The sequence below is a fragment of the Sander vitreus genome, chromosome 5 (genome assembly GCF_031162955.1).
Source record: "Sander vitreus isolate 19-12246 chromosome 5, sanVit1, whole genome shotgun sequence".
Classification (NCBI taxonomy): domain Eukaryota; kingdom Metazoa; phylum Chordata; class Actinopteri; order Perciformes; family Percidae; genus Sander; species Sander vitreus.
The window spans coordinates 14,482,444-14,621,748 of NC_135859.1; the positions used below are offsets into that span (position 1 = coordinate 14,482,444).

Here is a 139,305-nt window from a genome sequence, read left to right on the forward strand (position 1 = left end):
CATTGCATTGTGAAAAAGAACAAACTGTTAAGCAATCGAGAGTAATTTCCCATCCTTTATTTTTAAATTGTGTAATTGTTCTACATTTAGTGTCTCACCTAAGCAGCTGTAGAAGCTGGAGGAGTCTTGATGATTTGGCAAACTTTTTAGCAGAAACAAAAGGCAAACATGGGGCTACAGAAGAGGCAGACGGCTCATGGGAGACCAAACCAAACCACAGAGAGAGAAATCAAACCTAAGCAAAGCCTTCTGAAACCAGACAGCCCTATCTCCCTGCACGCCTTGGCTCAGATTGTTTCTACTTATTGTTTACTTGGCTGTTTGACTGATTGGTTTATTGGTTACAATCCAAACTGGGAGTGTCGGAAGTTTCGGAATGTTTCACAGTTTCACAGAGTCTTTGTCAGTACTTAAAAGTTTGTTTTAATGCCGCTCTGACATGTATTTAATAACCGTTGTTGCATAGTTAATTCATTTACAGTAGGTACACCTGTAAATCCTTAGACGTGCAAACACCTTCATTTACCTTTTTACATTTCATATCAGGAGTGAAGTATCAGACTTCACTTGTCAGTGATGTACTGTAAGTGTAATAGGGATTCAATCAATCAATCAAAACCATGAAATGAAATACATCCGTCGCCAGACCAAATTGGAAATGCGAGTTAGTCTGGAACCTCTCAGTTCAATTTCGATTTCCAAGGAGCATTATCAATGGCAGGAGACCAAAATGCCTGTGGACGCAAATGGACAACGAATCAGAGCAACGAAACATGTGACATAGCGCTGAGCGACTGACAAATGTAATCACAGCGTGCAGAGATGAGCTGTGACGGTGTAGCGTCTGAGAACGAGTGTCGCCGCTTTGCCGTTTTTTTCAGAATTTAAACATATATAGGACTTCAGAAAGTTCCATATTAGCTGCAGCAATCTTGTTTTTAAAACTTTAAAAAACAAGATGGCTTTTTACTAAGCTAGGTTTATGCCCAGTGTCCCCGGCGTGAGGGTGCACCAACTAATAATTAAGTAATCGAGGGGTCCGCCAGTATCGTATCAAACAGTATCTGCCAGAGCAAATAAGCTGAGCTCGCAGAATCATCTGGTTCCCAGACTAACATCCTTCAGTAGTAATGCTGGAATTTGAGTTGTAATACATACTGATTTTGTTGTGTTTTGTTCATCTTGGCTTTACTTCCTCATTGATTAGTTAATTGATTGGCAACTAGTTTGATTATTATTGAATTGTTTAAGTCAATGCCTTTTCTTTTGTTTGCCATTTCGAGTGAAATTATTGGAGAAAAGATGCATGACCACTTTGAAAATCACAGAAATTGTAATGGGCATTTTTCACTTGAGTTTCACTCTTTTATTTTTCACAGTGATTAATCAAGAAAATAATAGGAAAAGTAATCAATAATGTAAATAATCCTTAGTTGCTGCCCACAGACCCTGCTGCTAGTATAGATATAATAATTATAACTGCAAATTCAACAATAAAAAAAAAGATATACAGTACTTATGTTTTATTGTCTTCTGACCTTTTTGTCTGTACATACAAATGTATTGAAAGTATTGAATTGAAATTTCAATTTTGGCACAAAAGCATTTTTATTACACGAAACAGGGAGATATTGTTATTGATTTGTTTTATTGAACAACAGTGACCCAAAAATATTCCTTTTGTTCTGCCTAAATGTCATTAACCGACAAAACATCTTGTAATAGTATGTTATCTTCAATAGTGATACTATGTTTGGGATCAGTTAGACCCCAAGATGGAACTTCCTGTTAAAAATGCCACTTTTCGACCGCAGGAACTTCCCCCCAGAACTAGGATTGTTCTGAGGAACTCATTGCGTTTCGACCGCAGGGACCAGGGTCTAAATAACTTCTTGGGACATTTTGGACAGCTTTAGACCTCTTATGTTGAAATTGTTATAAAACTCCAGTAATGACTGTCATCAAACTCCAGTAACATCTATCCAAATGAAGCTAAGCGTAAATTCTAATCTTATGTTAGGGGTGTTAACTCTTTTAGTTAAACCACAATCTTTATCGGCCAATCACATCTTTGCTGTCAATATTTAATCGTTTTCTCCGTTGCAGACAGCTCTCATTTCACGTCCTTTGTCCACCCTGTTCACCTTCAGTTCATCATTTCCAGCACCCAGATCTGAGCTCATCAGCGCTCACTCCTCTTCTCATGTATCCAGATAAACATTAGGCTCGTTCGAGATGAGCTGCGCCTCGCCTGTAAAGTGGATGGGAGCAGGTGGCAGCAGCAGGGGGCGGTGACAAAAAGATGCGGTCAAGTCGGACGGTTTACATCCATTTCCAGCAGCCTTCATTCTGAACAGGAAGTCCAACAGGAATTGGACTCACATCCTGTTAGGTCCAATTCCAATTCCAATTCCGAATTGTTATCAGACCCATATATCAGCTTCTACGCAGTCTCCAGTTGTTTTTATTATGACAGAGTAGCTGTTAAAATGCTCTATATGAGATCTGTTACTGATGTTAACATACAACAGACTGTGGTTGATCTGTTTAGTCTCTCTGACTACTAAACGTCACGACATGTATTCTGTTAACAGAATAAGCCTTCAACTCAGACAAATAGCAATCAAAATCTCTCCAATTCCATAAAAATGAAATGTTTATATAAAACGTCATCATGTTGAATCAATTCTGAATCAGTTATATCAGCTGAGAGCTCTAAAAACTGCGGCCGCCTTGATGTCGTGAGGTTATCGTTGCCCACGTGTGCATGACGTCGGAGCAAGTCAGAGTCGGACTCAAGTCAAATACAAATCTAACCGGCAAGCATTGGGCGACGACCGCCGGTGATTGATTCTGCGCAGGCCTGGCTCATCTCGAAAGAGCCTATTCTCTATATTCATCACCATCACATCCAGTGTCTAGACTCCATCGGGGGTATCCTACACTACTCACTGCTCCTCTACCCCCTTTAAAATATGATGATGTCACAATGGGAATTTGATGATGTCATGATGGGGTCTAAACGCCAAAGACTTTTCTCATTTGTCATTTTTATTGTGCGCATGTCAATAAATAATTGTTTACTCAAAAAATGTAGGTCTCTCTTAGATTTATCTGCGATTCTGGAAGTGTGTAAAAAGTACCCCCAACACCAATCAGAGACATATAGTGTATGCAAATCAATTGTAATTTACCATGTTTACAGCTGGGGTATTTGAGACATAAAATAGAAGGAATGCGTCATTTTTTGTAGCAGCCTTCTGAAACGTGTCATCAGTTCAAATCCTGTTTAAATAAGCAATTCTCATAAAATAAGGAGGAAGCATTAAGAATGAAGCTGATAAAAAGATGGCCCAGGGTCTCCGGGACCCCAAACAGAACTTTAGGATGTGTGTTGGTGATTGTATTTTCAGACCAAACAAATCCTCTATCAATGATGAATAAATACAGTTATATAGCCTACCTTATTTTATATAAACTTAAAGAACTGCAGTAGGTTCTGAGAATGCACCTGATATTAGCCTATATCAAATATTTCTCATTAACCTTTCTGCATGATTTACTGGCTATGACATAAGTAGCGACTGGTGTATTTTTGTAGGAGCTTCAGCATCGTCTGGCTACGGCAAGCAGTGGTCTACAGGCTTTCCACATTTATCGAGCATAATTGCTGCTTAAAGTCTTAAATTATTTATTATTGTGAGATCTGACAGTGCTGCTCAGAAGCAAATTGGGATCATCTTCCATGACCACCAAGGATTTGCAGATTGGAGGCAGAACTAAGTTTATTTCCTCCGCTCTGCTTTTATCCCTGCAAACGAAGCGTTTAAAAGGATCACCCGCGACAGATAACCACGTTACTGTACAGACGAATAACGCTGCTGCTCTTAAGATCCTGATTTTGTCTGTGGATTTTTTTCTCTCTTCCCTTCACCCCAGTCTAATTGTGCTGATGCTCTCCCTGTGGGTTTTAATGTTTGACACGGCGAAACGCTCTTAAATCCTCCACAGTGCTCCCTCCCTTATGAGGCCCAGTATCTTAAAAGCAAAAAGGATGTATGTCTAATTCACAAATTTATCACTTCGCAAAATGATGCATTAAATGAGAGGGGACACGCTCTGATTTGAAATGCTGACTTTAGAAAAGAAGTTCTGATTTTCAAAATGAGTTTAGATGGGCTCCTCTTCACCCCTCACCCACCCGCTCGCCTCCCACGTCCTCTTGCTTTCTCAGTTGTATCACTCTCCCTCCTTGAGATGGGAGGACATGCTCTCTCTTTGTCTACTTCTGTTTTTCACTTTCTGTCACACACACACACACACACACACACACACACACACACACACACACACACACACACACTAAAAAAGCAAAATACTGTATATATTGAAAACTTCTACAATCTCTACAATGACATAACATATACAATGGTCTTAAAAGATGTGTTTTGCATGTGTGCTTATGTGGCTGCATGCACATGTGTGTATATGATAGACAGCACACACACACATACAGTACATTTACAATCACACACATATGTATATATACATTCATTTATTTCTTTTTATTACGCTCACATGATTGGCTGCATGCAATTATCTTTATTAACAAGGCGATAGAGATACTCTCTCTTTCACAAACCATGACTGATTTTTCGTTTTTTTCTAGCCTGTAGAAACCCGGCACTTACATCAGTATCTGCTTAAGGCTAGTTTAACGTATCAGACCTGTTGCAACAGACTGTCTTTGCCTTATATTGTTCATCAAGGACTTCCTCAGATGTGCATCGCGTTGGACCTCATTTATTGTTCATAGAAAGCATGCAGTTCAGTTTTATGCAGCCAAAACACACAATCTCATTAAAACCATGATGGACGGGACCATGATATGATCAACAAATTTATCGTAACATATCGTTTACTTGTGCTCTGTTTAATACACACAATTCTTAAATGCATTTGATGCTTTAAATTTGATTTATTAATATTTTTTATATTCTCAGTTTGGCGTTGACAGAAAAGCTGCTCTCCAGAGTATTCTGAGCTCCCCAGACGCTGAATCCAGAGGAGGCATTTTTGAACACAGTTCTAACAGCTTTTGAATGCAGCTCAACTGGCTGTGAGGCACCGTGGGCTTCCTCTCGACAGGTCAACCTGCCAAGAAACACGTTTAAATAGGAAAAAAAAAAAGTAAATGAAAATGTCTGCTCAAGAAGCAGTGATCCCTGGAGATGTGTTAAAACAAGGGCGAGGACTAAACTGATGACAACTCCATCCGCACGGCCTACACCGTGGATGGAAAAAGCAAGACTTAGTTTTAAGAGCTGCTCTCTTGACAGTGTTAATGATGGTGTTAGGCTACTGGTGAAATCATGAGGGAGAAGAGTCCAAGCAGCATGTTGTGTTTGTTTGGGCAAAAAATAATTTGACACATCATGCTTTTATTAGTTGTATATTGTTGTTTTTTCACACCAACACGATCAAAATTATAAATAAAAAGTAACCCCTGCTGTCATCAAATAGGATCTACCTTAAATGCTTAACAAAACATTTGGCTACAAGATTATTGTTAACACTAAAACAACATATCTATATTTTCCATTTTATTCAAATTCCATTTTAATGACTAATACGATTCTACATATGATTTTGTTATGATGTTGAAAGCAGTTTTGAGGGGCGTCCTGGTGGCTGAGGGGTGGAGGATGCTGACCATGTAATTGCGACGTTGACCATATAAGTCCATATAAGAATCATAACGCCGTCCCTCGTTTCATTTACTGTCGCCTCTACACAGTTCTGTATCAAAATAAGGAGCATAACACAGAGCATTGACTTTTACTAGTTGAATTCATCCATCAAGGATGTTCAAATAACCGAATAACAACGAAACACATGCATCAGAGATTAGGGTAATTAGCAATTAATTTTTTTATTTCACAATACCATACTACATTTTAAGCAAACATTACTCTGTGGTATTTTTACCATGAAATTTGCTTGCAGAGATGATTGTAAAATGGTATTTCTTTCGCTGGACTTCATTGGACATTTTGCAGTGCTAGCAAGTTGTAATTACTCTTTTAGATGTAAATCTCCTTTCAGTGTAAAATGCTGCAAATGGTTTATATAAATATTTTAGTCACCACTAACCTCACCTTGACTCACATCCTTGGTAACGTGAGAAGATGGGGGGAGGGAAAGGCTGCTTGATTTATCAGCAGGCTAACTACAGTAAAGCAATGCTAGCTTGCTAGCCTCAATCTACATGCTTACACTAAATGGTCCCTCTCTTTTGGTGGCCGGTATTCAGGTTATTTGGTTGCCTGGAAGTTGACTTTAAATATCTGCATACAAGCATCCGCACAATAATCAAAAATGTTTTATTTGTGTACACCATACTGCTGGGATGGACTAAACCATGTGCAGCTCTTAGAGAGGGGGGAGGGACCCCAAGAGAATCCAATATTGTTTCAGACACAAAGAATTGTCTGCCAAACTGTTTTATTCAGCAAGAGAAATTATTTACTTAGAAGCTCATAACGTAACAATTGCAGATAAAATCATGTTTGGGCCTTGCATATTTTGTTCCACTGTTTCCCTCACTACCACACCCCTGATCAAAATACAAAAAAAATGCCTCAGACAAATACTGGAAAACATAGAAACAAAATTATGAAGAAAATGTTTGTATATTCAGCCATTAGAAGCACTGACACTCAAGTTTGCCTATGGACATAGGCAACTATACCCGTATGAAATTGTGGAATTTTCAGTGTTCCTGTCATCTAAAACACACACATACACACACACACACACACACACACACACACACACACACACACACACACACACACACACACACACACACACACACACAGATAGTCTTTCAGTCAGAAAACCCAGCCATGACACACAAGTTGTTTGTTGCCCTTGTTTTGGTAGGGTATATGGTGTAGGCGACTGGGTCTAATAAATGGTCCATAGTGTTAGTCCATAGTTACCAGGCAGCCAGAGTTCTTTGGCTACTCACCAGACATAAAGCTGTAAATCAGAGGGAGTCAGCAGATTACTGAAGCATGGCGCGTGGTTAGTGGTTGGCTGCAGGTGTGTGTTCTCAAACACGAGAGACAGAGGGAGAGAGAAATGGAAGAAAAGCTAGAGCAGAACTGAGAGTGTACTTGGTAGATATGATCACTTCCCTCGCCTCTCCAGGTGCAGGATTGTGTTATTGGGATAAAACAAGGTCCCCCAGCCTTTCTTGTTCTTATTTTTTCACAAAAGTCTATAGTAAGTATATATATATATATATATATATATGTAAGTATATAAGTATATGTAAGTATATATATATATATCTTATATATATATATATATATATAAGTGAGAGAAAAATGTATTTATATGCATACATATATTTATATTCTCCAAATGATCAGAACAACGGCCTCTTCAAAACATGGTCGCTCTTTGGTTTGTGTTGTTTTCCCCAATTGATTAGCATGCAAGGATGCACAGTCTATATGTGTTGTGTATGTGTGTGTGTGTGTGTGTGTGTGTGTGTGTGTGTGTGTGTGTGTGTGTGTGTGTGTGTGTGTGTGATCAAGTCCCAGAGGGTACATCATGCTCTATGTTGCACACTGTTTCATCCCTTATTGTATGTGACTCAAACACTGCTGTTCCCATCCGTGTTTATGATCCCTCCCTCTTGATCGAAGCAAACACAGCATCATTAGACGCAAACACACTCACACACAAACACATGCATGCATACATGGAAACATACAAGCAGTATACATAATGAACGCAGAGCCTTAGAGTAGGATGCCATACTCCTCTCTCTGTGTTTAGAAGGTGAGGTTTTTATACAAACCAGCCATAATCTAAATGAAATATTCCAATTGTTAAAAAGCAAATGCACAATACAAGAGTGTATGTTCATTGCAATGGAGAGTACTTATGGGCAGGCGCTCACACACACTGATGCTCACACACATTCATGTAAATTTCACCTGTACAAGATATCTGCTTGTGTCTTAAAGATTTGCAAGTACACAGGCAGCTGGTGTTTTCTCAACTTTATCTGATACAAGGAGAAGTTAAAAAAAAAAATCTACACCACCAGTTTCCATGAACCCACTGGGTATAAGGAACGGGTGGGGGAGAGTTTGAAGAGATTGTAAAGGTGAACAGGTGAAAGAGAAAAGCAGACGAGTGTAGCTTTGCCTGCCACCTCTCCGCCCTTTGTTGCTCCCCCCATCCCTGAATCACCATCGCCTCGGGGGGTTGAACAACTGCTCTTGAAGGGGGGGTGGGGGCAAGTGTTCTCTCTGTTCTTTCTCAGTGCCTCTGGGTGTACTACCGACTCTCACTACCCTGGCGATCTCCTGCCGCCTCACACTCTCAGACTTTCACACACGGAAACACAAACACACGTACGAGCACACTAGCGCTGTGCAGCATCTGAACCCTCTTCACTCTCTGCTCCCTCTCATCTTCCTATGTGGGGCTCTTTGTAGCTGCTGTGCTGGAGCTTGGTGAGGAGAACAGGGAGAACAAAGCGAGGGGAAAAAAAGAAGGATGAAGAAAAGAGGACTGGGGTGGTGGTGGTGGTTGAAGAGGAAAAGGGAGGGAATAAAAAGAGAGAGAGAGAGAGAGAGAGAGAGAGAGAGAGAGAGAGAGAGAGAGAAAGAAAAGGAGCTAATGTTTCCATCGCATTAGGAGTGTCGCCTGTTGTTGCTTGCAGAACATGGGTCGGCAAGCGTTTGTGTGCCACAGCTTGATTTGGGGGTTGTCCCCAGCTGCGCATGGAGACAGCAGTACAGAGATGTGGCAGGGACTCTAATTAGACGGGCCTAAGTGTGCTGAACTGAGGGAGAACCCTGGAGTGCGAGCAAATGCTGCTCAGCCCCCCTGCAAACAGAGCGGGAGGAGACCCCCAGCAGTAATTACAACGTTTCACAAACCAAGCAAGACACCTCCAGGAAGTTTTCAATCAGAAAAATCCTCTTCAACCCACTGGGGAGCTGAAGAGGAGATGCATTTCATTAGCCCTCACCATAGGGTCCTTTTAAAGAAGGGGGTATTAAGCTTTGAATCGGGGAGGTCATCCTGTTGCATCTGCCATTATGGCATACCGTCATCTGTGAATCAGCATTGTTGGCGAAAATAGGCTAGACACACCATCTCCAGAGAAAACTGCATCTCAATAAGGATTATATAAAATTGTTCCAATACCCATAATGGAAATAGATATGCAACACGCTTTTTACTTCACAAATAAACACTTCATTCTCACCAATCCAACCTGAGTGCTGAGAACAAAAAGTGTAACCTGCGTTAAAGCGTCAGCTTTTCTGTCTGCCCAGTGACTGCCGAGTTAGCAAAATGAAACTTTGTGAATGGAGTTTGGTGGCATGAAAGTAACGCCGAAATGATTTTCTATGACTGATGAATTTATTCTAGGAGTACAGATCTCTATTTGGTAAAAGATTATGTTTCAAATGTGAATATTACCATTTTATGGCGTGCTAATGATGCTCTTTTGAATGAATGTTCAGTAAGTGGCTTGAGATGTAGAGTCAATATGTAGATCTGGAGGGGATCCATCTTTTACAGAGCTGCTGCTTGTTGCAGCCTTGAAAAGGTTTGAAGTTTGTTGACAAGATGATGTGGAATTCTACACTTTGTTGAAATCATACAAGATCTGTTGCACACAATTTAAACATGAGGGCAGAGTTGTCATCAGTTGGATGCTGACATTTTATAAAATGGCAGGATATTTTTCTTCAATCCCTTGTGTGCTTGTTGTTGCAGGGTGTGCTGCTGGAAACTCTTGCTGCAGAGATTGAGTGAGAACTGTAAAACATAGAAATATTTCAGTGGCGAATTAACCCTCAAATGCAAACCTTGGTTATTTAGCGATCCGGTGCCTATTTTACACCCTGTCTTATTCCTTCAAGTAATTCAATTAAGCACTCATCTCCCTGGTATTCCTAAAACTATTTGCCTTTAACAATGTCCTGTTGTCAAAATGTCAAAAATTATAATTTTTTTAGTTTTGCATGTTTTTTTCTGAAACGTTTGGGTCCATGGAGACATAAGGTATATAAGAGTGTATTTTGTATTCACAGTGCTTGATGCAAGCCACACATCCAAAGTTTGTTTATATTAGCCCACTTTTACAGTAGCATGATGGTACAGCCTCTGGGTGTCAGGTTTAGTGCAGACCAGCAGTTTCTTTGATGTTGCATGGTGAAAATGATGAACCTAGCTCAGAAGAGATGAGCTCTGACTGTGACAACAGTCATGATCCCTTCCAAGTACCGGTCCCAAGAGAAGTTAGGACTGATGAGGGAACCTCATAGAGTTACCTCTGCTACCTCAACCTTGCTGCTATAAACACACAAGTAGTTTTCCCGGCCAAATTTCCAATTTGGGGAGCCAGAATCCCACTTTCCAGGGAAACCTTGGCCTTCAGCTTCTGTAGCAAGCATTGAAAAAATGATAATGAAAAAAAAGTTCTGACAATTATAAATTTCATAAATGACAAAAATATATTTTTGTGTGTGTTAGTTATTGTTAATAATGCATGCAAAAGTACAAGCAATACGATTTTAATATATGGCTTAATCTGCATTATATAAGTGACCGGTCCCTTAGGACCGGAGGTATGTAATGTAGGAATGTTTGAAAAACATATTTAAGGGTTAAATATGATTACAAATTTGCATTCAGATTGCTGAGTTTAAACTTTAATCTATACTGAACAGTATAGTGTATGTTCCACAAGATATACATTGTGCACTGTATTCATAAACACATGTTGTTTATGAACATGTTGGGATGATGTTTTTAACAAAAGCGTGTGTATCACTGCTCTGTGCTCATAGTGTGTGTGTGTGTGTTTGTGTGTGTGTGTGTGTGTGTGTGTGTGTGTGTGTGTGTGTGTGTGTGTCAAAAACATTCACAGCAAAGGTGTGAAGGAACTCTCACCTGTCTCCAGCCAGAAGCATCCCAAACCTGCACGTATACACAGATACACACTGTGGCATGTGTCACGGAAAACAGATGTGCAAGGAACAACGCTGCATCAATTATCCCACCAAGTTCACTCAGTAAATTAGAAAGGGATAATTACGTCGTACTTATTTTTCTACTGTGTCTATCTTTTTTTTTTGGCATGGGTAGTGGCAGTTGTCATGGAGTGCATGTAAAATCATCTGTGCAGGTGCAAAATGTCTAATCTATGCGTTTCCTGTTGGGATTAGCCAAGGATGTTGTGGTACGGCTGTCACAAAGTATTAGGAAGGAAAAAAGAGGAACAGGAGCAATATGGGACACCTACAACTTTCCTGCCAGACCACATTCACTATACATATCAAATATAAATATAATAAATATATAAATACGTAACACAACCTCAAATACTGGTTTGCCGTTTCAGTGCACAGCATTTGAATTATTAAACAAAACCTATCTTGGGATGTTGCATTGATAATTCTTATATAAATTAAAATGATGTACTTCTGTGATAAATGCACAAGTAACCCTCTCTACACACATGTTCCTGTATATTATTTGCTAACATCTGAAACACAAATTTGTATTAGCTTCATCTGCTCTCTCTCACTAAACCCACATGCTTTTACTTTACCGCAGAGATGATAATTACAATCACACTTAATAAGCTTGAACCATGTCAAAAATTAATTAATATCAAATTTATTTTGGTTATCCATTGCTAAAACACATGGTTTTTGCATGCTAATGCCACATATTTTGAAGCATTCCTGCAATTCAATTATTTGGGAATATCATTAAAGGCAACAAATTTACAGTTTAATTTGTGTGGACTATTTAAGTCGTTTCAGAGCTACAGAATCCCCTTCCTCTATAAGTGGATTAATTAATTTGAATCAGTAAAGTCTTTAAATTGTGTTGTGCTAGTCCCCCAAAAAATAAATAACTCCACACAAAGTCTTATCAGCTGCAGCGTCCAAGGTCCAAACCCTTGCTTTTCAGCTCAAGAAGGAAGTTTTGCTGAGACAATTACCAGCAGATGATTTCCGCCCCGCTTTTGGTCTTTCTGGCATTTGAATCTGTGCCGAATGTTAATTTTAGAAATAATCTTTTTTTTGCAGCAGCATATTTAGTTTTGTGATATTTCTTTTGTACAAGCAATATGAAGTAGGTACATGTAGATGCAGAGCTCTTTGTATTTACTTTATGGTGAACATTTAGTACGCACTTTTAGTATTGATATTCTTTCAAACTGGAGATTTATCATTCTATTTATAACTGTACAAAAAATGCATCCCCACATGTATTTTTTAGATGTGAATCATCAGCCAAAAATTACCAAAACTTCCAAGACATCAAATTGAAAAAGAAGTCACACTGTGCTCTAATAATGTGTGTCTGTGCTCCAACAGCCATATAGAGAAATGCTGTACACTGTAGCATAGTAGCTGCTTTTGTCATCTCTTCTCTCTTTTAATGTGTGAGTAAAGGACCAGTAGATCAACAGCAACTTTATAAGCTAAAATCCATGGAATAGTAGATACAGTGCATTTCTAATGATGATCAAAGAATATATTTAGCATTAAACAGCAGTATATCCCATGAGCCTTGGCCATGGATGCACTGTCAAAACATCATAGAATTATTATTTGCTAAATGCTATTTTTAATACCCAGTAAAGCAGAACTGTAGACTCAAACTATTGACAGTAATGTTCCTCAGAAAGAATGAAGAAGTTACACTGAGCAGAGAGTTAGTGGAACAGAAGTTAAGCCTAGAACAGACTGCAGGACAGTTGGGGTGTCCCGCCGCCTTTACCCCATTCTGCAGGGGTACATGCATGGAAGAAGTAGCAAGGCATGGAGCCGTATCAAGCGTTCCTTAAAAGAAAACAAGATTTATCGCGAAACCAAAACTCTATAAAAGCAAAGTGAAAATCCATAACCAAAATACAGTTACATGGCATCAATGACCAAATGTGAGACAGCACTTCCCTACGGTTGCAAACCTCTTTACCCACACTAAACTAAATATCACTTTTTAAAAAAGTGACATAATTTTCCTTTCTGGTGCACTCATTATGGATGGCCTCAATGAACAAACTCAAAGATGTTTTTTAGGAAGGGGAGGAGGGGAACAGGCAGAGCAACTGTCTGCTACAAGCCAAAAGCTATGTTTAAAAAATCTGGACACATAATTGAACACATTAAACATTTTGATTTAATGGGAAATAGAAAATTATTTAGCTACTGAGTTGAATTGCAAGTAAAGCTTAAGAATATTTAAAGACAAAAAAACACTCTTGACAGGTTTTGTGCGGGAGCAGCAGGAGACTGAGTTGCTCGATGAGTCACTATGACTACCCTGCAATGTAAAATGCATGTAAAGAACAATATTCTGCCTCCACATGTCAGTGTTACACATTGGTTTTGCTGTTTTAGTGTCATTTTACATTATTGGAAAAGCATAAAAGTGCCTCGCTATGCCTTAACACATAAAACGGCTCCATTGGATTACTTCACATTTCTGTGTGCTCGTGTTCATGGTTCATTTGGTTCCTACTTTCAATTAAGGATTTGGAACACCTGTCTTTAAACATAAAGATTATTTTGTGTGATTTGTGTCGACTTTCTCTCCAGGTTTCTTAGAGGAAAGCCCGGTTTAGTTTTGATACTCGCAGAGGGAGTCTGAAAATAGTGTTGACAGATGACTTTAATTCATAGCCAGTCAGAGGATGGTGAGAGAACAACATGTTCATCACTGCACTGATTTGGTGTGTAGACAGGTAACAAAAGCATCTTATATTATATAAATATATATACTCAGTATATATGAATTGGTGTCCACACTACATCTGCTCTCTCTCTCTCTCTCTCTCTCTCTCTCTCTCTCTCTCTCTCTCTCTCTCTCACTCCTTTCTTCAGCAGTGGTGAGGAATCTGATGCAGAGGTGTTGCATTTCTGTTTGTCTAAGTGTCTGTCAGAAGTCCAGTTGGGAAAATCTGAACAGCTACACTTGTCTTCAAACAGAAAGCTGTTCAACACGGAAGGCTTATGACAGGAAGTATAATTTAACAGATAACATAAGCCCTGGTGTGTATGGGATCTGAGGACAGGAGTACTCTGCGAAACAATTGAAGTGGTGATGAGGATGAGCTCAATGAAGTCATAGCCTTTGTGCAAAATAGCCCTAGGAAGTGTTTGTCTTTCTTTTGACAACCATAGATGCATATTTATAGCTGTTGAAAATGCCATTTCCATTTATTCATTCCTATTCTGCCATTTATTGTAAGCCAAAGGTAAAGATATCCCCAGTTGTTTAGTTTACTTTTCAACCAAAACACAGACCTTGCCCAAATTCTATTTGTCACTCGTCAATATGAAACCGCCTGTGAGAAATGAGGAATGGCACTAAATCTAACATGGAGCGTTGTTTTACACTATTCTAAACAGATGGTTACAAAAGAAGGACTGTTTTCTGATGGGGGGGGGGGGGGCACGTGTTTGCTTTATTAAATTGTCACATCTGTGTTGTAAAGCTGAAGCCAAACCTGCTCCTTGGAATCTAATCAAACTCTGAAGGAAATGGAGTTCAGAGGGAGAAAATGAAAGATGAAAGAAGATCAGTGGATGTCCTCCACTTTCAGAGAGATGCACAGACCCCTGAATAAATGAGAAGAAAAACAAAAACACATTACAAGAGGCAGGTATTCATTTTAAGTTGCCAGTTGCTGTAGTTACAGTGGCTATTTGATGTGAGGGCAAATCAGCCAAATCCTAAACAATGACACACAGTCTTAACTGTCTTACGCTGATTATTGCAAAATAGCAATTAAAAGCCAAATTGCTAAATTGCAATTAATTAACAATACAATACAACAATTAATTAATTTTGACATGTTTAACAGTCACAGCTTTTGGTCAAGGTGTTGTGTGAATAATTTGTCAAGTTTTAAATGGATACAGCACTATATGTTTGCATGCTTTCCTTCTTCTCTCGCATGTGTGTGATATGTAAGTAGTGAGTAGTACTGAAGTAATTATTTTAGTCATAAGGACCGGACCAGCCATGGCCATCATACCATTTGTTAATTCCTGATACAATAGCCTGTGATCATAACTTTAGGACCACACTAGACATTCAAACTGAAGCTGTGATTGCTTGAAGAAAACCTTAACTGTGTTGTACTGAGCTTTGTTTCTCAGTCAGTGGGAAGCAGGACATTAATTAAATGTATTATTAAATCTCGCATGTAGCCTATTACAATACATATGTGGATATATGTTATATATTATAGATATGTGTTTTATAGAAAGTGTTCCAATTTTTCTTTGGATTGAAACCATTTATGTATTTCTCCATTCACACTTTTAGAGCAGATGAATGTGTCTTGATGTGCCGGCCTTGGCTCCGGCTCACTCTGAGAGCTGATGGATTGGATAAGGTATTTGAGTCAAAAGCAAGGACACATGTTCCATTTAAACAGATCTCTTAAATCTATTCTAATGAGTCAGAACCCACAAGCCAAAGCTGTTTAATTTGCCAGCAGAACTGAAGCATCACATTTGTTCATAATGAAGCTGCATTAACTAATCAGTCTGTGTTTGACCAGTCTTTGGAAATGACTGTGGCAGTGATTGCCACTGATCTCTTATTTCTGTCCTGAGCAGCATTTGAAAAAAAATAAAATATTTACATTGTCATTGCCAGGCAATCATGCTGATTACATTTTCATTCATCCAAATGATGGTTCTGAAAGTTTAACCTATAAAGTAGTCATGAGAGACTTTTGTTTCCACCTATTTGCTGTGAATATCTCATAATTACTCAAACAGGATTTTGTTATAAAAGAAGAAAAATCAAGAAAGCACGGGGTGCCCTTCACCGCTCACTGTCCTTTTTAGGTGCTTTTTTCAGTTCGAAGTGGTGGGCATTTGGGCACTTTAACCTAAAAGACTGTAATGGGTTATACTGGCACTCCACATCAATCTACTCAGGACAGCACTACCAGAAACTAAGTTCAACCAAGAGCTGCCCTTTCAAAATGCTTTTACCCCTCAGTAGCTCTACACAAAGGAAGTAAGTTTGGACTTGTGAAATGGCAGAAAATCAATAGTGAGTGGAATCAGAGCTACTGCAAGCACAAGTAATCACTCTGCCGTACTTATAGGTCGGAATAACTAGTCAACTAAACCACCGTTATAGTACTTTGTAATTAATTAACATTTTCTATTCGGTCACTTTTTGTGCAAATTGATAACATGCTATTTCTCATCCTGAGCCCTGTTCCTCCAGCAAGCTTGTATTTCTTCTTTGCTTTTATTGTATAAAGAAAAACATGGTTGTCAACAGACAGAATGCGACCACTATAGTACTTCCAGTAATGCTAGCAGAAATCCAGCCGGATGTGACCATAATCCAGCAGTGCCAGGGCATATGGAAGATCCAGAGACAGGCCTCTCCAGCTTGGTGGATCCATCTGTCAGTCTTTGGCCGTGCTTTGCTGCTTTCTCTGGCACATTTGACAGCCCCACGCCTCGGCTAGATTAGAAAATTATACAAACGTAAGGGTGGAAAGGTGTAATTGAAGATGGCAAAAGGGCTGATTGGGAGACATTTAAATGATTATTCTCCAGTGTTCAACATGGAGGGCGTGTAGCACAGGCCACAGAGAAAAACACTTTGAAATGATTACTGCTCCTGACAGGTGGATGACAAGTCTCTTTCTTTCTGTGAACCTATGCATACAGTGTCAACGTATGTGTGTGTGTGTCGTGTATGTGTGTGTGTGTGTGTGTGTGTGTGTGTGTGTGTGTGTGTGTGTGTGTGTGTGTGTGTGTGTGTGTGTGTGTGTGTGTGCACTTGTACTCACTGTGTATGGGTTTATGTGCCCTATGAACATGTCTGTGTGTTTTTGCAGGATGTGTGAATGTGCGTGTGATATGGCTGGCGGGCATGTGTATAAACCCTGCGGAGTACCTTACTCAGAGCCACCACAAAGCAGAGAGGATTTACATCAGACAGATTACAGCACTGCCACCATGACAGCATCTAATGGAAGAAACAAGACACCTTTAATGAAGATGCTAATTTAAGAAATATCACATTGTCTTCTGAAATATAGATCATAAATATGAATCAGACAAAGATTCAACAGCGGAGGGAAGACATGGCCTGACACAGAGATGTCCCGCCCTATTTAGTTGTATTCAGTTCTAGATTGTATCTGCTTATGCCCTTCAAATTCAGTTTTTTTTCTTTTAAATTATTGCTTTTCCTTAAAACAAAGATAGCAAGTCTTTCAGATATGATTTATATAGTGAAGAACCATTCGTAAATATACGAAAAGTAATGCACTGTAATTCTTAAGTATTTCACGTATTTATTACTGTATGCACCCCCCATTGACTGCTGGTGTATAAGACTGTGAAGAAACACAGGGCTTTCAAGTGGGGAAGCGGAATTCGTGTCCCGGAAGAATCTAAGGGGAAAACACAAATCTTTCACCCAGGAAACATGTGTTCCTGTCCTGGGAGTACTACTTAAGGGGACCGGTGTTTTAACACAAACCACAATCTTTTTTCCAATCTTAACTAACGTTTTGGTGATGAAACTTAACTGTCGTCGCTGCATGACGGTCACATCTTGTCGGCTAAACTTAACTGCAATGGCCGCTGAAAGGACCGACACCTCACAGTGACCGCTACCGGGCTCACAGTCACATTTTCTCGGCTATACTTAAAGGCAGGGTTGGCAATGCTGAAAAGCTAGATTTGAAAGTAGCATCTCCGCAGGGCTCCGTCTAGTCTCACTTTGTCAGACCTTCCTTCACAGCGCTGCAGAGGAGGGTCTGTCTAGTCCACACAGCATTCCGGGATGGGAGAAAAACGTGCTCTGGTTTATTGGCATGCCTTTAAACCAATCACAATCGTCATGGGCGACGCTAAGCACAGGGCAGAGCCACAGTGCCGCTGCAAAATCGCCTCGGGAAGGAATTTGTTTTGGTGGAACGTGTACGTTCAAAGGTTGTTTTCGTCGTGCAACAGAAAAGTCAGATTGGACAGATAGTCTAGCTGTGACGATTTATCCTGTAGAGATCTGAGGAGCAGTTAACCATAGTCCTCATAAATCCACCAGTTTAAAATTCCAACACAAAGAAAGTGGAAGATACCAGACATCCGGCCGAAAAAGATCTGGGGGAATTTCCAGCGGCAACGGAGCAATCCCGGAAGTGGAACGTGGTGGATATAGACTAGGCTCTGTCTAACCCCTTCCCCTACCATCGGGGCTCCGACCCACACACAGACGTGCACAAGCACCGCTGCTTCAGAGCAGAGCGGAGAGTGGACTGCAATTTGACTTCATGTCTCATTCATCGGTATGCAAATGCCTGATATTATCATACCGAATGTTTAAAACAAACATGACAACTGTTAGCAATGGGGTAATTTACTGTGTATGTCTGCGGCATCCCGGCATCCCGCATTTACAAAGTGCAGTGGGGCAACGAGGCATTTCATTGGTTCTTTCCAAGTGGACCGCGAGGCAGTGATTGCTGGGCATTTTTACAGGATTACAGCAGCTACAGATGACCGATCTTTTTTGCTTCTTTTTCAGAGCCTATAAGTTATTTATTGCTGTTGGGGTGTAACGACCATTTCAAAAAATATATAAAAAGGGTATATTGGAAATAGTTACCAACCCTGCCTTTAACTCTAAAGACCGCTAAACTTAACTGTCATGTGACCGGTTGGCTAAACTTCGTTACGTGACTGGTCGGCAATCGCTGTCATTTTGTATGACATCATACGAGTTGTTGTAAAAGTTTTCATACAATATACAACCCGTTCATGACAATGAGTTGGTACTGTACTAACAATACCAGTAAAGTACCAACAATGGCTTTTTTAAAAATCCTTTCTGTAATTTTTTAACCAAGTAATGACTTCCACTCTATTGCATGCGTGGCAGTCGTACAGAATGTGCCACAATAAAACGACTGACATATCACTTTTTTCCCCTGACCTAGTCAGACGTTTTCTATCTATGTGGTCTGAGTCAGAGTTGTGTTCTGTCATGTTAAATGTAGTTGACAGAAGAGTCAGGCAACACCCTAAACCTCTGGCCTGAGACTTTGTTTTCCCTGGGCACCAAAGCTGTACCACTGTACTCCCTCAGGCTCTGGTCTGCTGTGAGCTGCAGGCTGCGGCTGTTTCACTGTACTCTCTCATGTCATACATTTAACATGAGTGAGTGTTACATTCCTTTCTCATCATAATCTCAAAGGGTGTAGCCAAGGATGGATTTACCTCAGCCGTCATACAATTTTACTCAGATATCACTGCACGCACAACTGACAATAGCTTCTTGAAATTTATATTGCTAGGAATATTGCAAGGTGTGTGCAAGATATGAATAGACATTGTATCATATCTCATATTGACTTATTAACATTCAAATGTTCAAATGTGACGATTGTAAATTACATCTGAAAATTACTACTAAAATTTTTTTTATTTTTCACATCTTCAACACAAAAAATGTCAAACTTTTGTATGGGAGTAAATGTCTTACTTAAGACCTTACCGTGCCTTTATTTGTATGAGCGGGTAACCCACTGGACCCTAGAGCCATGCTCTAATACATTAGAGTATTAGAGTAATACATTGTTCTGTCAACTCACATCATCACGTATAGGCTATATTTACAAAGTCCAAATTTCAGAAATTCTATTTAGACTGAGGTGCAGGTTGTTTTTAACATTTTTCTCCCCAAGTTTAAATTATCTCCAAGGGACCTAGAGTCAACTGAAACTTTCTTATCCACACCAAACTACATAAAACCTAATTTGAAGCAAAACCACAAAGACTTCTGAAATTTGAGCTGTGATATGCAGCAACATATCCAAATAAATGGACAGAGAAAACAAACGGTACCTTAGCTGCTGAAAGTGATAAATTAATCTGAATCCATATTTAAGAATCATTGAAAATGAGACATCAAAGTGATATATCATTTAGAAAAATAAATACGGAAATGAAAGGTTGGAAAACATGAAAGTGTGAATTTCCTGCAAGGTGTGTAATCAGGAGAAATGAAAAGAGCAAATGATTTCCCTCCCTTAGAGGATGTTACAGTAATAACCCATGAAGTAGGATGACACGATACGTATACATCACCAATGGTTTAGTTTCTCCTCACTCTAGCACATAAAAAAGTGAATGTATTCATTTCTTTCGCAACCTCTCGAACATATTTCCAAAATAATTATACTCCATTTTCCCCAACAAATTCTGACTAAAAAGGGTTTTGCAAAAAAGCTTAAACAAATTTGAAATATGAGTGATAAGTGTTGAAAGATATCAAAAAGATTTGATTTGTTTGTCAACAAATGTAGAGACATGATATGCTGTCCTCATAGAAGCAGTGTCTGTCAGTCAGTGTGAAAATAACAGTAATTGTAAAAACAACGGGACGCCCCCTCCTGCTTAAAATGCAGCAACTTTAGATTAATTTAGGAGAATGAGATTTTCCATATAATTAAGGGTTCTTCGTGTTGTGGACTATGGACTAAAAATAAACCATGAGACACAAATGTACTAGGCAGACCATGATAATATCAATATGATGTTGATGGCACACGTGTACTAATGCACAGTCCATTAAGTAAATATACTGCTAAAGAATTCAGTCAGTGCTGTGTTATCTTACTTTCATTTCAATAACCTACCTAGCAGGTGTTTACATAAAAATGAAATTATATATTATATAAAGATGCTTTGACATTACAAACATATCTGATTATAGTAGAGTATGCAATGCTCTGATTCAATAAGCTAAGGATCAAATGCGCTGATGCTAAATATAGCCTTACTTTAAAAAATACACCAAGAGGCAATTTCTTGCTTGGCATACGTTCAAAGGAAGTCGGTATCACATACTGAGTTAATATGGCATTATTTAATATGTTACATTATGTAGTTTAGTTGGGTTCAAATGGTATCACAAGTTCATCACTGTTTCCACCCATTGGCTGTCAAGTCAAAACATCTGCCATGGAGGTTTACTCAGGGGTGAAAACACTCAAAGAGCAATATGAGGAGAAAATGAAAGTTAAAGCATTGAGATTTAATTGAATGATGTAGTTGCACTGTATCCAACGTCATTGATTTAAACTTAAAGCGTGAATATTAATCGAGTGCTCATTTTGTACATTGTGAGTTTGGTCCAATCTACTTGTGAAAGCTTATGAGCTGTGGCTAATCACGAAGTCATCCTATTCTTGCCCTTTCTTAGTCTTTTGCTTATATCTTTGACGTTTCAATCAAATAGCAGATATGGGGCTGTTTCAATTGGACCGCCTGTCATTTGAAAGATGGTGCCTTAGGCCATAGTTTGAATCACAGTATGGGGAGAAAGGAGGAGAGCTTCTGCTGCACCTCACATTCCTCTTATGAGTTGAGAAAGCACTATAATAAAAATGTTTCTATGTTTTATATTATATTAATATACAGCAAATATGTAGTATGGTGCCTGCATTTATTTCACATTCAATTCCAATGATGCACAGTGTGTGTGATAGTAGTCACAGGACTCACATTGATTTCCTGTACAACTGTCCTTTAGGAAAAATGTCAGAGTGGACTTACAGAAGGAACAGTGTGGGATAAAGAGTTAGCCATGGCACCAGTCATAATCCACCCTTCAAAAGAGCCAGATGGAGAGGGTAAGGTTTCAGTCAAAATATTGTTTTTGGATTGAGGTGTGCACTCTCGCTCTTACTCTCGCACTCTCTCAATCTCTCCATGTCCTTGTCTCTCTCAAGCTTTCTCTCTTGTAGTCTCCAGCTCTCTTTCAAACCCTCCTCCTGCTGTGTTTTATCAGATCCTGTCACAGGGGGCCTCTTATAAAACCAACAGAGCTCATCATGATAGAGCTCCAGAGGACCAGTTCGGTCAACCCTCGTTAATCTACTGTGGTCCGTGTTAGGTTAAGGCCTTGGGTATTTACCAAGCATATCAGATTTTGAGTGCCGATTTAAAGTCAGCGCTTCAAATCCATTTCTTTGAGAGTGCTTCGCGATGAAAACTATGGTTAAAGGGAACGGAGTAGTGGTCCTAAATCAGCCGTCTTACCCTGAGACACTTGATAAACATACAGCCCCTGGGTTTGTGTCTGGGCTGGTGGGGCTGTGGGGCAGAAAGGTATGTGCTTAGTGGGGATTGTGTGCCGTGGCCTCCCCTCATTCTCCGAGGACGAACACACACAGAGCGACCTTGTGTGGAGCAGAGGGCTGGGCAGACACGCTGAAGTCAGCTCACGCCATGCAGTGCACTGTAGGCAAAAGAAGAAATCATCCTTCTGGATTACACACACACACACACACACACACACACACACACACACACACACACACACACATTACTTCTTCCAATGGAATTCTGCATTATTATCATTTAAAAAGAAAACAATACACATGCACATATTCTACAAGTGATTCTCATAATCATCAGCTCCAAGCCAGACTGTAGGGCTGTAGAGTTGTTATAGAAGCACTCATAAATCCACCCAGAGTTACATAAACCTGTCAGTGGGTTCATTACAATAATTACTCTAATTTTCTGTTGATGATTTAATGATAAAGCAACAGAAAAAAGAGGGAAAATAAAACGGAGTGAAAGGACTTTTCAGAGGAGACGCCATGCCACGTTTCCTGTTGTGTGGCTGTCCCCTCTCAGCTGACAGAACACTTTGTGTTTCATCATTGGCGTAGCCCACGGTGTTGTGAGCCACAGCACGGACACACAGCCTCACCCCTTGGGGACATGCACTAATATGCACAAGAACACACATACTGTATACATACACTAATGAGGGAATTCCATACTTACATTTCACATGCATAAACACACATAAATACATTTAGGCTACACAAATCCTACACCCAAATCAAACAGAGTGTCTGTGGACTGTCCTTTGATGAGGACAGGATGTACTCTTAAAGTTTACTGACTGTCCTGCAGCCTTGCTGGTTCTTGTGGTTGACATGGTACCACAGACTGCCATTCTGCTTGCTGTTTTTTTCCATTCTTGACCCTGCCACACTCATAAAAAGACAGCCAGGCTGTTCCTTTATGAAGTCCCTCCACAAGCCCCATTAAAAGGGAGACAGAGCTAAAAAGGCCTTCTCACCAGGCCCCTACTGGCAAGGCAGTGTACTCAGAGGAAGTCTTTAGTCAAAATACACAAGCCAATAAACATAAAAAGGGATGCAGCACAATGTGGATGTGTGTGTGTGATGTGTGTGTGTGTGTGTGTATGCAAATTACTGTGTATTATTCAGGCTATGTTGTATCAAAAGCAATACGTTGGCGTTGAAATTCAGCTAATATCTCCTCACGGTCACCTAGCTCTCTATTTTCTTTGTGCGCTGAAAAAAAGAAAGCCACAAAACACTGTTCCAGCCAATCAGCAACAGGCAGCGACAGTTGATGGTAGGGGGCGAGGCAGCATGTGAATGTGCCGGCTGGCCAGTAGTTATCTGTCTGTGGATCTGGGGGGGCGGAGCCTCTGAAGGCGGGGTTGTATTGGTTTGGCCGTTGAGTTCAAATATCAACAATCTTCGCTTCGCTTACTGCACCTTTAAAGCTTTCATCAAGACAGTGAATCATCCCTCACCTAGGGATGTCATAATTACATGAACTCCCACCAACATCCATTAACCACTCCCCACCCCCACCCAAAAAGAACACTGAATTCCTGTCCATGAGGTCATCCCAAATACCAGACAGACACGGATCCATCAATATAAAGGGGTGCAGGTAGTCATGGCGACAGAAATTCCCAAAAATAAACCGATTAGTTGATTACCTGTGCCCAGAAACATGTAAACAATACAACTGAATCAATACAAAATATATTTCACTGTCAGAAGAGTGTGAATACCTATTATCAAGGGAACACCACTGTTTTATCTCCTCTCATGGTGGATTTCCTCTTTTGGATGTATTCTGGGAAAATATCAATCTATATTCTACTCATCTTTCCTTTAAATCATCATTCTTTACATTTGCAAATTGGTTCAATTAAGAGGGAATCATAAAACAGTAATCTGGGTGTAGGATTCAGTGTCATTATCTACATTAGATTTTGGCATCAGGTATAAGACCCTGACTGGAAAATACTTGATAAAAATACAATTACCCCTGTGCCACCCCCACAAAACTCTAATGTGAAAACAGTCACAGAGGATATTACGACTTAAGCTTGTTGATACTTGCATTCTACTGAATGTATCATTTAGAATGAGAAATGGCTCACAGTCAGGATGCCAACAGCTTAGGGAAACTCAAAACTTTTCTTTTGGATGGAGATGTATGATTTTTATCAGGAAAATTATAAACTGACATTTCCTGGGCATTGTGCTTCTTTGAAAAAACAAGACTGTAGGCGGATTTTAGTCATAGATATACTTAGTTAAGGGAGCTTATAATTACCAAATTATAGGTGTATACCATTGCACCTGGTATTTTGCCATTTGACAAGATGCTATCAATGCCGGCTAATCTCTTCCGTTGGTTAATTTATTTATGATTCACATAGATTACACTGATGCTGGTTATGAAAGGGGTAGCGGTATTTGTACAGCAATGTTTATTTAATACGCTTTGCAGCTGTGCTACCATGGGTCATCAAATTAAAGAAATAATAACACATAACAAGTCTTAGAGATCCTGTCTGTCAAATGTTTACAGAAAGGTCAAGTTTGTGCAAAGTATGGATGTTTAACGTTACGTGTAACAGCTCTGTTTCAAAAGAAGAAAGTCGTCAGTACAGTTTTGAACTGTGGATGTGAGAAGGGGGAAAAGAGGGAAAAAGGGGAGGGGGGTCTTTTTTTGCCACTGTGAATATGGCGGCATTCTTCGGGGGGCACTAATCCTGGGCATATATGCCAGTGCTGACAAAGGTCTGGTGTGTGTGTGTGTGTGTGTGTGTGTGTGTGTGTGTGTGTGTGTGTGCGTGTGTGTGTGTGTGTGTGTGTGTGTGTGTGTGTGTGTGTGTGTGTGTGTGTGTGTGTGTGCACGCTTGAAAGGGGAGTGGGGGGTGTCACTGATCCCTCAGAAGGCTAAATTTACCCAGGAGTGATGGGAGCAGGTGGATTCAGCTGGGACAGTGGGGTAGGGGTGGTGGGGGGTGGTTGGAAAGAACCAGACCCGGTTTCAGTTTAGACAGAGATCGGGGGCAAACGCAACCCAAATCGGGGGTTTCTATTCAAAGCCAGCTGGTCTGGCTTTATCACATGCGGGACATTTGTTTTAGGCAATTTGTTTGTATTTTTATAACTATCTCAATTGTTTTCCTTTCTTTTTTTTCTTTTTTTTTACTTTTGAAGTGTTTGATTGAGCTGGTCCCTAGCTGGTTCTGAGGGGTGTAACTTCCTGGGGAAGCAGAGAAACGGCACGGGTGAGTTTTCACAGTACACCTATTCCCTTCCTTTTTCCCCTCTCCTCTGGATCTCATTCTGTCGGTGGAAAACCTGTCGCTGTCAGGATTTTAAACCATACTCTGTACAGTGGGTCATGACATGTTTAACAGATTAAGCCATGATTTTGATATTTAAGCTGCTCAATTTGAACTGTTCCGACATTTATTTTGAAGTGCTGTTGCCTAATTGTTTCATTATAGTCTTGCTGGATTTAGTGAATGATGTCTTTGTCATGTAGCTCAATACAGAAAAGACTATATAAATATGAACAAGGACAGAAGATACACTTAATTGGTGTTTTTCCTGCTCTTGACAAAGTAGAAAGACACCAGAGAAGCCCTAACACTGCTATAGGAGGAGTCAGGTCCCAGCTGTTGCCAATCACCTCTGTGGAGCACTTGGGGAAAAGCTTATCGAGGCTCCTGGAACCGTGTGTTTAACTTTTAAAAGTCTACATTTTTATTTCTCATTTTTATAAGGCCAGCCAAATGGTTTAAGTCACTAAAGTGGAGCAGTATATTGTGTTGTTTCTCTGCTTATAATTCTTCACAGTCAGTTTAGGTTACTGGTACTTTAAAGGGTAATTGCTTAGAACATCTCATTCCACAATCTGGAATTATCAGCGAGAGAAAAGCGCATGGCCTTAACATGCTGTTTGCTTTAGAAATGACTCGTTCCCTCAAGGTAGCTACCTAAGTGGCAAACGCACACTTCAGAAGCAATATGTGTCACACAGTTCTTTGTTTAAGTTAGACATGTTGGGCAAACTTTTGAAACAAAGGAGAAAACTATTGTCCTATTAAATGAACAGAGAGGGATTTATTCCTAACCAAATGGAGACATTAGAAAATGTCTGCTGTAGGGCACTTGTCCCAAAACAACCAAATGGAATTTCAAACTAAAGCAAAGGCTTTGTTTAATTTTAATGAGTGGTAAATGACTGCATTGGACATTTCCCTTCAACATTTGATTCAACTCTAGCTTTTGGATAAAATAAGAGGGGAAGTAATATTATTCCTGAATTCGATATCCTCGTATTTCGAGTACATTTTAGTTCTGATTTTAGTTTTGCATCCCATATCTTTATTGTACAATCTGCTATCACATTTACAATTAACACTTATGAAAATGAAAACAGTTTATTTCCACCCCTTCCGAGCAAACAAAACTGTAACAAGCTAAAAGGAAATGAACAGATTTGAAAGAAATATAGAGATATAAGTAGACATGTAGACATGTTCTTATGTCCCTTATTTCATACCTGGGGAGAGAGTCGTCTTGCTATTAAACCAAAGAGGCAGGACCTGAGAAACTTTGACCCAGTTTACAGGAACCGCTCAGTCCTACCTTATTAGCTTTTCTGCCCCTGAATTCCACAGCTTTGATGGTCAGCGGTGTAGAGGAAACGCGTTGTTTTCTTTCTCTGTAGGGTGGCGAGCTCTCTTATGCAGTTGCCTCTCTGCCTTGGAAACTCTCCTCATCCTGTCACTACACCTTCACACTCTGCTATTAGTTCCATTGTTGCTGTTCTTTGTGCAGTACGAAACGTAGGGTGATGTTTGTTCATCTTCACTTGTAATGAAATGTGAATATGAATAGAATCTAATTTTCTAATTCAATTTTAGTCAGAGTTTCAATGTTACCTAATACAAAAGGTGTAACTTGCAGAAATGTGTCAAAGATAAAGAGATGTGTGGTCACTGCATGTTTCTGCTTGTTTAGTTTTTAGTTGTTCAATGCAAATATGCTTTTTGAGGATTCAACTGGTGTTTTTGTGTAAATGAATAGGACAGTTACGATACAACATAGAAGTAATTGCAGCTGCTGACAGAAAGCATAGCAGTAGTTAGGGTAGTAGTTTGTTTCCATGGTTATTTGGTGGGCACTACTGATCCATATGCTCTTAAATTACCTAAGTATGTTACTCTAGAAAGTGCATTTCAATTTAAAAACAAATTATCACTGAACCAAGACCTATTACACATATGGTTTCAATTGCAATGGCATGAAAGTACAAGTTTGTTCCACTGTAATGACTTACAGTAATAGCATAGTAATTTTGCTCTGATTTTTCCTTTTCATTCTCTTCTATTGTCTGTGTTATTTAAGTTTGGAAGATTTCCAGCAGCAGTCCAGCCTGCTGTATGAAAACTCTCTTTCCATCTACCCCCCTGAGAACTGTCGAGGCCAGAAAACAGTATGACGCTCTGCCGCCACTATACAACGCCTGTGCGCCGGGGCTGCCTAAATCTACAAAACACGAGTGCTGGCGCGAGGCAGCTCCTTTGATCTGCAGCTAATCTCAGTTGCCTGCCTCCCCTCTGATCATGTCTGAATAAGAATGATTCGGGGTGATCCTGGAGGCACAAAAAGCTTTAGACGCTGCCGCTAGGCCTCGCTATCACACATCAGAGCTGGGAAGCCCTCATTTAGACACACATTATATTCCGCACCACTTGCTTTTCTTCACAGTGAGATGCTATCAGCTGCTTGTTGAGAGTGTGGGAGAAGTTGCATAGCCATGCTGAGTGATCTTTAATTGCCAGAGGAATTGGTTGAGGGCACCAGCTGTAGGAGGGACTTCTGCTGTATAGTGGTTACTATAGGAAACGGAAACAGTGTTATACACAGTATACGGGTTTGGACCCTGTCAGTGTAACACATTATCAGTAAAATAGTGATCAAAAGATCACCTACACAGTTCTTTACTCTAAACCCATACACAGCTTAAATCTATTAGTCTGAAATCCCATTTTTCCCCCATACCTTCGCAGAGAATGGAGCTTCCTGGCAGTGCATGAAACGAGTGACAGTTACAGTACTATTGATATGATTAATTTGTTTGATGACTTTTTTTCCATCAGCTGAAAAAAATGATGAATGAAAAACATCTATTTAAAAACAAGCAATGTTTACTACAGCTATAGCAAATGACTTACAAGTAAAATGACGGATAATACACTCTATAAACTCCCAACTAAACTACCAAATATATTGTAATTCCCTTCCAAAACAACCCATAATAGCATTTTCTGATCAGGTAACAATTTGTGAGTGCCTTTCTAAAAGCACATTATAAAATATATTCATATGACTGTTTTCTGATCAGCCAAAACAGTTACGATTTGGTTAGGTTTAGTCACGAAACATACTTGGTTGGAAAACATGGTGGTTTGAAATATAAAAAGAACAATTGCTTTAGTTTAAGGAACTATCGCAGTCATGGTTAAAGGAAACCAGTGTTGACAGTTATAGGAAATGGGAAACAAACAGCTGTCTCTCGTGTCAAAGTCGCTTGCAACATAACGCCATGCTAAATCTGCCTTTGCTTCCAAACCAACATGTCAGGTAAAGGGACGCAATAAACAAAAAAAAACAATCCTGAAAATGTTTCTGCTGAGGAATAAGTGAGCCAAACTTGAATTTAAAAAAATGAAAAATTTAAAGTTTACAAGAACTGTATAACAGTTCTTAAATCACATAATTTAAAGGTGCAGTAGGTAAGACTTAAAAAACTAAATTTCTGTCATATTTCCTGAAACTGACCCTATGTTCCAGTAGAACTACATGAAGCAGGTAATTTAACAAAAAAGAATCCAGCTCCTCTGGCACCACCTACAGCCTGTAGTGCGATTTGCAAAAATCCACAGCTCCCTGTTCAGATGCACCAATCATGGCCAGGGGGGGTGTCTAACTGCGTGTCAATCACTGCTCATGCACACACATTCATTCTCCCTTGTGGGGGGAGGGGCTTAGGAGACCGTTTTGGGCTTTAGCAGAAAGGGGGGAGGGACTGAGAAGTTGTCGATATTCAAATTATTTGACTAAGTCCTGGATCTTCACAATCCTACCTACAGCACCTTTAAACTATCACATGTTGATCATGGAAATTGGGATCTATTCCATTTATGCATATTTAACACTAATCATTTTTCAGACAAAGTTTTTGCCCCACTTCAGGAAACACTGGTGGGCACCCCTTGGATAGAGACGGAAAAAAAAATCTAACATTGGCATCACCCCTTTATAGGCACAATTAGAGAAAGGGCAGCGAGAACAATGAAATAACTGTTGGAGCAGTTCATACGGAATTACTTTCCAACCATTGAAAAGGAGGAAAAATCATTAGCAGAAAGTGAGTTTTTTTTTTTTTTCCTCGCATGAAGCAATCTAGTGCAGACAAAGAGAACTTTGAGCCCCTGATATACAGACAGAAGGTCCAGCAATTACACTTGCTGGAGCAGAGAAGACACAGGAAGATGAGGAGGGAAGAGAAGAGTGCCAGTGTCAGGAATTAGAATAAAAAAGGAAGCAAATTGAAAAAGGGAATAATGGTTACTGATATTTCATTTATTTAAAATAAAATTACTGCTTAAATGTTAAGATGATTCCTCTAAATGAAAATGTTATTACGATATCCACCAAATTAAAAATAATGCAGGGTTAAAAAAAAAAAAACTGGTTACTGGTTAAACTTTGCATGGGGATACTTCCAGTTAACCCATGTAGTAAACAGTAGTAGTCTATTCTGTGCTGAGAAGGATGCAGAGCTCCCCTGCAGGTGGCACATTTAATTACACAGCAGTGCCTGAATGCACCTCTACAGGCATAATGTGCTTTTCATATGTAGCAGGTGGCACAATGATGGCACCTGTCACTTATACATTATTATGACATACATGATATTAAAGCATTATGATTGTAAAATCATTAAGCCGTTTTGCCAGTTTAATCAAGTTAATTAATCTGCAGATATCACACCTGCATAATCAAATAATACATGTAGCCAACAGCTGCTTTTTCTATTAAATATCAACATGTTATTTGGATGTTTGTCTTATTGGAAATAAATCATTATCCTTCATTAAATTCAAGAGACAGCATAGTCTGGTTGTTCAATTTGAAAGTTTTATAAATCCAGCACAAAGATCGTGTGAATTTTCTCAGCAGGAACTACTGTAAGCAAGAGTGTGTGTGTCCGTTTCTACATGCACATATACATGATAGTATAACAAAGTGAAGAAGCAACAGGTCTGATCAACAGCTCGGCCGGCGGCACTGTGTCTCAGCCAGTCAGCGCAGTCACAGGACCATGGGGCTTTTCTTATGATGTAACTGGAGCATCAGGCAGAACAAAAGGAGAGCTTGTTGTTCAGCTTGTGCCTCATCCATAATGCATAAAAGGTGTACAGACAGAATATTGTTGGTTAAACACGACACATGCAAATCACCAGCGCTGTCTCTCATTTGGCACTGCTTGGTAAGGGGTCGTTATGTGGCCATTACAGTTTCAGAGGCCTTCTGACTTTGTTATTATTGCATTCAAATCTGTTCTGTATGGTTTGATCCAACAGGGTGCTGTTGGGATACTGAACTGCAAGGACAAGGAAATATATGAAATGGTACAGTGAATTTACTGCTGGACAGACACAGTTAATAGCTAAACCACATAGAAAAAAAACATGTTATTGAAAATAAGGCTCTGCATGGTTTCACTGAAATATGAAACATACCATTATAGAACACAGCAGCTAATGAGAAGTACACATAACTTTTTTTTCTTTCCTTTTTTTCTTACTTAGGAAATTACGAGAATTAGAGCTGACCAAAGCTGTAACAGTTAAAATTACTGAGGTGGCTTTAGGTTTATGAGATATGTGGGATCATTTAATGTCCAAGTCAAGAATCTGTTTATTGTAGAGTGATTCTTCAGTTTTTTTTAAAGTCAAATAGATGAAAAGAAATGACCATAGTTAATATGCTGTTATTCATGTACAAGACTTGAAAATTCCCAAGGTAACTTACATGTAACATATCAAAAAATATTTTATTTACTGTATATATATATATAAAGCATTTTGCAAGGTTAGTACCACAAGTCGCTAATATACATGGTCTTGAGTCAAAAAACAGTTGAACATACTGCTTAGCTGCTTTCTTTTACCAAGATAATATTGGCTGCAATTCAAATTTAGGAAAGGGAATGTCACCTTTATATTGCAAAAGCTCATTTGAGTGTACAAATAAATACTTCCCACAATTCAGAATGTCTTTGTTTTATATATTTTGTAATATGAGAACATATGATTTCAGTTAATTAAAAGTTCTTTTCTCATCTTTGCTCCCCTAATTATACTGTACAGTGGTGCACTTCCTGCAACTGTAATTACTGATGATATTGCCCTCTGAGTTTCATTATAAACCTTATTAATAAGGAGCTCCGAATCATGTGTAATATAGCGCTTTGGATGACTTACACAAAGACAAAGCGCAGATCGGCAGAGAAATGTCTCACATCTCTCCTTCAAAGTGTGAGCTTACTTTTAAAGTAGGTATGTTTTCCCTGAGAATAGAATCCAGATGTTCAGGCTGATCCAGTCATAGATATCATCTGTGAACAAAGAATGAATATAAGATAGTGCGGTTTAAATGTGTTCTATAAATTATATGTACTATAAACAATTAAACATTAATGGAGAGTATTACATACACTACATTATGCACTCAAACACACATAACACTATCCCTTGCAGATGACACAATAACATGATTTATCAGGCTGATACTGGCCTTTAAACATATGGATATAGACCAGTAGGTCTCATATAGTGCTGATATGACATTTTATAAATTAATTTATTATTTGTAACTTTTTCTAAATGATTTTCCAGTATTCAAAATATGTGTAGCAGAATTTAATGGTAGATGAAAATGCCTTTTCAGAGGCTCTTCCATCCTGTTAAAAATAATAATAATAGCCTAATGAATGTATTTTTTTCTTAAGATGACAATTGAATATCAATTCAATTCAATTTTTATTTATTTATAGTATCAAATCACAACAAGAGTTATCTCGAGACACTTTACAGATAGAGTAGGTCTAGACCACATTCTGTAATTTACAAAGCCCCAACTATTACAGTGATTGCCTCAAGAGCAAACATTAGCAGTAGCTATTGCGACAGTGGTGAGGAAAAACTCTCTTTTAGGAAGAAACCTCGGACAGACCCAGACTATATCAGCATGATGTATTAAGAGTTCAGTCTAAAAATATTGCTATTGGGACTGCTCCTCAAACAACCATATCAGTACACGCACACATACACACACACACACAAACACACACATACACACACACACACACACACACACACACATGTGCAAGATCTATGGATCCACAGCTGAGCCTGTGAGTTAAATTGGCCTGCAGGTCTCTCTGTAATCTTTGTGAAGCTTGGTCGTCATATCATATTCTATCAATCTAGTGTCAAAACAGGAAATGTCTCTCAAATTCATTAGGGAGCGAACACAGGAAGAATGACTGAAAGCAGTAAATACCAAATAAAGCTTGAAGCACCCTCAGACATATCTGACATACAACAAGTACTCCATGTGTCTCGTAGTGCTTCTGTAATCGCTGGCTAATTCTCAGGAGCAGTGAGGCAGAGTGCTTGACAACATCATCTACTGTGACAGGCAGATTGTGTTTTCACGTGAGCGTGATCGACAACAGATTGCACTGAGCCCGGGCTGTTCCTGTTTGCCCTGGAAATGTGTTAGTGTTTATCTTTTGCTTGAGAGAGGCATTCCTTTCTTTCTCCCTCCATTACAAAAAACATACATTTTCAGGCGAGCTGTTTTGCGTGTGTGTGTGTGTGTGTGTGTGTGTGTGTGTGTGTGTGTGTGTGTGTGACACACGCTGTGAAGTGACTGCCAGCAGAGGCTTAAGAAACAATCCAAGCAAGATCAATATCTGCAAACCACACTAATGTGTTTGACTTAACATGAAGTCGCAGTTTCCCCTCTTCTCTTTTTATGCACAGCTGATGCCAAACCTCACCAAATTGCATTTACCCAAAAGCCTAAAGTGTGTGTATACACTGTGACATATTTGAAATTACATAATTGTTTTGGCAAACTGTTGATTTTCTCCATCAGGCTTTGATGAGACTATCACCCCCCACTTGAACACACACACACACACACACTCACACACAGACACACACACACACACACACACACACACACACACACACACACACACACACACACACACACACACACACACTCGTTTTAATTAAGGAGAACATAATTTGGCTCAAGTTAGGTACACAATAAGTATTGCTGATACTTACTGTGTACCTTTCTCTAAATGTATCAGCTGTGAAAGGCATAATGTGACACTCTGAACGGCAATGTAACAGTAATCTGGCTGTAATGCATTGGGTTGTTTCTATCATATTCAGATTTAGCCATAGACCCCCACTTGGTAGTCTCAAGAGAAAAAATATACAGTAGGTCTTCCCTACTTTGCATTAAATGTGTGAGCATAGAATAAGGCTGTAAGTATGCCTTCACTATAACTTTATCCCTGTAGACAAGTCAGACAAGTCATTTATGAATATGCATGAGCCAGTGTTTGCCTCGTTTAATGATTTTTAACCATTCAAATATATTCAATCCACCTATCCTCATTTATTTCTCTGCACTTCATATGGACATTAACCACACACACACACACACACATATACACACACACACACACACACATACACACACACACGCGCACACACACACACACACACACCGCACACACGCACACACACGCACACACACACAAACACACACAAAGATCTTAACATGAATCCTGCTTACTATGTGCAAGGTGCATGCAAACCATTACCATTTCTCTTGCAGGTTCACTCTCTGTTCTTCTCCTCACGCTTCCCTATGTTACTTCTCCTCCCAGGTGCCAACCAAAAACAACCTCAAGCATTGTGAACACTGAAAGGACTTCTCCGATGAATCGCTGACAAGCTGCACAGAGAAAGCTATAAGACTGAGGGCGCGCAAGACGGCTGACGAAGGAACATTGAACGTGGTATGTACGATCATCCAGGCACCAATAGGTGTCCACATGTCAGTGACATATTTAATGCAATTGTAGCACGTAAGATGTCTGAATGGAGGAAATTGTCTATTAAGGGTGTCAAATCTGTATGTTTCATATATGCTGATATGCGATGCCATTGATATGTGTCATGTTGCATTTATCAACCCACTGTGTAACAGACTGCCCCATATTGATTATTGTGGAGGTCTCTGGACCAGAGGAAACGCTATTAAAGATTAAAGGGTCAGGTGATGTGAAGGTGGTATTCCGAGTCATCAGACACCAGCGGCTTCAGTTACACGCTGTAATGTCCGCCCGTCAAGCAGATTAGCCAGCTTGATTTATTTATTAACTGATTTAATGTCCTGCCATTTCCTACACTGACTGACTGACTAACTGACTAACTGACTGGCTGCATACATGGCTTATGCTTCACAGGTGAACTTCAAAGGAAAGGAAAGATTAGGATGCTGCTTGGTGTCCACTTACACTTCACGCAGTCTGTAGTGACAGGCATGTACTGCAAAACTATAAGCTCATAAGGGAAATGCTTCGCTGTCTGTCTGCATTTAAAACAAAAAAGTTCATGAAGACTAGCCTAGACTAACATTTTCAGTAAAAAATGGATAATGCTTCAACGCCAATACAATAAAGGTCAGGATAAGTTTAAAACTCAACAAAAGTGGCAAGCTGTTTTCAACTTGACATGAAGAATTTAAGGGGCAACATCGTTTTTAGTGTGGAAATTGTAAAGATGATCAGCTGTATGTAAGACAGTCTTTGACCATTCAAAACAATTGCTAACAGACTTCAAACGCCCATGTTAATCAAAACCCATGATCTATATTTTCTGAGGCTGGATTAATGAAAACAGAAGAGAGAGACCTGATGGTGTACTAGAGTATAACAGGCTCCATTCAAGACAACCATTCTTTAAATTGATACAGCACCCATATAATGTGAGTATAATAGAACCACCGTATTACAAGGCCTATCTGGGATACATCTCTGTACAGACTGGCTGTCTGTGTCTTATCTGAAGTGACAAACTTGCGGTTCTAATTGTTATCTTCACACTAATAGAGTGGATGTTTTGAAATCATTTGGTTGGATGGATAAAGGCTTGGTAATTCCCCCATGCTTACTGTCTGTGTCAGGGCTTATCTGAAGGAGATAGCTGTTTTCTGGAGAATGATCGGCAGCGTGCAGGAGGTGGAAAGTTTGTAGTGATTCAAATAGGAGGCAGCGTTCATGTTGCACAGACATAGAAGAACTCTGTTGAGCACTGAATAATAGATATTATTATTATTTGGGGGTTACTGAACAAGATATATGAGTTGAATCTACGTTTTATTGCAAAAAGCATATCATTCAAAAATCTAATTTTGCTTAAAATAAGAGTCATACTGTTTCATGTTCTTTCTTCCATTTCCTGAGTGGACCGATTTGCCTTTTCTGTCTTTTTCTGATGTGGCATGCATAAAACAACAGGGCACAACAAAAACATAAACTTTGGCCGCTGGATTTAGCTGTCTAATGTCGGCTAAAGATGCTTAACGTGCTCTCCGTTGGTTCATTAGTTAAACACACATTCCCCATCGTCTTCCTCTAGTGGTCCTCTCTGAGCAGTTAATTGTGCGTCCACTCTATCGGGGCTGGCGCGATAATAAAGCATTAAGAGCCGTGCCTCTTTCATTAAAGTAGAGTTGGGAAATGTGAGCCCGCCCCCTTTCAGGAGTCACAAAAAAAAAATCCAAAAAAAAAAATCGATTATTTCTCCTCGCACTGGGAGAGGAGAGGGTTTGGGGAAAGACTCGGTCAGGATTGTGGGGAGGAACAGAAAGAGGCTCTCAACATCACCATCACGCTCACAGTCCAGCAGTATAGACGAACAGCACCACCTCCAACATCGCCGCTCCACCGGGTCCCTCTCCGCTCACCGGCACCTCGCACACAGACCAGGCGAAGCGTCCTTGGCGCCTCCTGAGCCGACACTGTCCGATCAGAGAGAGAGAGAGCGAGAGAGAGAGAGAGAGAGAGAGCGAGAGAGAGAGAGAGAGAGAGCGAGAGAGAGAGAGAGAGAGAGAGAGAGAGAGAGAGAGAGAGAGAGAGAGAGAGAGAGAGAGAGAGAGAGAGAGAGAGAGAGAGAGCGAGAGAGAGTAGTTGTCTCTGACATTATAGAGACTCCTACCGCGTACTGTAGGTTACTTTTTTCCCCCCTCCCGGCGACGTCCTCAGCTTAGTTGCGCTCCTGGATTTTAAGTGCGTCTTGGCCAAGTCCGTCCCCATCAAGCAGCAGCTCCAACCTTCAGACTGTCAATCGGCCGGACCAAACAACCGGCGGACCGCTTGTTGTATCTTTCACTTCACCCGGACAAGATTTCATGCGATTTAAAGTAAGTGCCGCGCTCATACTCACTCGCAAAACATCCACCAGACACATTGCATTTGTATTTTTACTCTTCCAGAGGGAAACTTGAGGGTCTATTTAGATGCGCGCTTCCTCCTCAACAAAGTACAGTAACTGCGTCTATTGATTTGTTGTGACCCTGATCGACTTATGCCGGTGACAACTATGTCGTATAATTACAGGCTGGCATTATGGTCTATTAGGAGAGCCGATGTCTGTTTCGTGTTTTAGGTAGTGTCACCGTTGTGTCAACCTTTCTCATGTCCACATGCAGGCGCACAGCCCCAAAGCCACTGCCACTGAATACGCTGCCCTCCTTAATAGAACATAATACAGTATGTTCTTCTGTTCTGCGTTATGGGATGACACATGACAAGTTACATTGCTAGTTTAAAATGTATGCTAGTGTTGTATACAATTTTACAAAATGATAGGATAAGAAACTTAAAAAAAATGAAAGACAATGGAAAATAAATAAAAATAGATGCAATCTTCAGAAGTTTTTAAATTTCGGTAATTAGCGCAGAAAGCAGGGAAGCTCACTACACATAAGATGGCCTTACTTTGTGAATATGTAATTATTTTCCAGTGGCTTAAACGCACTACACTGAGGTGCACTAATGATCACAATTATCCTGTTATTACACATTAAATCAGAATAACCTGTACATATACAACTTTCATAAAATTATTAGAAAATACTAAATAATGTAAACATGAATCATCTCCAAACTACAATAAAGAACACAGTTTAGTACACTTATTTGAACGTTAATTCATGCAGACCAGAGACACAGTGATAGCAGTTCTGTAAATCAGTGTTTTAGAGAAGGTTTGGTGTGTTCAGGCTGAACTGTAATTTGGAACTTTGTGACTGACATTGTTTAGACTTATTTCAGCCAGAATGATATATTTATACAGTGAGTTTAGTTCAGTCGCCTGTGGCTCAATTGAACCTGTTGCAGTGAGAGGATTAATAATGCCACCATCATTAACCTGTGGCAACTTTCACAGGTTGCAGCTTTAGAAATCCATTTAGATGTATTTGTTTTGTAATTAAAGTGTGGATACGAGGCCCACTGATGAAATGTGAAGATGAACTACTGATGGTTATGAAATTTAAAATGACTACAGCACACTTCATTTTAATTTAGTCAAATTTTGAAACTGACTGGGCTGTGTGCATTTAACTCTCATTAATTAATTTAAGCATACACGTTAATATCTCTACTCATATGCTTGTGGATTTGTTATAAGGTTAAACAGCAATTTTATTACTGAAATAAATACAGTCAATTTTATAAGTAAAAAAATGCTATTAATGTAGAGATCGCTGCAGTTTCTCTAAAATGAATAAAAGTGATATAATATTCACAGCACATTTTGAGATATATAGGAACTATTACATTTGAAATTGTCAATTAGTGAGATATTTTGAAGGCAAGGTACATATGTAGAGTGATAAAGTGTTGCTGTCTACAGCATATCAACCTAATTTGTGACTCTGTAAAAAGCGTACTGCATACACTCAGTTACTTACTGCTTGATTGCATTTCAGTTAGTTCAATTTGGAAAAAAAATGCAGCCTATATAAAGCATTTGCAACATTTGAGGTACATTTTTACATTTTCAGAAGATGTGGTGACCTGTGCATTGTCCCATTACTATTTTTTTTTAAATAATCCTGCATGCTGATGTATAAGTTGTTTACTTATAAAAAAATATATATAAAAGTGTATTAGTCTTTAAAAAGATTTTACACATGGCCTTCCCTCTTCTGCCCATCGTCAATGAAGTTGTTCTGTGTGGCCTGTCTGGCCTGTTGCTCTCTTGGGATTTAACGTTAGGTTAATCCGCTCAGAGGAAGGTGAGCGCTCGCATGTGGACCCACGATTACACACAGAGGACTATGTCAGCCAAGCTCTGTAATCTCAGAGACCCTGTACAAACACACACACACACACACACACACACACACACACACACACACACACACACTCACACACACACACACATGCATGTATGCAGTTGCACGCAAACTCTCACAAATGCCTAGGCAAAAGCATGGTCTGCCTCCTTTCTCTCTTTTTCTGTTACACACACACACACACACACATACACAGCAACACCCACACTATCTGGCCTGCGCTGCTTTTGTTTCTCTTATTCTCTTAAGACCTCTCCCTCTTGACAAATCATTTGGGATTTTGGGCGCTGATTCACAAAACCAACATTGACAACAAACTCTTACCCCTTCACACAGAGAGGGATTAGAAGATCACGTGTCCCTGTGATTGGCCAGAGCATTGAGCCGATTGTCAGGGCACTTTGCTGTACACCAGGGGCTCAGTAGAGCTTTAGTTAAGTGAAGGGAAGGGACACTGTGTGTTCCTTGGTCAGGGTTTTGCCATGTGTTTAAAAAGTGCTCAGACAAAGTCAGCACAGGATGGGCTGTTGCTTATATCTTTAATCATAAATGTCTAATATAATACCTTTTAATAAGTTATGTAAAATCAGTGCCATCAAGCCTGCACCATTTTTTTTTAAGGAGTAAAGTACACATTTAATACTATACAGAAGGCACACATAAGATTCCCTCCTTCTATGAAAACATTATTCTTAATGAAAACATCAGAAGCATTTATGTTTAAGCAAATCATTTAATGTCCCCTTTTGCTATGCTTTAATGTTTTTTTTCTTCACTAATGGTTTCAAATATTTTGGAAGGGGTTTAGAGAGTTTGCTCAGTTAAACGTCAGTAAAACCCTCATTTGCAGATTGCAGGTTGGCAAGATCTGCAGGTAGATATTGAAGGACTGTAATTGGACTTCATGCCCTTTGGCTCAAATAAGAAGGTAATATAAGAGTCAATTGTAGAGAATCATATTTACTTCATATATAAGGAGCATATCATATCTTAAACTGTCAAGAGACATCCCTGTATATCCTGTAAATAATGCAGCATACTTTGGTTCTCCTCTAACCTCTCTTTTTAGTCAATTTATCTTACACAAATAGTGTAGAAATGTTAAGCAGTTTGCTTAGAATAACCTTTTTTCTTGCCTGTTTATAAGCAGATGAAAATACTTAAGTTTTATAATAACTCAAGGGCTTGTTGTATTCTTGTTTGTTGTACAAGGCAGGTGTTCCCTCTTTTGCTACACGGGAGGAAAAGTCTCTTCTTGGTTTTCTTACATTTTTATAGCAGTAATGAAAGGCGTAGGGCTCGATCTTACCATGTGTTTATTTACTCATTTTGAACAGATCTCCCTTTCTTTGTCCTAACTGTTGTGCATGTTAGAAATGTTTACCCAAATGTTTCTTTGCCTTATGAGCACTGTCGGTATATCTTCATAAGAGCTGCAATTACTTATAAAACTCTAAAAAAAAATAATAATCTAAAGTAAATAACACAGTCCTTGAATGGTTTATGGTGGATTGAATGCATATATTTGAATATGTCCTGGTTTTTGCATAATGATGCTAAGTCTTCCGTCTCTATCTAGTAATTAGCGGTGACGTTCAGCAACTTTCTCTGTACGCTGTAAGTGGATAGGGGTGTATGGGGTTTGTTCACTGGGGTGTTAAAGATCACAGAGGAATATATCAGCCTTTGATGTTTAATTGTATTGTAAAACACACTTTAGAATATTTCTGCAAAAAGGAGACTTCTGGCTGTGCTGTGCTTTGTGTTTGCTGTTTCTTTGTGTGTTTGTCTGTCAGTATGTGCTGTGTGTCTGGGGTGTGTGTGTGTGTGTGTGTGTGTGTATGTGTGTGTGTGTGTGTGTGTATGTGTGTGTGTGTGTGTGTGCATGCACACACAAGTTTGTGCCTTGTCTCGGTCTGTTTGCGCGTTGAAATGTTTGTGCTTTTTTTTTGTCTGAGTTTTGTGAGGTTGTCGCTGGTGTATATTCAAATGAAAATGCGTGTATTTCTTTTCCTCCTTTATTCTCACACTGAAGAGGGTAGGGTTTGATGTCTGGGATGATGGAGTAGTCTGGAAAACAGTGTCAGTGTGAGGGCTGAAAAGGCAAACTGAGAAGACAGATGCACAGAAAGACAGCCAAAGACACACACGGAGAGAGAAAACAGAGAGAAATGCAGGCTATTTGAGCTTAAGAGCTCACTAAAGAGCAGAGCGACAGAATATTCGGCCTCTGATCAGGTATCCTTCATTAAAGAATGATGCTTTCGTGATGTCATGCCAAACACGCTGCTCTAGAGGAACAGGATGTCCTGCCTTCTTCTTCCTGTTTCCTGTTTCCTGCACGGCCTGTTGGTCATTATGGCAGCAGCTGCCTGCTGGGTGGTCTTTGCTTAGTAGTGCTGACCACACAATCATATCGTCAGCTGCAGCCCACCTAAAGAGACACCCTAAACACCTCACCATACTTGAGGCCTGCTCCCTGAAATATTTGGACAGGGAGAGAGTCCTGGGAGGCGAGAAGGCAGAAGGAGTGCAGGGAGCAGAGGACTTTGAATGATAAGACAAAGAGAAACATTTAGAGTAGAGCAGAGGTTGGATTTCTTTGTCTAAACATTAGACGGTTCAGATCAGGCTGAATGCCTCAGCCTCAAGACTTAAATCTGAAAATGCGAGTTAAATGAACTCGTTTATAAATTAGTTCATTACCTTCCCCACCAGACACTTACTTTAGTTGCCTTCCTGTGTGATTTTTAGTATTTATTCAGTATCAGTGTAACAGACAGAATCCAGGCATCCTAGTCTGTAATACCACATACCGTATATGTCTGTAATACCTGCTCGAAACACATGTGGTAGCCTAAATCTTTTTTAGTGAGTTTTAGGTGTTAGTTTGAGGGAAAAGTATTTGCTGTCCATGTGCATACATCTGGCGACAGAAACCATGTTCCATCATAAAACACAGTACCTGACCTGTGAACGGTGAGGGGCAACTTCTTACCCCCTAATATATTTTCAGAGAGAGACCCCTTCACCATCTCCCTTTGGTGTGGCATTAGGACTACACCCAATGCCAAAAAACAAACAAAAAAAGAGGTGTGGTGAAGGGGAGAGAGAGTTTTCCAGTGGCTGTAATTTATCTTTGTCAGAAATGCAACATAGCCGAGTCATTCTGCAACATAGTCCAGTGAGACGCACAGAGGTAGCTCTGTGCTTTGGTCTCACACAAGCTCACATCCATCTGAAACCCCTGCTCAATCGGCTGCCACAATCTGTGCCGCTGCCGCCACTGCCGCTGCTGCCACTGCCGCTGCTCCCCATCCACGCTACTGCAGAGCTTCACATTGCTGTTGCGTATTTTTAGCAGATTTTGTGTTCACACTAGATTCAGGGGAAGAAGTCGTTGTTTGATGTCGCTCTTGTAATGAAACAGAGTCACACTAAATTGACACTAATAGGCAGCGCGATTGATAAATCTATCTCTTTTTTCTGCGCTAAGAAAGAATATTACAGTCCTAAATGCGATACTTATTTTTCACTTTAGAGTCTCAGATATCTGGGCAAAGTCTGTAACATCAGCAGGTTCAACTCCAAGGGGACCATGCTGTTGAAAATGCTGTTAACACCGTCTAAGTCGAGAAACAGCTATATAAGAATCCACGCTCAGTGCTCTCTCTCCTCTGCACAGCACGCAGCTTAACCAGGCGGTGTCCTGCCAAAGTCCACACCAGTGTTCCTTTCCACTGTCATCTGTGCCATTCCCACACCAAAGCCCAGTCTGTACAAGAATGCGCAGCACAGGACTGTTTCGAACACTTACATTACTCTGCTGACCAAAAAAAATCAGGAGAAAGCAGGACAAAGAAATGTAGTAAAAGAAAAGCGGCGGTGCTGCTACATGTAGAAATGTGAAAAAGAAAGAAAAAAAGTTTATCTGAAATTAAAGTTAATAACACACAATGACATACAGCAATACAAAGTGCCCTGATGGTGAAGAAGGGTGAAGCAAGCCCCCCCCCCCCCACCACACACACACCCCTATTCTCTCTCTGTCAATTCTTTTTTCTACTTTTTTTTCTCCGTCCCGGCTCCTTCTATCTCGTGATGTATGGCTTTTTCCTACAGTGGCTCTTCCAAAGTGCAGCTCGTGATGTCATTAATTTTATTCATACTTTATGGATGCGCTGTCTGAAAAAAAACGAGAGAAAAAGGAGAGGGACGATGTGAGGAGAGAGGGAGGAAGATAGAGGGAAAGAGAGAGGCGGTGAGAGAGAGAGAGAAAGAGAGAGAGAGAGAGAGAGCGAGAGAGAGAGAGAGAGAGAGAGAGAGAGAGAGAGAGAGAGGATAAGAGATGAGATGGTGTTGCGGAAGGAGATTTTCAGTGCAGTTGCATGTATAATGAATGAGGGGGCACTTTGTTTGAAACTCCAGCCCGGCGCTTCACTTCAAGGTTTGCTGGGCAGAGTGGGGCCTTGTGATCTCACACCAGCCACTCTCTTTATCCTGCCAATAGATGCTTTCACCTGGCACTGTGGTTCGACCCAGTGGAAAAACAAATAACCTTGTGTGCGTATAAGTGAAACACACACAGAACGGGAGAGAGAGAGACAGAGAGAGAGAGAGAGAGAGAGAGCACTGACAATGGAGCAAGGGGTTGGGTGGAAAGGTTGAGGAGCGGGTGAGAGAGGAAAGAGGTGAGTTTGTATAACAGCAGCAGTGCAATGACGCCCAGACGATACTGAGGAGAATACTGGCACCCGGCCCACACTTCCTAAATAGTGCTCTCTACAGAAATAGCTCAGCCTTGATATTGACTTTTGTCTTGTGTGTGTGTGTGTGTGTGTGTGTGTGTGTGTGTGTGTGTGTGTGTGTGTGTGTGTGTGTGTGTGTGTGTGTGTGTGTGTGGATGTTCACATTTGAGCACAGGAGGACAGAGATGGTTTCATTGTCTAGTGAGGAGGTTTTCCACTTTGTTAGTATCTGTTGTTAATTCTTGTACAGTGTTGTTGGATATTTTTACTCGTCTTGTGCGTGTGTATGTGTGTGAGCATTTAAGTGTGTGAGTAAAGGAGCGAGCCGCCTTTATTATTTGGGATAAAAATGGCCCTCCTCTTATTTTTGGCCCTGTGCTGGACTCATGGTTTTATAAATAGCTGAGGAAGTGCGGGGGATACCTGTCGTGGCTCCAGCCTCCCTCCAGCAGAGTCCCAGTGCCTCCACGTCACATCCATCCACCGCCGGCCCACTCCGGACTACAGTAGAACAGCCCCCTAGGGGCCCAGCAAACAGGAAGGGACTCAAATTGAGGGTGTGAGAAAAATCAGTCTCTGGAGAAAAACACAAAAGGGCATGCAGTTCAGCAAGAGCAGCCTAGCTGACACTGTTGGATTTTGGAAAGTGCAGATTAAAAAAAACTAATTTCTCTACTTAAATACTTAATACAGTATCAGAGGAGTGTCAATATGGCAACACAATAGAATGTCTTCAAAATGAGAAGTGTGGGTTTTTTTTACACTCTGTACGAGAGTAAGGTCATAGGGTGGTTTTCTCTGCCATCAGTGTGCCAAGGTATCTTGCCTTTTTGCGTCTCAGGCATGTGAACAGCACTGTGAGTGTTAGCTTTCACTCTTTGTGTCAATGTACACTGTTTCCCTCCCAATCTGCTCTCACTTTCTTACAGAATGATCCGGCTTCACATTTTTGAGGGTATAATCAGTGTTTAGGAATGATGGAGCGCTCAATAACAAAAAAAAATGTGAATAAACTATTGCTTTACTGACAGTGATGTTTAAGGGTAGAATTGACTTATAATAGCCATCTTATTTATTTATGAAAAGGTTCAGATCATCCAGGGTCATACTCAAACTCATATTTAATGTCTCAATTATGTGGGCGGATAACAGTCCTGTTATTCTTCTTATCCTTTACTGGGCATCATATTCCTTCATTGAACTATCTCATTATTTGGTCTTGAATCTACATTATCACCCCAAGATGCTCTTTTATCTGTTTAACTGTCATCCAGCACAAGTGGAGTCTGTCTAGTAGAAAGTGGAAAAACAGGACATGTTAAGCCTGTAATTCCATTAAACATGACCATCAGCCCTGCTGCATCCTAGCCTACAATATTGTTCACCCTCTAATAGAGTGGCACTCTACATCTTGGCCCCTCGTAACAGGGGGCCCAATAATCATATTAGGAATGGGACAGAAAAAAAGAGATAAGAGAGAGGGAGAAATCTTTGAAAAGCTTTACTGCCCTTGGTGGACTGTCTCTTTGCAAAAGATAAATTATTCCTTTTTTTTAACGTGCTTGTTTCCCTCTTTCCCTGTGAAGGGAATTGTGCTGCCTGTTATTAATGTGCTTTTGACAGCTTAATTTGATAAGCGGGCTACTTGTTAAAGAAACCTTGGATTGTTCTCATAGAAAGAACACGCTTTTTTTCCCTCCCATGTTCTTCAAAATGCTGCCGCACAGTCTGTCGATGACCCAGTTCTGAGAGATGGTCGAAAACAAGGAAGAGCAGTGCAAAATCCACAGGGAAAAGAAAGGAGAGAAGGCAAGAGGGTAGTGGGAGAGGGAGAAAGAAAGATAGAATGAGAAGGGATACTATAAGTAAGAAAGGCTCTTGTGGGAAGTTGACTCAAATGCTTTTCTTTCTTCTCTCTCCCTCTCGCCTCCTCCTTACTCTTCCGCCTCCTGCACTGAGCAGCCTACCTTCTTGCGCTCCTCGTCCCTGTACCCTAATCGGAAGAGAAACGCTAGGAAACGATAACGGGGATTAGCTTCCACTGCTCGCCAGCTCCCCCTTGGTTAAGTACACGTGTAATGAGTTGTTTATTTGGGATAATGCACAGTAGGTGCAGCAGAAGCCCAGAGCTGCCCTCACGTCCCTCCTCCTCTGGTTACATAGACACACACACACACACACACACACACACACACACACACACACCAGAAATATGCACATCAACTATAACACATGCAGTAACACTGCAATGTACATGGCGCATAAGCGGTGTGAACATTGACATGCGCAGGTATGTGCAAATACATACATTCACACACTCAACCCTCTCACAAACACACCCACCCATGCAAATTCCCACACACAGCTGTGATGCAGGTCACTTGCTGTGCAGGGTTGTATAGAGGGAGAAAAACAGGGAGTTTGGAGTTGAAGGGGTGAAAGGGGTGAAAGGGGCGGGGGGGATGACGTTCTCAGGCCTTCCTTGGGTCATAGGGCCAGGGGATTTTTCTCAGGGTGAAGAGAAGGGGAAGAAATTGAATGATATGAGAAAAAATGAAGGGAAGGAACCAAGAGAAGGAAAAGGGATATGTTGTGCCCGCTAGTCTGCGCGTGTCCGATGATCTTGTGCGCGTGCGCTCCAAGTTTGTGTGTATGTACATGAAGTGGAAAAAGCTGTTGCCTTGTGGAGGGGACGTGCTCTGCTATCATTAGCTGGGGGGGGGTGGGGGGGGGGGGGGGGGAGGGGGCAGGCGAGGTTATGTGAACGGTGCAGCTGTGCTCGCTGCAGAGGGATTTGAGTGGAGGGGGGGAACTCCAGGCAGCCAGGTCCTTCACTGAACCACCAGCTCGCAACACGGAGGAGAAGAGAAAAATTCAACCAAGCAGCGAGCCTTGTGAACCAAACACAACTCGCCCCCTCTGTCCGCCATCCCTCCATCCCCCACTCCTTCACTCCTCCGCTCCTCCACTCTGGCCCTTTACTTCCCAAATAGGAAAAATAAATAAATAACGATTGATGCTTGATGGCAAGGATAAGAGTGCAATGGAGAGGAAGAGGAGGAAAAATGAAACAGTCATGATTTATATATAGTGTAGGGTATGCTTTTCTGCCAGCCATTCGTGGTTTTACTATCTATTTTCATCTCTGATTTCAGTCAAAATAACATTTAATAATAATAATAATAATAATAATAATAATGTTTATTTTTCATCATAACTGTATTAGAAATACAGAATTGTTCAAGTTTACTGCCTTTTTGTTTGGGGGGATTTCCCCACGTCTTGATGTACAAATCCAAAATCACTGAAATTTGTTTAAAGCTTCCTCCCCGCCTCTCTTATTTTTTCTCACTGAAAGAGACAGAGCCCACGTAGCGAAGGTTGGCGCGGCAGACGAAGACCCAAACTTGTCAGCCCGTGTGATCAGTCGCAGTAGAGAGACAAGGCAGAGGTGGCTGAGAGACGATAGAACACAGAATGGCATCGGCGTGCACTGCTAATGCATTCAGCCTGCCACCATATCCAACAACAAGGCAAAATATCACACAACTCACTTCACAAGATGTTCCTACAACAACAACATCAACGGCAATAACAGACATATAAATGCACACACACGCGCAGACACACAGTCGCACACAGGCGTGCACACATGCATAAATAACCACACAGCATGTTAAAAACCAACCGTGAGGAACAAGAATTTGAAAGCAAACAAACAAGTCAGAATGTAAGCAACTTGTCTGAGACTTTGTGACAAAAAAACGAAAAAAACAAAATGAAAAACGAAAAAAAACACCTTTTTGTTTCATGAGAAAGGAGCTAAATTGCTGTGGCGCACCAGGCATTCAAATTTTCGAGTAAAAAAAGTAGATTTTAGCATAGCTGTGATCTATGTTAAGCCCAATGGTGAGCAATGGGCTAAAAATAGAGCGTGGTCAAACAGCAGTAGTGCTTTGGCAAGCGGGTCATCTCCGTGTGATACAGTGGCCTTCACTGTATAGCCACATATTGAGAGCAGAGGCACCCTGCCAAAGCATGTAGCTTCACAGCAGTAATTTAATATTTGTTTGTCTCTATTATTTCATTCTCCCCCTCTCTCCTTCTCCCTCTCTCCCTTGCTTATGGGGGTTAAGTAACAGTAAGCTTTATCAGATTACTAGGTCTGAGGTCTGTTTCAAACCTCTCTTTGCCATCTTGATTTTGTGCAGCTGTGCAGACTCTTTAATCATACGCTATCTTTTTTCACTCGCCCTCCCCTCCTCTCCTCTCCTCCCTTTTTCACGTCGTCCCTCCTCCCTTAACATATGTTAATTGGCTGCTTTCTGTGACAAATTACGAGCGCTCGCTTTGATGAGGTCGGGTTGTGATGGTGCTGGGAGTGGAGTATAGTGGAACTGCCAGACCCTCGCCGGTTCCCCCTTAACCACTCCAAAAAGGAGCGTGGCACCCAGCCGATGACTAATGAGAGGCTTGGACTGGGTCTGGCCCAGCTCTGGCCTTGGTGGGGCCACTCCCCTAAACAGAGGCTGATCTGTAGGTACCGTATGCCACCACACACCCTCCACACTCCATACAACCTTTATCCTCATGCACCCCCCCCCCCACCACCACCACCACCAGCTCTCCTCTGGGAGCTGTTAAGCACTGTGAGAGCAGTTAAGCTTACAGTACATGCTGACAAATATTAATCTTTTGAAGACCCTTGTATGGTATGTCATTGTAGAGATTGGAGATGTTTTTAATATATATATATATTGCTTTTTTATTTAATTTGCTTTCTTTGTATGTTTGACTTGAAACAAAGCACAGGAGTAACATAAATTATATATGCAACCCATACAACTTGAGTCTCAAGTTTACATTGTGTGTGTGTGTGTGTGTGTGTTTGTGGTGAAAAGACAGTGCCTGGAAACATTATACCAGCCTTGTTTAAACAAACACTAACAGTGGAACAATCTCTGTTTAATGATGCGCAGCGTCAACAGGAAAACAATGCTCACCAATAATCAGCACAATCAGCTTGTGGTAACCAGAAAAAAAGGAGTGAACCTGACATCATCCTAGTAGAGTTTTTTTAGGAGTCTTTTTAAGTGTTGGGTGGGGTGGTAGGGTGTCATATTCTGACTCTGTCTCCCTATAATCTGTTCTACTGCTTCTTTTGCTCTGTCTCTCTCTCTCTACCTCTGTCTCTCCTTTCTGTCTCTCTCTTTCTCTGTCACAATCCCTATCTCTCCATACGCTACGATCTAGGTTACTCGGTTTCCTAGCAGAGCACAGGGACCGGAGGAGGAAAAAAAAAAAAAAAACAGAAGGTCGAATCTATGAAGGACATCCTTGTTGAAGTGTGCAACCTTCTACTTCTCTGCAAATTATCCACACGCTGTGCATAGACTCCAAGCAGTGCTGTGGCTCTCACTTCAGCTCAGCAAGGCTGCGACCATGACACATAATGCTGTTGGAGTGTCACAACTACAGGGAGAGGCAGAGTTCTTTAGAGTGTTGCCTGTAATTTTTTGTTTCCTTGCTTTTTAAAGGTTATTTTTTTCTATTTGAGCCATTTACGCAGCCAAACCTAAAGACACGTGTGCCCAGTGCAATGCCGAGTGTCTGTTTGAATGATTTAATGTATACAAGTTGAGGCCCTCAGCACACTGAACTTCACAGTAGAGAAGGAGAGATCACCAGCAGCTTCAGTCTTTGCTTGTTAACGGCCGAAACTTCAAAAATAATCACATCACATAATAGTTTCATTATGCCATCCACATTTGCTGATGAAGCGAGACAAGTAAAAGTAGTAAATTACACAACTTCCCTGTAGATCGTCCATACATGCTGAACGGCCAAAAAAGGGAAATCATTGTATTTACCTCTTTCCATCAGCAAGTCTGCAAAAACAGATAATGACCCATAATCAAGCGTGCATTTCCATAACCACCAAATTGATAGACACGCACAGATGCATACACACCTACATGCTGAAAAGGGCAAAGCTGGTGAAGAAAAAGGAAGTGCACCGGTACCTCGTGGTTGAATGAGGGTTAGCCATGTTAGCATTAGCCTGCGGCCCTTAATTGAGGCCAGGAGGGAGCATTTAATAATTGCTGTCAGAAGATCAAATTTAATTCTCCTCTCTTCACAGCCACCACTGCTGTAGGGTAGAGTGAAACACATTGTCATCAGAGATTTCTAAATGAACAAAGCTTTTAATTAGGGTGATTAGAATGCTGTGGCAAAGAGAAAGAGTAGGGGATGGGGGTGTGATGAAATCATCAGCACATCGTCTTAACCATGATGTCTGGTGTTGATACAGTGTGGGCTGGGGGAGGAGCAGGGGCACACGACTACTGGGAAGTTCGCTGTACTTGAACATAAGTAAGCATGGCCCGTGCAGCAATGAGCCCTTAGCCTCGCTTTCAAACCTCTGACACAAACACACACACACACACACACACACACACACACACACACACACACACACACATTTTTATACACACACACTCTGCCCTTCTCCCCCCACCGGAGAACATTGCTAACATCCTGAGACATTGTCATACTCGGCAGGGAACATAATTGGGTGAATATGTCAGTGCTTTTGTGTTCTTAGTGACATGACTCCTGGCTGTTCCTGTGGGGGCTGGGTACACTCATTGAAGGGTTTATACTGCAATTTCACTGCATTGTTTCATTGTTCATTACAGTGTTTTTTTGCCCTTGTTGTATGAACATACTAGATAAGCAGGGAATGTGCCCCTTGATGCACACTTGTGTGATCATTCATGTACGCGCGTGTGTGTTCATTTTCTATTCCCGTCCCTTCAGGGTCAGCAGTTGGTTACACCTGGGTCCTGCGGCACACGGGGCAACATGTGAATTGAGACGGTGGTTTTCCACTCGCTGGAAAACATGACCTGTGGCAGAGCTTTGTAAACGACATTACAATGACTGGAAAGAGAGAGAGAGAGAGAGAGAGAGAGAGAGAGAGAGAGAGAGAGAGAGAGAGAGAGAAAGAGAGACAGAGAGAGAGACAGAGAGAGAGACAGAGAGAGAGAGAGAGGGGAGAAGAAGTGAAACATTGTGGTAGTGTTATAAAGTGAAACTTAAGTGAAGTTATTTGTGTTTAAACATCAGATGTGCGCATCATCACAATCTGCACCACTTCCATAATCAATATCTCATACTTTTTTACCCTCCTCTCCAACTGTAAAACACTCCGTTTCCACCTTGTACTGTGTCACCTTTATGAAGTTGATTCTTTATTTTTTTTGCTCTATCATCTTTTCTATCTCTACTTCATACTTGAATGCGTCCATTGCCCCTACTTAGGCTCATGCCATGGAAAGACTGAATGCACTAAATGGTGATTCATTCCAGCCTTTCCGGGGCCTCTTCAAATTGTGGCTCGCCTATGCTTCTGCTTTTTCTTCTCTTCTCCTTTTTTCTGATACCAATTTTTTTCCTATTTGGCACAAGGGCATGTGTGGCAAGTTTGTCATTGCGGTCCTCTAAGTTTACTTGTTCATCACTCATGGCTGCCACTGTCACAACACAAAGCAGCTGACAATTGACAGGGAATGCCTTTTTAACCAGAGCGGCTACTCTTCTTCCATATCCCCGCCCGTCTAGCATTCGCCCTGGCTTTCACGTGTGCCCTCTTGCTCGTCTGCCTTTGGCCCAGCAGCTGCAGCTTTACAGCCCTTGGCCTCCTTTCAAAGAGGGGGGTTGACACATTGTGTCAAGTTATTTTGTCCTTGGGGATGTCAGCAATGGGCTATGGAAAGACGGCTCTCACCTGTCTCCGTAGTGGCTCTGAAGGATGGCTACCTGCCTCCATTGGGGCTCTGATGGCCCAAGGCCCCTGTTTGCTGGTGCTGAGTGAGACGTGCAGCTGCCCACACAAAGGGCAGGGCTGTGTACTCCTCTACTTCTGTTTCTACCCGCTAATCTACTAAGCTACCTTATACTATCACCCTACAGTTGTCAAAACTCTTCATTAACAATATTATGTCTAAATCTAAAAATGCATAGCTAAATTAATCATATAAAATTTAACAGAACGTGTTTTACATTAGCAACAGGACATGAAATAGGGAATACTTTTTTCTGTGAAAATACAACTGCATTCAGACAGAACCTTTGGTAGAAAAAAGATAATTGTTTTTGGGCACACAACAAAGTACCACAGAGGCTAAGTGAGGGAATATACAAAAACTCAAATGTTGAACAACTACATTGAATAAAGATGTTGGACTGTTTGAATTCACAATCAAATATCAAATATACTTTATCTACATATACCTTTCAAAATTTTTTAAAACTTTTCATTGCATTTTACATGAGAAGCTGACACATCATAAGTAATTGCAGTTGCATAATCTTTCTTATATTAGTACATCTATTTCTTATGCATTTTAAAGATTCTCTTTCAATGAAGACGCTGTATTAGTTTTTGGAAAGATGCAGCGATGGTGCTAAATTAATTGGTAGTAAAAAGTATGAAAATACTTTTTTTAACAAATAATTTGGATCTCATAAAGTTACAAACCAAAACTTACATTTACTCAAAAGTTAATATATTTATAATTAGGCAGAATATTTATTTACATTTTATACTTACTTACTTACTATACTACATTTTTCAACCCAGTTTCCCAGTCCCAGTTTTTTCACAATATGTTCTTTTGCCTTATTGAAAAAGTTTAGGTTTCTATGTTAAGTGTAATTTAATTATACATAGGCATGATTTATAAAGAGAAGCAATATGCTTTCTGAATATGAAATACTTTAGGTCTTACTTAGAGATACCTAAATGTCGTTTCTGCTTAATGTGGCCATATACTTGCATTATATATATATATAGCAAAAGTGTATTGCTTCTGTTTATATGCACTCATCATCTGCTGTTGCCGATTGTATTTTGATTCCCAATTTCTGCTTTCTGAACAGAATGATTCAGGGAAGGAAGCACCTTTGGCACCTTTGATTGTCTGTGCCTGCTGAAGTCACATCCTTCCGCTGAGCTGTCTATATGTGTGTGTATGTGTGTGTGTGTGTGTGTGTGTGTGTGTGTGTGTGTGTGTGTTTCCTGTCTTTCTGTCCTCCAAGACCCCAGGGCAGAGCTTGTTGGATTGAAGGATGAGAAAGGAATCTGTCAGAGTCTCATTAGTATGAAAATCAATTAAGTTTAAAGTTGAAGTATAAAGTTTTAAGTTGAGAAATTAGTTGAACTGTTGTTGGCCATAAATTTAGAGCTCATCTTATAACAACATAATTTGTTCCATAATGTCAATCACACTTATGAGTGCTTGACAGAGTGTATAAAACTTGTGCCAACCATAGACTGTTGGCTCACTTTCCTCCTCATCAATAGACAGGTGTCTCAGTTCTAAGGCACATAGAAATTGAAAATAGAATACATGTAAAATCGACTCTGTCTCACTAATGATCCAACTAAATCATGAGCTAATAGAGAGAGACAGGTGAAGACATATCCTTCAACACACATATAGGAACACACACACACACACACTGCAGCCTCTCAAATTCAAGTTTAGCTAGAGCGCTCACTGGGAAAATAAAAAGAGATGAACACATTATAAGATGATCCACCACTATCACTCTAATCCCCAGATGTACATTTTGCTAATCTCCTTAGCTGCTAACATGTTAAATTAGCCCTAATATCTGCCGAGATTCGGAGCCATAGAGGCCCACCTACGCGTGGGCTACCGCCCAGGTTTAGGTCACTCTTCTCCCTCAGCACTCAAAAACGATACAGACATTAGGGTGGGGGTGGTGGGGGCTGAGGGAAGTAGCAGTGATAGCCATTCGTCACCCTGCCTATCTCGCTCTGACAGATGGGGAGTGCAGCGTGCCACATAGAGGAGTCACTGCCTGTAATGACATTAGAGGCACAATGAGACCTGATACACATTTTTCTGTTCCCATCCTGCCTGGCCATCGACTCGCTCCTTTGCTTGATCCTTCCCCTCCTCTCATTTCTGCTGGTACATCTCCATCCATCCTGACAAGAGATAAAGTGCTGTGTACCACTATTTCCAAATAAAGCACAAACACACATAAATGCGCTCACAAACACATCCACATTTATACTGGCACACACATATACTGCTATATCAAAAACACAAAGGAGTAACCTCCAAAAATCTACACATCTGAAGAAAAAAAAAGTGAATGTTCTCGAGGAAAAAATGACAGAAATGCTCATGTAAAAATGGAGCACTGTGAGTGTGTACTGACATTCAGATTGTATTTGGAAAACCATATTAAAGCGCTTTTTTTCCTCCTCCTCTTCTAGGAAATGGGAGTTTATTTAAAAAAGAGAGAGCGTTTATTTAATGTACCATACACCTCCTAAAAGGTTTACTTACTGCAGTGTAATATGTTATTTCAAATCCTCACAACCACATTTCCTAGGAGGATAGGGGATACTGGCGTTATATATATATATATATATATATATATATATTTTTTTTTTTTTTTTTTTTTTTTTTCAGGACACATGCTATTACCAAATGTGTAGCAGATGTACCATGAGCCGAGGCTGTACTGCGGAGGTGGGATTTCTTGGAAAAACATCGTCAATCCTGTCATGATAAATCACCTTCCCCAATTTGCTATAACATGTAGAATTAGGATTCAAGAAAATCGGCATCAGCAAAATGCTTCACGCCTCATTTACAGTAGTGCTAGTTTTGCCAGTTTCATTTGAACATTTCCTCACAATTCAATTCTCAAAACTTCTTCTTGTTCTTGGAACTAAGGTTCATGTTCATTGTTTCTACATTCTCTTAATTCACAAGCAAAACTCTGCAGCTGTCTTTCAAAGTGACAAATTGGTCCCGATCATGAGTCAAGGTAAAGTTCCTCTTTTGGTCGCCCCCCTTGATTCAAAGGAGTCGTCTTCAGTGTCTGTCCTCAATAACAAAGGCACATTAACAAGCACCCTACAGACCGTCTATTAGAATGTGAAAAAGCGCCATGTGCTGTATATTAGTTTTTAGTGACTAAACACTTGGGAGAGAGGCGACCTAGAATCAAGCCTTGTGGTGCACTGAGTGTATATGTTCTCATCGTCCTCTCAGCTCCACTTGTGAGACTCAGAGAGAGAGAGAGAATGCTCATTAGATCTATGTGCTGAATCGCTGCTCCCTCTCCATCTCCCCATCCTCCCCCAACCTTCATCCCTCTCGCTCTCTCTTTTCTCTCTCTCTCTCTCGCTCTCTCTCTCTCTCTCTCTCTCTCTCCGTCCGTCTGCTTAACAGATGGGAGGGTCGTGGGTACAGCTTCCCCTCCCCCTGGAGAGGCCTGGTGCCTGTTCAAAAGATCCTTTTTTTATATTTTACTCCATACACTCTTCTCCCAATTTCTCTGTTTTCCTCTCTCTACTCTCCTTCTCTTTCACTGTCACCTCTCAAACTCAAAGCACAGAGAGTTTGGACCCAGTGTATAAAACCAGCAGAGGAGCAGCCGTTGTCCTTCTGTCTGCTTGGTGCCAGCATGCCCTCTGACCCTAGCAGTCGCTCGCTCCAGCCTCCTTATAGTTACCAGCCTAGTGTGAATGCAAGCGTACCATTAGTCAGACTACACAGAGGAGATAAAGAAACTCTTGTGTATTCTTCTTTTTCCACAGCTCATTCCCTCTTCCCCTACGCCTTACTTTGGGATTAGTAAATTGGCTTAATGTGCACAAGCTTGTTAGTTCTTTCTTCTGTCTTGCTCTGTGTGTCTTGTTTCTTTCTCCCCCTATCTGCCCTCTCGAGGTGAGGTGTCATTGTCAGTCCCTTGTGAAAAATTTCTCCTGGGGATTACTGCCCTGTGCCACTTGACTGTGTTCACTAAGCAGTGCTTGTTTCTTGCATTTCCCTACATTTCGCCTTCTTGGCATCATGATGCTAAATTGGATTGAATAATTCAGTGGTAATCTGTTAAATTAACTGATGCTCTATCCACCACAAGGGAAGGAGAGGGAAGGCAGCCCGATAAGGAGGTGGGCACTCAAATCTTATCCAGAAGCTGCCTGGCACTCATATGGGACGGGGGCGGGTGTGAGGAAAAGTGTGTGGGGTGGGGGGGAGGTGGGGACGGAGGGAACTTGCCTTGTTGTGTAGGAGGAGGTAGAGGAGGCAAGAGTGAAGATAGGATGAAGAAGGAGGGGGTGGCTGAAGCGGGGAGGCGCCGACACGGGGCTAAGCGACAGCAGAGCCTCACCTCAGGGAGCGTTGGCTGATGCTGGGAGCCAAAAGCAGGGATTAAATGTCCAGGACACAGGCTTAATCTTAGCGTCAATGTTATGTAAGGCCTAAGGTGCTGCCCAGTGGGCTGTGGAAGGATCGAGGAGGAGGTGGAGGCCAGGAGGCAGGGATCACAGAGGTAACGCCTCTGAGTAGTGTTGAGCACAAAGACTGGGAGGGGAGGATGCTGTCAGCCTGTGATTGAAGTACGCCGGCTTGATTGATATCCTTGTCTGGCTGTCTTGTGCCAAGCGCCTTAGTGTTGGCTTGTAATCCTAGTTTGTCTGACAACATCCTTCTTTGTTTTCTTCCAGAGGGCAGCTCTTTGTTTTTCTGTCTATGGATGGGTGTGTTTGCGCAGAGCAATGCTAAAATGTTTTGGATAGCCTCTTCAGAGCTGCCACAGAGTTATTTTAGATTATTTAGTTATTATTATGATGGTGCAGTCCGGCTGTTGTCCCAACTGCCAAATGATGCGTTTTTTATGTTTGTATCTCATTTCTTCCATAGGTGGGCGTATTCTAAACCATCAACTCAGGAAGTTTTTTTTGTCATGTATTTCATCATTGTTCATATTGTATTGTCTCATTTTGTTATCCATTTTTGTGTGATGGAGGTTTTTGGCAGAGAATCTTACAGTATACACAATAACCAATGTGATGTTATTCCTTAAAAATGTAATATATTTACTAAATCTGTGTTATGCATATTGACTCCAAAGGCACACATCATCACAATAGTGTCAGCCCTAACTAAACTAAACACTGATGTCCCCGAGATTTTGAAAGAACCAAGGAGTTAGTACACAGCCTGTGTTTTCTGCACATAAAAAGATCTACAGTTTTGTACTGTACTGCTACAGGCCTCCGTCTGTCACTACAAGAGACACAGTATCCCTGGATGTCCCTATTACGCACTTTCATTATCAATGTCCTACTCTCTAGCACAAAGAGGTCAAGTGCATCGCAATGTGCTGCGCTCACCTCAGGGGTTTAGAGCTTTCTTGTGCTTTCTCATGCATGTTACTCAATAAATACATGGATTCAGGTTAGGGGAAGATAACAAAAAAGGAAAGAAGGGGAAAGGAAGTGCATTACAATGTGCATGTATGTGTGTGGGAGTGTGCATGTATGTGTGCGGGAGTGTGCAAAGGAGAGAATATGAGAGAGTGAGGAAAAGAGCAAGGGTGTATGAGAGAAGAGAGAGTGATCGAGAGAGAGACTGAGACTGACATGTCTTTTGGTGAAGCAGTGTCGTCTTCCACATCAATGTATCATGCTTGTGCTGCCAGGTGCCGGAAATCTGGTTCAGAAAGGAGAGAAGAGAGAAGAAGGGGAAAGTAGAGAAAAAAGGCAGGGTAGATGGAGGATTTTTATGTGACGGCGCTGACAGCTCCCCTGCATTGCACTGAGCTTAAATAATGGGATGCTCATTTGCATAACGAGGGACGTTATCACCTCTACTGTCAAAAGAAAACACAACAACAGTTCTTCTGCTCCTCCCTGAGATAGATTGGGTTGGCCTACTTTAGCACTCTGGAGAGATGCACTGGAGCTCTGGTTTAGCCAAGCTCACACAAGAACTCACACACACACACACACACACACACACACACACACACACACACACACACCCATGCACACACCCATGCACGCACACACGGACACACAGTCACTCACTTACGCAAACTTTTTGGAGCGCAGCTCTTTTCTTCGCACATGCTGTCCAGCTCATCAGCTGCCGGCCTCCACTCCTCGAACACTGGTACACACACTAGCAAACGCACAAGTGCATTTATTCTGATGCTCTCATTGACATGTCTCCAGATGGATTAAGTTCATGTCGGAATTTTGTTTGATTTCTGTCTCTAAGAAACGTCCTTTCTCCGCGTTTCAAAAGATCACTCTTGGCACGTTTTGTTCTTTCCTTCTTTTGTTTTTTGGGCTTTGTTTTGCCAGAATCTGGCAAGAGTGAGCTCGGTTTTACATCTGTATTCTATCCTGCGCCTCATGTCTGCCATTTTGTAGAAGAGCTGCAGATAGAGTAGAAAAAGCTGTGTGTGGCAGTTCCACTGTCAATACAGTGCAGTTCGTGGGAAGAAACAAAATGTATTTCTCAGTCTGGAGGTAATGTTACAGTGTTGGTGATTAGAGCGTTTAAGTTAGCGGCACTTCCAAAACACTGTCAAACTCTCTGTGAACGAAGCGAGATCCTGACAGCGCTGTCTCCTCTCATAGTCGGTGCCTGGGAAAAAATGCAAAAACTGATTTGCATGATATCGACAGTGAAAAACACAGCGGTTCTCACAACATTGTTGACAGATTCTTTGTATTTCTTCACCCTCCCTTGTGGCTGCCATGATGCCACTTTTATTATTTTTTTCTCTCAGTATTTTGCCATATTTCATTTAATTTAATGCTTATCCTCTCCTCTCCTCCCCCTCCCCATTTCTTTCTTGCAGGTACGGATGCTGGAGTCTTTGAGTTGATTGGAACAAATAGAAAGCAGAAAAAAGACAGATAAAGGAAGAACAGAAGAGTGAAGAGAGAGCAGAAGAAAGAGGAGAGAAAAGAAAGCATAAAGTTCTTTAGAAAGAGGAGAGAAAGAAAGAGACGGGGACGATGGGGAGGAAAAAGATTCAGATCACGCGGATTATGGATGAACGCAACAGACAGGTAAGTCCCTGGGGGATGGGAGGATGGATGAGTATGAGGGTGGGGGAGAGGAGGGGTGGAGGATGGAGGAAGGAGAAACACCCTACACCCCACATAGCCCTTAACAATGAACGTCTTCTGGGAGTCTGGGCAATATGTGAACTGGGCGGCAGATAAGTATAAGCGGGGATAGCACAGTTATTGCTTTGGGTGGAAGTGTTCCATTGGGTTATAATGGCAGGTTTGTTTCCCCTCAATCTAACACACCAGCGTGAGGGCACCAGGCGTTTTCCAAAAAGGTTTTTGATCAAAAACTATTCTGCATATCACTGCCTGCACTGAGGGCTGCAGCCTACACACAACTGTAGCACCCTTCACACACCCAACCTCTCACACCATGCCACCCAGTTTAGCTCACTGGCAGTGGAATATTACCAGGAAGAGGGTGGTAGCACCGGAGAGTCAGGGTGGGAGAAAACATAAACAAACAACCAAACAGAGATGGGATGGTCTATAGTGACAGGCTGAAGTGGGCCTGGGAGATAAACACTGAAACTGTATTTTTATTGAGTTAAATCAGTAACAGTAGGACTGCTGTAGCTTTCCTCTGCATAGCACAAGAGATACATTTTTTAAACCAGTGATACTGTACAGAGTCATTTGATAAAAAGACTACTGGTCATATACCAAACCTTGTTTGCAACAATGGAATTCTTGCAAGACACTTTTTAACAACAGCTGGCATTACTTGAGAGACATAATAAATTGTGGACAGCGAGATTCAAGCAGACACTACAGTCTGTGGCAGGAAATAGATAGAGACAGAGCTCTCTCTGCCCTCAAGGCTCACAATTGATCACTTCCTGTGGCACGACTGACCACTGACACTTTGTCAGCTTCCTGGCAGCCCAATTGGATCCATACGCTGCTAACGTGGCCCCTGGATCACAGGTCAAACACGCACGCAGGCACACACACCTTGTCTGAACACAGACCCACTTCATCGCTTTTGCCTCGTCTTTATCACCTGACAGCCACAAGAACAGTCCACAACAGTTTCTCATAGTGTGCTTTATCAAACACATTCACTTGCAGCCAGAGTAAAGTGACATAAAAAGGCTCAAGCAATCGATGCAGGAGTAATTGAAGCAGATTGCGACCCCTGTCATGATTGTTCTCAATGTCTGTGATTGCAAGTAACAAGATAATAGTGAGAGAGATAGATAGATAGATAGATAGATAGATAGATATTTATTGATCCAAAAAATGGGAAATTACAGTGTTACAGCAGCAAAATATCAGTCACACAGCACAGAATATACATAAAATACTAGGATACAATATACATGAAATAATAGGATACAATATACATACATACATACATACATACAATATACATGAAATAATAATAGGATAGAATACAAGAACAATATTTAAAGGGAGTGAGGCTGTGAGTGTACCTGAGATAAAGAAGAAACTTCTGGTAATCATGATGTTACTTTCTGTGATACACAAGAAGAAGAAGAGAAGTAAGAAAGATACATAAGAAGTAAAAATGTAATAAACAGGACACCGACAGCGTGTGACAGTACGCACCAATGTGCTCTGCATACGGATTTATGTATGTTATTGAAAGAGAGACAGGCAGACAAAGAGACAGAGACAAGAGCAAGGAGGAGGTCACAGAGTTTCAGATGAGGACTAAAGCTATCATGTTGCTGCAGCACCCACACTTCCTCCTTACTGTTATCTCAGCCCTTCTCTCTCATCCCACCTTAGACTGGGCATGCCAGTTGCACCAGGCACTCCGGCTCCTGCGGATAAGGAGGGAAAGGGAGGCAGGAAGGACACCTGAGGGGAATCGATGCCTGAGATATCCGGGCTTTACTTACAGATAAAGGAGGGAGGAAAGAACAGGAGAGGAGAGGGAAAGAGTTCAGGGAAAGGAAAATCAATATGTCACTGGATTTTGTTGTTTTGATCTCTGATATGATAGATTACCTTTTTAGTTGTTTGTTTTAGTCGAATCGAAATTCCTGCTGATATGATGTCATCCCGTCATGTGGAAAACCCTGCATGCACGCTGAGCATGCCATTCAGTGTCATTCAACCTACAGCCTAAATGAATGACATCACTACATTTTGTAGAGGCGGACATCACAAGACAGAGACTGAACCAGAAACTTAAATTTTCTTCTTAAAAGAAAAAAAGAAAAGAAAAACGGAAGCTTTGGCTTTGCATATTTTCACTTCCTTTTTGAGGAACTGTCCCAGAGCACATGCCAAATAAACACCAAAGGAATTTGTATAGCGTTGATTTCAACCTGACATTCTTTACATACTTTTACTGCTTACAGTAATGCTTACAGTTTTGCTTCTTTATAAAGCTCTTCTGTGGCCTTGTTGTATGAGTTGTAAAACATATAAAGTCTATAGTAATAGTTATTTTAAGTTTTATAAAATAGAATATGGTACAATTCCTGTTTCATTCCAAAATAGATATATTATAACATTTACCCTGAATTGTTACATGTCTACATACACACTGCATGCAGTCCTCTTTGGAGAGGCACCACTCTGTGTGGCTGTCAACGCTACCTTGCCACCTACAGGGTCCACACTTGCCCTCCCTGCAGCAGCAGTATCATGGTGGGCACAGGGCCTGGCTCTCTCTGGGCGGCCACTTTGGGCTGCCACCCCCAGGCCCCGAAACACTTCCCCAGAGCAGGGGCAGAAGGGCCAGGCCTCCCTGGCGTTGACTGGCTGCCCGGAGCTCTGGACAGTGGGCAGCAGTGTGTTAGCCCTGGCTCCCAGCCCCCCGACCACTCAGACCCTCTCCCAGCCTCGGGCACATGAAAGAGCCCCCTGTGCCATAAACTCATGGGCTGCACACAGAGAGCAGACTCTCTTGCCCCAGCTAGCACACACATACACCCACAGATAGGCGCACACACACCTACAAGATGCATGCACAGGTGAGTGTGTGTGTGTGTGTGTGTGTGTGTGTGTGTGTGTGTGTGTGTGTGTGTGTGTGTGTGTGTGTGTGTGTGTGTGCACTCACACACACATATACACACACACACACTGGCATAGACTTGAGACGTAGCAGATTATACACTCAGGCACATACTTAGATAGTGTATTTGGTTTCTTGTTAATACAGCATAGACAAATGCATGCTTGTAAACACATGTACACGTCTAAAACGCATCTATCTCTCTGGAGTCGGGCTTGGGGATCGACTAATTTGCTGCAATTGGCTCTAATTAGTGTTACCTCTCCAGCCAGTACACTCAGTGGGCTTAATTTAGGATGACCTGTTTGTGCAAAATTGTGTGTGTGTGTGTGTGTGTGTGTGTGTGTGTGTGTGTGTGTGTGTGTGTGTGTGTGTGGGACATGTGGTTTCCAAGGGGGAAGGGACCCAGGGCCAAAGGTTAAACATGGATCAGGTCATCAGTGACAGGAAGTAAAACAACAGGATCTCCCAGCTCCCACAAACAACTTTTTTTATGTCTTCCTGCATATGCCGCTTCTCTTCTCTCTCACCATGTTAACTGCAGCGACTGCAGCTAACATAAGGGGTCTTTTTGTTTCTACGACAAAGCATTCTTCTCTCCAATCAACAGCACTGGGGTGAGAAAATGTGCGAGTGAAATTAACAGCAGGAAAATAATGAGGCCCACAGGGTAACTCCTCACCCCTGCACCCCTCCTCTAATTCCCTGTTTCCCACCTTCTACCATCTTCTTCTTTTACAACAGCGAGTGGCACTCTTCTATGTCATTCAGCGCATGGAGACCTCACCTGAAAACGGCTCACTAAGCTCTTTCCTTCTCTCTGCTGTATTTTTATTCTCTTTTGCCTTCTCCACATATGCCATACCATGTGAAGAACGTGAACGAGAAACAGGGCGTTTCTCGTTCACATGTTCTTCACATGGTTCATTTTGCTCTCTCACCTCACCTCGCTACTTTTCACTCACTAGAAGGTCTTGACGGTTTGTCTAGCTTCTTCTCGTTTCATTTACTTTGTCCGCTATAGTGCTCATTATGTTATGTTTTTCAAAATAAAAGTCTGTTTATATATCAGAGTGTATTTTTAATATTAAAAAATAGTGACATTTTATGAATGATCCTAATTCAAAAATCCGAGTAAAAATCTGATTATAAACATATTTGTTGCGCATAGAGGCTGCAGACTGGCCATTAACAATGTGTTGCTTGTTTTCTCTGGCTTTTTAAAAAATTACTTTGAGGGACTGACTCATAATCTGCAGCACATTTACATCTTCTCTTCATATTTCTCTTTCCTTTTTACTACTAGACGCTAATTCTGAGCTGTGCTTGTCATAAGAAGACTTCATTTAATACAAACTGGGGTTAATAGGGTCCTCCTGCAGCAGAAATCACTAAAACAATTAAATGTGTGGGGACCTACAATCTGTTTGAAAATCAGCTTAATTCATTTGGCTCATGTTTTTTCGTGAAAATTGGTGGAAAGTGAAAACGATGTGCCTTAAGTATACAGTTTCAGCCTTGGTGCCATGAAAAAAGTGTATCCACCGCAAATGAATGACAACAAAGTTATTTTTGTCATTCCGGCCACTAACTTGGGCCTTGCAATGTAACATCCACTTCTTTTTTTTTGTTAGTGGGCATATCCTTTCCAGTTGCGGTTTTTCAGGATAAACAGGAGCATACAGAGAAGGAGCATAGGCAGCCATTACAGTGCTGTCCTGAAATGTAATTAAGAGTTCTAAACTGGCATGCATTTCATGATGATGACCTGATTCACCTAAAACTAAAATCAGCATTATTAAGACACCACTCAATCAGTTCCACAGGTTAGCTTTTAATACTCAAAGTGGACACTTTCGATTCAGACACTGAATGAAGAAATGTTTGGAGTCTGCTGCCTCCTGTTCCTATGGTATAATGAAGGCACACTGAAAAAGGATGATGAGTGGGGTTTTGAGGCGAGAGAAGAGCATAGCATATATTAGAGGTGGGACAAAGCCTCTTTTGTCGTAATGCCCCTCTTAACAGCTTCTTTGGCTGTGAGGCAGAGTTCAGGTCCAGGTCTTGGGCTCCTCTTATTCCTTTTGCGTAAGCCTGTGTCTTCCTGCTTGGCCCTTGACAATGGGATAAGTGTTTGTCTCAAGACAAATCGTGCTGCTCCATAGCTGACTGACATCTATGTGTGTTTGTGCCTGCGTGTGTGTGTGTGTGTGTGTGTGTGTCCCCGCCCAGCCATGTTTGGTTTGCTAACCAGCAGTTTTTGGTGCCTGTCTCTCCACTACTCCTCCTCTTCCTCCTCCTCCTCCCCCAGGGAAGCAGGCAGGAGGTGGGAAGCAGAAGCGAAGCCATTGTGAAGGGGAAGCCACTGGCCTCTTCCTGTTATGAGAGGAAATGCATACAAATGTGCTTCCTGTGCGTCCGCCCCCTCTCTTCTCCCTCCTCCTCCCTCCCCTCTTGCTCTCTCCCCTCTCACCCATGTGGCAGAGAATCCGCCACTATCCATCCTTTCTTTTCATTCCTCTGTTTATCCTGGCCATTTTTTCTTTTCTTTTTTCGCTAGAGGAAACGTGACAGGTCAATTGTGCCGAGCAGAACTAATTATTTCATTTTTATGAAACAATTTGTATTTGTCATTTTCCAGTGATATCATATTTATAGTTACATTTAAGCACACATATGAAGAAAGAAAAGAAGAAACAAACAAGTAAAATTAAACAGGTTGAATGACAATGTATGAAAGAGAGGGATATGCTCTGAAAGGGGATGTAATGATAACACGTTTAGGTGTTTACAGGGTGTATGTCTGAATGCATTTGTGTGTGCATGTATCTGAATCTCTCTTGGGATGGGGTTGTGGAGGAGGCTAGGGTTAACGAATAAGGCTTGTGTCTCACTCTGAGGATGTACACAATGCTTATGCCTATGAGTGAGTGTTTATTATGTACCAAAGTAATTGAGAGTTATACTATATAACAAGTATAAGTAGGTCTTTGTGTATACACTATTGGTAGATATGATGGGAGTGTGGGGGTGTTTTGGTCTCTTTCACAGAGTTTAAGAAAGGATCCCAAATTTTAATGGAATCTCTTATTGTTGCCATAAGCTTTTCCATAACTGAGTAATCACACTTTGAGATATTTAGACCTAACCTACCTAATGATGTTTCTACTGTAGGAGCAGAGCCAGAATGCATAGTGTTAAACATGTATCCATCTTTTTACATAAAGAATGGGTTAGGTTGAAAATGTTAGACAAAATGTAACCACTTGACAACAACGCACAGACTAGCCATCGTACACTGACAGTTTGAAAGTTAAGTGTCCATCATGCCATGATTTACTCTGTCTGCCAAAAATGGTCCACAAAATGTGTGTGTGTGTGTGTGTGTGTGTGTGTCTGTGTGTGTGTGTGTTTGCGTTTGTGTTTGTGTTTGCATGTAAAGATAGGTTTCACACCCTGGTTACCAATTTTCCTGTGAAAAGACAAAGTCTGGTTTACACTTACACACTTATACTGGTCATTCTTACCAGTACGCAGTTGCTGCAAATGTGCAATAACGTCATGCTCTCTGTTATTAACATAGTGTATCTAACAGCACGCACCAACCAAGGAAACAAAGATTACACCCACACTGACATACGGGTGGTTTACAATGTTGTTTTTTGTGGGCAGAGAAATTTAGTAAAAGAAAAATGTATTGCCCAACTTTATCCAGAGGCTATACACCTCAGAATTATAGGTGCTTATAATTTCATCTATAAACGTATACATTTAAATAACATAATAACACAATGCTGCACATAAAAAAACTTGTAATGGTCTTCCATTGTGCTTCTTACAAAATAACTTTATTATCATAATATTTCATTATTTCATGAGCATAGACTATAACCTTATCAGGAATGGACAACTTTCTCCCTTTTTCAGTCATTAGCATTTTTCTGCTGAGAAAGGCATCCAGGGTTTTTCACTGTCAGATATCTGTAAAGGTTTGTAGATCAGGTGTGTGCCATTCATAGCATGTGTTTTTACCCACTCAGAGTGAAGAGCAGTCGCTCCTCGAATACTGGTCCAGCACACTAATTTACAGCTGATGTGTGGGCACAGGAAAGGCCAGTGGTGACAACACCAGCTTGAATGTTGATGGGCTGAAAGGGTCACATGACAGCATCATGTGAGGCCATGAAGTCACGACAGCGTTACCTCATGAAAAAAATTGCATAGCTGAGGTACAGCACAAAGTAGCACATCCCACATGATGTTTTGCAGCAGTATTTAGCATCAAGACAGCATGTATGTGCAAGCCAACCGTCTTTTCAAACGTGTTCAAGCAAGCTTGCGCTGCATATATGCCTGTGTATTATCTATTTTATTCAGTCTATGGTATTTATCGATGTGTGTGCATAGCGTTATATGTGAGTAATTTATGTGATTTGGAGGTAGCAGGTTGTACGTGTCAGATTGAGATGTGTGGGTGTGGTGCGATATTTATGGAGGTGTTATTGTTTGGTCAGTTGAGGCTTTTCATAATCACACTCATTCTCTTCATATGGTGGTGTTAAAGTAAGTCTGTGTGTGAATTATTATATGTGGGAAATGCATGCTCAGTTCCTCATTTAAACTTCAGGCTCAAGACAATTTTGATTGGATTCTGCTTTTCATTTTTTTAGCATGTCGAAATGAGAAGCAGCAAAGTAAAACTTAAAACAAACACTGGTGTGTTTGTTTGTGTGCGTGGTTGGGCTGATGTTTGCGAGTGGTCCACTAATATGTGAGCGATCCGAACCAGCATGTGGACCTCCATTTTGAGACTAGCAGTTCTGGACCTCTGGGACTCACACCCGGCCCACTGTGTACGCCACGTGCCACCTTTTGAAACATTAATGGCCCCAGCAGAGTGTGTGTGACTGAGCGAGTGGGTGATAACGGAGCTGGGCCGGCAGCTAGCTGTGTCCTGCGTTTGGCCCGGTGCCCCTTGCATCAAAACACCAGGGGAAGACAACACTCTACATGTCCTGTTCCTGAATAGTATGCTTTGACCTTATGTCCTACAGTCCTGTCATCTTATTCACTCACTCATGTACGATTTGTACTGTAGCTCTGCGGTTGTGAGGCTGGCAGACCCCTTTAGTTTCTGTGTTGGATGGTACAGCTCAGAGTAGGCTGGAAATGACAATTAATCTTATTGTCACAAAATTGCCTTTTGATCTTACGGCGTTAAGAATGAGGCTTGTTTTTTTCACATTACAGTATGACTGTGTAAATGTCAGCATGGTATTTAGTGGCCAGGGGAGCTTTTCCTTCTGATGTCGTCAGTGAATCAGATGCGTGTCGAGCTAACCTGAAATTGCACACACCGGTTTGTAAAGGAGTTAGAATGTCGTCCGTGTCTCTGGTTTCAGCCTCTGCTGTCTGACACATAGCTCAGCGTGATGAGATGACATCACTGGAAAACTTTAACGGGGGGAAGCTGGTCCAGGATAAGGCAGTTCATACGAGGTTTTACCCACTCAATGGAGTGGAGAGGGAGACAGAGAGAAAGACAGGGTGAAGGTGAGGGATAGTTTGATATTCAGTTTCCCTGGTGCATCCTGGGCGATATGATTTCAAGAAATCCAAAACCATCTATCAATATCCATTCAACCCTATCTCCTCTTTCAGACCTCGGAGTTGTAAAGAGAAAACGTGAAGGGCAATGCATTACAGATTTATGCCGCAAATCTATTCATGCATTACCCTGATCTACCACACACAGATATCCTCCTTTAAAGGCTTTCTTTATAAAGGTTTTATAGCCTTTATAATCGTATTCAGAGCATGTTTAACTGAGTGTTGGGAGGTATTTATTCTGTGTTTTTTGGCCCACTTAAGTGTCAGAAGAGAATAGACAAACATGCAGTTAATCAACAAACTGAGATCATTAGCTACCAGCTGGGCACAGTCCTGGCAGTATTTCCTCTCTGTAAAAAAAAGCTTTGTCAATACAGATCTCCAATGTAAATAATACACAGTCACAGAAGGAAATCAAAGAAAGCTCAATACAAAAAAGCAGTGTTGCTTAGAGAAGGAAGCTGGCAGTTGCACATTTTCTCGTTTTCCCATACAGCCAAAAAGCTTGCACACATGGCTTGGAAAAGAAACCAGGTGCAGCTCACTGGAATTAACTCACTTTCACTGCTCTAGTTTTGATCCAAACAATAGAGGAATAGAGGCTGTTCTATTTTGACAGTGCGGGTACTTGTGTCCGTGTGTTATTAAAGGTACCAGACTTGGGCCTCACACACACATGCACGCACACACACACACACACACACGCACACACACACACACACGCACAAACATGCACAAACATGCACTTACACGTACCAAGAGAAAGAGAGAGAAAAAAGGCCCCATTTGAGAAGAGTATTTATGTGGTTTAAGTTAAGTGCATTGTCATTATTTGAGCACTCACAAATAGATTCAAGCACTGTCAGGGAACCCATCCGTTATTTATATCAATGGGTTGTTATTTGCTATGAGAGGCGGTTAATTGGGCAACAAAACAACTGAACATTGTGTGTTGAATTCACAGTTAGAAAATAGTATGCCTCAGCTACTTTTTCAGATTTAAACAGTTATATGTATGTGTATTTCTTTTGTGTAAAAGCGGGAGTGAAAGAGCGAGCACAGTCGGGCCATATGAAAGGGATGATTTAACGTGACATATGTTCCATGATAAACCTCTTTGCGCTTTGATGTACAAGCAATAACTGATCTTCTGATCTTACTGTTATCTGTCTGAGACAGATTATTTTCAGTTCCTTAAATACGAGCCCAGCTTCTTTCTTTTTTTTTCTTTTTCCTGGTATAGTGGATGGACTGTTACAGTCAGGGGGTGTTGAACCATCAGCAGACTTCACTTTCCTCTAATTCAGTTTTGCTGAGAATTACTCATTTTACAGAGAAGATATTGTTATGTCCAATTCCTATTTAATCCCTCATTACAGAGTAAATACGTCAAGGGTGGGGGGACTTTTTTTTCTATAATTAAATGATGACAAATCAGAAAAGAATACTGATTTGATTATAGGTGATCCAGATTCAGTTCAGTGACCCTGTATGTGTAAACATAAATCTTTAATGCCTCACTGTGAATATTGTTTTTATCTCCTTCTTTTAGGTGACATTTACAAAGCGAAAGTTTGGCCTGATGAAGAAGGCGTATGAGCTCAGTGTGCTGTGTGACTGTGAGATTGCCCTGATCATCTTCAATAGCACCAACAAGCTGTTCCAGTATGCCAGCACAGACATGGACAAGGTCCTGCTTAAATACACCGAGTACAACGAGCCCCATGAGAGCAGGACCAACTCTGATATTGTGGAGGTAAGTTACAAGAACACGCAGACAGCACACATGCACACAGATGCAAACACACAGAAACGCAGAAGCAGACAGATGGTTACAGCATTTGTGACTCATTCTGCAACCTTTACTTCTTTCTTTTGGTCTTCACACCTAACATAACGTAAGAAATAATTGCTCCCATAGTTGGTCGGTCTTCCCCAAATATCAATCACTTTTAAAAAAAACGAAAAGGTATTTGAGGACTCACATTATGTCATTATTTCATATAAATATGTTCATATATATTGCCTCTTTGTGTTGTGTGTACTTTGTAAACCAAAAGTGGTAGCCTATCATTGATCTGGAAGTTTCAGACTGTCCCCTGTGGTGTGCAACCACAAGTCCCTGCCGTCGCCGTCTTGTCACCATTGATGTGCCTCATAGACGAGGATGTTGATCTGACTTGCTTTGGACACACGTCGCTATTGTGGCTCAAGGCGATGTTAAACAGCGCCGTCAGGCCAGCCAGTAGGCAGGTAGATAAAGCAGGAAATGACACTGGCACCCTCCAGGATCCTTAAGCTCTCAACATGAACTTGTTACGCAACATTCACACTGTAGCTCTGACAAACCCGGTGGGCCACGAACACAGACATGCATGCATTCATGCAGAGTTTATCCCTTTCTCTTGTGCACACACATTTACACTTACACTGGGCTTGCTGCTTATACCGCACCCATCCCACAATATTGTAAACATTTTCATTTTTCAACTGGAGGAAAATTCCACATACAGTATATTCAGTATTCTTTGTCTGCGTGTTACATGAATTCTTTAAAAGCAATATAATTTTTATATTGTGTTAAATGCAATTTTTTTAATTCCTGCAATATTACATTAAATAAAAGTTTTTTTCTATATATACGGTATATCTTTTTTTTTTTTTACAGTTTATATGGTAATAAATAACAAATAATGATTAACCCTTGTGTTGTCTTCCCGTCAACCTTGAAAAAAAAAACATTTTTTCGACATTTTTGACACTGTTTTAAATTGTTAAATTTTTCTTCTACACATTTTCAGTGCTTATTTCTACGTCCCATATTTTCTGATATAAAACAAAAATTGAAAACGGGTCCATATGACCCGAAGTCAACACAAAGAGTTAATAATAATAAATCCAACATGCATCACTTTGGCAGCTTAGAGGTCATAGAAAACCTTGACTGTGTCCATATGTACTCCTTGTTTTTATTGTGTATGCATACTCTGTTTGTAATTCATCAGACACCTAATGGCAGCATACTGTTAATTTGTTAGATCGACTGGTTCACAATTCATGCACAACACTATAGTCTGCCATTGTAAGCCTGGATTTAAAAAGGACCGAAAGAAAAAGTGGGGACCCAGTGAGATGTAATGAATGTATACACTTAGCACGCACCTATCGGAGCTGGTTGGCCAATCTAACACAGAATCAAACAGCATGAGGCATGTTTATCTTTTCATATGGGTGTTGCTGGGCTTGTCGCCCGCCCACGGGTGGACAGGCCCACCGGGAACAGTCCTGCTATTCCAGATGGCACTCTGCACCTGACTACAAACCTTTTGAATTTACACATTGATATCAAATGTCTTTGTCTTTGGAAGAGATTTCACCTTACATTATTCCCAGCCTTTATATAATTACCTCTTCCTTCATATCATATTTTGAGATAAGAAAATAGCATAAATAAATGTGGTTTGCTGTCATTATTGCTGTTGTTGCATCACCATTTCCAGTCGCAGTAAAATATGTCTTGTGTTAATGTAGCTGATACATCAAGGGATACAGCACTCAACATATGGCTAACCTTAATGTTGAAAACAAAGAGAATGGACTGGATGCATTATCATGGACAGTATTGAAAAGCACAAACAAACCTACTAGACACAGCATAACAGCTTATTCTTTCTTTTGCACTGCAGTATGTGCTTTTATTCCCTTCTTTTTTTTATTGTTAATGTGGCTGAGGCTATAACTTAGAGCTATAACTTTAAGCTTAAATTCTTTTTTTTTAAAACATGACAATCAGTTTTGTCATAGTTATAATACTATGTGCAACTCTGAAACATTAAACATCTGTAACAGTGTTTAAATCTCTGTGGTGTCCCCAAAGCTTAGTTTGAGTCTTTTGTCAGTTTGTGCAAATTAATCTTATCCAAGTATATCAGAAGGGATACAAAAAATAATCCTCTATGCATTATATCATTTACATTAACCCATTTAGCATCCACTCATATCCCTAGTGTGCTTGTAAGCACTGATATTCTTGATGCAGCAAGCCCTTCAGCCACTGTATAGTCAGTGTATTACCCTGCTCCAGCTGAACCCATGAAGAGAGTTGTCACATGTTTCAGCAAGTGCCTGTGACGAGAGCTCCCTCCTTTGAAGCTCTCTCTTTAACTGTGTCTCCATTAGAGAGCAGAGGATGGCTAACATGTAAACAGCCGTGTCGGGAAGACGCTAAAGAGCCTAGTGGGGGAGTGTGCTCTGGAGCACTACCTACACTGTGATCCCTGGAGGACTCTGAGCAACTCACAGCGGGAGAAATCGATCTGATGGGGCCTTCAGCCTTAGCTGTGGCGTGCTAACAGGATTGGCCACAGGGCTGACACTAGCATGTTTTAGCACGGGCGGTAGGAGGGTGTGTGGTGAGGGAGGGGGAGCAACGGGAACGGTGGGGTTGGATCTCTCCCGCCGAGCCTTGTGTTCCGCTGCTAGGCTACGTCACAGTTGCAGGAACGTGGGTGGGTTGTTGAGTCTGGGGGGAGGCAGGAGCGAAGCAGACTTCCTGTTGAGATGGCACAATGATGAGGAGGAGGTCAGGAACAAGATGAAGGGCTGGATTTAGGGGTGTAAATGAAATCTAGGTTCCCCCTGCACAGAGGAACAATAAGGCCTTAAACATGACACTGATATGTGGCATATTTAATTTAAAATTTGCAAGAAGTTCTTGTCTTTAGAAGTATACAAACTGCATGTATCTCTCTCCCTCTGTTGCTGCTGTGCCTGAAGGTGTAGTGGGAGGAGAGGCAGAGGTAGGGGAGCGGAGCTCAGAGTGTGGGCGGCTGGCATAGAGGCCTGCTACATTAGCAATAAAGCTCTATGTAATTAGCATGTCTTTGGTTGATAATTAGCGTTGTTGAGAGAGCGGCACTGAGAGCGTTGTACAGCCTCTCTAGCTACAGCATGTTTACAAGCGGCTGGAGGGCTTTTTTCTGTCTCTCCCTCACTCTTTTTCTTTCCTTTTGTATCCAGTTTTTCATTGAACATATTTAATCTCTAAGATTTGTTGCATTAGGTTGAATGGAATGGATGGGTCAATGGCTGGGTATGTATGTGAAAGACTGAAATAGGGGTGTTGAAAGATAGATAGAGCGAGAGAGAGAGAGAGAGAGAGAGAGAGAGAGAGAGAGGAGAAGAGATGAGATGGTAAAAGAAGGTCTTGATGACTCACTTGAAAACAGTTTCAGCTGGGAATGATACTTCCACAAATATCTGTGAAAGCAAAAGACAAGTAACCAAAGCTAACCTCTCAGAGGTAAATCAAATCAAATCAAGCAATGCTAATCAAAATGGCTTATTATTGTCACATTCACAACGCATGACACCCAGAAACCCATAATAATCACATAAAAACAATGGCAATCTGAAAAAAACTAAGGACATGTTTTTTTTTATTCTTCATTTAATCCCAGACCACACGTATTGTCACGCAGGTTACAGTGGTATCTAAACACGCAGACACTCCCCCCATGAGACTTTAATGAAATATGTCCTACACAGTTTTATCAGCTGTTACATAAACAAGTGGGGAGGTCCACTTAATTAATACTAATTGTTCAAAGAGACATGTAAGCTCTTCTAGGCTCTCGTAGTTGATGAAAGCAAACACAGAGGCAGAGCCTCCCATCATTGGATGTCCAAGCGATCCAAATGTGTCGTCCTGGCAGGTCTACAGTACACTCCGAGTCTGGCTCCAGATAAAACAGTCAAACACGCAGATAGATTTCCTATACTCGCTGTCTGCCAGGCCGGTTTCCTGGACATGCGAACGGCGTTAGAGGAGAAATGGGAAGCCGTGTTGGGAAATGACAAGAGAATAGATCCATCTCTCCTTTTCCTCTCTTTTTTATTCCTGCTCAAGAACAATCACGTTCAGCTCTTATTGCTGATATATTATGCCAGAATGGGGGTTGTTAATTGCAAAAGCCCATGAAAGAGTCCTTTCTTTCCCCTCCCGATGTTTTCAAATCAATCCCAAACCTAAGCGGCGCTGGCTGGTTCTTGCTGTGATTGAGCGGCCCCAAATCCAAAACACACTTGGGCCGTGCCAAATCCCTGTTCCACAATGTGTTTGTTCTCCCCTCTGTTGAAACAAAGAACACAGGTTTGTGAAACAACTAAAGGGTTAGCGAGTGAGCTATATCCCTTTAATGCCTGGATATACCTAAGTGAAAGGAGTCAGGGATGCTATACTATTTGTGTGTACTGTATGTGCATATGCAGTATGAGCTATTGTGCTTGTATGCACACAGAAAAAGGTTGGCCTGTAAGTGTGTGCTCGCTCTGCATGCGTGTATGCGTGTACATACATGGTGACAATTGGCTCGAACCCTGCAGAGCTGACGGCATTGCGATGACCTCAGCCAGCACAGCACACCGTTGGCTCAAGTATCACATGGAATGGCACATGCCTCTTAGTACTGAGCTGACCTGCTTGCCTACCTGCCAGAGGAAAGGCTGTTGGCCAATCCCATTTCCAGCAGATTAACCTAATCTGAAAGTTCAGCTCACCCTGTAATCCTAAACAGCAGCAGCAGGGACCTGCCTTACCACCTATCCTTAACTAATTTCTCTCCCTTCTTTTCTCCTTTTCTCTCCCTCTGTCCTCACCTAGGAACTATTGAATGAGAGGGGGAAGGGGAGGGACAGAGGGATAGATGAGTGCGAGAAGAGAAGGAGGGAGGGAAAGAGGGATGGAGGGAGGAAGGCTGGTAATTATTTCCAAAGGTCATTCTGTTAATGACTACCCGCTTGGCTAATGAGATTCAGCAAAGCTCCCTCACCATGTTTCACCCTGCATATGTTTCACCCGTGTGCCGAGATGTGTGAGAAGCACAGGTGTGATTTCAGCCCAGTGACAGTCCACTGGAGGGAGGGGAAAGTTAGAGGGGGGGGGGGATGGAAATGAAGAAACTTAAAGCAAAAGTAAATTAAGCCGGTATGTCTTGGAGATGGCAAAAAGAAAACGAGTAATGTAGCTTTATCCACACCAGTTCACTGCCTGTCTTGTTTCAATTGGCAAACAAAAGATGATTTCCCACACACTCTATGTACTAATTTGGCAGATTTCACTGTGATTTACCTCAAAAATCTCCTTCTTTATTAATTCAAACATCTTTTTCTCTGCTTTCTCATAATATTCTCGCAAGTCAACAGGACATGTGATCTCCCTCTCTGAAGTGCCAGTGTGCTCATGTTCTGCCTCGCTCTTGTGAAAATATTTTCCAGCATGTGTGCTATTCTATGTGCTTGTTTGGTTTCTAAACAGCATGGAGAAAATTAGCCTTAAGGAGTTTTCTGTGTTGATCAGCCCACTGAATGACTTCTTCTCATGGCTCTCAAATACTGAATAATTACTCTGGCTTGAATGCCTTCACTAATTTATCCTGTACGACTTTGACATGTCTCGGCATCCAAGAGAAATAAGGGAGTCATATCATATCTCCTGTCTTACAGTTGTCCACAGTAATTTTGTGTGGAGTCGTTTTGAGGTTGTTAGGATAGGGTACACTCGGTGCAACATGGGGTGAAGGGAAGGGGTTTGGTTGTCACAGAGATCACAGTACCTTGGTGTTTGCTAGTGACGAGAGATAGGCAACACGGCTTGTTTTTCCTGGGGGGCTGAGGATTAAGGTCTGAAGCTGCTTTGACTGACTAAGAAAATTAAGTTTGTGACATTGGAAAGCTAACAGTATCACAGTTTGTTAAAACAAAGACTCTGATGACAGTTTGTCACATTCCACAGCACATCTTTAAAAAACAAAAAACAATGCTACTTGGTATATAGCAGAGATCGTCAACAGGGGGTCCTCCTAGTTACAGGGGGGCCACCAAACTATTAAAATGTCTTAACATGAATCCACTATATTATCAACACATATAAATCAGCCTTTTTGTGAAAAAAAAAAAAAACATTGATAGGCTTGCTGGCGTATAGGTAAGGTAGTGACTAAGGTAGCCATCCACAGATCCATACAGTTAATCTGAAAGATTCACTGTGCTACATGTATTATTAACATTAAAACCTGATTTATAAAATCATGCCACCAATTATTATTTGAATAGCTTATTATTCTATGCATTAAAAAGGTATGTATGAAGGCTTTAGGCCGCACTACACATTATTGTAGGCCCAGTTTAATATGCAACTTAATTTTATAAAATATATGTAGGATGGGGTCCCTGCTCCGTCTCTCTGCAAGTTAAGGGGTCCTTTGCTTAAAAAACATTGAAGACCCCTGGTACATAGGGTTGAGAATTTCATGTTGAAAAGTCAAACTGTCAAGAACTTTTCATACCTCTACCTTCAGTTCATACTTTATATTCAGTGTTAACAACAATGGTAAAGTTGGCTCTGGAAGTTTCACATAGTTACAAACAAGCTCTAAGGTTAGTGAAAAAATAAACAAGCTACCATATTATATACTGTATATGTGAAAAAACATGTATCCAGTGTTCATAGTGTGGTGAATTCCACAAACAGAGGCGTGCCTTTGTCCTCCTCCTTTTCCCGTCTATACCCGTCTCTGTCCTCTTCAGTTTGGACTTGAAGCTTTCAGATTAACAATTGTTTGTTCTAATGCATAGAAAAGGGCGGTGAGACAAAAAGCACAAGTCAAAACAATTTTTATCCACATTAAGTCACTCCATTTCCTTCACACTTCTACATAAAAACTAGTTTGTTTGATGGTCAAAATAAAGCACCACCCCCAAAACAACTACCACTATTGCTCGCTTTTATTTGATGTACGTTTTTTTTCTAATAATTGCTTCAAAAAGTGGTAGTGGTCTAAAAATACTGTGTGGTGAAGCTAAAAATAGTTGCCTAGTTGGCGGTCCTTGCTTTGAGAGGGTAGAAGAATAGGCATGGAATCTCTCTCTCTCTCTCTCTCTCTCTCTCTCTCTCTCTCTCTCTCACTCCCCTCCTTGTGTTTGAAACAGGGTGGGTGGGGGTTGTTTTTGAAACAGAGGAGTGAGTAAGCGAAGTGTCAGAGAATTCATTCAGCCTCCATCTCTCTTACTGAGGACCGACCATGAAGAGTTGCCCTCGGCGACCACATGCATAAGACCATTGATCTGAGACCATAAACATCTGATCCCTTGGATAAAGAAGTCTATTATTCAATTCACTTGTTTTTATACCCCCCCCACACACACACACACACACACACACACACACACACACACACACACACACACACACACACACACACACACACACTTTAACAAACAGAGGGCTCCTGTCTGGTTGTTTTCTGAAACTGTTTTGTTACCGAGAATATACTTTTCTGGAAAGTTGTATTATCCATGTCAATAGAATTAAGTTTTAATCAGACAGTCTGTCTATGATACCAGTGACAAACCCTAAGAGGTGTCACCCTCACACAAACAAGTTATTTTCCTCACACAGCTGAACACTGTCTGCTCTAAGGTTTAGCCTGGCACACTAGAACACATCTGTCTGTGGCGCCAGCCTCAGACATAAAGAGAGCAAGTCTACTGAGTTCCTATTTTATAGACTATATGCCTCTTCCACTTCTTAAGAGTGGCTAAGAGCAAGATGACAGATAATGTATATGATCTACAGGCTCAGCATTTTGTTCCACATCAGACGCCCGCTGCCCAGAAAAGCAGAACCTCAGACGAGAAACTAAGTAGCACTTGGAGCTCTGTCAGAGGTGTTTTTTAAGGTCAATATACTGAAGCGGAAGTCTGAGGTACTCACACAACAACAACAAGAAGGTTTTAAAAATAGACTGTTTGAAATGTGCCAATATGTGGTCCCTGTGGTGTGGAGCGGTGAAAAAGGCAGGCCACTTCTGAGGCCACGCTGCCAAAAGGCAAGGCTTTTTCCACTACGCAGCCCAAAACAATTCACGCCAGCCATTAAGATGAAATGATGCCTTGTTCTTTGAAACTATTTGTGGAAAATTCAGAATAATGAAGATCTATTTTTGTAGATGGCATTCCCTACCCTGCCCGGAGCTTCCCTCCTGGCCCTGGCCTCAGCCCCTCCCCTGCCACGATTGCTGCTTTGGACAGGGTGTGGAAACTCAAGGTCCCAGTATAGAGGTCAACCGGCTGGTCATTGTTACTCAAGGCCTCCCTCAGGCTCCCTTTCCCTGCTGTGGCACCACGCGATAAGAGACAGAGTGACAAAAGACGATAAGTGACGATTGGTAGGAGGACAAAGAAGGAATAGAGAGTGGCTGGCGGGGGACTTGAAGTTTTACCCCTTGCCATGCAAAGAAAACTGGAGTCATTTTGCTGAGGCTGTTACACTTCTTATCTGATAATAACTTAAGTATGTAATTGAAAGCTTTATTGATAATGTCACAGTGCAGTCACAGCTGGAAAATGGCATTACTGTATATAAAGCAAGTATGAGAGTGTTTTCCACATACAATTTATCCTTGGCGAATTGATTTTAATGTTGAATCAGAAGAACATATAGACACATTCTCATTTCTCTCATTTGAATAGAGACAAATTATGCAACTGGAGCGTAGACAGGATGAAAGAGGGGAAGGTTAAGGGTGCAGACATAAGTGCCCTCTTTATCCAGTTTCACTGAGCTGGCATTGTGTCTCATAATGTCTATCTGGGTAATTATACAGTGTAGTGACTAGTGTGAATGACCACTTTGTTCCCAGGGCCGGGATGCTGCTGTAGCAAACAGTGTTGGATTCTGACATGTGCTTAGTGTTTGTCTATTCCATATGGGAAACACTGCACCATCTGGTATTGTGCTGTGTACTGGCTAGCTAAGACTGTCTGTCTGTGAGTGCGCTCTCGTCTGCAGCAGGTTTACTTAATAGTGATTTTAACACATGCACCATCACATTTCCACAGTTTGGAGAAATGTGGAGGAACCTTTTTGTGCACAGTTCCCGTTCTGTCTCTCTCACTTACTCTTAATACTTTTCTAAATTTTTTTGCTCTACTTCTCACTCTCTTTTTCAATGTTTAGTCAGTCTAGTAATCCCTAGACAGCTAGTAATTACATACACAGTTAGCCAGTGTTATTATTGAACACACGACCACTTTGCCAGAGATGATGGATCCCAGGCGCCAGCCTTTGATTCCTGATTATAGTGCAGTAGGGCACCAGGAGTAAGGGGCTTCAAAGCCACCAAAATCACTGAAAAGTCATTGATGCATTATGTTTTTCAAACGTCGCCTCAACCAGTGCATTGGGATGCACAGATGATGACTGAAAAAAAACAGGCAGGGACAGGCTGTGATTTGGGGGTCCTATTCCTCAGATTGGTAACCTACAAAAGCAACCCCCCCAATGCTCACACAAATACAAATACACACACTCACACACACCATGTAGCCATCATCCATGGGCATGCCCCTCGACATGGTCCTGGCATGTTCAAACCACGCTTCATGAAACTGTGGCCTTCTTGCCTTTGGTCTGCCATCTGCTTTCAATAAGCTAAGCCAGCCTGATCCCTCTGATGTTCCCTCCACTCTGAAATGCAGAGAGAAAGAAAGAGTGAGCGAGAGAGACAGAGAGAGTGAGGGGGAGAGACCAAAACGAGAGCAAGTAAGAGTGAGCCAGACAGACAGAAAAAGAAATAGAAATAAGGAGAATGAGAGCACATCTCAAACATACTATTACCCCAGCTCTGCCGGCAGCAAGGCCACCCTGAGTGTGCTTATTGTGCAGTGGTGCTGAGGGCTCTTAATCAACCGCGGGTCCACGACCACCCCCATCTTGTTATTTGTGATGGGAAGGGACAACGTTTTTCCCCACTGCCTCACCTCTACTGACACTGAGCCACATTGGCCTTTACCAATCTGCTCTGACGAAATTGAGTTTGTCAATTGTTAAAAGCGAGGGAGCTCCCTGTTGTCTTGCGGCATCCCAAACGTTTCCTCTTTTTGTCACCTTTTTCCCCTAAAACAGTCATGATCTACATCTTACAACACATCCCCATACCTAAACGACATTAAAGGACTTTTTCCAAAAACTCCCAAAACAACACATTCAACAGTTTTATTATTGGTGGTTAAGTCATGTGAGCTTAATCATGTGACCATTCTATTTAACATATAGGGCACAGTTTTAAACGCTAGTTAAGTTTAGGCAACAAAAATACTTTCAGGAATTGGCTTAAAATGAATCGCGGATGTCGTGGCTTTACAGACTAAGGTCCGTAAAACTAATGGGTAAAACTTTTAATTTAAAAGTGACAGTTGACTTTTGTTTGAAACCCAGTCTCCTGAGTGGAAGTCCTGTTTGTTTGATCCATCCTGCCTCCGTACACGTAATTTGGTGCTGTTATACTCATTTTCTCTCGCGATAACTTAATACAGCCACGAGAGGTTGATGCCTAACAAGAAACATAATTGTCAGTCATTAATGAGCTGCTTGCATGATCGACCCATATGGTTGTTTTCTGGGTGAGGATAGGCTAAAGTCTTGTGTTTGTAAGTTAGTGTAAAGACCAGTCAAAGACGACTTTGGTACATTTTGCGTTTAAAAAAATAAATATTTAATTCTTGTAGCCCCTAGCTTTAGATGACATTTAAAGATTATTCAGGAGCCCTTTTAAATTCCATTGCTGTTTACTTTTGGGTCATAAACCAGTTACTGAAAAGACTTTAGTGCACACTGTAGGTGTACTCTGTGGTCACACTCAACCTACACACATTCTGAAGGCAGGTCTGTATAATTTGCATACTGTCATGTCTTCAAGGAGTGTCTCTGATAGTCTGAGTAAATCAATCTGTTCTCCACCAAATGTTAACATTGTGACGAACAGTGGCTGAGGCCCTGCCAGGCAAAGCTGTTTATTCCAGTATCATTTTACATTATATTCTAGCAGCACAGCAAACATGATTAATCATAAGTGGCACAGTTATGATGCTTTTATATTGTGCTCGTCTGTCAGTGACTTGTTTTTCATCGACTTATGAAATATACTGAAAAACCATAAATTGCTGAATTTATTGGCGAAAACCCTTTGTGCTCTGGTACAATACTATCTTCTTTCATAAGTCTTGGTTTTGCTTACACTAGTATGTGTATTCTGAAGACCATACAGTGTTGGCAAAGATATAAAAGACCTATTATGAACTGGCTGTTTTTGTAGAGGGTTTTTCACTGATGCTGTCAGCCATTGGGTTGAAGACATTGAGAAACATTCACTGGCCTGGCTGTCGCCAATAGCAATAAACACAATATTGAATGTGTCGTACCCTTCGGCCACTGCCAAGATAACTGCAGAAGGGAATGGTCAGCAATGAGGCTCTTTCCAAACACAACCCAACAACTAGCCTGAGTATATTACAAATAAATATGTACTCATCAAGCCAACAATGTTTTGACTCAGCTTCTGTTGAGACATGGTAATATTGCAGAAAATGAGGGGAAGAGGACAGAGGTAGGGAGACAAAGACAGACAGCAGACTGAGACAGAAAGATGGAGGCAGAAAGATGGATAGAGGGATAGAGAGGGTGAGCAGGGTGGCAGAATGCCGAGCAGACGGATCCTGGTATGGCAGGAGCTCTGGGCAGGCGTCAGCTGTCCCTAGCAGACCCCCTGGGGCCACCCACAATTCACACCCAAATACCCTCCACAGTTTTTTTTTCAAGAGCTACATGAAGTTATTACCCACACCCTAAACTATTAAATGAGTACACGGCTGGACCTTTTCCTGCAATTAAAACATCAGAGAACTCAAATCTTTGACAGATGTACTAACACCAAGCAATATACAATATGATTCAGTTCCCTTGTATCTCATGCCTGCTTCACTCAGCCTCTGATTATTTCAATGTAGCCCAGGTCGCCTTACTTGCCTTGCTCACTCTAGCCCACTAGCCCACCTTAGCTACATTTTAGCACAGCTGAGGGTGCAGAGCTAAAGGGTCCAGATGAGACGGGTGTCTAAATATGTAGGACACTGTGTCTATGCTGCTGTGCCTGCTTCACACAGGCCCTGTGACAAGTCGAGTCATGAGGGAGCATCATGAAGAAGGAGTTTAATTAGGAGCAAGCCTCCAAAGGGGCCACAGAGAAAGACACAGAGCCAAGCAAGCATACACAGCTTTTTTGCAGTCTTTCCTTTCTGTAATATGTTTTCTCCTTCTTCTTCTTTTCTCACATTTTCTCTACTCCCTCTCTGTAACATACCCGATGACTACTCATATTGTAGTAGTTTGTAGTTTTGTAGCTTTTTCTCTTTCTCTTTTTCTTTCTCTTTCTCTTCCCTTCCCTTTCGCCATCAACCTTTCTCTTTTATGAATTGGTTTCTCACGTCATAGTATGCCCACATTTTAAACTGTAGCAGGAATACAGGACATTGTGTTTGGTACTTTTTTTTCTTTCAAAATAAACTGACTGTCTGATAAACACTACAAAAAGAAATAAAATGATTAATTCATTAACAATGGAAAAATACCTTAGTATACAGAGGCAATACAATTGCTATAAACAATAAATATTAAATATAGCTGTTTGAAATGTTTTCCTTTTATGCCAGCAGTCATTTTGTAAGAATAAAATAATGAGCGTTTCTTTATAAAAACTGAAAATCCAAGTTACTGAGAAATGAAAATGAGAATGATAATTTGGGTAAATATTTTGTGAATTCTTGGCACAAGTGAACTGCACCAAAGTGTTTTTGTTTAATCCTCATCCTAGTAGTATATTCCCCAAAGACTCTATTTTCATGCCAGCTCTTCATACCTATACTCCTGTGTCTTTCAATATAAGGGTAGCGGCTCCTTTTCCAATGATCATTATTCTCTCCATTATTTTGAAATGTATGTCTTTGAAGTGTCTTATATAGTGATGATGTCACTGAATAAGAGACTCAAAGCCTTGTTTGGAGCAGTTGATGACTCTGTGGCGCAGAGCCATGAAACACATAACAAATCCAGGGTACATATTAAGCAATGAGCTATTCGAGAAGGGGAAAATATATAGGATGATGAGAGTAGGGCGTTAGGGTGGTGAGGTTGAGAGCGCAAGAGTGAGATGCCCTTCTATGGCTATATGAGCACCCCAACGGATCTGATTGGTTGTTGGGTTGTGTGTCAGCCTTTGGCAACAGGTGTGATGTCTTTAAACAGGTGGGAATAACTGGGATGAGTGGCATACCGCCCTTGTACTGCACCCTCAATGTGCTGAGCCCCAGTGGAAAGCTAAGCCTAGGCCACATGCTTTAAAGTCATATAACACTCATACCCTGGCACCCTGCACCCAATCAACACCCAACGCAACCACTGCCCAACCCCCCCCCTGCCAGACCACCAGCTCAGTTGCCCCATATGGGTGTCACGTTTACCCCAGCACTCTTGCTCCTCTTCCAGCAATGCACCACTGCTATTCTTCCTAGAATGGAATTGAATCTCTCATGCACTCTGTGCTGGCGCCGGTAGGTGGTGGAAATCTGTGCAAGTAGGAAGAAAAGTTGTTTTTCTTGCATGCATTCTCATGTGAACAGAAAAAGGCCAGTGGTTCAGCTCTTGTCAGTTCGATATGATGCATCACCGAGGCCAGAATCAAACTACACAAAAGAAATAGCCAAAGTTTTACATCTCACGCCTTTGCCAAAAAAGACAGTATGCTAAACCTTTGCAACCCCTTTGTTCTTTTGACTCATCCACCTCTGATAGAGCAGGAGTGCTTGATTCACTGTGGGTCTGTTAGAAGTCAGATCTCCTGCATCGCCTTGTTGGTGTGATTTCCTGAAGACTGTCAAAGATGTGAGAGACGCTTTCAAATTCAGAATTCCAGATTTCCACTCTGGGGGCCAAGTGGGGATTCAGAGAGAGAAGAGGAGAGCCAACAAATGTTGACACGCTTACAGTAGCTGCCTCGCCACGAGACGCCTCAGGAATCAAACAGTTATCACACAAACAAAAGAAGCCCTCTAAGTTCACTAAAACCACACTCAAAACAGGCCTTTGTTGTGCTGACATGAGAGATGACTGGATTGTTATTTGTTTTCTAAGCAGGCAGATCGCTCCCTGTCACTTCTGTTGCTGGTTGTGATGGAGTAGCTAGCACTCGTATTACTTCCGTTAGTGAGTACTGACGGAGACAAAAAAAAAAACGAGAGGAAGAAGTTCACTGAGATTAACTTATCTTAGCATCTATCTTCCTCCTTGCTCCTGCTCAGTCTTTCTTTCTTTTTTCTCGCTAACACCCACTCTCACACACCCACACATGCACACACAAACACAGATTCGTTCCCCTCTTTTCCCTCCCACACAAACACACACACGCACCAGTAGACACATACACACACTCCAACATATACACAGAGAGAGAGAGAGAGAGACACACACACACACACACACACACACACACACACACACACACACTTGATCAGCATCAAATACAGGGTGTGCTAAAGTAAATTTAATTACGTCTGTCTGATATGGAGCTTCAGATGAAAGTAGGAGAGCGCAGTGTGAAGCAACGACTGCACAGACAGGAGCAGGCCCGTGATATTCCTCCTGTAGACTAATCTCCCTTTATTAAAGCCAGGAGGAGAGAGAGAAGGGGGGAGAGTGAAAGCGCGATGGGGAGGAGGGGGGGTGCCTTTGATGAGATCTCTGTCAGCTACTGTACTTTTCTTCTCTTCCGCTCTATCTTTGTCTCTCACTTTACGAGGCAAATGAACACAGCACCTATCGGTACATGCCTACTTGCTCAAGCAAACATACCCTCGTGCTATCACAAACAATAATGTGCTCTGAAACTTATCCCTGTTGTTATGGTTGTCAACGATATCTAAACAAGGACAGACGCAGCTCTCTCTCTCTCTCTCTCTCTCTCTCTCTCTCTCTCTCCCTCTTACACTCTCTTTGTCTGTGTCTCTCATCCACTCGGAGGGAGTGGTGAGCAAGTGGAGAGTGTGCTTCTCTGCCTGTCTGCTGTTTTCTGGCCACTCTAATGGGGGCAGGTGGCCATCAGGTGGCCAAAACAGAAACTGCCACATTTAATAGCACAAATACCAAAGTTATGGACTCAAGAAACTCAACTATATTTTAATTTGATTTCATGACACACTGATGATTATGGTTGTAAAATGTGTTTTACTTTTATGACTTTTTCCCTTTCCTGTGTAATTATGAGGTTTCAGAGTCCCATGATTTGTCACTTGGTCAAGAGTTTGATCACTTGTTACGTCTCGTTATTGAATGTGATTAAATCCTTTGTGCCATCTTGAATGTTTAGCTGCATGTTTTTCTTTTTATGTTCACAAAGCGGCCAGTGTATCCTCGTGTCACCCCGTGTTGATGGAGGTTAGAATGGAGCCTGCCAAAAATGGCAAATTTATTTATTTTCTAGAACAATTTCTCAGAAAGAGACCCAACAAATCTCAGTACTTTGCAAAATCGATTCATTTGAAATGAATCAAGATATACTTATGTTAAATAAATCTTTAAATGGTTTCCCAAACTTCCTCTAATTGGTCTTTTGTCGTGATTCATTCCAAAGGGTACCTCCTCACAGGTCATCACCATTGTCCCTCTGTGGGTCACTGTTCCCTAACCCAAAGCCCTTCAACTATGTTGTGCAACTACTCTGTTTGCAGACATTGAGAAAGAAGGGCCTAAACGGCTGTGACAGCCCAGACCCTGATGCAGACGACTCGGTCGGCCACAGCCCCGAGTCCGAGGACAAGTACAGGAAAATAAACGAGGACATTGATCTGATGATCAGCAGACAGAGACTGTGTGTAAGTACCTCTTGTTAAACCCTGAACCTTCCTCTCATCTTTCTTTCCTCTCTTTCCCTTCTCCCCCCCCCATGCTTTCTGTCGCTTCGTCCTTGTCTCCTCGTTTTTGTCATCATCTGTCCCTACCGCCCATCTCTCCGTCCCTTCATCTGTGTCTCCCTCCGTCCGTCTCTGTGGTTGTGTGGGACCTGGCAGGCATTAAGCAGGAAGGAGAACAAAGGCGGCGAAAGTCCGGAACTCGAGTCGACTCTCATCCTCACCCCACGCACTGAGGAGAAATACAAACAGATTAACGAGGAGTTTGATCACATGATTAAAACTCATAAGATACCTGTAAGTACTGGGTTGACGCTACGCAGCATCCTCAGCAGGCTAACAAAATGCTGACTGGCCAGTAACTTTTGAGCTAACCCAGCTAACCACCATTGTTTGCCACTAGACTAAATAGACAAAGTGAGAGTGAGAGTAAGACTAGAGTGAAATGACATTGTACACTTACAGAGGAAAAAATGACAGTTCTTTGATTTTGCTTGATTACAGTTGAGGAACAGTCCTCTAATTTGACATAACTGTAACCATAACTAGCAGGCATTTTTACAATAGTAATTGCAGACTTTCTCTCCTGACAAATTTTAACCTTACGGGGTTCCCTCCTTGAACCCGTTACCCATAATGCCTTGCTGGGCTCTCGGGGGAGGTGTGGTCTGCATGTGCTTTTCCTTTTCCTGCACCAAAACACAGCGCTCAGTCACCCGCAACAACAAGGACAGGCACTGTGGCAATGAAACAGCAGTATACATTCAAAATCTCTTAAGCATATCTCTCTACCTCACAAAACTCAATTATTTTTCCTCCTTACTGAAATAAATTGTAGGCAAAGTCTTCAGTAGCCTAACAGATTATTTGTTAACAGATGTGTCAAGACATGTGAGCTGCTGGATTTGTATTATATTGTGTTAATTTTACAAACAAATGTAATCTATAGCCAGCTGCCAGAAACCGCAAAATAAAGGCTGCTCTCTATGTAAACTGAGCCTGCCTTTCATTCAGAAAGCAGCATATTGGAATGGTTAGTGCTCTAGTCTTACAGAGAAAGAGATAATTCCATGGTAGATCATTTAGAGAAGAACAGTGGTGTCTAAGCCGCGTGGAGCAGGGGGAGATGTGGTTAGAAGCAAGGCAGGGGTTGGTTAGCTGGGATGCCGTGGCGGTGTAGGGTGGGTTTGGGATCGGAGCTGGGTGGGGATGGGGGTGGAACAGCAGAGGTGGTGGTGTTGGGGGGGGGGCTCTGCACACAACAAGTGGCAGTTCAGTGTGTGGTCAGGGTGGCTGCCAAGCACTGGGCCTGTGGATTGCAGAGGACTGTTGAGGGGACTGTGGGGAGAGGCGGAGGAGGCAGATGAGTGAAAACAGGAAGGATGGCACCAGTTAAAGGACAGCTTTCAGACGGGGCCCTTACACCCAGGGAAGGGGTGCGTGTACACACAAATGTGCGCATAGAGACAGCTCCCCCACTCTTAGAAAACACCGTATAGGGAAGTTTTGAGGTATAAGAGCTCCAACAAGGAATCTGAGATGGAAGAAATTACTAAAAGTCTTCAAAAAATAAAAGAGAACCAGAGACAGCCCCTCACTGGTAATAAAAGAAAGCTTCTGTAGCTTTTGTCTGTGTAAAGTTGCAGTAAAAGCAAAAGGTTCAGAGGCCTGCAATGAAATAATATTTGGCCTGCAAAAAGAACATTAGCTAAAGGGAGAAAATTGAAGAAGACGAAGCGGTGCAAAAGCACATATCCCACTTCCACGTAAGCCAGGCCGATCATCCCCCTGATGCTCTCCCTCAATGGCTCTGAGACACATGGCAGTAATTTAGGGCCCTATTTTCTACTTCCTAAAGCTAACATGCAGGATCAACCACTTCCAGGGCACTCCCAAGGTTAAGCCCTTCTGCCAAGTGACACAATAAACATGACAAACTAGACGCCTGGGGCCGACAGACTACCTCTACCCATGTTCCTGATGAGACTGCTGATTGATCTGAGTCTACCCCTTAACACTTTGCATTAGCACCATGTGACAGACAAATACGTTATTCCTACTTGCATCTAGTTCTCCAGTCGTGAAGCTGCTTTTGCAAGAAATATTTCAGACTTTTTTGGTGAGGTGAAGACAGACTGAATTATCCATAGCTCTTTTCGAACAGTGGGATGCTATTGGCTTTCCTCCCAGTAAACCATAGCCTTCTTATTTCTTTAATGTAATAAACCAGGGATGTATTTTAGGGAATATAAATGCAGTGACAAAAACATAATGTTTTCTCAGGTCAACCTTTTGCCTTCACAGTAACAAATGTCACAAAGTGTAAAGGGCAAAACAAGAGTCCTTTACAGAAAGTAACCTAAACATTTGAGTGACAAAGTATTGCCAACCCATATATCATCTTGGAGGCAATTTGACTAACTGAGAGAAGTTTTCTAAGCACACACCCTTTAATTTCAGTGCTCCCCTCCACTGTCCATACTGTCTTGTATTTTTAGTTTTGTTCTAAGAAGTTGTTCACTGTAGCATTCATCTATGCATGGCTGTCTATTGTTAGTCGTCAATTTGTCCTTTTGAACTTGGCTGTCTGTCTTTTTTCTTTTGTGTTTGACTGCTTTGACTGTAGATAGTCAAACCATTTTAAATTCCTTTGTGTTCCTGGAGTGTTGAATTGTCACGTCTCTTTCTCTCTTTCTGTGTCCATTCCTTTACTCGAAGGCCTTCTTTCGTTTCTTTACTTACTGCAGTCGTTCTAAAACGTATCTTTAGTCTAATCAAACTTGTGTCTGTGTCTCTCTTTTTCCCTCTCTCCCTCTCTCAGCAGGCCGTGCCCCCATCGAACTATGACATGTCTGTGTCCATTCCTGTTAGCAACCAGAATAATCTCATTTACAGCCATCCCGGCGGTTCTCTAGGCAACCACAACCTGTTGCCACTGGCGCACCATGGCCTACAGAGAAACAGCATGTCTCCAGGAGTTACACACAGACCCCCCAGTGCAGGTAACACAGTTAGGGCCTCAATCGCACTCTTGCACCCAAGTACATGCTTTTATCCCATCTGTCTATCTTCTCAGCTCTGTGTGTACCCGTTTGTCATCCTAATAGACACACACATCAAATGCGTGATTTATTTTATGACAGCTACCCACAGTATTCCACCTAAAGGCAGTGAATTAATCTAAAGTCCCTCCCATATATATTCACATATTGCCTGCTCAGTATTTTGTTCAAAGTTGAAGATTTAATATCGGATCAAATCTCAGCCTTACGTTCACGTTGATTTAGTGTGAGGTTCTACACATGGGATGTCTGGCCCTATGTATAGGCTTTGAGTTGCTGGTGACATAAGCAAATCAGGTCTGTTGGTTTGTTATTGTTGTCCAAAGTCCTTTTTCTGTCCCTCTGGTCTGAAGGCTGCTGCCCACACCCTCACCCTGTCATTACAACTGGATGCTAGAAGTGCTAGCACAAACTAAATATGAGTTTTGGCGCTTGCAGTATCCACACCAAACCGCACACGTTCTGGACCCTCCCACTCTTCCACCTCACATGGCTTAAAAATAATAATGTGTCATTTTTCTTGGACGACAGCTTAATGTATCCACTCGCGGTGTCCAGTTGCTCAGAGTGTTACAGTTTGGGAAGCAGTATTACTTCTAGTATCAGTACACAAATGATGTACTGACACACAACACACACACAGTGGATTGGGAATAAATTGCTTTAGCTTCTGAAAGGCCAGCAAGGTAAGAGACTGGATGTTATGTGGGTGTCTATCCTCTAATGGTTTTCTCTCTTTTGCTCTCCTCTCTCTTTCATCTTTCAGGTGGCCTCATGGGTGCTGACCTCACCACTGGCGCAGGCACCAGTGCTGGTAGGAATTGCCTCCTCTTCTCACTCACAGTTGTCTGCTAACACACACACGCACAAACATGGCACCCACTCACCCACTCTGGGCCATAAAATGCATGACTAATAGTAACCCAAACCCAAGTGGAGATTTTGTCCATGATGTGTTGATGTTAGTGGTCGTGGAGTTCATCTGGGAATGTTTGCCTAGTGCTGGGGCTGTGACACATCCTGCCTGTGTTCAGCTATAAAACGGTGGAACAAGTGTGGGGAAACAGAAATAAAATCACACTAAATACTGAACCAGCAGATTGACTGACGGGCAGTCAGAAGAGATGGTGGACTTTTGTCTGTTTTCTCTGTATGATGAGCCATCTCTTTATTTATACTGCCTCTGGGATTTGAATAGAAATACAAAATGACAACACCCATAGTTCCCATTTAGAGCACACTCAAAGTCTTTACACAGTAACTGCTGTCATATGTGTGCAACCAAATTAATTCAATGTTTGGAGTGGCTCACCATGCCATAATGATCATGAATGGAGAGTAGAGCAGCCGAAGTTTGAGCAACATGGGTACGGAAGTGTTAGCTTCTGTGTCAATGGATTCGTCCCTGAGGACCTGTCAGGCCCAAGTTTATGGCAAAGAGACTCCATTTTAAAGGGTTACATTTTACGGCCAAGCCATACAGTGCAGAATGTAAAAATGGAGAGTGGCGGGGGGGGGGGTCAGAGGGGTACAGCTGGGCAGCTTTGTCTGGCCCCTAGGGCTCCATCACAAGGGGTCAATGCCTGGTTTCTCTGTCTGGTCACTCATCACACACACAACAGGACCATTTGTTGTGGCGTGCGTACCATCGACGGCGTGCTGCAGAGCATGCTTCAAATGTAGCCTTTGTGTCACCGCGCCGAAGGAACAGAGGCGCTCTGTGAGAGCTGTGCGTCGCTCAGCAGCAGCAGCGAAAAACACGACGTGGAGAGAGAGTCATGTGGGAGCTAAAAGATTCCATTCAAAGCTCTCTTAAATCTCATCTAGGGGAAGAGAGAAAGAGCATGGGGGGAACCCCAATGATGAATATCCACTGATGGTGGAAGCATGTGTGCAAAGGAGAAACAGTGGGGGAACACAGATGGAAGTGTTCTGTGAACTTGGTCAGCCATTTTAATGATGTTCCTCTAAGTGACTCAGTGTGAGGTGGCCCAGCCACTGTGGCACCACAAAGACTGTTTTAATGTTCCTATTCTCCTCACGGTGAGTTCTGATAAGCTGATTATACAAGTAGCTGTCTGGGCAGTCTGGCCCGTGTATGAGTGTCTTAAGTGTGGCCTAAGTGACATAGGAGGTGCTTTGTGTGTATGTCTGTGCATGTGTGTGTGGTTCAGACATGCACATAAACACAACACCTCCTTTGTGCCTCAGATGTCATAGTTCCACTGTCTGTAAAGAGAGAAAATGGCAGCTTTTAAGGCCCAATTCACATGGCACTAGCATTACCTGGGCTCCTCCTGAATTTTGGAAGGATTACAGAAGTCGTTTTTGTCTTAATCCCGTAAGAATATGCCGTGTCGCTAATCTGAATAATTCCACTGCTGATTAACTACAGTATTTTACCAATCACGATCTTCTGATATTATGAATTTAGTGTAAATTGTCATCACAGTAGAATGTCTCTCTCTTTTCACAGAAGATTACTATATTTTCACTTTCTGGGCTAAAAATGATGAAGAGCAGTGAAAATTAGATATTTAATAGCCTTTTTAATGGAAATTCAGTAGGCTCATGTAGCTATGGTGCCATGGAGTCATGATTTCCACCTTTGTGAGAATAGTCCATTTGAACAGGCTGCTTCACACAAAGTGACTTTTTTAAAATGTCATAGCCAAGGAGAGTTACTTTTTTTATATACTGTTCATAATAATTATAAAGTTGCAATGAGCACATTTTTTTAAGGAACAAGGCAAAGTACATTTTTGTTGTTAGTTGCCTAGCAACACTGTTGTCATGACTTAAACTACTTGAACTCCGAGCATATCGTGTACTTATATAGAAATAGATACAAACAGAAACTTGAGAGTTCCTTTTCATTGCAGCATTAGCATAAATATGCTCTATGTTTCAATCATATCTGGAGATAATCCTTGTGATTTGGCATGTCAATTTAATTGAAACACAGATTTTTTGTTTACCCTGTGCAGATACACCGCATGAAACCCAGACATGGGTGGTAAAGTCTAAATCACACAAGGTCACCCAGGTAATTCTAGTCCAGTGCAAATAGGGCATGTTACTGAAAGGCTGAGTCATCATGTCTCTTCTATGGAAATATTGTGTGTACGTGCATGCGTATGTTCGCTCATTTATATACAGTATGTGTTCAATCTGTCAACTTCTTTGCTGGCTAGGAGAGAGTGTGAGAATAGAGACAGAACGTGAGTGGAGGAGAAAAAAAGAGAGCTAATGAAGGGAGCTCCGGACCAAGGCCCCAGCTTGTAAAACCTCCCACCTTCATTTGTGCAATTATGTAGCTGTCATCTTTGCTCCGATCAGCACTCTGCCCACCAAACCACTGCGAGGATTTAACTCTTGTCACCTCTCAACTTGATCACCCACCAATTACTCCCTCAAATGAGATGTATACAAGGTACATCTTTAAGACATGTCTGGTCAAAATCACACTGAAATACAAGATAAAAAGCCTACATACAAGAACTGACAACAAGGCAGGTTCAGTCGATCAAACAATGTGTGTCTCAATCTTGGCAGCATCTCACACCAACGGTACAAGTTGTAAGCGTGAGCGTGACACCTTAGTTCAGTTGGAGAATTCTGAGTTTGAAAGCATTTGGCCAAACCGCAACGGAAGAGTGTGTGTGTGTTTGGGGAATAGAATGGAGCGCGCCTGTTAGACCACAACAGGACATCAGAAATTTGTACAGTAACGTACATGAGTTTAACCACACCTCTCCTTTGTGTGTGTGTGTGTGTGTGTGTGTGTGTGTGCGTGCGTGTGCGTGTGTGTGTGTGTGTGTGTGTGCGTGTGCGTGTGTGTGCGTGTGTGTGACAGAGAGAGAGAGAGAGAGAGAGAGAGAGAGAGAGAGAGAGAAAGAGAGCACACTCTAGGGGTGCGCTAAGTTGTAACCATGGCACCTATAGAGATAAATTGCAATCCTTCAGCTTTGTTCCAGCTGTCCCCTCCACACCTCACAAATAGCAAAAGGCTGTTTATCTGAATCTCAGATAAGATGTTGTTCTCTATGTGTGAGTTTTATACAGCAGTAAAACAGACTCCTGGACGGGCTGTGTTTAATTTTGGTACTTCCTGTAAACGGTTGACGCCAGCCTGCGACACAGCTCAACCGTGCAAAGCAGCATTAGAAGAGGAGAGTGGAAATGAACTCTGGATATCATGTCTTCAGCTGATATTATAGTCAAGCCAATGTGTCCCTATTGAATGCAATTGTCCTAAAATCAGGGTAATCAAGCTCCAGAATAGGAAGATTTGACTCGCAGTTCTTGCTTCATTAGCTTAATTAGCCAATGATTTTACTTTAGAAATGCTTAAGGACTGGCCTATGCCACTCATGATCATAGTCATCTAGCAGATAATTGACTGGACTGCAGCCATCTCCACAGGGAGGCAATACACAGATGTCTGATTAACTGTCACCAAGATGAAGTCACGTCATCTTGACCAAAGTGTGTATTAATGTCTCTCCATAGCTCCGTCTCTTTTTTTAGTTCATCTGTACAGAAACACTGATGTACTTCCTGCTGGGTTATTTACTAAAGTGTGTGTATGTGTGGTGTGTGTGTCTGTTTTATGTGTGTGTGAGGTCTCATTCATCTATCTCCACATGCACCCACTCAATCTCACAAAGGGCCAGCCATGAGAATGAGAGAGCGGGAAAACTGAAGAGGCAGCTGCCTCTTTGCTAATGTGAGATTGACACTGGAACTAAGAGGGTCCAATACAAAACACACACGTGCATCCATATGCATGGCTCGTTCAGAAGCAGTCATATTACAGCATTTCTCATATTCTCAGGTCGTGCTGTGCACACTGGTAGAAAAATGGTGCTTGTGTAGAATCACGCACATGCAACATTGTATACAGCAAAACATACTACATAATACACAAGTCTATGTTGTTAACATCAACTTGTACATGCTCACACATCACACATGCCAGCAGAGGCACAAACACATACAGTACACACACCAGCATTCACACACACTGTTTTTCTCGTTTTCTGTCAGATGGCCTCATTTTCTCTCACCGCTAGCGGTCGTTTACTCTTCAGATTGTTCAAATTGAGCTTTTGAGACTTTTCATTTGCAAACAACAAAAACCTCGCTCTCAAATTAAACAAAGATCAGCGAGGGAAATTGCCAAGGAAGACATCTGCGACTCATTTTCCCCTGGAGTATATGATTAGGAAATTCATTTATGTCTAACGTATAATTCCTCCCCGTCTTTCAAGTGGGAACGTCCACACAGTGCCCTGTGTTCTACCCCTTGGAAGAAGGAAGGAGAAGTAAGGGGAAAAACAGCCTGCGGGATTGGGTTAGAAACAAAGACTATGTTGCTTGCAAGAATGCTCCACTCTCAGTTTTTTTAATGAGGTTGCTGGGATTTCACCCCACCGGTTTTTGAGAAGGAAATGGGTGCTGCACTTGGCCCTCCGTATTTAGGGGAATGCAGATCTGGTGGCAACTGCAAGGCAGGGTCTTTGTCTGGAAGAACCACACATGTGTTTAGCTCTGATGGCCAAATGATGGGTCCCATCCCTCTGTGGTCTTGCTACCCGTAATTAGATGTTTTTACACGATTCACTGGCTGTCGCAGGGCACATGTAGCCTTAACTGACAGTGACAGAGGTGGAGGGTGAGGTCCTCTCAAGTGGGTGCCTTTATTGTATGACTGCCAAGCAAACAGTGGTGATCATCAAGGCAAAAACAGTACGCTTGTTTGACTATCTGCTCTGCCAGTGTGCACCACTTTTATGAAACACCATTTACAAGTCTCTACAGACTGGTGATTTAATAAAATGTCTACCACAGGAAGTGGAGATGGGACAGAAACACTGAAAACGAACACAAGGTGAAAATGGATTCCTGTAGTTCTTCATTAGGCTACACTGTCATGAACATCAGGATTTACAAGATTCATTAAACTTTTGAACAGTTTTAATAACATATAGCATTGCCTCTTTCTCCCCAACCTTTTATTTGCGCTCTCAGGAAATGGATATGGGAACCACCGCAACTCGCCAGGTCTGCTGGTCTCTCCAGGCGGCATGAACAAGAACATGCAGGCTAAGTCTCCCCCGCCCATGAACTTAGGCATGAACAACCGCAAACCTGACCTACGTGTGCTCATCCCCCCTGGCGCCAAAAACAACATGCCCTCCATCGTGAGTAATCTTTCTACCCCTCTTTTCATTTCCCTACTGTATATCTTTATTTCTATGGGGGTCTTTAGGGTTTTTTGTTGTTGCTATTATTGATTTCCTTTCATGTCCCCTCTGCTGCTTTCATCTCTTCATATCAGACTTGGGTTGATGAGGTTATGTTTGTGATAAGCTTGACTTTTTTTCCCATGTGCCTTGGCAGCTTCTTAAAAATGTACTTTTGGCCCAAGTCTGATATACTGTCAGATATATTTCCTCTGCTGTGTCTGTGTGCATTAGAGGGCACTTATGCAGTAGGCCCTGATATTTCTTTCTCCTCTCTTTCTAATAAGGTGTGTTATGTTAGTATAAGTAGTTCTTAGCATCCTCGTTTCACATTAGTTTTGTGTCCATTGTCTAAATCCTACAGCAGCTTCATGCCTAGAGCCACACTTAGCCACCACTTCTATATTCTAACTTGCATTCACTAATTTGAATGTATTACCCTCCCGTTTTAATGCCGTCAGTCTGAGGATGTTGATCTGCTATTGGTAAGTCAGACTGCCACTCAGATTTAGAAATCAAAACAACTTTAAAAGGGCCTTAAGAATCTGAAACTTAAAAGGTTTTCTAATGAGAAACTGGTTAAGATAGTTCTCGAGAGCATAATGTGCCTTATGAGTGTTGCAGTCACCTGTAACACTGACCTGGACGTTTGAAAGAAAAAGAAAAAGTGATAAATATGGACATTTATGTCGTAATGATGTCTTAATTTGCATTATATTTTCGCCATCACCGTTGAGATTATTACAGCTAGATATAGCGTTTTTGAAAAAAGCGGTCCCGACTCTAGAGTAACTTTCACCTTTATTGTTGCTGACTCTGCTGAAGGCTCCAATGTCACCTCTCGTGACATTTTGTGAGGGCACATAGTGCCATCCAGTGGTGTGTCAGAGTAAAAGGAGCCTGGCCTCTTTTCTGCCTCAGCCCTTTTGTATCTACTCCTCCCTCCCTTCCTTTTATCTTTTTGCCTGCGTATAGAGTCTTGTGCCACACAAGTACAGCTCACAGCTTTTATTACTCAGAATGTAGAAATGAAACGCAACAAAAGATTACTCTTTCGTTTTTGCATCAAACCTCCATTATTTTCTGCCAGACCCTCCCCTCTGTGTGCCTCTCCCTTGCCGTCGCTACCCTGCGTTGCCTTGGAGACCGATGGTGTTACTATAGCGACAGTGGGCCCTCGGAAAGGGTGGTAAATGATAGGGTTGGCAGGGTTCAGCCGTGCCGCATGTCAAGTGATTAATTTCCCCAGAAGTTGGCATCACATTTATTCTCTCAGCATCTGTTGAGTGAAAGAAAGAAATGGAAAAAACTTTCTTAGTTTATTGCAGCGTTTTGTTTGTTTTGTCTGGGAGTTGAATTCATGTTCTCAAGCCTCTCCCATCTCTCTTGCTCTCTGTCTTCCCTGCCGCTGTCACAGAACCAGAGAATAAACAACTCCCAGTCTGCTCAGTCATTGGCAACCCCAGTGGTATCAGTAGCAACTCCCACTCTACCAGGACAAGGCATGGGCGGTTACCCATCTGCCATCTCTACTTCTTATGGTACCGGTATGTACTGTGTCATCTTTACACATAACATTCCCATTTATCTATACTGTAAAATTCCTATTGCCATTTGTACGTTGACACATTCTCTGCAATTACCTTTTACATGTTTTAGAAAATGTGATATAGTTTCAGTTACCCTATACTATACCCACATATCCCAACATTTTGTTTTAGATTTGTAAAAAAAAATATGATTTGAATCATTTCAAGTATGTGTTTCTTTTGAAACCTCCTTCCCAAATGTAAGTGTTATACATGAGTCTAACAGCAGATGGTGCTATTGTCACACCAACTAACACAGAACACATTCATGTTACATCACAGCAGCATTTTCATCTGAGCTGCATTCCCTTTGCAATTTTGCTTGAACTTCTTTGGACAACCTATAATCTTAATCCGCCTCTTCCTTTCTCCCGTGTGTTTGTACACAGAGTATTCCCTGAATAGTGCAGACCTGTCCTCCCTGTCTGGCTTCAACAGTGGCAGCTCCCTTCACCTCGGCTCAATGAGCGGGTGGCAACAGCAACACCTTCAGAACATGCAGCATTCAGCCCTCGGCCAGCTAGGGTGAGTGCATTGAACTTAATTTAAAGTGTTGTTATGAAATGCATGATGTAACACAGAAATCATTAGTGATTATTTTTTGATACCTCGAGAGTCCTTCACTTTTATCAACTTTCACTTGCAAGGTCCAATACAAATATCACTCCTCCCTGTTTTCATAAATATGAGTGTGTGTGTGTGTGTGTGTGTGTGTGTGTGTGTGTGTGTGTGTGTGTGTGTGTGTGTGTGTGTGTGTGTGTGTGTGTGTGTGTGTGTGTGTGTGTGTGTGTGTGTGTGTGTGTGTGTGTGTGTGTGTGTGTGTGTTTCTGCTTGCATGCATGTTTGTGTGTTACACACTTTTAAAAATCACTTTGTTTCTTTCTCTGTAACTCTGTAACCCCTTTGCGTTTCCTTTCCTTCCTACAGAAATTGCTCTAGCTCTCACTTATGTCAGGGTTCAAATCTCTCCCTGCCCTCTGCTCAAAGCCTGCACATCAAGTCCGAACCTGTTTCTCCTCCTAGAGATCGCACCAGCAGCACGGGGGGCTACGGTGGGGTACCACCTCCTCAGAACCCCTCGTCCCGCCAGGACTCGGGACGCTCCCCTGTTGATAGCCTGAGCAGTTGTAGCAGCTCCCATGAGGGCAGCGACCGCGATGAGCACAGGAATGAGTTCCACTCGCCTCTGGGACTGGCCCGGCCCGCCCTGGACGAGCGCGAGAGCCCCTCCATCAAACGGGTGCGCCTGTCAGAAGGATGGGCTACATGATAGCTCTGTCCACTCCCCGGCAGTGCCCCGAGTTGCCCTGAGCCCCCCCGACAACGCAGCGTTACGATGCCCCCAAAGTCAGCTCCCTCCTCTTCCTCCTCTCACTCGATATCACGAGTCACTCACCACCCAACCCCATGGCCTCTCTCCTTTTATCTCTTTAACGCTGAAGGAAAGAAAAGGGACAGCCCTTTTCAAAAATATGTTTGTAATTTCTTTTTTTTCTTTTCTTTTTGCTGAGTGTGTGTGCTATACATATTGACATTATATAAACCAGTGGGGTGTTGTAATGGGGGTTTGGGAGGGTGGGTATTGGTTGGGACAGGATCTGGGGGTATTTTTGTTGGGGAACTATGCATAAATTGTATTGTGTGTGGATAAAAAGAATCACGTATGCATATATCTTTACACGTGTGTGTATGTGTACATATATGCATATCAACAAATAATCAAAAAAATAGTCAGGTACTCTGTTTCATAAAACGTACTTACACTTTGCCTCAGCGATATATCAGTGACTAGAAGAAAAAAAAAAATGAAATAAAAAAATAACATGAGAGTGAGTGTGTCCAATGGAAAACACTTTAGCACTTGAGTTGGGCAAACAATACATGTGTACAGTGTCGGTTTCATTGCTATATACCTTCTCTGCAGTTCTCCCTTGCAAAAATGTGTGTTAACATTAGATGATGTCATGTTGCAGGTTCAACGTATTTATGTAAATAGAGGGTGAAGGGGGGAAGGGGCAGGGGTCAAAAGTTGCCAGACATTACAAGATTTATTTACTCACGAAATGAAAAGCTATTATGCAACATTTGAAGGATTGTACAGGTAAACGGGCAGACCCAATGCTAGATATGTGGAACCTTTGATTTTTAGCGCTCCCCTTAAAGAACGGAGCTGAGCGAGGACCACCCTTTGATCTGAGAGCTACGTTAGTGTAATCAAGAAAACTCTGGATCTAGTATTAATATTCAGTATTAATGAACAAACAAAAAAAAGGAAAACATAAAAAACAATTGTACGATACACTTGCTTATATTTTCATATGAAAGGAATACAATGCAAAGCATTTTTGTGGCTTTTTGTAGTTTCTATAAGCCAGAATGTGTTTTTGATAGCTTTGCTAATAAGAGATGGATAGTTCACCCAGAGGGGAAATGACAGGGCTTTGCAGCCCTAAGCCATGAAAAACAGACCGAGATCCAATGCTTTGCTGAACTGTTTTATCTTTGTAGAGGTTTGTTTTTAAACGTGTATTTCTAATTATATATAATAATGGTAATATTAAGATTCTTTAAAAAACAATCTGTGAAATTAACATGCTTGTGTATAGCTTTCTAATATATGAATATATATACTAATGATTTTTTTTTTTTTTCTTGGTTTCTTAGTGGAGTTTCTATGTGCAGTTGCACATGTTGTCTGGTTTGTTTCATTTGAGCCCTGAACAGTGCTGTTCAGGTGTGTATTTAGTCTAACCTTAAAAACCAGCTGGAGAGCATTGCCAGGGTTTGTGTGACGGAGGAAAGACAGGCCTCAATGCTGAAACACAAACCTGTTAGTGGAAAATGTCATGAGACTGGAACTCGGGCTGACACGGAAATAAATGTTGACACATGATGTACATGATTGTCATACAGATGAGGAAACATGACTGACGACCCTCAATTCATGTCTAGATGCATTTGAATGCATCCGATATTTCATTCTTTACCTTAATTATCTAATTTAATAAAGTCAATCTCATAAAACATGTTTTTTGACATTAGCGGTGTTCTGTTCCATTTCAAATCTTCACCACTTGTGTTCAAGATGTATCACAAGCCCAGACCCAATCCATACTATTTTTCTTTTGAATCATATTTATGTAATATCATTTTGCCAGTGCATTGCAATTAATTATCCCTGATGATTTGCAAACCTAATTTGACTCGATGTCGTCCTGTGTCTCTTTATGTTCCACTCTTCAAAACAGGGTTCCACATCATTTACCACACGTCACATCCTGACAGTTCAGTGTCAGATACATGAGGACATATTGATCATGCTGGTATGAAAGAAGCACAATTGTTTATTTTAAATAAATAGCTGTTTTGATTTTCTCTTTTTTAAACAATGAAACTAGCCACATATCTCTCTGCCTCCCACTCCCGTATCTGCTGTCACTTAAGTGTTATAATATTTTTATGTGCATATTTCATGCAGGTTCACTATGTTGTTACTGTATACAGTCTGTGTAGTCAAACAGGGGCAGAGCCTCTATAATGGTGTTCTTCTCTTTTTTTTTTTTTTTTTTTTATTCAATACAAAAAGGTTGAGAAAAAAATAAACATGATGTTTCAGGCAGCGTAAGTGTGGAGAAACCAAAGCCAGTGGCATTTCTGTGTTGTAAACTCAACTTTTATTTTCACATTCATTTATGGTTTTTTGCAAGCATTGAAACAAGAGAATAAAAGAATTTGCTCAAATGTACAATTGGTTTCACATTTCAATTTGAGTCAGTCAAATGTAGCTTTAGTAACAATACCAACCACAGTACTGTACCTGTTTTGTTGCTCATTTGTCTCCCTATGCATTGAAAAGGTTATACTCAAAAAGGTATTTTGTATTTACAATTTGCTGCGAATCGACAGAATCATTCAGGCCTGATCACGTGAAGTGCATGCTTGCTGTCCACTTGATCAAAGCACACCACACACTAATTATCAGGTTTCTTAATAACTGATTGAAACAATGCCATGTCCTGATGGCTGATTAAAGTGCTGTAGTTTTGACAAAAATTTAAACCAAAGACACAGAGAAAACTTGTCTTTATATCTTTTTTTTTTTTTTTTCAAGGCGTTCTTTTTCATCACCTGTTGATCAGTTGTTCTGTCATTATTATAATAGACTAAATGTTGGTACCTCAAAATTGACCCAAGCAGTACCTCAGCTGATGTTTTGATAAGTCACTTGCAGTGAAAAGGGGAGACCATACACCTGTACAGCCATGTGTAATAACCATGTAATACCATTGCTAAAGGTCCCTACATTCAAATGGGATTCCTTGTTGCTCCACCGTGTTTGTGGTTTATTTAAGTTGTACTCAAAAGCTGAAAAAAAGATTTTCTTTTTTTTTTTTTTAAAGAGTATTGTGTTAAAATGCTTAAAAAGTCAGTGTGTAGTGTCAAATGTAGCTTGTATAAACCTGAAAATGGGGGAAGTTTGGCACTAATGTTTTCTGGAACGCAAGAGCGGCTTTCAGCGGCATAAGCTGGCCTTTGTCGCCACTTGAGACTAAAATGGTATTAAATTAAATCCACATCTCTGTAACTCAAAGGACTTGATTCAGCTGTATGTAGTGAAAACGTATAGGGATGAAATAAAAGTCTCCTCTGCTGGAGGGAAAGGCTATTTGTATTTTGCAGAGATTTCAGTAAAGTTACTGGCTTTCTTAGTTATCCTGATGTGACTTGGTGTGATTTCATTGTGTTTGACTTGTTTCTGCATGCATCTCCAAACGGTGGCTAATTTCAGACTGTGCAGATTCAAAACAACATGTGAAAACCTTCCATGAATAGAAGTCAGTGCACGGTGCCACATAAGCAGCTTGACTTTAAGATACATTGCATGACATAGAAATAATGACAGCATCATTTTCACGTTTCTTTCCATTTTCATTTAAAAAAATGTGGCATTCTGACATACATGCATACTGAAGACAAAGGATTTGACATTTAAAGCCAAGGTTTATCTTACTTACAGTAACATTACAGTTGCTCCCTCTCTCAGTGATACATTATGCCTTAGACAATACACGTGGACATTACATTCACAGGGGGAGATAGAACACAAGTTCATAAACAATGCAAACACAGTGATCTGCTGTCAAAGAGATGTGGAACGATTCCCTTAACACAAACATTTAAATGGTCTGGGCCTACTCCAGGACTATCTTACATTCCTGAATAAAAAGAAGAAGAAGAAGAAGAAGAAGAAGAAGAAGAAGAAGAAGAAGAAGAAGAAGAAGAAGAAGAAATTCAATAAAATCAATGATTTCCATTTCTTTTCTTTTTCTTGTTACCCTGTAACAATCGTGTGGGACTGTCTGACGCTATGGAGCTTCTAATAATGCCAGTGGATGACGCGTTTCTGGCTTCTGAAGCAATTATTTATTAAGAGACGATGGTGTGTTTGCAGTAAGCCTACCTTGTCAACACGTAAACACTCGTTATGAAATGTAGACCCATTTGCTCCCAGCTTTCCTCTCTGCTACATGGCCCGCGTTTTGATATTTCTTCTCTTTACCTAAAAAATCATCACGTGTTTCTTTTTTATTTAGCCTATCACTTAGCCTTTTGTGGATACATATAAAAACAATCAAAACAAAAGTATATGTTTTCATATAGAACCCCCCCCCTCTTTTCGAACATTTTCTGTTTCCCCATCACTATTGCAACTTATTTTTGTTATATAGGCTAGCATCATATTTACGTTTTTTGTAATGGGATTATTGTTTTGTTTTGGTTTTCGTTAGTCTTGGATGCGTAATAGTGTTTTTGAAAGACCAGGCCCACCTCATTAAAAGATACGATTCAAATCCAATCTTCATCCGGTCAGGCTGACTTCTCAGAAGACAAACCGAGCTGGAAGTATGGAGCTCCGTTCATCTTTTACATCTATTCCGTTTCGGAACACGCGTGTAGAAACTCGGGGAGCCCTGCTGTGTCTTCTTTAATTGAATCAGTCCCATCAATTAGCCTACATTACATTTTAAAAGTGGGTTACGATGCGTTTACAGACAGTACATGTAACCGTAGGCCTACCTGCAGGTGAAGCCTACATGTAAACACGTTTGTGTTTTGGCGTTTCATCATCAATGATTCATTTAACATTTTAATTGTAAAATCAACACAATGGAATGCCATTCTTTCCAAATAACCCCATTAAACTCCGGCTTTATTGTGTGTGTGTTTGCGTCGCTTTCCGTTATTTTATTAATGAGGGAGTTCGATTTTCCATCTAAAAAGAAGTTAATAGTAAAATATATATTTTCAGTATCCTATCATATACATTGAAGCTGATTCTTTTCTTTTTTTTAAAAACACGCAAAAAAAAAACAGAAATAAAAACACTGGTAACTGGTATAACGTTGTGTTATAACGTTGCCTCAAAGTAAGCTCCAACACAATTTGGATTTTTCTTTTATCTCACAAAAAAATGTAACTACAGACACAAACACGTACGTTTATCATAACAATTGTGCACAAAATCGAAGATAACGAAATCATAGATGCAGTAAAATCCCTCCACAGTCTACAGGCATGCTGCGATCGAAAAAAAAAGATATACTCTTAAAAAACGCTCTATAATAGTATGATTTACGGTACTCAAGAGTTAGTTTATATGACATTCCTGTAACGGTATATTTGCATTGTATTTGCTGTGTTACTGCAATATTCCGATAGGGATATGTGTGTCTATGCTGCGAAGCGAGTTTTATGGTTTTAGAGTTTATAGTATTTTTATCTCGACAATATTCCTGCAGTATATATGAAATCTTCTAAACTGTCTTGGCAGGTTACTTTAATGCGTTTTCGCAGGTTTTAATTAGGCCGCTCTCCATGAAGTCACTCCACTGCTTTATTGCATTAAGCTTTTGGTGAATTCGAAGGGTTAGTTCCAGGAGCCTGTGAGGAAGAAGGCTGATAAAGTCGCTGGAGGCACAATACAATGTATTATCTGTCTGAAATAATCGATTGTGACAACAGTTCTCACTGTTTCTTAAAAGGTCAGACTGATGCAAAACACGTCACCGTTTGAACTGGCAAACAGGATGCTCAGATGTGATCAGTCTCCTGTTAAACGCTGCAGATGCGACGCAAATTAAAAACCAAGAGTAAGGTCAGAGAATATGAAAGAACAAGCGCATTAAAGTCTCGATCTAAATAACATTTTATTAAAAAAAGAAAAAGAAAAAAAGACAGCATATTCAAATTAACAACAAAAAAAAAAGAGTAGGCCTAAATAACGTTTTAACACTGCAGAAACCTAAACTGTTGACAATGTGTCCCAGTTTATGCTACAAGTGCCGCATTTTGCAGGATATGTAGACGTCAATCAGATGGAGGTGTATTATCTTATCTGACTGGGCTGTGCCAATTTATGCCTTCAACAAAAACAGACTACTTCTGCTTTTTACGATTGTGCACGTGCATGCACTGTGCATGGCATTTTACACGCATGTATTTGGCGCCAGCAGCCGGTGTACATGTGGTCAACTTCTGTGCCCGTGAAGGCTGGGCCACATTTTCATCATCAACATTCTCTCAAATCACCGCTAGATGTCACCATTTACTCGTCTAGTCAAAGCCCCCTCAACCCTCCTCATCTTCTTCAGTCTGTCCTTCAGTCCTTAGGGTTAGTTAGTCCAAAGACTTCATGGAGATCGACCACACATAAATAAGCCTTCTCCACTAACTGCTCCACAAACACTGTTTTGTTATGGTAGTGAGAGATGCAGAATATCCATGCCTGATCATTTCAATCTACACATCCGATTTTAAAACGAATATGTAATATGAAGTAAAAACAACTGCGACGTAATAATAACGGTTATTATTATTATTATTATTATTATTATTATTATTATTATTATTATTATTATTACTACACATAGGCTAAACGCTATGCACTTCTGTTTGTATAGCCTATTACTAAAAGGGGAAAAGTGTTCATCAATGCACGAGGCCCCTCCTTCACAACTGCAGGTATGCTTTTGAAATAAAAAGCATGGCTGCTTCATTAACTTGGAGGTGTTTCATTTCTCCAATTTGGAAAACACAGTTTCCTGTGCCAGACCAGGCTCACCTGTTCCTGTTATAAACTGCATCATAAGCTGATGTTTGGCCACAAATTGGAAGAAATATATATATATATATATATATATATATATATATATATATATATATATATATATATATATATATATATATGTGTGTGTGTGTATTTTAATACTGTACATCGTTTTGCCTCACTGGTGATATCTGGAAAGTAAATGACCGCCCACGCTTATTTCGTTAGCCTCGTTTTAAATAAAACATTTAGCCGAATCATTGGTTGACATTACATCTCCATATAAGAACATTTTAATATAGAACTGCAAATACAAAAAAAACTGTCTTATTTAGTTTGTCCCTGTTTTCAACCACAACATCTCGTCTGTTTGGAATCTGCAAGACTGTTGATTTTCTTTAACTCCCACACGCGGCCTGGTGGCTGTATTGTCATAAATCGGCATTGTATTAAATGCAACCAAGTCGTTTAATCAACAGGAACAGAGAGTGTCCCGGTGTTGATTAATTGTCCTATAGGCCTACAATGTGAGTCATTCTCTAACTCCCATTAGACACAGACCTGTAGCCCATGGTAGACTACTGTATATGGTCAAGAGAAATATAGTGTATAAAGGTAAGTAAAGACCTCATGTGATCTATTTTTCAAATTTTGAAGGTCCACATTTCCCAGAAAGAAGTAATGTTAACGAATTGATTATTTTTTGTGAGAAGATGACACCCACCAATCGAAAGAATAAGTAGCCTAGGTTATATTAGTTGTGTTAAATCATCAATCATCCCCTTTCCCGATCCCTTCGTAGAACTCCTCTCGCGTCGATAAGAACAAATATATCTTCATTTTAATGGAAATAAAATAGGCCTATAGTTTGATTGTATCTGTACCCAAAGCGTGAAACACTAGAAAGTCTTAACACTTCGTGAACTTGGTTATTTTCATTTTTGAAGGTAAACGAAGGTGTGTGTGGGCGATACAACAGAGGATGATGAGTGGACTATTTAAGCTCCCAGGGAGCCACCTTTGAGTAACGAAATACTCTAATATTGCAGTGATGAGTAAAATATGAGTGGGGTAACGGTCCCCTGTGGCTTCGAATATCTGTACGTGAGCCAGCCTGACCACTGGTGTTGAGCCACGAGCAGTTTAAGAGCCAGGTTGAATGGCGAGGGGAGTAGCCCATAGGGACTGCATCTGCTTTGGCCGATACCACAAAGTTTGCCCTCCTGGAAAAAAACATCCCAAAAAACTTGATAGAAACGCCACACGAAACCAAGCACCGAATTACAGCAGCAGCACCGTTGGATTTGGTTAATTGGAGGTAAGTTAAAAAAAAAAAGGACTTGATTTAGGACTTCACTGTGGAGATCACAGAGACGCAGTAAGTGCGATTTTGTAAAAGAGAGGGGGAAAAAATCAAAGTAAAGATACTTGAATGGAAATGTCTGTCTTCTATTTTATATTATGTGGTAATATTGTTTTCTAAACGCACTGCACTTGCATGCGCACGCTCGTCCCTGGCACCACTATGCGCGCGCGCACGGACACAGAGGAGACAGCCTGAGCCATTGTAAAGCCTAAATGTCAGCGCTGCGTCACTGGATTTCTTACAAACTGCGCAGGAGACTTTGTGGTTATTAGTTTTCGCACAGCCCGAGTCATTCTGTTGTTAGGAGCCAGCCTTGTCGATCTTAAAGTATCACCTCCTCAGTATTACCTCTGAATCTCCTCTATTGTTTGCCCACCAGAGATCTCTTTGTTCATGCATGCTGTATATGAGTATTCAAAGGCTTTCGCCGATTTACATCCTTCAGATTAGAGAAAACCTTTGCCATTAAAACCCAAATGCCGCCGATATCGTGTCATTGTAGTCAACACCACATTAATCGAAAATGTGTACAGAGTCAAAGTCTGAGATTTTAGGTAAAACAATGAAATCGCCATATCAGGCTATAAACAAGGGCTTTACAGCGATCTAAACGCAGAATCGTGTAAAATAAACACTGAGCGATAGATATGCAATGCAAATCTGTCCACTGAATATGCATCAATATTAAAAATAATACGCACACCAGAGCCAACGGCGTCGGAGAATTGAGAATGGCGGAGCGGGTCGTCTCATTACGCATGGGCGGTTTTCCACGCAGGAGCCATGGTTCCCCTTCTCTTCATCTCTCCCTTCTGTCCCGTTCACATTAAGGAAGCCTCTTGGAAAAACAAACAAGGCTGGCTTTCAAAACGGCAATCAAACACCCAAGAACTGGCTGGGGGGGAATTACTCCGACTGCGGCCGGGCGGACTATGTAGTAAGCGGGATTTGCATATTTTGATGCGCTAATTGCCTTGATGTATTTAAATATGGCTGCACGTAGCTGAAATGCTTGTCTACGTCATTGAACGTGCCCTCGCTGTTAAACTAAAACGTGAATTCGGTTGATTCAAATGGATACGCCTGCAATTAAGAGGGAGGGAGTGTGGGGGGAGTAATATGAGAGAGGATGCTCTGCGCTGTCTTTTCAGTCACATTATGATTGTCTGACATTTGCAATTTTCTTATGAGACATTCAGAAAAATAACATTTTGAAAAAAAAAAATTGGATTTTTCTAATATTTGAAAACTGTGACCTGTGAAAATAACAGAGCAGCTGTAGCCTGACGCTTTTGCGCCAGAGACAGAGAGAAGTGGTATTCTTGCAGAGTAGAAAGCGCTCCAAGTCATTTCGCTGAAAAGTCGAGCTTTATAATATATTAACAAAAACAAAAAAAAAGTATGTCATCACCAAGAAAAGACACGGGCTATAGGCTACTGACAAGTAGGTCACCTCATTCTAACTTTTCTGTGTGAAAAATTTCTCTTATCTTTCTTTTCCCTTCTCTCTCTAGGCTGAGTGCGTGTGTGTGTGTGTGTGTGTGTGTGTGTGTGTGTGTGTGTGTGTGTGTGTGTGTGTCCACTTTGGCAGGGGGCACGCGCGCTTGTGTTTGAGTCTTACAAGATTACCTCTTATTAGGATAGTGGGAGCAAGGTTACATTCATAGGTCCAGCAGGCCTATACTGTACACACAGCCCAAATCAAACATTTTTAATGAAGTTTAAAGAGTCGTGTTTCCTGTTTTTTTATTTTTTTTATTTTTATGATTGATAGACCTCATTCGAGACTTAGTTTGGGAATTGCATGTAGCAAATCATTTCCCCTCTGTCTGAAAACCGGTAAATTCGTTCCGTTTGTCAAAGCGTCTTAGCGAAGCGCCTGCAGCAAATTCATTACCACCCAACTGCGGGGCTCACTTCGTAACCTGGTCAGGGAAAAGGAGGGAGAGGTCCACGCCAAACCACGGACAATGCTGCCTCAGTTCGTGCGTGCAACAAAAGAACCGAGGGAACTTGTTTGAATTTCAGAGCACGTCCTCTCCTCACACAGAAGGATGGACTTTATATCCCCTCCTACCCCCCACCACCTCCTCCTCCTCATCATCACCTCCTCCCTCCTCATCCCACCGCACCACCAACGGGGGGGAGTGTGGGGGGGAGAAGGACGACTTGCACACGAGAGCTCAACTGTGCATGCACTTTTCTATTTGGTGCTTGTAGACGTTATGGGAAAGTTGTCTCTCTCCCTAGATCTCTCTCCCCATCCCTCCCTCCCTCCCTCCCTCCCTTCCTCCTCCTCCTCCTCCTCCCCCTCCCCCTTCTCTTCGTCTATCATGTGCTTGGTATATGCTCATGCTTTGCACAGAGCAGCCGAAGCACGCCTAAATGCAGGCTACTGTGTGTTAGCGGCAATTTTAAAGTGATGCCCCCCCCCCCACCAAATAATACGGCTGGGATATTTGAGGGGAACATATACCACATCACGGTACACACGGACCCAACTGAACACCGCTCTTCTTTTCCTGCTTGGGACGCTTTCTGGTCAATTGCAGTGATTTGACTGACCTTTAGGAAGTAAGTGCAACTTTTGTGCCTGTTTTAATAGGCTGCGTGGATGCAATCGTGTGCGTAAAGGTTTCCCATGTGCGCAAAAGTTAAATATAAGGCTATCGATGAGAAATATACAGTGATTGTTGTATTAAGAGTTGACAAGGAATGAGTACTCAAGGTGAGATTCCACGTATTTAGAATGAAATGTGAAGTTTGTGAATGTTTCCTCTCAGTTTGGAATTAGGGCGCACTGATTAGACTTTTTGGAACCTTTAAAAAGCAACTGTATATACTCCAACTGACCGGTAACTTAGTAAAGTCTGTCTCAGGTATGTGATATAATGATGACTTTAATATTGTGCACTTTATGGCCGGCTTCTCTACTTGGATCCTGCCTTCTGCAATTAAGTTCACTTTAGACTTTATTCGGCAGTATTTCTAAAGGAGTAGATGCGTCTCTGGTTATCTGCTTTTGTTCCTCTAGTTAAAAAAAACCCGAACATATTGTTAAGAACTGTATTGCCTGAAAGTATCATTATTATTAGGCCTATATACAAGTGAAGACACTGTCTGTGTTATTATTAGTGTGGACTCGATACCGTGTCAGAAATGTCATTTCGGGAGAGATGTGTTTGAGATAAAGCTATTTCAGAGAAAGGATAAAAAATGGACAGACTCATTTACGTGGAGAATCACATCAGCAAATCACATAAAAATTGCAACTTAATTTTATTTCTACAGAAAACGAGTTGAAATGTGATGAAACAAAAGTAGAAAGTTCGGTTTACGTTGAATGAATGAGGTCACCAAAATCGTCACACAATGTATGTTTATCCATGTGTTATTATGCACGAAAGCCTCGTTTGTTCAAATTATATAGCTAATAATACGAATAGAGCACTATGTCATTAACCTTCACTGAAATACACCGTATTACCTATTTTAAGAGGATCAGCAGGTTGTAAGTTTGAAAAATGGTGTGCAGTGATTAAATCATGGCCTCTGTGTGGGAGGCCTATTCTGAAGCCTCCTTTACCCTAATGAGGTGTGCTTTATAATGTTGAGCTTAATGATATCAGGTTAGCCTTACAGTTTACTACTCATCAGCTCCACATCAGGGGGATAGAATGATTGTGGGTGGGTGACAATTGGCACGCAAGAAATAAAGAGATGAACAATATATGCGTAAATTAGTGAATTTGGAGTATTTCCTCTTATACAAGTGCCATTTGAACACATTCTTGTGCCATATGTTGCAGGTGGAATATGTTATAAAGGGGTGACTTAAACATCGAAATAAGAATGCAATAGATTGGCTGAACATTTGAGGGACAAAGTGCTGTTTAGTAAGTAATCCCTTATTGAAATGCGCAGGCCTTGTGACTCATGATCGCTCATTAAAACACCTCTGCTTTGCCCCTCCCACCGACGAAACGAGAGTAAACTTGAGAGCCAGATCTAAAACTGTAGCAAGTAAATGGGACACCTGAAAAAAAAAAAAAGCTGACGATGCCAGTTACAAATAATATGGTGTTAATTTGTCACCCCCTGATAGTTCACTTCTACTGTCACACGCGCGCGTGCGCACGCACACACACACACACATACACACACACACACACACACACACACACACACACACACACACACACTCACCACACACTCACAAGGTCTCACTCATATGCAGACACACATGAATTGAGTCGATTGCTGTCAAAGGCTAACTTTTCCTCCTCAATTGGGAGTGTTTTATGGTCCGAACATAATCAAAGTTGTGCACACGGTAGCCTACCATAAACAGCCTCAGTCACCTGCAGTTGCATGCTCCTGCCCATGATCCATCACATGTCCCACTGTTTGTTATTGTTGACCCACTTCCAAAGAGCCTAGGCTATATTGTAACCCATTTGTGCTAAGCTATCGGTTAACTACTTACAGTTCTGTGGGGTTGACACGCGTACACGGCGAAGCGCTTGGGCTATATTTCGCATGAGGCGACACCGCGAGCTTACATGAATACCTTTGTAGTCTATACCCTTCGAATGCGACCATGGCATAAAAAACGCGGGGCTACAATAGTAAGGAATTCGACGCGACGTAAGAGCAATTTAACTCCTATAGTGGTAGCGCATATATGAGAAGGAGAGCAATGAGCGAGCGAGTAGCGTGTTACTGCGAATAGGAAATGTAGCCTACATTGGATAGACAGCAGACGCTGGCGCTCCGGCTGCTCCAGGATGCTCTCTTCAGTGGTTTCATTTTTATTGTTTAATAGATATTAAATCTGATCGCATCGTCTCTTAAAAGCAGTTGAATCGCTCTCTTTCTGTGTAAAAAAAAAACACATGGATTCCCTGCCATCCATTCCCATCCCTGTGTGAGAGGCGTGCAGACTGCTCGATGCAAGGCGGACTTATTCCAGCGCGCTCGGTGTAATGGATGGAGATTGTGCATGGATAGGAGGGTGCATTTGCGATTTTTTTTCATGACATCACCGCAGTTACATTGTCGTGGTCCGAGGCCTTTGACCTCACCGGGGTTGGTCCATATTTTGGCCACCCCCAGCCCCCCTGTCGTTTGGGGATGGCCCTTATTCCCCCACTCTTTTCAGACCGACCGACCATGCAGCCTGCAGAACGGACCCTTTGGCTCAGAGTCATCGGCTTTATCTCTCCTTAAGTACATGCTGGATGTGAACGGACAACTTGACACTCTCTCTGGCCAAAAAACAAGCTCCTGTCTTCATAATCCGAAACATTTGCGTCGTAATTCCCTGTGCCGTTATTGCACTTTCCACAGGAAACCGGATTTTCCTCTTCTCTGCCGTGTTTCTTCTCCGCCGGCCTCACAGGATATCTATTGCTACTGCCACAACGACTTAATAGAGGCGAAAGAGCCTTTTGTGGGATTGGAGCTATTTGCATTGCAAATTAGGGCCCCTGTGCAAGGATGACTGCACCTTACCCGCGATTTTCAAGGCATACTCCAAGTCTGTAATATTGGGTGATGTCAAGTGAATATGACATTAACATTGGGATTATATATCATTTTTCGAAGAATTGCCGCTTTTTTACGCCGGGTGTATAACAGTTTGGGCTGTGCAATAGTGGCCCTCAATGGCAAAAAGGGAATATAAGGAATATAATGCACATTGTGACTTGAAAAAGGACACTGATGACTTTTGCTTAATATAGGCTATTTATATTCGGAGAGATGACAACTTGCAAGGAGACCAGAAGAGGAAATGTACATGTGGATTATTGCTGAAGATTGGGAAGTGGGTTGTTATCTTTGGTTATCTAGCTGTATGAGTGTTCTGCTCGTCATAAAGCTAGATAACCGAAAGTAAAAACTACTTCCAGACTCGTCGAGGACTTGTGGAGGACTCATAACATATTACTAAATTTTCCCACGGACCAGATATTGTAGATGCTATTCATATAAGTGACTTTACTTTTACATTGTTATGATTGATTTTGTCTTGTTTCCCCACAATGTACATAGGCTAAGTTTGATATTGTCACCAGGAAGGGACAGCTTTCTTTTAATCTTTGTGATTAACTTTTTCAGAGATCATAATGCACATTATTGTTGTACACACGTCCACCCACCCATATTAAAACACACACACACACACACACACACACACACACACACACACACACACACTAAACTTCCCTTCAGGCCTGATATTGCATGTTAATATTTGTAGCATATTTTATCGTAACATGAGGTATGATTTTGAATATTATTTAATTAGAATGAAATTTCAACTTGGCTCATCTTGAGCATTTCATGGAAATGAAAGAGTGACATTTGGGGCTTCAGTAGAAACCCACGTGTGCGCCTCCGTGCTTCTTATTTCAGCATGATCGAGTCCGGCCACGAAACGGCGCTGGCATCTCAAACAGTAATAATTAGGACGGATACTGAACTGACAAAAATGCAGAGAGAGAGAGCGAAAGAGAGAGCGGTGGGGAGTGGGGTTAGGAGAAGGAGGGAGGTGGCAGAAGAGGGAGGACAGGAGGGAGGGAGTAAGGGGATTGGGGAAATGTGGGTGGGGGGGTCGGGCCTGCTTAATTGATTCCGTTAACCGCAGTGCAGGAGATGTGAACGACTGGACGATCCCATTCCCACGCTCGGTGGGGCAAGTGGCAATGCCATGCCCGGGCCCAATATGACAGACAGCGCCGTGAGGGCCTGGAGGGGCTGGGAGGGGGGATGGGGGCCGACATGGGTCATGAAAAGACGTCAAGTGCACCAGACTCATCTGCATCCCCAAAGAAAGAGGCGACGTTTCCCAGCCCCAGCCGACGCGGCGCTCCTAAACTTGGAGTAGTAACGGTTTTGAATGCGTAATGTCTCGCCAATTGTACTGATAATGAGGACTTTGGGTCATTATCTTAAAACTATGTGGGTTTATGAATTTGAAAAGGGATGTGCTGCTACTCTGTAATCCTGCATGGCCCCACTCCGGCGCGCGGAACCAGGTGTTGGATTTCTCCTGAGAATTAGGAACAGTGCAGATAATGTTGCATAAAGAAGTCTGGGGCAGTTGAATAGGTGACATTTATGTGAATTGTGTGTATTTGAACTTGACAATGAACGGATTTGAGATCAAGGTTGCTGAAAGAAAATTAGTTAGGAGCATATTATTTAACAACAACATACTTATAATAATTGTGGGGGATATAATTGAAATATTGGTAGTTGAGTTGTTTAAGGATAAACCCAACTCTTACTACCAACTAAATATCTCATTACCAACTAATGAGATATTTTATTAGGTCAAAGAACACATGGCCCTTCTTAATAAAATAAAATAAAAATAGGCTATTGTAGGCTATAACGAATGTAGGCTTTCATTAACGCGATGTTTTGCTCTTGTTGCTGAGGTTGCACTTATTTTATTATAAATAAGTGATGTAGTTTCATACACACTTGATGTGACTGTTACGCTCTTGACGATTGCTACAGCTGTCAGATGATAGGTTGTTTCCTGCATAGACCACGTGTTTAAAACAGGCTTGATCGTTTTATTGACGTGTTTTGACAATTTAAGAATGAACTTGTTTCCTCATTCATTGGACCTTCGTAGAAAGTGTGTAGCCTATGTCTCTTGTCTCTTTTATTTTTATTTTTTGCAATAGAGTGAGGATTCAAGTGCAGTGTTAAACAGAGCCACAGTGGCTGAATTCAACACCGCCTTCGCTGAAAAGGTCTCTTGCCGACTTTCTCACACCGTCAGACAAAACTAGTGTCTCTTGTTTCCGACCCCTGTCAAAGACAGCATACAATACCAGGTCATTTACCCGAAAGAAAATTTGAGAACACAATTTGGTTTGAGCAGCGCTGAATAAAACAAGTCTTATTGTCCTCGGTTAAGTCGATTGAATTAGTCGTCTAGCTGTATGAAAGGGAACACTGTTTTCAAGTCTGGAGGCCACACTTTTATGTCAACCCAGAGTAGAAAACAAACGTAGTATCTGTAACTAAGCCATCTCATACCATTCACTACATTTTCTACAACAGCACGTGTGCTTCTCTCACAAAACCTGTACAGTTTTTCTATTTTTTTTTCTTACAATAGTTCTTCACTCAAACAAGACATTAAGTAAATAAGCTCTTGTTTATTTATATTTAAGCCTATGTTCATCAGATGCACTGTATTTTTTTTTAGAGATTAAGAGGCATAAGTCAGTATGCACAAGATCAACTAAATCACTGGCTTGATTCATCCCTCCACAATACTGACCTGTAAAAAAAAGACCATAGTCCACACAGTCCACAGGAAATGCAGTCCAATACTGAGATGTACTGTTTAGCAGGAGAGAGCAGCATCACATGTCTCAAACAGCTGCAAAACACACTTGCATGCATCTCCCTTCTCAGCCACCTTCAGTACTCCTGGGATGCATGGAGGAGAGATGCAGTATGGTTTGGCAGCGGTTTGCAGGTCTCTGGAGATTGAGTAAATCTCACCAATGGTTCACATTAGTGCTTTTTATGAACACTGACAGCCACTGCTGCATTGAGTCCTTAGAAATAATGAACTGCGCAGTATTCTCTATCAGTGATGATGAGGTGGACTCCATATCTAAATTTCAAATTTACCTGATAGTGTAAAGGTGCACTTCCACCATTCCCTGTTTCTTTAGAAATAAGGCTGAATTGTGTCTTCTAGTGTGTGAGGTATGCTTTTATATTATTTATAGAAGTGTTTCTGCCATTCAAGCATGCTGGTGAGAAAGAAAGGCCCTGCCATTCATTTCACAGCGCCCCATATTTTCATATATATAAACATAGCCATGTGATTTGACTATTCGTGTTGAAATGGGTGTTGACGGTCCCCTTTCCTTCTCCTCAGTAAATAGGGGCTACGCGCTTGGCTGTGCCCTCCTTCCACGCTCACACACACAGTGCACCGCAGCCATTGTTGTCACGTGATTTGTTAAGTAACAAAACCATGGCGACCATGGAAGGTGTTTTCATATTCATTGGATGGGCAATCAGCATATTTTATGTAAGCATGCCCGGGGTTTATATGTGCTTCCTCTGTGCCTCTGTGCCGTGTATGGCAGGTGCAGTATTAGGTTCATAATGTGTATCGTCCCAGGGTTTCTTGTGCCAGACAAAGGATGCGAATATTGTCATCATACGGGTGCCATTTGTGTATATGTGTTGCATGGCTGTATTTTTTGTTACTAATTGCGGCCTACTCCCAGATGTTTTGCAATAACAAAGTGGTTAGTTATTTTTTCAGTAGGAAAAGTTGTCATATTCCGAGCTACCACGAAGCATCATGTGCCACATTAGCTACAGTCAAAATTATTTAATCCAGGTTAACTGAGCAGAAATGGAGGGCTATATTCATGCTGAGAGAGGCTCCATTTGCAGCTACGTATGTATGTCTGTGTTTGCATGTGTGTATGTTTTTCTGTGCGTTTGTCTCTGTGATTAACGGACCCAGGCGTCTCGGATAGCTATTCAGGCTACTACATCATGTTGATGAAAGGGAACAATAGCTGTGTCTCAGTCAACAACGTCTGTCTGTCTGGCTTGGGCCATGTCTCTCTCTTTCTCTATGTGTGTATGTGTCTCCTGGACATGAACTTGAACTTGAGACAGGCAGCCAGACACCATCTGTGCACCAGGGGTAATGAATTCAGTGCATTCATGGCTGTGGAGCAAGCCAGGCCACTGCCACCCATTGATGAGCAGATGACCCCTATAGTCTGAGTTAGCTCTTCATCACTAATAGAATTCAACAATACCAGCTGGTAGTAGGGGAGTTTATTTTGGCTGTTTGCCTAAAGAGAAATAAGAGTAGTGGTGTGCCAGCAGTAGCGGAGTTTACATGCATGTGTGCAGTCAGTGTGCGTGTTTGCCTGCGTTTGTATGCTTGTCAGTGGTTAAACATGTCTGCATGAAGCCCTGCATGTGTTCCCTCCTGTTTATCTTTGTCTCACTATATAGCTCATGCAAATTAATTGACATACACCCTTTCCCTTCCCATATACTGGCCCTTTCCCCATTAAAGCACTGGCCTGCTATTTTAACGACACAGTCATGCTGAATTTATTGCCTTGATAATTGAAAGGGCCGGTTCAGTATCCCCCCTGATAAAGGGTAGTAAGTGAATGAGGCATAAACCTTAAACAAGCCAGGCACAATGTGAATTCCTGCAGGCCCTCCTTCTCCTCCACCTCCTCCACCTTCTCTTCCTTCTCTTCCTCCAGCTCAAGCTTCTGTCACAATCACAAGCGCACGCGAACACACGCATGCGCACACACAATAAGGCTTTTCCCTCTGGTTGGTGTCGCCACGGCAACGGTAGGTGAGATCACCGTGCGCATGGCAGCATCAGCCCATGCCAATGCAGGACAGATTCTTGGTTTCTGTGTGTGTGTGTGTGTGTGTGTGTGTGTGTGTGTGTGTGTGTGTGTGTGTGTGTGTGTGTGTGTGTGTGTGTGTGTGTGTGCATGTGTGTGTAGAGTGCTCTGTGCAAGAAACCATAATGCCACCCACTCCCTCCCTCAATGGCTCAATGTAGACACATTATAATGTTCAAATGAGTTTCCTGTCACGTAACCGCGCATGCATTGGTTGATTGATTTAGATTACGTTTCTCTAGTTTTCTCCATGAATTGAAGTCATAATGTTAATTAAACTGCTGAATGAATTGTGAGAGTCTGAGGTTGTGATTTGTATATGAGGCAAAACAAAGTCTGAGATTGTAAATTGGTCTTTACACACATACTGACACACACAAATGCTCAAAAGGTGCCATCGGCTTCATTAATGGTGTCAATGCCGATTTACAGGGATCTGATGGTCCTCTCTCCATAACAAACTAGCCAGCCATAACTTGCCAATAATCCACTGAGGAATGTCATGGTTGGGCCCATTTTAATGACATCATGCATGGCCACTTGAGCGTCTTGTGGGGAGCAGCGGGCATGCTGAGCTCTGCCACGCTGTATGGCCCTCCCATCAGCTAACTGCATGGATGTGCATTGCCGACAAAGATCTATTCCATACGTAACATAATGTGATTGTGTTTGAAAGTGATAGAGTTGTGTTGTCTGTATGGTGTCGGTTTGTTGTTGTCTGGCATGATGAAATTATTCAGCTCTTGTGGTATTCAAACGATCTCTTTGGTAGTTATGACGCAGAATAATATGCATCCATACAAACTTTTTACAGTTTTACCACTATAAGTGAAACTTGAGAGCTAAAAGTGAGTCCTAGAAATGTGTCAGTGAAACACCACTTTCATGACTCAGTTGCTCTGAGGCAAATGTTATGATTATCTATAATTATAGTCAGCCTATTTTAAATTGTGAGTTTGTGTTTATTCCCTTAATTGTCCGTCAAGCTGACAGTTACAACCAAAGTTAAGCCAAAATGTTGTTGCCAAAATTGATACTTCTAACATCTTAGTCTATATTTTGCCCAAACCTGCCTTATTAATCTTAAATCTCCATCAGTATGCTTGCTAGTCTGCCACACCAATCCCTACATTTCCCTTATATATAAGTATATGTAGGACCACAGAACTGATCACTGCAATAAGACTCAATCTAGAGGCAAGAAAAGAAAACAGAAAAGGAGATAAGTCAAACCAACTTTTTTGATTCAAGTAGAATTACTGTCCATTTTATTCTTTGAAACATATATAATTACAATCATCTGTAGACATTATTAAGATGGGATAGTGGTTATCTTGTCTCAGTGTTTCTCTAACACCCGTAACAAGATAATTTGTCGAATCACAATGTGTAATGCAAGCAATACTGTGTGAGCTGATAATGCTTTTTTGCAATCAAATCAAAATTTAATATTGCTAAAGTTGTAGGAGAGAATATAATACGATGCAACATGCCACATTTTACACTTTGTCCCTATGATAATACTGCTAACAACTAGTACATTATACTCTTAGTTATGTAGCTGCATGATTCGATATCAGTTCTGTGGCAGCAGTAGTGCACAATAAGGCTTTATGCACAAATGTTACTTTGGCACTACAGGTCTAAAGCTGGCTGTCAGCCTGTCTCCTAGGATATCTGTGCTTCGCTGGCATTTTATTATGCAAATACTATGCACTATAAATAAATTAGTATAATTGCATCTGAAATATGCTTTGAATCTTCCTCGAAGATGAAAGGGTGTAAATAATATATTTTGTGTTACTGCATAATTCATCCTCTATTAATTACAATCATCGGGGTCCTCAGTCTCACCATTCTATTCGCTATACTCTACATTTAAGCGGACTGCATGTAGTTTTTTTATACACAGTGTACCGTATGTATGTCCACGATCTGTCAGTATCAAGGTACTTGTTTGTAAATTATAAGTCTTATTGTCTCTTACTCTATTCACTCTCAATGTCACATTAGTAATCGATATTAGCATAATGCATTTTCTAAACCTTAAATGGCTTTTATTGCTCAAATGGTAATTAATGTTCGAACAAGCTCTGACTCAGTAAAAACCCAACATACCCGTATGTATTGTCCACACATCCAGATTTTTCTTTTTCACATTATGCATAAGCACGTTTGTATTATCATTTCATAGAAGAGGAGGGGCTTCAGAAAACATTAAATAAGCTACTAATACTGTAGTCGTGCTGCCACTACAATTAAAATATGCCCGTCTTTGCGCTCATTGTAAAGCATATGGTATTGAGCCCTAGATGCAATCTGAATACAGGGAACCATTTAAAAAAAAGAAGCAGTTCGGCAATTAAATTATATGGGCTCTCGGACTAGAGAGCCAGGACAAGCGAATATAGAATAGTGAGCAGTAGTTGCTACGCTCGCATTAGCATCTGGCCCTTTTATGTAAATTTGATGAGAAAGGACTCATGCATATACGCTAGGGCTGGGGTGTACTCGCCTAATATCCTTATTAAAGAGGGGTGAGTGAAATATTTATTAGGGGGGCTAAGGGTTAGGAAGGGGGGCCTGTCCTGTGTTGTCATGAGGACCCGAGGTGGAAGAAGGGGGAAAGGGAGGAGGAGGTTGGCTTTCTCTATGAGTGTCTCTCTCTGCCTCAAGGTGCCACCATCTTAAGGCGTTAGTGAGAGTAGTGAGAGTGTGAGGAGGGTAGACCTAAAATGTCCGCTGGCATAGACACGCACACGCATACACATTAACGAATACAAATTTCTGTGTGGCATGTGGACAGGAACACGGAGCTCTGAAAGTCGATTATTCAATTACTGCCATCGGCAGCTCTGCATGCTGAGCGTTTCATTTGCATGTATTAATTCCCTCGATTACTGTCACTTATGAGATTGTTTAGCTTTTAGCTTTCTATTGCACGCCGTTTATAGGGTACGATCGCTAATATCAGCACCATCATCAGAACTAACCTGGTATTTGCTAATATTTTAAGAATCTTAATTTAACAATTTCTATGTATTTTCAGCCTAAGAAACAAATGTGTAGGTTTATTGAGTTCAGTTTGACAAAACATTGTAATGGGACACACAATTCTTTTGAATTATTTGAAGATAATTTAAGTTACACATAAGCTAATAATGTTTATTTAGTGAAAAGAGTTCATTAAATTATTTGATTGCCGTAATCTTCAACCAGAGCGTGCCACCTTAAAGTGCCACACATCATAGAAGTAAAACAGATTGTATATATCACACATCTATCAGTGTACTTACCTCAATCGGATAAAGGTGCAGTATTTTACCTTTTTTGAACATTTATTGATAAAATGTGTTCTTTTTGTGAGAATTTTTCTTCAAACTGTTACATCAAAACTGACAATACAAATGCTTTAGAGCAAAGAAGGGAAGTAGGTGACAATATTGCCAATTTATGTAAATCAGTGCTATATCATTTTCTGTCTCCTTCTCTCTTACTCACTATCATTGTCACATACACACACTGTAGCTGACCTCCCCTATGTGTTAATTATTATAAACGTGCTTAGTGAGGCGGCATACACACGGGCATACACAAACACACACACACACACACACACACACACACACACACACACACACACACACACACACACACACACATTGTTCAGTGAGATACAGACACAACATTAGCATTCCCTTTCATCCTGAAGTGCTCCTGAGGCATAGCATGAGGAAGAATGTGCAGGAAATTATTCAAGATGAATTAGACCACACATCATCCCCATTTTTCGGGCATCGACACACACACACACACACACAAAGACACAGACCCACACATACACACATTCACCAGATAATATTTCATCCGAGGTATACTGTTACAATTATTTGAAATATATGTGTAAATTTGTTTCTGTAGATATGTGTATATTGCTGTGTGTGCATCTGGAAGTCATCACGTTTATATACTAGAAGTGTGTAGGTGGATATTATGTCTATGTGTGCTGTGTGTCCTTGTCATAGTCAGCCTGTTGTCCCTTTTTACATGCATAAAGTATACAATATCAGCTGTCCCCCTGTTTCCTCTGATGAGTGGTACGCCCCGGCGTGCTGCTAAAAAAGTGAGTATAATTAAGCGGCTGCATGTTTGAGCCTGGCCTTGGTTAATGGATTGTTACCGGGAGGAAATGAGACAGGCAGCATGGGGGAGCTGGGTGGCAAAGCAGACCTCGACTTTGGATAATGAAACACTGAAAGCCATCGGGGTGGAGAGTAGACACACCTCTCATAAAGGAAATGCTTTTGTTCTATGACTACTTCTTTTTGTCATATAGGTAGGTGCAATTGGTGAGGAGTCACACAGTGTGAGAAAGGCGTTCTGCATCACTTAAGTCAAGATATATATATATATATATATATATATACAGTTTTTCCGATTTTAAATTTCAAATTGGTGCAGCTCACTTAAACATCATTTTTATTTTTCCACTCTATAAAAAGAAATCTTGTAGGTCTATGATTTGTATGTTCCTCATATTGCCTGTGTGTGATATTTATACATATGCAATTTGCACTAGATTTAGCATCTTCTGCATCGCCACACTGCTGCTTTAGAGAAAGCAGGGGATGATTCTTGGCACTGTCGTCGCCAGTGTAGCCCACCTACCCCCCACCCACATGTAGGCAGAGTAGTGGTGGGGAGAGGGGCGAGCGGAGCAAAGGAGGGAGATAGAGGAGCAGGAGGGAGATGGGATGAGACAAGCCACACAAGCCGCAAAGGGAACAGGGTGAAGGTGAAGGGGGGAGTGCTGTATAGTTACCCTAAACCCTGCCGTAGGGCTAAACACACACACACACACACACACACACACACACACACACACACACACACACACACACACACACACACACTGATTTGACACAACCGCAAAACACACCCAGAACAGTGTAGAACATTGCAATGGGGAGTATGAGGATATGCCCTATAAAATATATCCTAATTGTTTTTATTGTTTTTTCCTATTACTCCTGAAGTGTTACAGTAATTCAATTTAAAGGTTATGGTTGTCTGACGTTCATGTTTCTTTTCCCCAGGATCCTTGATTTTAATGTATTTTTGGAGTTTGTATTTGATGAAACAAAAACAAATAAAATTGAGAACTAAATCATAAGAATCTTGTGTGGTTTTATTATTGATTAGTGCCATGCAGCAGCTTGACAGTGTGCGTGTCAGTGCGAGTTTAAGGTTATGTATGTATGTGTGTGTGTGTGTGTGTGTGTGTGTGTGTGTGTGTGTGTGTGTGTGTGTGTGTGTGTGTGTGTGTGTGTGTGTGTGTGTGTGTGTGTGTGTGTGTGTGTGCACTTTGATATAGAGCTCTAATAAAATGTGGCATCTGTCAGTTTGATAGTGACATGCCAGAAGAGCCTCTTAATCACTTGGGAACACAGCAGGAAAGAAATCCAGAAGAAAGAAACTGCATACAGTGTATATATATATCCTCCTACTGTGTCATAATCACCACATTGAAATAAAATTAGTTGGTATAGGCTTTGGATAAAAACCAAAGCAATTTTTCTGAATCTTTGTAACGTCAAAACTGCACTTTTTTGTCATTCTTGTTCAACTACAGTGTATTTGACATGTGACCCGTTTTTTTACATGGTTCAGGGCAATGTCAGCAGTTACATCTATTTACCCCATTGTTTAAGGATGTATTCAAGTTCATCGGCATGTTGCTGTGTGAGGTCAAAAAAACTAACCATGGGCTTACATCCCAGGATCAACAACATGGCTGCTGAAACTGCGTTAGCATACACTAGAATTAGCCTGGAAAACTTCGCAATTTAGACCAAAATGATCTCTTTTCATATGCTATATTTAAGTATCTATACATCAGTAATACAACTTTAGACCTTGACCTTAACATTTAAACAAAGTTTCATATTAATATTTTCAGTATGAAAAAACATACCTCCAATGACTTTCAAATGATCTGCAAAGCATCTGCTCAGTTGCCATGAAGGTACCACATTTGACTTGCTATTTGTGGCAAAGTGTAAAGGTTGAGCAGACATTTGCACAAAGTTATTGCCATTCTGAATACCTGCAAGTCAACGTAGCGATGGTAAATGCTACCTCTGTTTCCTTCTTCTACCATATAACTCTGAGTTTGCTTTCCCCTCCTCTCTTTTTAGTGGATAATATGTTAATTGGGATTTGCTCAAGAGGAGTTATTCAACATGTAAAGGTTAACTCTTGGCATACGTATTCACTCCCTGCCTGTGTGTGTGTGTGTGTGTGTGTCTTCCATTGCTGCAGTGATGGAGAAAGGGAGCTGTGGAGAGCTACAGGCAGCAGGAAGTAGAGGTCAAAACGAGATCTCTGGGATTTTGCTCTCTACTGGAACCACATGAGGTGAGCTTGGGTTAATAAAACAAAATATGTGTGTGTGTATGTGTGTGTGTGTGTGTGTGTGTGTGTGTGTGTGTGTGTGTGTGTGTGTGTGCGTGCGTGCGTGCGTGCGTGCGTGTGTGTGTGTGCGTGCGTGCGTGTGTGCGTGTGCAGTAATAGCCAATATGGCATAAATGTGTAGGCATGTGCAATACCATGACAACATTTAGTTTTTGTGTATTTGTCTGCTATGCATTTTTATATATGGCAGAAACATCAGGAATTACACCTAAACTCTATTGTTCCATATTTGTGGGTTTACTGTTAGCTCTGGTAATTCAAGGACAAAAAAAAAAAGAATCATTCTTTTTTCAAATTCAAAAATCACTTAGCTCTGAGTTATTTACGGGACACTTGATTTTGATATTTACCTGAGAAATGTATTGTTATTGTTGAACACAATTTTTTTGTTGGCAAGGGTTTTGTCTTTCCCCTCTCTGCCTATCTTTGCTGATGTGTGAGTCTGTGTCCGTGTGTGTCTGTTTGCCTGCAGCAAAGTTAGCCCATGTGTGTGTTGGATGAAGGCATATATGTTAGTAGTGGTCCAGAGGACACAGTAAACAGAATAACAGTGGTTTGAAGGGAGCTCAGGCGATGTGGGCAATATCAAATCCCATGACCCATTCTTTGCCCTGTGGTCCATACCAAAGACAAAAAGCACAGGGGAAAAATAGGTTATTGTTCACTGTTCATCATCACAATGCAACACTACACAACACAACACACCAACAGTAGCTACAACCAGGAAGTGATTTCAAAAATCTCCTCTGGACATTGAAATCCATGCGGTAACAGTAATTGCCCTCCGCCCTGGCATTGTTTGCGTTGCGTGCAGGACATCTTGCTCTATCAATTAGACCTCAGCCATTATTATACATGGCATTTGATGATATTGAAGAGAGACAAACATTTTAATTAGCCGAGCTCTTTCTCATGACAAGGAAATAGTTATCATATTAGCTGGCTGCAGCAGCTGATTACCATCTATGCTGTCTTTATTTCTACTTTGACCCCATTTTTTTTGCAACTAGGTGACGTCTGCAGAGGTTGAGGTGGTGCAAAGTGTTTGGATATTAGTGATACACATTGTGCGCCACTAGCTGAAATAATTGACACCTGTCACTGTCAGCAGAAAATATACAGTAGCACTTGGTACCGATGCTAGGCTTATGCTCTTGATGGTAGGACAATACCACACAGTGGCACTTTGGTATGAAAAAATGTAACCAAATGAAAATACCCCGGTGACTCAGAGATGTTCTGTGTTGAGAGTTCTCAGAGTTCAAAAGTTTATTTCTTGGTGATGCTAAAAAAAAAAAGTGGCTGAAGAGAAGAGGTGGTATGTCAGCGCCCATGGGCCCCAGTGTGCGGTGGTGTTACTCGTCCTAATTACTCCCAATACTCACACACATTTGGTGGACTGCTCAGAAGGGCCAATTAGAAGGGCAGGGCAAGTCACTGGGTAGGAAAAGTCAGTGCTCAAGTCATCTCGACTATACCACAGAGAGATGGAGTCTTAAAGCAAACTCTTCAGTACATTTTCACAATTTACATTTTTGTATAAAATGCCACCATAGCACCGTTTCAAAGTCGTATGACTTCAACATTGGTATATTTCAGTATGTACTGTATACATATTGTTATTCCAGCATAACTTTAGCTTAGCATTCAGGAATCACATTGAGTGTAGCCACGATCATTGATGATGGTGTTAATCAGGTTGACCAAATCATAAGCTTTTTGTGAAAAAGGTTAAAGTTGTTAACTGAGACTTCAGAATTGTGTCACTGCATAATAAAGTTGGGTCAACAGCTTCAAATATCGAACACTTTGCTGAACAGCATTAAACAGCTGATATTTGAATTCAGTTTCAATGGCTTTCTCCAGTTGATCCAATAAGATACAGTAAACGCAACATCTGTGGAACATCTTTGCAAACATTTTATCTTAGATAGACCTCACTCCCACTGCTGAAAGCCCAGGTAAAAGTGATTCAGGGTCATTAGACCCCTATATCTGACTTTGCATTATTTAGTTAGAGACATAGGCTTTTTATATGAGTAACATGTTAGCCCCCCCATCAGCTATTACCTGTGTGCAGAATATAGCAGGGCCATGGGTTGAAGCCAGAACAAGAAACCAGGACAGTTTTTCATCGTTGCAGATACAGATGCACTTTGACAATATCAGGATAGGTTATCACTTGAAATAAGGATAAAGACTTTTTTGGAGAGTTGCATTTCTCTTTTTTACTCTCTCTCTCTCTATGATTTTCGCAAAACTCAGACAATAAAAAAAACAACATATATTTATAAAATTTGCCGTAGTACCATTTGCTGAATATTAAGATAAGCACCTAATGAAAACACAGCATGTTTACTATAGAGTATAGTTTGTTTACATTGCATCACCTCATTTCCTATGCTATACTCATAATCATCTATCAGACATGCATATTTGGAGTACAGCTGCTTACTATTACGGTGCCAGCGGGGGTAAGTATTTATAATGTGGCGCCGCATTCGTGGATATAAACCCTCCAGCCAGCTTCTGTATCATCAGTGCAAGCCCACAGAGATTAATGAAGTCGTCTGCATTTGTCTGCATGATTAAGAAGTGCTAAAGCGTCAGCGTGTGTGTGAGTGTGTGCATGTTGTCTTAGATAAAACAACAGCAACAGAGAACAAAAGACGCCAGAATACAGGAAGGCTTTGCAGTAGGTTCATTAACAAACATCAAAATGAACAATTTTGCCCAGTAAAGATTGCGTAGTAAATGCAAAGCCTTAATTCTTTATGATAAGGTAATACAGTAGCAAACAATTATAAATGATGACTTAAACCAGGAAGGCAAAAGAGGGAGAAAATAAACATTATTCATGGAAATATTGTAAAATATGTGAAAGATATTTTTCTTTTCAATGGATTAGTTTCCATCTATAATTTTCTTTTTTCCTATTTGTCAAGTAATTCCATATTTCATGCTTGGATGCAATCCCCTATCCGTGCTATATATTGCAGATGTTCATGCCTCTTAGCGATAGCAAAATATGTCCTTTCCATGGTTGTTCAAAAATTCAAAAACTACTCCTCTTTTTTCCCTCATTCTGATGCACTACATTATCATTGGTGTACCACGGGATGAGTCTGGAATTTGAGGAAATTTCGTTTTATCAATTTATAATTAAAACATAAAACTACAGTTTTTTTTTCTTCCATTTAATATCCAAGTAGCTTTCAGCGGGCTGTGTAATAACGCTGCGTAGGGAGGGTTTCTTCTGCATCATCATACAGTACAGTCAGAACAAAGGATATGCACATCGTAAAATCATGCAAATGAATGCAAATCGCTGGCAGCAAGGAATAGCGAGGTGGCAGGAGGGGAGTTTGTATAAGCAGAGGGATGCCAAGGACTTTGTATACACTACTTGCCAGACAATCTTCCATTAAGTTATGGCAGATAACTAAAAATATATTCCGAGATCTCTTCTGCACAATTAAACAAGAGTTTGACTTTGAGACTTTGAGTTTCCTCTTCTTTTAATAAATAGATCAGATTTTTTTCTCAATGCCTAAACGATATGTAGCTTTGTATTTTTTGTCTTTTTTGCTCAAAATTGTTTTGTTTTTTTCATGATGCAACAAAATGCATAGTGTTCACTCAAGACGCTGTTCTAAAACACAATGCAAATGCAATGCAATGGCTGAAAACAACATTGCAGTACGTGTCTGTGTGTGTTGGAATGATGCAATATTTCGACAGTACCGCCCCAGAGAAACGCAGAACAGATATTACTAACATCAGCGCTAACGAAAGTCCTCCTTCTTGCCTCCTCATCCTCCCAGTAAATACTTCAACTTTATCAAACATGTGACATATTTTAATGAGTGCGTTCACTAATTGGGGGGATTAGGTAATGATAAACTGAGTCAGTCTCCATTCTCCTTTAGCCACGAAAAGAAAAATATGTAATATGATATTAGATTTGGTTCTCACCATGAATATTTAAAACACTAGTAGATTCCTATATACTGCATTAGGACAATATATAACATGCATCCGGCACATATAACATGCAAAACATTCATTTGTGTACTTAAAAGTTAAAAATCTATTTGCTTTCATCCTAAATTATATATCATAATTTTTATAATTGATAATAAAACACAGCGTTGCTGAGTGTTCAGTGTTCAAAGTGTGTGTTTGTGCTGTAAAATATCTAATAAAATGTTTTGATCCAATCCTAATTTATAAAACCCAGAATTATGTAATGAAATACAACAATTGAATAATTTTGCAAAGCATGTATCTTTTCATGAAATTAATTCCTGTAGCATCACTTCTCTCGACAAAATGCTGATACTAATATTGACATGGTTTCACAATATTGCATTCAGAGGTTCTCATAGCCGTACAACAATCACTAATTTATTTCAACTTGCATACAAAAAACATATTTAAATAAAGCTGCCCTCTTTCAGACAGCGCACACACACACACACACACACACACACACACACACACACACACACACACACACACACACACACACACACACACACACACACACACACACACACACACACACACACTGGCTAACCCGCAGACACAATATGGTAGGGGAATAAAAGGGGGGAGGGCACAGACAGACATTCACAATTGCGCATAATGATGTTAACATTCCTGCATGTCTAATACAGGGGATATTGAGACAGACACTAGCTGGTTGGCGGTCTTGCTGTGTATTGTGCATGTTCACGGCAATAAATGGTAGTGGTGCATAATGATGTATTAATTGTGGCCTGCTTTTGCTCATGGTGTTCGGGCTCCTTGCTGTGGTTACTATGCGGACTTTGATTGTTAATCTTATCAAACATATGCAAGATCACGCTGCACTTTATTTTCTAGTCTGCTCTCATGAAATCAGGTGCATGCTAATCTGAGTAATGTCAGCGACTGCTGTTATTACTTTGTACAAAAAAACACTGGACATATTTATATTGTTTATTTTTTTTCCAAATGATGGTTAATTTTGGAGGGATTAACCCAGATGTACAAAGCTGTTTAAATAGAACAACTCAGCAAAGGCATATAGTGTGAAGCAGGGGCAGGAGAAGATTCATGCTGAATTTAAAAGAATGGCATGGCAACAACAAATTAAAAGATCCTCATCCTAACTCATTGAATATTTGTATTCACAAATAGTGGCTTAAAGGGTGTGCCTTAATTTCAAACGCACACACCATCAAGTGATCCTGCAATACTGTTATACAAATGTTTTACAACTTCCTCCCAAATAGAAAGACACAAACTCGAAGGGGGGGAAGTGGATATGAAAATGGAGCACCGGCATCATAAAAGATGGAATCAAAGAGGGACGGATAGCATACACTGAGAAGGACAGGCAAAAGATGAAGCTCATTTTTCCGTGGGCACCCAGTGGCGTCTGCATTGCAGATCGCTGAAATCCCCTTCGCATGCGTCCCTGGGCTTAAAGGAGGATGGGGTGGGGAAGGGTGAACAAGGGACGGGTTTATGCTATCTCTGCTTTAGTACACTTTGTTTTTTTTCCCTCCCCCCACTGAAATATATTTTTTCTGTCTGCATCAAATGTCAAGTTAATTTCCTGGGTGCTATGAGGGATGTGTCCTCCCCTTCGCTATGTGTGGCAGGGTGGTGGATTGTGGCAGGGTGCTGTGTGTGTGTGTGTGTGTGTGTGTGTGTGTGTGTGTGTGTGTGTGTGTGTGTCTGTATGGGTGGATGGGGAAAGGGAAAGGAGCATGGCAAGGCAAAGAGAGAGACGAGAGGTGGTGAGGGGGGTTCAGTACAGTATCTATAAATTGGCTCTTTCTGAAGAGCCAGAGAGGTGTGTTGAAAGTGTGTATGCATATATGTGTGTGTATGTGTGTGTGTGTGTGTGTGTGTGTGTGTGTGTGTGTGTGTGTGTGTGTGTGTGTGTGTGTGAGAGTAAGCGAGTGTGTAAAAATACGATCCAATTATTAATAGATGCTTTTGTCAGTGTACCTATGCCCATGTGCCTGTCCTTATTTGTGAATTCACATGTTCAGTTCTTTTGAATGTTCATCTAAATCGACTACTAACGCAGAAAAAAAGAAGAAAAAAACATACCGTATAAAAGATGCTTTGTAATTCAACGTCGTCGTAACAAAAGCAGAAAATCTTCCTAGATTTCGAGGTATTTCTCAAAAAAATAGTTAAGCGTGGAGAGTAATTAGCTTGGACTTTTTCATCAGCGGTGCTGCATTTCCTTTCCCCAACAATGTCTAAAGCTTATTACCAACTGATATATAGTAGCATATTATGTTAAACATCCATGTGTGTCAGTCCTCTTTTAACCTTGTTGCTTGACAATAGCATCTTCCAAGGCTAGGCCATATGATTTGTAATGTATTTCAGGTTACCTCCATCACCATTGAATAATTGTGTCCCTCTGATATCCTCATCTCTCATGATGATAGACACAACACAACCTTTATTTTTTACTTTTACTACAGTAAACACAAATTTACTCTGGCTATCTGTCTCTCTGTTGTTGTGTTAGTTACTTTAAAAAAATGGAGTTTATATTTGTGTTCAAATGCACAGATTTACTTTGGTGCCATGTGCACATAGCTTTTTCCAGTTTACTGCATATGTGTCCAACTGTGTATATGCATGTGTGACTGTACGGATGCGTGCCTGTGTGTGTGTGTTTATCTGAATGAGAGCATTTTTGCAGGCAGCTGTTAAGTTTATGAAGGCAAAATGTATATGTTGTATTGCAAAGTGTAAAATGCATTATTGGAGAGAAAGGGATTATGCATTTGTCAGTCGTGCTCACGCTGATGTATGCTCCTGCCCCACAAATGTCACATCCCATAACCCAGAAAAATTACACCAGTCCCACCTAATTATGCATATTCATGATACTGTTTTGCATAGTGCTGGTAGCATACTTCGGTTACAAGCCACAGAGCTGAGGGATGTGGTTGAGTGAAAAGGCTTTCAATCCACTGATTCAGTGTGTCTCCGCCACAAGCATCAGCTTGATAACGTTACCTCCATGCCAATTTTTTTTTTTTTTTTTTTATGATCTGAGACCATTATGGAAAGAGAGTTTTCTCTTATTTCTTGCAGTCAGTCATATTGCCACTGCCTGCAGCATGTTAAAACCTTGTGGGAATTTTTAATAAAGAAATTAGCTTTGTCCTAGATTATGAAGGTCATTTTGAAAATAGTACAGATTTAACCAGTGGTTTTTGAAATACTTTGTCATTTATCCTCCATCTCTGCTCTATTTCTTTTTTTCTCTGTGTGTTTATTTCACTCCTCTGGTAAATGTGATTCTCCTGGTCACTGGTAATGAATAATATGTAAATCAGGGGGCAACAATCGTAGCAACTGGAAGCAGGGGCGAGCACATACTGAGGAAATCCAAATAAAGTTGACTGTAGAGGTAAGACAGGGGAGGAAGTGTTGGAGAAAGAGATGGAGGGAGAGCGAGAAGACAGAGGAGAGTGATGAGTCGTGGAGGCTGGCTCAGTGGCTTATTGTAGCACTTGCAGAAAAGACTTAATCAGACTTGGCCCGCTGTAATGAAGAAGAGGGTTCAGGCTGTGCCACTGCTTGGGTAAACAGCGATTGTTTCAGTCCAGGGTTCCCAAACACGGGCAACAATGGTACTATTGTCCATTGCCAGCTCTTATTAAGAGGCAAAGCAGAGATGGGGTGAGGAGCAGAAGCAGGGAAGGGAGGTGGGTGTAAAAGGGGAAAAAGGGGAAAAGGGGGGTAAAAAGAAGAGGTGTGGGGCACAGCAGGATTGAGTGGGAACCTGATAGGAACAGAGGATGTGGTGGGAGGGGGATGTGGAGAAAAAGAGATGGATGGAGGGAGATGGCGAGAGGTGCTTCTCTGATCTTGATTTTTTTTTTCACACTTGCATTGTGTCTTCGTTTCCCATCATCTTTCTCTTGTTTTCACACCCTTCTATCTTCTCAGCCATCTTCTCTTGTCCTTGTCTTTTTCTCTCATCCTTTCATCCACACTTCCTTCCAGCATCATCCTACCATGCCGCCTACTCTATTCCATCTGTCCTTTGTTCCTCTTCATTTTATGCATTTGGAATGGCGAGGGATGCTTTGCCTGTCATACCACCTTTACATCACCTTTCCCATCCGGTGCGGGAGAGAAAGAAAGAGAGGGGCAGAGAGACGAAGAGGCGAGAGAGAAAAAGAGTATTGGGAGGGGGGATGAGAGGAGCAGGCGAGAGAAAAGGGGCAGGAGCGAGACAAAAAGAAAAGACCACGCTGCTTCCTTGCTTAATGAACATGGGCAAAGGATGATCACAATAGAATATATTATGCTCTTGTTAGTAGAGGCAATCAATTAGCAGAGAGCACACCACTGGCACACCATCTTTCCCGCTTGAGAACTAGCTCATTCACAGCCCAAACGAATGGCCCATGGAACCCCCTCACCTCGCTGTTTTTCCCACCCTCAATGCCCACTGGCCACAAAAGATTTGATTTCATTTTCCAATGTGAAAGGGGACAGCATTGAATTTGCATTTCCGCTGCATTCACTCCACATTAGTTGAAATATAAGTCAGGTTTCGCTACAGTCAAAGCTCTTGGCTCAATGAAAAATGTATGTGTTTGAATGTGTAGGTAATAGCATATATCTTAACCAAAATAAATCCTCAAACCCTATTTAGACCCAGCTGTACCAATAAAAGTGTTGTGATGTTGATTGGACTTCCTCAATGGACAACTGTCCTCTGACCACACACTGTTCCCACTAAAGCTTGGCTCCACAAGATGGGAATCAGGCATGACAATGTCTCTGTGACTGACACTGACAATTGCATACCAAATTGTCACTCAGGTCCCATCAGCAATTCATACAGCGGTTGGGTGAAATTCCTTCATCCTTTTCCCCCCATGTTTTCTTCTTCTTTTTTGTGTCAGCTAGAGGAATAGCTCCAGATAATGGCAGCAATCTATATTGTGAAAGAAGCAAGGAGTAGTTCTGCCTTAACACAGGCACAAATCACCACTGTCTGGCTGGGGATCTGTAAAAGTGTCGTTGATGAGTAGAACACACTGCTTTCACTGAGGAACTTTGCTGTGATTCCAGGCAGAGGTTGGAAATGGAGGAAACAAAAGGAAATAAAGGAAAAGGGGAGAGAGGAGTCAGGATGTAGGACCTTTTTTTGAAAACAGTGCATGCAGAGAGGAAGATGGCCTCGGGTTTGGGTTTAGTGAATCTGTTGTTGCTGTGTTTGGCAGAGCATCTACACTCTATGGCCATCTGGAGTGTGTGTGTGTGTGTGTGTGTGTGTGTGTGTGTGTGTGTGTGTGTGTGTGTGTTTCAATCACATTTCCCTTCATGCAATGCAACATGCGTTGCGCTATCTAGTGTTGAACAATCAATCGTGTCATCTTAAGAAGAAAACAATTCCTCTTTTTTCCAACCTATAAACAATGAATGGCCTTTTTCTGGTTTCATTGAGGAGCATGTGTTCTACAATACACATGCTATTTTATTTTGAAATTCAGGCAAGCTAGCAACAAGAAAAGCAGCATGACTGTAACTTAAGTATCCTGTGCTGTTCTGATAAAACATCTATCATTTACAACTTTTGTCGTGGTACTTAGAAGCACACGGCTCAATTAAACTTCGACAACCATCAGATTGAACACACCCTATATTTTCCATTAGCAGCTTCATCATAACAAAATGTCTCCACTGTACAGTAAAATAAAATTAAAATAAATGATTTCATGTATAAGAATCGATTGTGCCCATTTATTGTCCACTGAGAGCTAAGCTTGCATTGCTACCATTGTGTCTGTTTGGCTGTGTTTAACCTTGTGTTTGTGTGTCTTTGTGTTCACATGTGTTTTTGGTTGTCCAATTTTTAGGTGTAAATCCCACTACACCCATGCTGTTTGTAAATATAAAAAAAAACACATGATTACATTGTACATGAAATACAAGGCTCCTACATATAATCCACTTGTACTGTCTTGAGGAACTTCACTAATCCATGGATAAATAGAAAATGCCTCACAATGTACTTCTGTTGTTACTGATGATCTGTAGAGTGGATTTTATCTCTTTTAACACTGAGTGCATGCATAGAAGTGTTTTGTTGGCCTTCAAAGTGCCACAGAATGGTGCAGGGTTGTGTTTTGACCTTTAAAAGAGAGGGGGGAAAGCATTCTCAGTGTATACTGTATGCGTGCATGTTTGTTTGTACCTGTTGGAATATTCAAGTGCAAAATGCTTATAATGTATTCAGTGTTTCTAGGCTGCAGAGGGCATTGTGTTCTCTCTCTCTTCACTTTGAAAGTTGAAATGTTCAACATCTAATGGATGGGGAGCAGGAATGGTAACAGGGCATTAGAGGGAGGGAAGCACACAGTAATGCATCAGTTTGAGTCATGCATCTGACTGCAGGGTGAGGTTTTAGAAAAATACCTCATGTGTTGATGTTTAATTAGTAAAGTCATATAGCCGTTTCATGGAAAGAGTTTGCCATGTCATGTTTTGACCACTCTTTCTCCCTTATTGAAATAATTTCATTCTGAAACCACACTAAACATGAAAGATTAAAAGGCAGCTTGTGTTCTGCACTGTGTTACATATTTCAGTTCAATTTTCTTTAAATGTATCATTTTGGGATTAATGTGAAACAATTTTCTTAAAGCCTGGTCTCAAAAGATGTCCTTTACATTGTTAAGCATTTCTATCTACCTTATTTACCCCTGTTTGTTTTGGGCAGCAATGTCTTTTTCTCTCCTCTTCATCTGTTTCTTCTTGATTATCTCCTGGGCTCTCTCACCGCTGGGTCTTCATGTACAGGTAGTCATGCTGCTGACATTTGTGTCCAAGCAGGGCCCAGTGACATGGCCTTTACCACCCCTCGCTGGGTCTCCCTTCGCCATCCTTACCCCCTACCGCCATTCTTAACCCGCCAAGTCCTCTTCATCCGCGTGCACACGAATGTATGTCTGTTTGTGCTTTGGGACCATCCTGTGTGTACAGTGTCTGTGTGGTTAAGCCATGTCCAGATCAGCCCGTTCATGCTTGCCTGTAGCATGTGTGCACAGTAGGGGACATGGTATGGAGCAAGCCTCTTTCTCTGCTGGATGAAGGGTGAGCAAATACAGTCACTGCAGGCAGGGAGTTGGTGGGGCACACATGAAAGTGGATAGCTCATCAAAAAAGGATTTCAGAAAGGGATTTATTGGCAAGTAAGTAGCACTTGTGAGGAATTTGCCCTGGTTGTTGGTGCATACATAAACATATCAAACATTAATATGAAATAAACAAACAATAAATACAGAAACAAATAACATACATATAACTAGAAAAAAGAGGCTGTATGGATGTGCAAAAAAATGTTGAAGGATGTGCATAATGTCAGGATATATATATTGTGCAGAGGACAGGTATATAGTCAAGGATGTAGGATTAAGATTCATGATGTGATAAGATAGTACAAACACATAAGGTATATCCTAATCAGGACAAAAACCTGAAAAATCTGTCATGTCTTTGTTTTTATAAAATGTTCAAAAATGTCCACTTTTGTAAAGAGCAACACTAACTTTTTGCATAATTTAATGGCCATTTAATCTCACCTATACTTACCATTCACTATAGATTCTTTAGAAATATTTTGACCCTGACTGTGATACAGAATTTGGGAAGAGCTATTATGTGCCCAGAGTCAGACAAAATGCAAAGCCTCATTGTTCTTCTTCTCAAACACACACGCTGAAACACACAGACATGCTCACCGTCCCTGCAGCCATGGGAATGGAGAATGCTGAGGTTCAAGGTCATTTCAAGTATTCAGCAGCCTGGGGCTCTCCATTGTCAGTGCATCACAACACACATGCACTCAAATACACGCACAAACACATTGTTGGTAGGCGTACATTCTACACACCGCATCTCACCAACGCCTGCATCCGAGACAGCAAAGTGTCTGTCAGGTGAGAACATGACACTTCGTAAGTCCACTCACATGCACTAACAGTCGCAGGTGTGAATCTTCAATGGAAACACAATTATCCAGTTTTGTTTCTCTACCATAGACTGTCTAGACACACAACAATGGAAGGTATAACTATTGGACAATTGCTATTTTCTGTCATCATTTAGCTATTCTGCTGTGATTGTTTATTCTTCATGCTCCACAGTCTACAGATTGTGCTGTATTGTTGAAATTTTGGTTGACAGCTACCATTATTTTAACAACTGATCATTTATATTTGGTTTCTATTTAGTAAAGGAGTGACAATTTGTGGAAATAGTGGAGGTAGAGTTTTTAAAGACAGAGCAAAGGTGAGGGGGAGAGAGAGCAGTGGGTGTGATTAGCCCCTTTGTTGGAGGTCTGTTGAGCTTCATTGGCTCCAGAGAATAGGTTCCTAATGAACCCAACCAAGCTTGGACCAAACTTTGTGCTAAAGACAAACTAAGTTATGGTGGTCTGGCAGAGCGCTGAGGGCGAGCCGACTGATATACAACGCCTGGACATATGGTACCCTCATCAGGGCCTCTCCCAGACACTTTCTCATGTCCTGGCTTCTGTCTGTGTGTGTGTGTGTGTGTGTGTGTGTGTGTGTGTGTGTGTGTGTGTGTGTGTGTGTGTGTGTGTGTGTGTGTGTGTGTGTGTGTGTGTATATGTGTCAGAGTGGTTACACACAAGAAGAATATTTATAGTGTGAATGTTTATACTTGTTTGATAACTCATTGGAACAGAGAAACAGAGAACTGGAAAAAAAAACACAGGGAGTAATGGGGGGGTTGCTGGTTGATGCTTAGTGAAAGCGACAGAGGAGAGAGGGCTGCAGGCTTTGTCTTTCCAGCTGACCCCAATACAGAATCCTTTCTGACACGTCCTACAAGACATGGAGTAACTGAGTAAATCAGGCCAACCTGGCTGCGGTTTAGCAGCGACTCCACCATAACAGATGCAATATGGAAGAGAACCACAGGATAATTTGAAGAACTCTTAACATATACAAGAATATGAAAGAAACAAGTTTGATGACCTTTATACACTTTAAAATAGCATGCTGCAAAAGTGCTATTTACTTGCTGAGAAGTAGAGGATTAGATAGTAAATGTTAAGTATGTAAAGAGGAGGAGCAGGTGAGCCTGAGTGCGGTTTGAGGCTAATTGTTTGGGTCAGGGTGGGAGCGTGGGGACGGATGGCTTCCGTGTCCCACCAACAAGGCTCTCGGTAACTGAGCCGGCGAGGGGGAGAATGGGCCCACTACAGGGCCACACAGCAGGCTCAAACAACACTTATTCTACTGGCCAAACTGTCAGCTAGAACAACTTCATTGTGCCCAAAATTGGAGTTGAAAGCAAGGCAGATACTTGGAAGGGGGGGGCAGTGGGAAGGTAGGGAGAAAGAAGGGGAGGATGCAAAGAGAGAGAGGGAGAGAGGAGAGAGGGGGTCTGTGGGAAACAGGGGGACTGGAAAAGGGGGAGTCCTAGAGAAAGTGCAGTCTTAGGGATGAATAGGGTCAGACGGTGTGAGTTCATTTCAGTGAGGAGAATTCCCACAGATCCTACACGAGGGGCAGACGGCCAGGAGCAAGGCAGTGGATTGAATGGAAATTTATTAAAATGCATTCTGAGAAGAGGGCATACATTTTAGCAGTTTTGTATTCTAGTCTGTATTGCCACCACATTTGATCACACTATTCAGCCATTATAAACACAGTTCTTAGACAGAGGTGACATAACTAGCTGATACATGCTACAGTGCTACATACAGAATGTTACTAATGTGCATCTAGTGTGCACTCACTCATCTGCTGCCCTAAGGTTTCTTGTGTTACATTTTTTTGTAGCGAGTACAACAATTTCAATTTAATACTGGTTCTCCTCCTGCGTTGCCCAATATCCCATGCCAATATCAGATCATATTTTTGAGAAATGTCTCAAGCCTATGTAATAAATAACTGTGCCACACACACAGGCTACTCACAAGTATTAGACACCTCCCTGCAGGATTTCCCTGCCTTGGACCCCAGGAGGGAGCACAGTCACAGTCTTTGAACTGTGATTTGTATATAGTACAACAGAAAGCCGCTTTAGACTGACACTAAACCAGTCTAAATCAGTCCAACACTGATTTACGTCACAATTCTACCCTTTGTCTCTTCTCTCTTCTTCTGCTGGCTATTTCAAATTCATCTTCCTGCCCTCTTCCAGTAACTACTGCAAAAGGGTGAAGAAGTTTACTTAGTCACACTGAGTTTAGGGAGATGAGGAAGGTCTGTGATTCTGTGTGTGTGTGTGTGGGCGAAGGTGTGAGTGTGTTCACTCTCGCGTGTCAGTGTGGTTTGCTCTTGAATGTGTGTGCGTGTGTGTGTGTGTGTGTGTGTGTGTGTGTGTGTGTGTGTGTGTGTGTGTGTGTGTGTGCGTGTGTGTGCAAAATGCGGAAATGTACACACACCCCTGTTTGATCCAGAGCTAGCCCTGCAGCTCCCACATACTCAACAAAAGGCCTCCTCTATCCATTGTATGAGCTGTGTGTTTCCCAGGAGAGCTCGGACTCAGTGAGAGAAGGGCCCCAGATCGCTTTCTCCTGACATGGATGTTTATCTGCTCTATGGTCCAGCAGAACACCATCAAAAAGGATGGGCCTTTTTTTTAATTTTGATGTGCATGACACAGTTTTGGAAAAGAGAAGACAAGGGTGTGAGGAAGAAAAAGAGAGAGTGAGTGAGAGAGTGAATGAGAGAGTGAGTGAGTGAGTAAGTGGGTGAGTGAGTGAGTGAGTGAGTGAGTGAGTGACATACGAGACAGACAGATAGAGAAAGGGCTTGTCTATGAAGGTGTTCTCAGTGCACTCATATGAAAAAGAATATTTATGGTGTTCTCTGCCATTTTATTTGCTCCTTGTCTTTACACTAGTCAGCTTTCTTGTCAACCTTGTTCATGAATGTAGATCCACCCGGTGGGTGGGTAGAGATTTCCCCCTGATCTTGACAAGTTCTCCCATCCCTGACTGCATACTAATTTCCCCAGAACTACAGAACCAATGTAAAACAAATACAAATTGCCAGGGCTGCTCTTCATTGCTTGAGAGGCAGGGTCTTAGGAGGTTAGCAGAAAGTAGCTGCCTATTGTGTGTCTGTAATTAATCAGATTGTCTGCTGTGGACAGAGAAGCTTACAGGGAGTTGTAGTAGGCTATATGATAGCTTTAGGTATCCGTCAATACGCCTGAGTTTAAAATCCTAAGCTAATCAAGGGAAGTGTAAAAAAAACGACTCATTTATTCACCAGTCAATTAAAAGTCCATTGAATGTTCAATGCGATCAGCCAGACAATAACTGATTTTGACAATGGCTCTGTATTTCACTTTATAGGCAAAGATCTCTCCTCAGCTGCTCTGTCTTCACCAGTTGTCTTTATCAAAGAGTTTTCCGTGATGTATATCAGAGTACTTCACTTTCTCCGGCAATATCTAAAAGTTTCCTTGAGATTGAGATTGCCTCTGGGGTTGACCGTAGATTTCAGTGTAGCTGCAGAAGCCAACAGTTGAAAACAAACATGGTAGGCTGATACCATCTAATCTGTTGAACACCATTATCGTCTAAGATATCGCTATACCCTCCTCCATACCCTAACCCACCCTACAAACCAGACTTACTCCCTTTGAGGTAAAAGCTTGTGTGTTGAGGCTGAGAGTGAATGTAAGCCATTGTTATGGTGTAACCGGACTCCACAGCAGGTTGTTTGATCCTGTTTTGGGCCTGAAAAGCTTTTTTTTTTTTTTTTTTATGAACAACCACATCAGCTGAGAGGTTCAGACAACAGACACTATTTGAAGGGTCCTCTGTCTGTCTGTGTTTTTTTTCCTTTCTCCTTTTTTCTCCTCACTTTGCTTCTCTTTGTCAGTCTAAATCTCTCATCCAGATTCAGGTCTGAGTTTTAAGCTTTAATTACCATAAAGAGGAGCGTGCACTCGTTAACATATTGTACTTAGACATGAACGTATGCTTTAAGGCACACTCTGTCGCTCTTGATTTCTCCCTCGTTCTCTCTCCCCCTTTATCTTTAAACAGGATCTTGTTGTACCTCTCTGTACAGACACTGGGATTATATTTCTCGCTTGCACCTCTAGTATGGCAACAGTGAAAGAGAATGTTACTGGAAAGTGTTTAAATGACAAAAGCTGTAGTAAATTATTTTGTTTGCCCACAATACTTGCCATGATACCAGCTGTTGTTGTGTTCCTTTTTACCCAACATCATCTCATTATTTACATTACAACATACAACCACTCCGCCTTATTGTCAAATTTTGGATGCTTACTTGCACTTCTGCGTCTTTGTTACTGTTTTGTCATTGTATTCCCAATTTTGAACCATTTGGCGTTCAGTGTGGACAATGTTCATGCAAATATCCTAGTGCCATTATACCGGCTGTCTTTGTACGTCAGCTTTCTTCCCTAAGAGGTATAGATGAAGAGTTGGAGGGGGGATGGAATGGCGCTGTATGTTTTTGGAGGGAGATTTGTGCGGGCACCCACACAGACATACACCCATCTGTGCCCCCAACCCATTTCAGACGTGAGAAACTGTACCTTCATTTGCATAAGAATAATTGACACTTCAAATTAGCCTTCCAATCAAAGAGGATTCTTTTCTCCAGCATATGTGCAGGCATTGAGCACTGCCATACTGGAGAATATGAAAGGGAGGGCAAAAGAGAGCACGGATGGGAGGGGACATGTCATAAAAGATTAACCCTTTCATATCCTTATCTCAGAGTAGAAGATTTAATGTGCCCTTTTATTGCAAATATAACTTGATATACAGTAAAACAGACATTTGTAGGGAAATAATAATTGATTCCTTCTTTAGCTGAAAGGATCCTATGACTGCCTGGTGGGGTAAATGTTTTTTTGTGATTGATAGGTATTTCCTTTTAAACGCTTTAGGTGCACTGACTGTGTTATGTGCACGTTTACACGTCTATATTCACCTCAGTGGCGTTTGGCGCAGGCCAAGAGAGTGAGTGCTATTAAGTAGAGTGTGCGAGTGTTCGTGTGTGTCAGTGTGGATGTGTGCGGACTGAGGGTTTGCCCACATTAAACCATTAAAGCAAGTGCGATGTTAAATTATTGATAATGGCTAATGAAAAGGATCAGTTCAGGATAAAGTACAAGCTTAACCATAGCCCT

The 139,305-nt window shown here is 41.3% G+C and overlaps 1 protein-coding gene across 4 annotated transcripts; it reads left to right on the top strand.

Annotated features, from left to right (window-relative positions):
* The first annotated feature begins 36,174 nt into the window (after positions 1–36,174).
* On the top strand, positions 36,175–100,427 carry mef2cb (myocyte enhancer factor 2cb). Of its 4 annotated transcripts, none has more exons than XM_078250515.1 (10): positions 36,175–36,796; positions 58,201–58,414; positions 68,572–68,775; positions 84,636–84,779; positions 87,637–87,817; positions 88,644–88,691; positions 93,911–94,083; positions 95,543–95,672; positions 96,104–96,239; positions 96,738–100,427. In XM_078250515.1, the coding sequence occupies exons 2-10, from the start codon at positions 58,361–58,363 to the stop codon at positions 96,982–96,984; spliced, it is 1,317 nt and encodes a 438-aa protein (XP_078106641.1). In that variant the 5' UTR covers positions 36,175–36,796; positions 58,201–58,360; the 3' UTR covers positions 96,985–100,427. The 4 variants fall into 4 exon arrangements, with proteins under 4 accessions (XP_078106641.1, XP_078106639.1, XP_078106642.1 ...); XM_078250513.1 differs by having other exon boundaries at positions 87,640–87,817; positions 96,642–100,427; XM_078250516.1 differs by having other exon boundaries at positions 87,640–87,817.
* Positions 100,428–139,305: the final 38,878 nt, after the last annotated feature.

Coding starts and splice junctions, on each gene's coding strand:
- mef2cb (XM_078250512.1), top strand. CDS start 58,361: ATGGGGAGGAAAAAGATTCAGATCACGCGGATTATGGATGAACGCAAC. Junction 84,780..87,636: donor TCAGCAGACAGAGACTGTGT/GTAAGTACCTCT, acceptor TCCCTCTCTCAG/CAGGCCGTGCCCCCATCGAA. Junction 88,692..93,910: donor TGGCGCAGGCACCAGTGCTG/GTAGGAATTGCC, acceptor TTGCGCTCTCAG/GAAATGGATATGGGAACCAC.